This window comes from Sminthopsis crassicaudata, chromosome 1 (genome assembly GCF_048593235.1).
Source record: "Sminthopsis crassicaudata isolate SCR6 chromosome 1, ASM4859323v1, whole genome shotgun sequence".
Taxonomy (NCBI): Eukaryota; Metazoa; Chordata; class Mammalia; order Dasyuromorphia; family Dasyuridae; genus Sminthopsis; species Sminthopsis crassicaudata.
In genome coordinates, this window is record NC_133617.1 from 741,499,904 (window position 1) to 741,621,799 (window position 121,896).

General features: G+C 38.1%; 2 protein-coding genes, 1 long non-coding RNA gene and 2 pseudogenes across 12 annotated transcripts in view; 2 read left to right on the forward strand and 3 right to left on the reverse strand.

Annotated features, from left to right (window-relative positions):
- Nucleotides 1–9,719, forward strand: part of RP9 (RP9 pre-mRNA splicing factor) — a 57,406-nt gene extending 47,687 nt beyond the window's left edge. Inside the window, exons 7-10 of the transcript XR_012485033.1 lie at nt 3,003–3,117; nt 3,988–4,249; nt 5,486–5,626; nt 9,604–9,719. The gene's annotated coding sequence lies outside the window, so the exon portion shown is untranslated. The remainder of the gene's footprint in view (nt 1–3,002; nt 3,118–3,987; nt 4,250–5,485; nt 5,627–9,603) is intronic.
- Nucleotides 6,971–10,522, reverse strand: LOC141552003 (NF-kappa-B-repressing factor pseudogene; annotated as a pseudogene).
- A 52,303-nt stretch (nt 10,523–62,825) lies between these two features.
- On the reverse strand, nt 62,826–68,470 carry LOC141552002 (NF-kappa-B-repressing factor pseudogene; annotated as a pseudogene).
- An 11,815-nt stretch (nt 68,471–80,285) lies between these two features.
- On the forward strand, nt 80,286–96,948 carry LOC141552006 (uncharacterized). Its single transcript, XR_012485035.1, has 5 exons — nt 80,286–80,775; nt 83,406–83,525; nt 85,365–85,513; nt 92,576–92,614; nt 94,816–96,948. It is a non-coding gene; the product is annotated as an uncharacterized LOC141552006 (long non-coding RNA).
- Nucleotides 96,949–107,283: 10,335 nt separating this feature from the next.
- On the reverse strand, nt 107,284–121,396 carry LOC141552009 (uncharacterized). 10 transcript variants are annotated; one of them, XM_074284338.1, is made up of 25 exons: nt 116,680–121,391; nt 116,494–116,580; nt 116,200–116,298; nt 116,005–116,076; nt 115,808–115,909; nt 115,609–115,710; nt 115,413–115,532; nt 115,220–115,321; nt 115,021–115,122; nt 114,840–114,938; nt 114,644–114,745; nt 114,442–114,546; nt 114,240–114,365; nt 114,038–114,163; nt 113,844–113,933; nt 113,662–113,748; nt 113,466–113,555; nt 113,286–113,360; nt 113,091–113,189; nt 112,897–113,016; nt 112,699–112,797; nt 112,501–112,599; nt 112,303–112,422; nt 112,111–112,203; nt 107,284–108,222 (listed from the first exon to the last, which is right to left on the reverse strand). In XM_074284338.1, exons 1-25 carry the CDS (start codon nt 121,139–121,141, stop codon nt 108,182–108,184), a joined length of 6,819 nt encoding a protein of 2,272 aa, XP_074140439.1. In that variant the 5' UTR covers nt 121,142–121,391; the 3' UTR covers nt 107,284–108,181. The 10 variants fall into 10 exon arrangements, with proteins under 10 accessions (XP_074140439.1, XP_074140437.1, XP_074140430.1 ...); XM_074284336.1 differs by having other exon boundaries at nt 112,501–112,620; XM_074284329.1 differs by having other exon boundaries at nt 112,501–112,797; nt 116,680–121,392.
- Between the last annotated feature and the right edge of the window lie 500 nt (nt 121,397–121,896).

Here is a 121,896-nt window from a genome sequence, read left to right on the forward strand (position 1 = left end):
AATTATGAGATTTTGTGAATGTGATTCAGAGGCTGAAATAACAATGACATACTGATGTTTACTGTTGGGAGGAATAATCTAAAGAGAAAGGATTGATTATGAATTGTCACCACACTGTATTTCTGTTTTAAATTTAAAGACCTTCTATAGGCTTTTAAGCAACTGTCTGCCAAAGCCAACCTTCCCTAGCCATCACTCCCTGCTTTCTTATAATTATCCGTGTATCAGGCTCATCCTTCTCATGAAAGTATTCCACTTTTCCTCCAATACTCCCATTGTACTTTCTAGGATCCTTGCTCTACTGTTAATAAATTGTCCATCTTGTGCCCTACCCCTGGGAATAACTCTCCATAGATTTTACATTAAATTTGCCGTGTACAGTTATTTATCTCCCATGTAATCTGAGCTCCTCTAGTAAAGGAATTATATTTTTTTGGTCTTTGTATTGCCAGAATTTAATACAATAGATGGCCCATTATAGGTATGGAAATGCTTACTGAATTCAACTGAGATTTGACTGGGAGTGTACAAATACATCATTCTTAATTATTCTAGTCAGACATGCAAAGTTGACCCTCATGAGGTGCTACAAATGATGAAATGTCCTCCAAAAGAACTATCTCCAAATGGAACAGCCCACTCAAATTTGGAGACCTTTAAAGTGAAATGGAAACCCACTGTTAACATAGCAATCCAAGTTGGAACATGATAATTATGCAAAAGTACGATGGGTGAACTGTTCCAGGTGAACTGTTCCATGTCTTGTGAAGAATATATCATCTGTGGACTTTAGAGATAGTTGTGAAAGTATCCTATTATCTAGTAAAAATTGGAAGCATTATTGATGTTAATATCAATTATTGTCACATGTGTAAATGTTGTATAATGTGTTAGCTTTATTATTATGCAAGTTGTGAGCAAAAAGAGCTATTACTCAGGTGGCATTGCAAATACCCACAATGCTTCAGAAAAATGACAATCTGTGCCTACAATAAGTGTTTTTAGAATACAAAGTTTATGTGCCTACCCTTTGACCCAGCAGTGTTACTACTGGGCTTATATCCCAAAGAGATCTTCAAGGAGGGAAAGGGACCTGTATGTGCAAGAATGTTTGTGGCATCCCTCCTTGTAGTGGCCAGAAAGTGGAAACTAAGTGGGTGCCCATCAATTGGAGAATGGCTGAGTGAGTTGTGGTGTATGAATGTTATGGAATGTTGTTGTTCTATAGGAAATGACCAACAGGATGATTTCAGAAAGGCCTGGAGAGACTTACATGGACTAGTAATAGGTGAGATGAGCAGGACAGGGATTGTATACTTCAACAACAATACTATATGATGATCATTTCTGATGGATGTGGCCATTTTCAACAGTGAGATGAACCAAATCAGTTTCAATAGAGCAGTAATGAACTGAGCCAGCTGCACCCAGCAAAAGAACTCTGGGAGATGACTATGAACCACTACATAGAATTCCCAATCCCTCTGTTTTTGTCCGCCTGCATATTGGATTTCCTTCACAGGCTAATTGTATGCTATTTCAAAGTCCGATTCTTTTTGTGCAGCGAAGTGACTGTTTGGACATGTATACATATGTTGTATTTAATTTATACTTTAATTATATACATATAATTCATATGTATGTATACATATGTTTAATGTGTATTGGTTGGCCTGCCATGGGGGGGAGGGGAAAAATTAGAGCAAAAGGTTTGGCAATTGTCAGTATTATAAATTATATCTGGTAAATAAAAACTATTTAAAAAGAAAAGAATACAAAGTTAATTTTTTTCATCTGATTACTTGAATTAATATACTGATAATGGAATATCTAAGTAATGTTCTCGATTAAATGTTCGAGATATGATAAACATGAGATAGAATATAGTAGGTTAATAAATGAGTTTGTTATATATCGCTTGTCACATACATCCTATTGCTATAGTGCTTATAATTTCTAATTTGTTCAGTAAAAAAAAATGTACCAATTTGACTGAATTACTGGCATTGCTTGTTTTATTGTGCTTCACAGATAATGCTTTTTTTCTCTCCACATATTGAAGATTTGTGGCAACCCTGCTTTGAGAAAGTCTGTCAGTGAAATTTTTCTAAAAATATGTGTTCATATTGGATCTCTGTGTCATATGTTGGTAATTCTTATAATATTTCAAACTTTTCAATGTCACTTTATCTGTTATGGTAACCTGTGAACAGTGATCTTTGATGTTATTATTATAATTGTTTGGGGGCACTATGAACCTTATCCATATAAGAATATGAACATAATTGACAACTCTTGTGTTTACTATGACTGTGCCACCCTTAGGCCTCCCCATTCCCTGAGACACAGCAATATTAAAAGGAGGTCAATTAATAACCCTACAGTGGCCTCAAAGGGTTCAAATGAAAGGAAGAATCAATAGATGCAGCAAATTTTATTGCTGTCCTATCTTAGAAAATTCAATCAGCAGCCATCAACACTGGAGACAGACCTTCCACTAACAAGGAGTATGACTCACTAAGGCTTGGATGATGCTTAGCATTTTTACTTTAGCAATAAAGCATTTTAATTAAGGTGTATACATTGTTTCACTGGAATAATCTTATTATACACCTAATAGACTACAGTATAGTGTAAATAAAACTTTTATATATACTGGGAAATCAAAAATCTTATGTGATTGGTTTTATTGCAGAGATCTTGAACCCAACTTGCTATAATTCCCAGGTAAGACCTAATATAGTTAGTGTATCCAGACGGGACTTTTTAGAGAATTGTTATCCTTACCCATGGGCAAATGTTATCAAAAGGGCTTAAAATGGAAAACAGTGGGGAGGGGTAAGTGAAGAATGCTGCAAGCCATAACCCAGGCTCTGCCTCTGTCTAACCCCCAGTCCCTTCTCCATCCTCTGCCATAGAAACCTTCCATCATTGGCAATACCTTCACAGCCCCGTGGCCTCCTCCTCCAGTAACTAAGTTCCTTCTTAAACCTCTTTTTCAGGAGGTACACATGCTATTCCAGTCTCCCTTTATCAAGCACTGGGATCTGGACTTAGCTGATGACTGCTTGCTAAGTTGGGTGCTGATTCCAGGGGACTTCCCGGCCCCTTACTCAGGTACTCCCCATGGACTTCCTTCGCTATCTTCAGCTTCTTTTGGAGTATGGACTCACCTATGACATTCTAAGAACCTTGAGGGAAGAACCCATCTTTTTCTTATTTGTATCCCTAGAACTCAACACTGTGCCTGGTACCCAGTGGGTACTTAAATTTTTACTGAAATTGAAATGATCTCTGTCCCTTCCAACCCTGCTCAGACCCAATCCTGTCTCTTGTCCCCAAGTAGCCTCTTTCTCCTCACCCTGTTCCAATTCTCTTTTTATGAATCATTTTCCTCCAATAGAATATAAATCCTTCCAGTGCAGGGATTCTATTTTTGTTTGTTTTTATATTCTTAGTCCTTAACACAAATTGTAGTACAGGAATGAATATTAGATAGAATATTATTATGCTGTAAAAAAAAAGATGAATATGATTAAATACCGAGAAGCAGGGAAAAATTTACATGAACTGATGCAAAGTGAAATAATCAAATCTGACTAAAACAACGGAAATGAAAAAAGTATTACAAAACAAATTACAAAAAACAAATATTTACAAAACTCTTAATATGTACCTTATCTTTAATTACCCACCTGGATTTCTGTAGTATGTACTTTCTATGTACCATGTAGAAAAAAGGGTAATAACATAAGCAGCCAAGAGAGTTTTGGGGAGGGTCTATTGAGGTTTTGCATATCAAATGTTTTGGGTGCCTTAAAATACAATATAAACATCAACTATTAATAGCATTAGTCTCAATTTAACTGTTTCATAGATTTGATATGCAAATTAAAAAATTGGGCCAAAGGATATGAACAAACTATACTCAGTAGAAGAACTGCAAACTAATGTGTTATTGTCGCTATTTGTCCTTCTTTTTCCAAGAGGCTTCACAGGGTGATGACTTATGCATGAATTGGATTAAAGTGAGGCAGTTTCATAAAATCATCAACTTCAGTCTCTCTTCCTGAATCACTGAAGAACAAAATTCAAGATGAATGGTGGCAGTCCAGGATGCAGTGGCTGACCTGAGTGCTCTAAGTGCTCCACAGAGCCCACTTTGTACACTTTCATGCCACTGGAACAAAATGATTGCATCCCTTCAGGGAAAGTTTTCACATGCAGACATCCCCCAACTCACTGACAGGTATGAGGTCTTAATTCAATGTAGTCCATTTGCTAAGGAGGTTTTACATTCACCTTTGCAAATTAAGTATGCTCCAAATCACTAATAAAAGAAATGAAAATCAAAGCAAGCAGGAGTTTTCACTTTATATCCAGCATATTGGGCAAGATAACAAAACACAACAGTAAATGTTGAGGGAGTTGTAGAAATATTGACGAATCCATAATGTCCTGTGGAACTGTGAATTAGTACAATCATGTGAGAAAGCAATTTGGAATTATGCAAATAAAATAACTAAAATGTCCATTCCCTTTTACTCAAGAGATCTGGCTACTAGGCATATGCTTTGAGGAAGTCACTGAAAGAAGAAAGGTCCCCATATTCACTAAAATATTTATGTACTGTAGCACTTTTTGTGATAAGAACTAGAAATAAAGGTAAATATTCATCAAATGGAGGATGATTAAACACATTGTGGTACAGGAATGTAATGGAATATTACCGTGCTATACAAAACAACAAGAATGATTAATACAGAGAAGCAGGAAAAGATTACATGAACTGATGCAAAGTGAAGTAAAGAAATGGTTAAAACAATGGAAATGGAGAAAAAACTATTACAAAATAGATTACAAAGAACAAATATTTACAAAGACTATGATGCAAATATGACAAATATGATTTAATACAGGGAAGCATGTAGAGATTTACATAAAATGATACAAAGTTATGAGCTGACTAAAATGACTCTCTAAAAAGAGCACAAGAAGTGGTACAGGGGAAGTGATAGGTATGTGAAAAGGTTTTAAATATTTTTTTTAAGTAAGTAACATATAGATGCTCCCATCCTAGAAGCATCAATTAAAGACTTGAAAAGATACCATTTGTTAAATAGCTATGAGAACTACAATAGTCTAGAGTATAAATATGCTAACCAAGTAGTGTTGGTAAGATAGTGGTTATGCTGTGTTTCTGGGAGGGGGCTTTTTTATCTGGGCTGATGATCTCTCTCAGACATTTCTAAGCTGAGAATTCTTATCTAGCAGCTCATATGGATTCTAGCTGGTGCTGGTCTTGTCTTTGGAGTTTTAGTTAGCTACTACAAATTGGCTGTGATTTAAAGCTAGAGAGTCTGTGATCTGATTGATAGCTATATTGTCTTTGCATATTCTGGCACACAGTAAATTTGTGATATGAGAAAGACAAAATACTCAAGCATTAACAAGTGATTACGAAATTTGTGGGTTTTCACTTCAGACATCTAGTGAAGGAATGCAGAAGAAATATAAGCAAGATGATTTCTACAGAGTTGCTTAATCTTCATCAATAATCAAAATTAGTAATGTGGAACAACTAATGATCTATAAGAATTCAAATTATCTTGAACTAGTGGAACTGGTAAGTAAAGAGAAAAGTTCATGTTTTCTAGTTTTGATTCTATCCTATATGTAGACCTTAGAAACGTCAATTATCCTCGATAGGTCTTAGTTCCTCATCTGTAAAATGAGGAGGTTGGATAAGAAGGCTTCTGAAGTCCCTTCTACTTTTATGAATCTGGGACCTCAATAACTATAAAACTGCATAGAAAACAATTAGACTGATACATAAATGAGAGAATGTGTTAGCTTGTTGGTGGAAGGTGTAAAACTTCTCCAGAGTGAGATACATGATTTGATATTAGATCTAACCTATAGATACCTTTAGACTTTTATAATTCATATTCTCATCTGGGGGGTGGGGATGGGAAATCAATTAACAATTACTAATTGATGTGAACCTCCCAGCAGCTATTTAGCAGTAGTGGGGTGGACTAGATGATTAGGCCCTACCGTGTTAATCGGTAAAAACATTTTTAAAACATAGTTATTACCCGTAGTTAAGTGCCCAAGGTATACATGGATCTCATTGTAAGGAATTAAAGACAGCAGCATCTTAGAAGATAGGCTTCCACCATAAAATGATTTTGTTAAGGGAGATAAGAAACAAATAGAATATAGCTAATAGGATGAATACAGGTTTTTTCTACTTTGGTTTAAAATAAACATTTACAACAATAAGCAATATGGAGCCATTTAATATGTACCAAAAAACCTGATAATGTAATAACTCTAAGATATGGGATGTATGAATCTATGTAGGGATTAGGAAATAATTCTCGTTACCCTAAAAATATATATTCTGGGAATATGCCATCAAAATCTGTAATTAACAACATAGAAGAATGCCTATATACATTGGAAGAGATCCAGAGGAAATTTAAAAGATCAAGTCCTACTGTACTGCGTCATATGGTACTTTATTTCAATTTGGGAAACTTTAATGGATAATAATTCCTTACATGAAATCAAAACCTGCTTCTCTAAAACTCATTGCTACTAACTATACTCTGAAAAAGTCAGTCTTCTTCCAGGATGCCCTAGCTATGCTTGAAGGCCAATTACCTTATTACTATAAGCATTAATACTCTTTAACTTACTAATACAGCTGTATCTCTCCTAAAGTGTTTTACACTGAAATTAACACAGTATTCCAGACATCATCTAACCAGTAGATGGATCAACAAGGGCAATGGGGTTTTTATTCTTTGTTCTGGATGCTATACTAATAAATGAAAATCAAGGTTCCTTAATTCCTTGACTGCCACATGTTGTTAAGACTAGTTAACTAATATAACAACTTTTATATTTTCCTAAGTGTATAAAATATTTCCCCAGGGTTTAATTACTTTATTCTCCTAAGCACAATGTCAACTACTATACCACCACCCAAATAAACACACCACCATTTTGTTCATTTTTGCCTCCATTTATTAAGCTCACTCATTTTGTTTATATAGTTTTTACATTCAGAGAACATATACTTGAGAAATACATGAAAAATAAAAGCTGTTAATATATACAAACTTGGTCTTTTAGATTTAGTTAGCTTTTTAAAAGCGGAAGAATTAACCGTCTTTTGAAGCAAAGCACCAAGTATATTTATCTTTAGCACTATACAAAAGCTGTGACAACTTCGTAGTTGCCTTAGATGTTCTACACATCTAAACAATCTGAAAATCACAATGAAAAGATCCCGTGACTCTCTACTAAAGTGACATATACAAGTTAAGTTAAGCTTCATTTCTTCAATTTCATTTTTAAGAGCTGTAAAAGTCTTTGCAATGATTCTCAAGCAGGGATAACAGGAAAAATGTTAATACCCAACTACCTTAACTCATGGGGAACATAGATGTAATTAAAGTATGGCAATTTACTCCCATCATCCTGCAAGTAGAAGAAATTATAACCTACAACACTAAAGTTGACATTAAGAAAGCATTACTGTTTAGCTCTTAAGGACATTTTTATACACATAGCATAGACAATTTACTTGCTAGCACATTCTAGAGTAATTAGCTTCACACAAATTAAGAGAAAAGTATGAAATGTGGCAACATTTTCAGAAATCCTAGAATTCCAGTTATACTTTCATTGTACTTAATACCAACTGTATACATTTTTTCCCAAAATGCTTTGCTTTTTTGGGAAAAAATGCAAATTTATTACCCAAGGGCAAACAACAAAGAACCATATTTTTAATGGCACCAGCTCTCTTCCACATAGACATGTTTTTGTTACTACAAACTACTAAAATCTCAAAGAACTAGTAATATCAGAGACACATTACTGGCACTAGTTTGTCGTCAATATTAAGCTAGCACAATTAAACAGAACATTTTAAAATTTCAATTTCCCAAGGAAGTATTAGATGAAATAAGCAAAGTAAAACATTTTTGATGAATATCTCCTGCAAACTGAAAATACAGCATTTCTTTCAAATTATTTAATACATATGCCAAAAAATTTGCCTTCATAAGCATTCACAAAGCAAACAATTCTGGCCTCAAAATCCTTGAGGCATAAGCAACTCATAATGTCCAACTTGGCCTTCTTGCTTCAGTTGATACAGTAAGTCTTCCTTGCGCCTTTTTCTTCCAACCACTAGGTATCTATCATGCCCCATTCCATGAGATTTACTCTTAAGACCATATTTCTGAGCAATCTGATGTATCTGCTTTCGCTCATCACTAGTAAATTCAGTTGAGAAAGTCAAGTTCGTATGGCTTGATGAGCGAGCATAGTTTCTAATGATTTGTTCGATATCTCTCTTGGAAATTCTATTTGGCCTCTCCACATCAAGTCCAAGACCTTCTCTTTTATGTTGCTCTTTGACTGAGATGGGCTCACGGATTCCCTCACCACATTTTCCCAAACCTCCACCAGTCCAGCCCATTTTTCTCAACAGTTGATTCCCAATATTGTCCTCTTTGATTTGCTGTTGATAAGCTTCTTCTGCTGAACGGCCCCGAATTTCATTTCTTGAGATCACAGTGTCAATAGTACCCCTTCTTAGATTGTTCACCACAGTTGGTTGAGTCCTTTTAAGGATTTTCACAGCTTCTTCTGCAGCATCATGCTTGACGCTTTTCTTTAACCCAATTGCTTCAGCAATTAATTCTTTCTCCAGAATTACTTTACATTTCCATTGGAGGCCTGTTAACCTTTCAAAGACATACTCAACAGTCATTTTGTTGAACTGAGCCGTATCATTTAGAGTACATACAGGATTTGAGGAATTTTCATAAACAACAAGGTCCTTTAGATCTGTCTTTCTCGAATAGCCTTTGGGAGAATAATCTATCGTTTGAACTTGTGTGGCCGTAATGTTAGACTGTGTTTTTTGCAGAACAGTCAATGCCTCATCAGCAGCTGCATGCTTACTTGTCTTTTTGCTCCCGTATCCTTCAGCTAAGCACTGGCCTTCCAAAAACACTTGACAGCGCCATAAACGATTTGGCATCATATTGTACTTGTATTCAATTGACACTCTGTTGAAAGAGGCAGAATTGTTAAGGATACCAATAGAATCACTTGCATTTTCAATGAGGACAAAATTAGCCCACTGTCTGAAATTGGCAATAGCAGTATTAGAACTTAATTGTCCAGGTCCATTCTTAAAAGACTGAAGGTCTTCTGAGGGTTTTAGAGCTGGTGGAAAATCATAAGAAGATAAGCCAGTTGGAAACACCACTAAGTCTTCTTGATAAGTATGTCTAAATTTCCTTCTTACAACTCTGACTTCCACAGATTTTAGCAGAAGTTTTATGGCCTGCTCCGCAGCTCGATCCCTAGAGCCATTCTTGCTGCCAGCATAACCTGTCGTCAGATAGACACTCTGGCACCTAACTTCACAGGCATAGCCATCAGTCAGGAATTTCTTATTTCTGGGGATGTCAGAGGGAGCAATTTCTTTTAAAGAAGCGTATATATACTCGGGATTGGTTTTACAGGCCTGGATGCATCGAGTTAATATAAATGTATAACTCATTTTCTCAGGGCCAAGATACAACTCTGGATCTGGAAGATTTCTCTGGATAGTAGCAGAGAGTCTTTCAATCAAATTTTGTTTGGCGGCAAGCATTGACTCTGGCAATTTTGTTGCTAAGGAAGATTCCCCAGATGAGTAATAGCACGGATGCTGAAATGCACTACTTGTGGCCAGTTCTCCGGTATTTGATATCATTCTGGGTATTGCGGGATGAGGCCGACTCTCTCGGGAACCAAACTTTCTGGGACTGTTTATTGGCCATCTAAAAGTGTCAGCCTGTGGATCTGCCCATGGTGCATCTGTGTCCATGAGATCATCCCTCTCCTCTTCCTTACTACCGGCAACAAAATGTACAGGCTCAAAGCGGGGGAATCTAGGAACCGCTTTCCTCTTAGTACCACTGAGCCCTGCATAGGGGGAAATGGGTCGCTTCTGCCCTTTGGATGTCTCGGGCACCACCAGTTCATAAGAAGGTATGTCATCGATATGGATGCCTTCCGCCATCTGGAGGATTTTCTCCATCAACTGGGGGCTATACTTACAGCCCAGGAAGACATGATTCGTCCAGGCGGTGGAGAGGGACTGCAGCTGATCAGACTCGCCCGGACCGGTGTAGTTCTGCAGGTGCCGGCAGATGAATTCTCGCCGCAGCCCCCAGTGCCGGTCACTCTCATGGTTGTAGCGCCATTCAGACACAGACACCTCCTGCTTTCGCTCCGGCTCCGGTTCGGGCTCCGGCTGCGGCTGCGGCTGCGGCTCCGGAGGCGGAGGCGGCTGCGGCTGCGGCTCTGGCTCGGGCTCCGGCTTCTGCTCCAGGTTTGGTTCTTGCGGCCGGGGCTGCAGCTCCGGCGGTAGGGAAGGCTGCGGCGGAGGTGTTGGTGGAGACAGGAAGTCATCCCCCAGTAACAGGCGCTCGCCCGCCATCATCGCCTCCTTCTCCGCCCCAGGGAGGAGCTGCACAGGGCCGCCCCCACAGCTGGTCAGATGGTCAGACGTGGCGTGGGGCGGGCTGCTGGCCGGGGGCGGGGCCTGGCCAGACACACCTCCTTTCCCCAACAAACTGTTAAGTCACCCCGGGCCTGCTTCCATCTTGAGTCCGGCCAGCGCTGCGCTGCGCCACTGCTCCCAGCTGGGCAGAAGCAGCCGAGGGGAAGCGGGCCGCGCCTGAAGGGCATGGCCCAGCCCCGCTGCAGCTGCCACGCCACGCCACGCCACGCCAGAGCCGGGGAGCGAACCGCGTCAGCACGGCGGCTGCGTATCTTCAGGCAGATCAGGGTCCAAAAAGGGGTCCTCTATGGATGCGGCGGCCGCTGCCGTGGTCACTCCAGAGCACCTGCCCCTCCCATCTCCTGAGGAGGGAGGCGGGCCGCAGCCCAATGGCCGCCCTAACCCTCCCAACCTCCCCCCAGGTTGCAGATTCCAGCAACTACCTCCAGGGATGGGGAGGGGTAGGGGGAGTGGGATGGAGGCTGCACTGGGGGCTGGGGGAAGGGGGTCTAAGTGATCAGCTCCCACGCCCTCCAGTCCAGGGGCCTCAAAAGTACATCCAGGGCCTGTATCCCTTCCCAAAACCCCCTGGAAATCCTCCATCACTTGGCATGGTTCCCCCAAACATTCTGCAGGCGTTTCCTTGCAGGCTCAACCCCTAGCACCGGCAGAAACAAAACTTTCCCTCCAAGCAACTGCCCTTCCTGGGAAAAGCCACCCACCTTAGGCTCACTGTCCCTCAGCAGAGCACTGCCCACGCCTGCCTGGCCCCAGACTCGGGCCAGGAAAATCTACCCTCTGCAGCCCCCCCCCACCTCCCAAAGGCGGGAGGCACCGGACCCACACCTAATGAAATCCACAAGCCCCGGGGCCTCTTTTGGAGACTTCCCAATCACTTTCGCCTTTCTCATGCACAAGGACTCTATTGAAATGGCCCTTTCTGGCCTGGCTGGAGGAGCTCTAAGTGCAATGAAACCTTTGGGGACGAGCTCTAAGCAAGCACAAGAGATGCAGGAGAGGGGCGCTCCAAGGCTGAAATCAATGGGCTGGGAGCCTGAAGCCCTGGGTTCAAATCCTGGCTAGGGATGAGGCACTTCACCATCTATCTAGCCTTCATCTGGATGGAAGGAGAAGACTACATCATCTCCAAATCCATTTCACTTCTAAATCTATGGTTTTACAAGCTAGATTAGGAAGCTGGATGTCAATTAGTAGTCTCTGTAACTTAGAAGAGTCACCATTCTTGGAGAGTCAAGGCAAACAGCCAATTCACATTTTCAAATGGGGAAAAAAAAATATGCCTGGAAGATATCAAAAGTCAGGCTATAAACAATGAGATGACTGAGGCCTATTCCAGTGATTTTGTGATGAAGAGAGCCATCTGCATTCAGAGAGAGAGGACTGTGGGAACTGAGTGTGGATCACAACATGGCAATTTCACTTCTTGTTGTTGTTTGCTTCCTTTTTGGTTTTTTTTTTCATTTTTTTCTTTTCTAATCTGATTTTTCTTGTGCAGCAAGATAACTATAAATATGTATAAATGTATTGGAGAAAAAAAGATTATAACCATGAACTTAGTGTTAGTTCAACATAAGGAGACTATTAAGTATAATTAATAATGCAAATAATATAAACAATAAAAATTACATGTTCATGTCAAAAAAAATCTCAAACAAACCAAAAAAAACATAAACCAGGCTATAAACTAGTATTATTACATGACTACAGAGAAAGCACTCTATAACTCTATCAGGGTTATAGACAGACACATGGGATGCAGTGCTGTAGTTTGGACATTGAGGAAGGTGGGGGAAGGGTGGAGTGGGGCTGTGGGGCAAACATGTTCAATTTCCTGTAGCTGAAGCAGCTTTCAAATTCCAGGTTGAAAGTCATTCTGTCCTATTTCAGCAGCGTCAAAGGGTGTAATTTAGTTATTGGTCCTACCATGGAGGCTAATCTATTGAGTAAACATAGGAAAGATAATATTTCTTCTCATCAAAGCAGGTCTCTCCCTAAATTGTCTCATTCTAATTTAGGTGACACAATTCAAAGCAAATAGTAAGGACAGATACTGAAGTTGAATCAGTGTGCTTTCAAGGAAATCCAAGTATTTAAAATCAATTAGGTCTTCACTCCCATCATTTGTCAAGAGGCTTCATCATTTTAAGACAAAAGGAACGTGTACCCCCAACATGGGAATGAGGTCTTCACTCCCATCATTTGTCAAGAGGCTTCATCATTCTAAGACAAAAGGAACTTGTACCCCCAACATGGGAATGATAAAATGCAATATCCCCACATTTTTGTTGTTGTTTTTTTTTTTTTTTTAACAATGATCCCTAGTCTAATTTTTGATATCTGGAAGGAAGTTGTCAAGGGCGACTTGAGGTCTAGAGGGCACCAAAGCTCCACATAGAACCCTTTAATTAAGGATGTGCTAAATTTTTAATTTCCACTTTTTACATTTTCTTAATTTCCTTAATTCTAAGACAATCAAAACAAGGAATCAAGGCTGTAGCACTTTCAGATTTCAAAAGTTTAACAAGTATTGTTTCAAGTAGGTAAGAATAGTCGGCTTAAGGTCAATGCAAACCTGAAAAAGCTAACTAGAACTAAGAAAGGATTAAAGGAATATCCTTAAGGCAAAAGTACCCAGTCCAGAAGATGGATGACACTCTTCCTTATACTTGGGATTAAAAACCACTTAAGTGCTTAGGGGTAAGACTTCAAAGCTGCAATGAGCTGATATATCAGAAACAAACTGAAGAGAGAAAAGCATGCTAAAGGGAAATAGAGGCACACAGAAATAGGAAAGTCTTGAAAGAATGAAGCAGAAGAGTATTGCATACATTTATCATACACAGGACTAGGAAAAGCTACATGCTCTATGTGAAGATAGCACCCCTCCTGACTCCTCCCCACTCTCATTAAGTACAGGACCACCTGCTCATTTGCCTTTCCTTTGGGAGCTGGGGGCAGCTCTAGGTTCAGCTTCATGTTGTCTTCACTAACTCCCCTTGCCCTCCAACAGTGCCATTAGAATCCTCCCATATTATAAAATCACCCCTCTCCCTCTTCCAAAAGAGAGGCTGCTCATGCTTCCACTGCTGAGAAAAAAGACTAAGAGGATTCAAGCTTCTTAATTGCTCGTCATCCCTTCTTCATTCCCCTTGATCTTCCCCGCCCCAGAGAGAGAGGTTCTTCAAACTGTGGATTTTGTGAATTTGTGTCTACTGTGTTGTTCATCATTACAGCTGAGTAAAGAAAAGCTCAAAGACTATTAGGAAACTGATTCATCTGTGAAGCATAAAGTCAAATTCTCTTGACTCAAAGAGTTAGATGAAATTACAAGTAGAGAATATGGGGAAATTTAAATCTAGCCATTGAGGCTGTCCTTAAGAATCATAAAATCTTGTAACAAATAGGTCTTTAGAAGCCAATTCGTCCATCTACACATTTCATCCCTAAATATCACTGACAGGAAGTGATCTTGTTTTAGCTGAACAAAGGTGTTGAAGTATGGAGCAACAGAATGGACATGGGTGGGCCCTAGTTCAGCTACTTATTTGCCTCAGTTTCTTTACCTATAAAAAGAGCTATACTAAATTGCTTTTAAGGTCTGTTAACACTAGCTATATAATGCTATGATCTTGACAAGCTTCTGGCAGACAGCAATTTCTATCTCCCAGGGTTGTTGTGAAGACAAAATGTGATAATATTTGTAAAGCATTTAGCATAGTAATTGGCACAAAGCACCTGTTTGTTTCCTTCCTTTTTCCTTCAACTATTGAAGATGCTCTTTCTAATGTTATCAAGTATCTCTACACTGCCAAATCAAATGGCCCTTCCTTCTTTCTCAACTTATTTGCTGCAGTTGACACTGCTGCCCACTTTTTTTTTTTATGACACTTAGATCCAATTCAGCCTCTCCCAGGTTGATACACCAAAAAAAATGTAATTTTGGACTGCATTAAGAGATTTATGACTTTGGTTATGACATCACTTTGGTTATGACATTAGCTATATCGTATTTAGTTCTGGATCCTACTCCAGGTAAGTGAAGGGATAGATATAGAAGTGGCTGGAATCAAGAACACTTGTCTGATACATATTGCCTGTGAACCTCAGCCAAATCATTTAATTTGCCCTGGGCAACTTAAGTTGCTGAGAAGATGTCTACCTATCTTAGCAAAGAGGGAGTTTGTTCACCTAGATGTTCCTGCTATACCAGTGAAAACATACATCCAATTCCTATTTGAGACTGTATCTGGATGCAACATCTCTGGAACACAGATGTGAATGTCTAAAGAAATATAAGTAGGACAATGACAAACAATGAGACCATATTATAGGAGGGCAAAGTTTATGAAACTAGGAATGCTAATGTTGAAGAAAGGGCTTAGAAGGAACATTATTATATTTATCTTCAAGGATTGAAGGGCTGTTATGTGGGGGGGGGAAGGCCAAAAAAAGGCAGAATGAGAAATAAAGGATACAAATTTCAGAGAAGTAAATTTAGACTCAATGGAAGTAAGAACTTCATAACAATTATAACTATTCACATGGGCTGCCTCAGGAGCTAAATAAAGGTAGGTGCCTCATTACAGATCTTGAAGCAAAGATTGGCTAGCTATATTTGTTGGGGTTAGAGTGAAAGGACTTATTTTTTTTATTAAAGCTTTTTATTTACAAAACATTTGCATGGGTAATTTTTCAACATTGACCCTTGCAAAGCCTTCTGTTCCAAATTATCCCCTCCTTCCCTACACTCCCTCCCCTCGATAGCAGATAGTCCAATACATGTTAAATATATTAAAATATATATTAAATCCAATATATGTATATATATTTATACAATTATCTTACTGCACAAGAAAAATTGGATCAAGAAGGAAAAAAAAGAAACTGAAAAAGAAAACAAAATGCAAGCAAACGACAGAAAGAGTGAAAATGCTATGTTGTGGCCCACACTCAGTTCCCACAGTCTTCTCTCTGGGTATAGATGGCTCTCTTCATCACTGAACAATTGGAACTCATTTGATTCATCTCATTGTTGAAGAGAGCATCAGAATTGATCATTGTATAGTCTTGTTGTTGCTGCGTATAATGATGTCCTGTTCTGCTCATTTCACTAAGCATCAATTCATGTAAGTCTCTCCAGATCTCTCTAAAATCATCCTGTTGGTCATTTCTTACAGAACAATAATTTATTCAGCCATTCTCCAATTGATGGGCATCCACTCAGTTTCCAGTTTCTTGCCACTACAAAAAGGACTGCTACAAACATTTTTGCACATGTAGGTCCCTTGAGTGAAAGAAATTCTTTTATAAGTATGCACTAAGCTAGGAGTCTTTCCAAATCTAAGGTTGTGCTACCTCATACTGTGAGGAAGTTCATTGGTCCACAGTTCATTCATTCAATTTGGGGACAGTTCTACTGAAGTGCCTTCTAATACTTTAATACTCAAAATGATCTGTGATTTCATCATTGTGAGGAATTCCACTAATGATGCTAATTACAGAACATCTTCTCACACAATGTACATCTTCCCATAATTACCCCACAGATGATCCAGATGAAATTCTGGAGATCTTCCTTGATTTCTCTATATATTATGAGAGTGTCTCATTATTTTCCTAAAGATACCTTTGATGATATCCCCTCTCATATCATCTTCAGATTACACTCTGGATCATCCTTGTTCTCCCTCCATCTTTCCCACTTTTTCTCTTTTTCTCTCCCTCTCCCTCCTACATTTAGCTTCTTCCTATCTACCTATTCCTTCACCATTGCTTTCAAACAAGCCCATCTCTCTCTTATCTCTAAAAAGTCTCAAGTCATAACTATTATTTTTCCAATTCTTAAATTCTTGAAAAAAAGGTGTGTTTTCTCCCACTCACATTCTCCACTTTCACTGTTCAACTCTTTGTAATCTGGCTACCAACTTCATCAGACAGCTAGGTGGTGCAGGTGATCAATTGTTGGAACTGGATTTAGGAAAACAAATTCTGGCTTCAGACATTTATTTACTAATTGTGTAAATTACACTAGTTGTTTACCAACAAGTAACTGAATTTCTCTCTGCTTAATTTTATTAACTATAAAATGGGAATAATAATAGCAAGTATCTCCCAAGGTTGTTGTGAAGATGAAATGTGATAATATTTGTAAAGTACTTAATATAGTAAACTCAATGCCTCAGAGAGGACTCCAAAACTCAAACATGTCCAAAACAGAACTCTTTGTAATTAACCAATCAGGTTCCATTCCCCCCCCCCAGACAAATTGATTAATACAACTAACCCTATCCTTGGAAAAATTCTTTCAACATTCCCAAGGTATACATATACCTTGCTTCCCAGGAAAAGTAGGCATGATTATTCTGGAAAGCAATTTGTAACTATGCCTCCAAAGTCACTAAATTATGTCTTTTCTGCCATATCAAGGCTAAACCCCAAAAGATTAAAGGAAGAAGAAACAATTTTATCAAAGAAAAAGACAATAATATGCCACAACTAGGGAATATACACAATGTAATCCTTAAGACAAATTTTCATCTTTTTTATCTCTTTAGCAATAAAAAATAACTGATCAACATACTGAGCATACAACTATAAAAGTAATAAATCAAAAAACCCAAATATACTTCAAAAATAAAAATGTCTTAAATCAAATGAGAGATTAACAAAAATGAAAGCAAAAAATTAATAAAACTAAGGAGGTTTTTTTTTTTTTTAAGAAAATAAAACTAGTGGCTTTAGTTTTTTTTTTTTTTAAAGGAAGTACAAACACAGCAAATGATAAGATTATATGACAATCAATTTTTATGGATATGACTCTTCAACATCAAGGTGATTCAGGCTAGTTCCAATTGTCTTGTGATAAAGAGAGCCACCTGCACCCAGAGAGAGGAGTGTGGGAATTGAATGTGAATCACAGCATAATATTTTCACTTTTTTTGTTGTTTGTTTGTATTTTGTTTTCTTTCTAATTTTTTTCCTTTTATCTGATTTTTCTTGTGCAGCATGATAATTGTGGAATTGTGTATAGAAGAATTGCATATGTTCAACATATATTGGATTACTTGCCATCTAGGGAAAGGAGTAAGGGGAAGGGAGGGATTAAAAAAAATGGAACAGAAGGTTTTGCAAGGGTGAATGTTGAAAACTAAATATGTGTTTTAAAAATAAAAAGTTTTATAAAAGAAAATACAAAACTAACAGTTTCAACAATAGAAAATTCATATTACAGAATGAAGAAAATTAATAGACATTATCTTGCCAAATTATATGAAAACAAAATTAAAAAAGTGAAATGAATATTGACTAATATAAAAATGTTGAAATTAAGAGAAAATAATGTTTAACTCAGTCTTTCTTAGAAGTTGAATTAGTCAGAAATTTTATTTCAAAAGGGAGAAGGGAAGACTAGATAAATTTACAAATGAATTCTATCAAATATTCAAACAACTAATTCAAATACTACATATACTGTTTGCTAAAACAGACAAATAAGAGATTCTACCAACTTTTTTTTGAGAAAGAAAACTATACATGAGTATTCTTTTTGAATAGCAACACAAAAATACTGAACAAAAATCAGAAAATAAATTTGACCAATATATTTAAAATATTATACATTATTATGGCTCCCAAACAATAAAAAAGATATTAAAAAAAAACTTGACAAGATGAAACACAGTTATATAAAAATACATTATAAATTTTATAGCTTCATACATCATAACAATTATATGGGCTAAAGCAACTAAAATCAGACGCGCACACACACACACAGAATGAGAGAGAGAGAGAGAGAGAGAGAGAGAGAGAGAGAGAGAGAGAGAGAGAGAGAGAGAGAGAGAGAGAGAGAAAGAGAGAGAGAGAGAGAAAGAGAGAGAGAGAGAGAGAGATATTTTTCAATAAGTTGAGGGACTGATTATCTATCCTCATAACTTATTTTATTTAGTATTAGGAATGGTATTCACAGCAAAGAATAGCTTTTGTCACTCTACCCATGAGAATAGAGTATATATATAAATACAACTACGATATACTATATAGAAAAAGATTTAAATAAATGGAAAGTTTGATACATAGTTATAAGGTACTATTATATAAAATTTACAATACTAGTTAAATTAATTTGCTTATTCAGTGTTATATCAACAAACCACCAAAAATTACTTTGTTGACTAAGAAAAGAAATGATAACTAAAATTCATTTAGAGGCACACAAAGATCAAGGAACTCAAGAAAAATCAAGAAAAAAAAATGGAATGGAAAAGAGCCTAGCAGTAGTGTATCTCAAACTATACTATAAAGCAGCAAGTATCAAAACAATTTGGTATTGGTTTAAAAATAGAAAATTAAAACAGTGGAACAGATTAGGTAGAAAATCTACTGAATGAAGCAAATGAACATAACAACATTGTATTTGATAATCTCATGGACTCCAAATACTGGGTTAAGGAAAAACTTGGAAAGCAGTCATCAAAACTATCTGGCATTGGTGGGGGGAAAAAAGATCAATGAAACAAACCAAACAAGAGAAAATCAGAAATAATGGAGTAACCCAGTTTTTAATAAATTGAAAGCATCAATTACCAAGAAAGAACTCTTTAGTCAATTAAAAAAAAACTATTAGGAAAATTAGAAATAAAGTTGAGCTCAGACCAATATCTTGTATTGTAATGTGCCTTAAAAGATTAAGGCATATGTAATGTGCTGTTGTCTCCAGAAACTGCCAATCGCTCTCTGGTCTAGAGGAGAGACTTCTTCTTCCTCAGGAGAGCCGCCTTAAGTCTGGCCCAGACAAGACTCTACCTATCTCTTGAGTGCCGCCCTTTTTTATCCTCCCAGAGAATGGGCGTGGGATAATGCAGGGGCTTCTGGGGAAAATTACTTCAACCAATGAACTTGCTCCTCCTAAGCATGCAAGCTCCTCCTCAGGAGGTCACAGAAGTAAAACTCCCAGTAAAGGCCGACACTAGAGAATTGTCAAGTACCGACTTAGCACTTTGTAGTAACTTATCATCTCATTATTTCATTAGCACTTAGTAAGAACCTAATATTGTATCACATTCTGTAATACATTCTAAATAGATAAGCAACCTTAATATTAAATATTATACTATATAAAATTTTAGAAATCAGAACCTATACCTCTTCACAACTATGTGTAGGAGATAGATTCTTAATTAAACAAGGGATAAAAGCAATTACAAAAGATTAATCAGATAACATTAATTACATGATACTGAAAAGCTTCTGGGGAGACAAAATTAATGCACCTAGAATAAGAAAGGAGTTATTGAATGGGAAAACTTTCATATAAATTTCTTGCATAAGGGTTTTGTATCTGAAACATATTAACTATATCTACATATCTATAGCTACACACAGATACAGATACAGCATGCAGATAGGGTTTGTGACTGATTGTCATTCCCCAATTATAAGTTATGAAAGTGTTTAATAATAGTTCTCAAAAGAAGAAAATGACTAAGTATTCACAACTACATGAAAGAATGCCCCAAATAACTAATAGACAGAAATTCAAACCTGAGGTTTCATCTTGCATCGTGAAAATTGGAAAAGGTAACAAAAAGATCACAATAGTGTTGAAGACGTTGTTAGATGATAGACACACTATACATTGTTGAAAGAGCTGTGAAATGGTACAATTTGGAATTATGTAAATAAGGTCTATACTCTCTGACATAGAGACTACATTCCTGAGCATATACTTAAAAGGACGTCATCAATAAGTACAAAGTTCAACATATACCAAAATATTTATAGTAATACTTTTTGTGATAATAAAGAATTAGAAACAAAGTAGATGCTGGGAATTGGGGAATAGCTGAACAAAGTAAAGAATGGTAAATGGATATAATCAAAATTACTGTGCTATAAGAAATAATGAATGTGATGAATACAGAGAAACATGCAAAGATTTATGAGTTGATGCAGAGGGAAGTGAGCAATGCCAAGAAAACACTAATGATGTAAATGAAAAGAATCCCTAACTCCAAATTCCAAAGCAAATATAGCACAATTATAAAGATCAAGTATGATTTGAATAACGAAATATGAGAAAACAACCCCAACTCACTCCTCCACGGAGTTTGGAACTCCACAGGTATTACATGTTGCAAACATTTTTGGGACTTTTTCAATATATTTATCAATTATGTTGATTTTATCTTCTTATTATTCTCTTTTTAAAAAACTGTTATATGAGATGACTCTTGAGGAAGAAAGGAGGATATTATAAAATATAAGACAGGTAAAAACTTATTTAAAAAAAAGAAAAGGGAAATTAACTTTTATTAGAGAGACTTGTTATAAAGATTGTTTTCCAGCTTTCTACTTTCCTTCTAATTTGGCTGAAGTTATTATTTATCATATCAATATATTTACATTATTTTATTATGTATTATATACTTATATCTATCTTATTTATATTATGTAATATTATAGAAATTTATATATTTATATAATTGTTAATTATATAATATTGTTGTATAATTTATTAAGGATTTGCTTTCTTCAATTTTTTTTCCTTCTTTTTCTAAACTATTGACTCTCATGAATATTTCTTATTTCCTTTCTAATTTTTTCTTCTACCTCTCTAGTTTGCCTTTTAAAATCTTTTATGAGCCCTTCCAAGAAGCCTCTTTGGGCTTGAGACCACTTCATCTCACTCTCAAATTTCCTCTGTGGACATTTTGTCCTTGTCTGAGTTGGTGCTTTGGTCTACCTTATCACCATAGTAGCTTTCTATGATAAAAGTTCTTTTCTGTTTCCTACTCCTTTCCTTTCTTTTTCTTTTGGTATTTCCTCTTTTTTTAACTTTTAAGATGGAGCTTTGCTTTTGGGTTAAAGAGAATGCTGTCCCAAACTTCCTGAGCAGCTCTGAGCTATGGCTTTGAGAACAGGGATCCGTTGTGTTTGTAGGAAGGTAACTTTGTCTACTCTGTTCAGGAAACAGCCTGGTTTCCCAGAGTTTGCCTCCTCTCTTTAAACTGGAGGCTGATCTGCTGATCTGCTCCTCTACTGAGCCAGCATAAATGGTCTTAGTTGCTAATTTGCTGTGATTAAAACCCTCTCACATGCTTTTCCAGAGTCTATTTGACCTGGGCTGAACACCCTTTCATCCTAGTGGGTGACCTTTCTTTAAGTTTTTCTAGTCTATCTTGAACTGGAGAGAAGTTTCATTCCATCAGACTCTGATCAGAGGCTTGGTTTCATATGGTTTTTAAAAATTCCAGTGACACAAGATACTCAATTTCTAGACTCCAGGAATTTTGATAGGCTATTAGCCACTCTCTTTTCTCATTTCTGTCTTGGTTTTTTTCCAAATTCCAGCTAAAATCTCATTCTCTACAAGGAGTTTGTCCTTATTCTTCTTAATGTTAGTGCCTTTCCTCAGTTAATTATCTCCAAATTATTCTGTATATAATTTTTTGTACCTAGTTATTTGCATGTTGTCTCTCTTATTAGACTATGATCTCCTAAAAGGCAAGAATTGTCTTTTGCCTTTTTTTTTTGAATCCCCAGTGTTTATCACAAAGGAGGCTTTTAATCATACTTGCTGTCTGACCAAATTAGTTTAAAGATTTAGAACAATACTATTCAAACCACCAAAGGGTTATAGAGCTAGAAGAAATAAAAACATAATTCATCTATAACAACAAAAGACTAAGAATATTAGGGGGAAATGGAAAAGGAGGGTTTAACTATATCAGATTTCAAATTGTAATCCAAAGCAATAATCACTCAATTATTTGGTACTAAAAATAATTTTAAAAAATAGGAAAATTGGTATGTAGAAAAGTTTAGGTACAAGACCAGAAGCAATCAATACAATTTTTTTTTATAAAAATAAGAACTCTAACTTCTATAAGAATTAAAGAAAATTACTGGGAAACTTGGAAAGCACCCTGATAGGAGTTAAAATAATATCTTATACCATAAATCACAATAAAATTCAAATGGTTACATGACCTAGATATAAAAGACCATATAATAAATTAGGGTTAAAAAGTAGTAAATGCCTTTCATAATTCTGTATAGGGAATAATTACTGTCCAAAAAAGGGACAGAAAATAGACTTCAAATTCACATATTCCTTAAATAACCCTAACTTCCCTGCCCTTCAAACTATTCAATTCTCAGCACTTATTCCTCTATTCATCTTATCTAACCACAAAGATGATCATACCCTTGATGCTGTTATCATCCACAAATGTGACATGTGCCATTTGGTACATGTATGTTTGGTCTGAAGTATCAATGTTTCAATGTTTGGGAACTTTAAAATTATTTTCTCTGATCATAATCTTAATTATTCCATTACCCACTTTGTTTTACAACTCTTAGCTCTGTTCATCATCACTGGGATTTCCAATAATTCCACCTTGTAATACTTTTCTAGGCTAGTGTCCATATACTGACTACATTCTGCTCCTTTCCCAATCTCCACTATCCTATCACCTATCATGTCTTGCCACACACAATGTATTTCTTTTTCCAACTACATTCTACATTCCTATTCAAGTGCTCTTTTGAGATATAGAAGTCTTGAAACCATGCTAAATAAATCTGTTTATAAATTTATTTACTTCTGTGCCAAAAGAGCCATCACTGCATTGTTCCCTGAATTGATTCTTTGGCACACTTAAGGCATCTCTGATATCATCACCTACATTCTCCTCCACTATAGTTTCTAAATGAAGTGGTCCTTTTTCTTAACAAGAGCAACCACATACTCTTGAATTGGACCTCTCCCATCTTCTCTAGCAGAATGTCCCTACTAACATCTCCAAGCTCTCTTATCTCATCTTTCTCACACTCTATTAGATTCTTACTTGATGATTATGAGCATATCCAGGTCTCCCCAATCTTTAACCCTTCTCTTGATTGAATTATCTTTGCTAGCTATCAATTCAAAATCTCTCCTTCCTTCTTCTATTAAACTCCTTGAAAAAAGTTATCTAATCTTGGTGTCTTAACATCCTCTTAACTCTCTTCTAAAATATTCAGCAACCTGCCTCCTGACCTTATCATTTAATTGAAACTGCTCTTTCTACAGTGAGCAATGAAAAATGTACATAAACACATGCTCATCTAGACATAAAAATCCACCTTAATGGGGAAATAAAGAAGAGGGTAAGAGAAATGTGATGCTCAAAAGCAAAACATGTTCTGAGGAGAGACAACATAAAAGGAGAAATAGACAAAAAGGGGGAAATAGAATGGAGGGAAATTCATAACTGTAACTATGAATGGGATGAGTTCATCTATAAAATGGAAGTGGAAAAATAGATTAGAAACCAAAATTCAACAATATGTTGTTTATAAAAAACACACCTGAAAGAAAAAGACACACACAGAGTTCAAATAAGGAACTGGAGTAGAATCTACCATTCTTCAGCTAAAGTAAAAAAAAAAGGGGCAACATTGTCCCCAAAGTCAGGAGGACCCGAGTTCAAATCTGGCCTGACACTTAATACTTCCATTTTTAAAAAATCAAATTAACCAATAACTTATCTATTTTATTGTGGGTTTTCTTCCTAGTTTTATATTTTTATTTATTTTTCCATTTTTTCTTTGAATTTGATTTAAGCTCTCCTTTAATTTTTCAGGAGTTTAATTTTGTTTTTTAAATTGGAAACAAATTACCAATACTAAAAATGAAAAGGTTGAATGTACCATGAATAAAGATAAAAGTAAGGAGATATTTTTGTCCCATTACATGTCAATTAAACTAACAATTTCACTAAAATATATGAATTTTACAAAAATATAATTTGCCCAGATTAATAGTTAAGGGAGCAACATACTTAAGTAACTACAATCTCTTAAATTTAAATTAAATTAAATTTTAAAAATTAAAAAGTAATTCAACAAGTCATGTGAATTCCCTAAGAAAAAATTCCCAAGACCAGATGGACTTATAAAACCCCAGAAATAGATGGACTTAAAAATTCTACCAAAACATTTAATGAATAATTAATCTATCTATAAAGTCATCATATAAAGCTCTTCACATCATCAACTGACAATTACACATTCTAACTAGAAGTACCATAGGTTTTTACATACAGATATAGATAGTTTTAAATCTGGTACAACTAGATCAACTTCCTCTGCATATTATTTTTCATTAATTGCCTTGAAATTCTCCACCTTTTGTGCTTCCTGGTGAATTTTGTTATTATTTTTTCTAGTTCTATCAAGTAATTTCTTGGTAGTTTGTTTTATATGGCACTGAATAAACAGATCAATTTAGATAGAATTGTCATTTTTATTGTATTAGCTCTATCTACCCATGAGGACTTGATATTCTTCCAATTGTTTAGATCTAACTTTATTTGTGTAGAAGTACAAGGCACTGACCAACATTTCACATTCCATAACGAGACAGGATCTAAACAGGTTCACAATTTAGACATGAAGGATACTCTAAGCAAATTAGAAGAACAAGGGAATGACTACCTCTCAGATCTGTTAAAAAGGGAAAAATTTATGGACAAGAAATAACTACAGAACATTATGAAACGCAAAACGGATTATTTTGATTACATTAAATTTTAAAGTTTCGTGCAAACTAAAGCAATGAAGACAAGATTAGAAGGGAATTAAACCAGGAAAAAAAATTTACATTCAAGAGTTCTGATAAAGGCCTAATTTCTAAAATACATCCAGAACTGACTCAAATTTATTAAGAATTCAAGCCATTCTCCAATTTTTAAGTGGTCAAAGTATATGAACAGACAATTTTCAGATGAAGAAATTAAAGTCAGGGAGGGAGAGAGGAAGGAAGGGAGGGAGAGAGAACAAATGAACTCTGGAGACTGAATGTGGATCAAACCATAGTATTTTCATTTTTTGTTGTTTGCTTTTTTCTTAATTTTTTTCTTTCACTTTTTGATCTGACTTTTCTTGTGCAGCATGATGAATATAAAAATTTGTTTAGAAGAATTGCATATTTAACCAATACTAGATTTCTTCCTGTCTAGGAGAATGGGTTGGGGGAAGGAAGAGAAAAATTTGAAACACAAGGTTTTGCAAAGATGAATATTAAAAACTATTTTGTGCCTGTATTTGGAAAAAATAAAAAGTTGTTTTAAAAAAAAGAAGAAAAAAGATAAGGGGAAAAAAAGAAAAAGAAAACTATCTTTATATGTATTTGGAATGGTATTAAAATACTATTAGAAAAATTTTAATAAAATTTTTAGTTTTGTTAACATATATATATGATAATGCATTCTAATAATTATTTTTGTTTCTTCTGTTTTGTGATTTAATTTAATTTCATTTTAATTTTGGTAATTTACTGTCTGCCCTATTCATCTGGATCAGGTTTCCCTAATAATTTATACATATAGGTCATCTTTATAAAGAATTAGTTTTCAATTTTGTTAATCATATTTATATATTTTTCTTCTAATTTGCAAAAATTCCTCTTTTGGGAGGATTTAGGGTCGTTATTTCCTAGTTATTTAAATTGAATATTCCATTTATTAATCTTTTTTATTTTGTTAATGTTTGGTTTCAGGGACATTTTTCTTCTTAAGATTGATTCTGCTGCATCCCCGAAATACTTTATTGTTAACATCCCCTTTTGTAGTTACTTTTTAAAATGATTTGTTCTTTGATATGATCATTTTTAAAGATGTCAGCATGTATTTACTTAGGTTTAGGGTTTTTTCTTGTACTACTTAATATTTTGTGTTATGTCTTATAAAAGATATTTGGCATTTCTGTCTTTTCCCCTTTTCTTTGTTCTCACATAAAGCCTATTTTTGTAAAAATATATTATACAGTACTAAGAAATAGTCCTAATCAGAAGTCATCATATGACATTGAGTTCTATCTTCTCTGTTTAATTCTGTTACTTCCCTTTTATATCTTTGTAAGAATTATACAATTTTGAGAGAGGAATGTTAACATCTGCAAGTGAGAAAAGAAAGTTGCTTTAATAACTCCTAACTTACTCTCTACTTCCAAAGGTTCATCTTTTTATGCCTTGCATTCTACCAGTATTTATTGTAGAGATATTAGTAATGGAATGGTACAATCTCCAAAGAACTAAAAATAAGCAACACTAAGAAGACAATAACTGCTTCTGTGGAATGATGAGCAAGCTGAAACATTAGAAATAAAGAATACGAAGAATAAATGGAAAACAAGATATCAGAAAAAATATATGATTAAGAAATTAGACTAGTCATCACAAAGAAATAAGAAGTTAATGTGTATACATTCCACTGGTAACATTACACACACATACACACACACACACACACACACACATCACACCACACAGTCACAAATGATGGGCAGACATAGACAGGATTGAAATGTGTAAGGTCTGGCTAGCTCCTCTGAAGGGCTCAGAATAAGTCCTTGTCAGGATAAGCAAAAGTCTTTGCCTCATGTTAGGCACCAAATATAATGTTCTGATAGTCTCTTCAATTATAATCCTTCTCTGGAAGGAGGTTTCTTTTCTGTAAAATCTTTTCCTCTGTGAACAGGTTTCTTGGGAGGCTTCTTCCAAAAGTGTGGTATTGCTGTACTTGCGAACCTACAGAATGTCTTCTCTTTGACTCAATCCAGATTGCCGTCTCAACTCAATGTCCCAGTCTAGACTGCTCTTCAGACTCAATGTTGCCTTCTTTTATCCTCGAAGAGAATGGGCTTGTGAGACCTCCTACAGCCAATGAACTTGTTCCTTTTAAAGGTGTAAACTCCTTTAAATGTGTAAACTCCTTTTCAGAAGTCTAAAGGTGTAAACTCCTTTTAAAAGTTTGAACTAAAGGTATAAACTCTGAGCTAGAGAATTGTTTAGATAACCTGAGTTATCACCTTGTACACCTAACAGAAATGTGTATTATTTGAGGAAAGAGAATAAAGACAACGTAATACTATTAAGATATCATTTCATATGATTTAATTCATTAGACCAAGAATTTCCTAAAGACAACAAGGGAAAAAATAAGCTTTCCCAGTTTTTTTTTTTAAAAAGGCTCCTACAATTATTACTATGTCTTTTTTTGAAATTCAGATAATGTTTACGGACTTAGATGTGTGCCATTTGATACATGTATATTTAGTCTGCAGTATCAAATCTTACCTTCCATATCATAGTACTCACTAATTTTTTTAAATTATGCAATTTATCTGTTTATTTCTTAATATTGTGAATTTCTATCATTCCTTTGAATGACATCATTACTACTGTTTTTAAATTACCTTATGAATAGTAAATTGTTGCAACTCATTTCATCATATATATATGTCGTAGACATATACAGAAGATTGTTGGTCTGCATTTTCTTATATACTTGGTGACTAATTTTACTGAATTTTTAATCACTTCATATTTGAAGTTATAATTGTTAAGCTTGTGATTTCCTCCATTTCTTTTTCCTGTTTTTTTTCCTTTTTAAAAAAAATCTTTTTCCTGTTTTAAATCAGTATTTTGTCCCTGAGATTTGCCAGTTTCCTATTACTTTTTTAAGTAAGTCAATTTCTATCTAATACATTTCCTCCTTGATGTTACCCATTCCAAAGTATCTGCCCTATCTATTCCAAGTTAATTTGAATTTTTTAAAACTATTTCTCTTCTCTTTCAGGCTATTATCAATATTTTTCTGACTCATATGTATATTTTTACTTGTTCCTTTTTTATTCTGTTTGTGTCTCCATGAGAGAAGAATTTCTGAAGTTTGACCTCCTATCCTATATTTATGTTCATGTCTTATCTTACTCTTCCTTTTATGCTGGCATTGTTCATAGAAATATAAATTCATGAAGGAAGCACTGCTGCACTAAAACAATACTGGGACAGGAGTCATTCTCTGTCCCAACTTATGAGTCCCTATCCTTTAGCCAACTGTGGAAACCAGCTGTGCTGGTTTTATGTCGATGGCCATTTGGGGCCCTGGGGCTCATGCTAGGGAAGAATGGTAGACCTGACCTGCTATATCAAGTTTGCTTATTCAGCATATCCATTCTTTCTGACCCCATTTGGGATTTTCTTGGCAAAGATATTGGAGTGGTTTGTCATTTCCTTCTCCAGCTCATTTTACAGAAAGGAAACTTTAGGGTTATGTGACTTCCTCAGTGTCTGAGGTTATATTCAAAGACATGAAGATGAGTCCTCTGATTCCAAGTCCAGTGTTCTATGGACTACAAACACCAAGCTGCCCCACTTCATTCCTGAGACCCAGCCATACCACTACTAGGTTGAAAACTCAAAAAGAGCAAAGAAGAGGTCCTGTATGCACACACACTTATAATGACTCTTTTTGATGGGGTAAAGAGCTAGAAATTAATTGGCTGTCTCTCAATTGGGCAATGGCTATTCACCTCCTGATAGAGACTCAGTGCAGATTTTGGACATGGTCAATGAGTTAATTTGTTTCACTTGATTATTTATATTTGTTACAAGGCTGCTTTTTCTCCCTTTCTTCTTCAATGGAGGAAAGGTAAATAGAATATAGAAGTAGATTTTTAATTTTAAAATTAATTTTAAGAAGAAAAAAGAAAATAAAAACTTATCCCTTCCACATCTCAGGAGTTATGGACGTGGTGCCTCCATGATCTGAAAAATCCATCTGAGAGAAGAAATCTGAATTTTTTCTTTTTTTTTTTTTTGAAAAATAGAGTACTTAAAATGCTTAATTGTAAATTTTAATTTCAAAAGAAAACACATATTATACATAAATTTTATGTATTTCTGAGTTTTCTAAACTTTTCCTGTCATTTGCATCTTCTACAAAATTTCTAAAAAAAAAAAATTCTTATTTAATTTCTTATGCCAACCCATGATGGGAAAAGTCTGTATGTATAAGGGATAACTGTGGGAGGAACAGATATGTACTGAATATATACACAAATGTTATCAGTGATAGTGGTGACACAATATTGAATACATGGAGGCATACCTCTTAAGGACAAAGAGGCCAAATGCTTGGAAAATCACAGACCTCATTGTTAACAGGTAAATGAAAATATTTTAATAACAATCAAACCTCTACGACAGCTTTTCCACTCACACATTGCTCTGCCAATTCTTTATAAGATTAAGTACACAACTATCAAAGACTTCCTCAATGCAAGAATAAGAAAGACAAACTATATTCTACAATCAATCAAATCTTTTTAGTCACACGGTTTTTGCCTGAGAGGTACACAGCTCCCACTGTGCTTATTTATTGATTATAAAAATTGAATTAGATTAAGATAACTCCTCAAAGATTTTCTTCTCATGAATATGTTAAGATTCCTTGAAAAATGTTCCATTCATTTATTATGCATTCATTATGTGACATAAGTTTATTCAAAGACCCTCTGGTAATTTAAATGAAGACATTTAAAAAGGGAAATTTATGCTTATCAGAGATGTGGCAGCATCCAGGTCTTAGCAATGTTGTCCTATCCCATTTTCCTGATAAAAACAAACAGATTTTGGGGGCAGTGACTTGTGTAAGGTCTCTTTTCTGGTAAATATCTGAGGCAGGGGGCAATTCCAAAGGATCCATTTTGAAAGATACTCCAGAGAAAAAAATGATGAGCTTTGAATGAATAGTAAAGCATACTTTTTCCTCATTTTTTTTCTGTAGAGTATTCAAAGTAGTACTGGCCTCAAAGGTACCCCCCCCCTCAACTAGAGGATGGCTCAATAAGTTTTGGGATATTAATATTGATGGAACACTGTCATGCTATAAGATAATGAAGAGGATTACTTCAAAGAAAGCTGGGGAAACTTGTATGAAATGAGAAAGAGTGAAAAGAACAGAACCAGGAGACCAGAACAAGTTTTATAAGAGAAACCATTCTGTAAGCTTTAAGAACTCTAAAGTATGTAAACAACCAACCACAAATCCAGAAGAGTTCATCAACTCCCATTAGAAAAGTAATGGATTCAAAATTGAAATTGAGATAAGAAGACAAGGAATGAAAATTAGGCAAAAGAGAAGGCATATTTTCATTGACTAAAAAACCAAATTTTCAATTTTTAAAAAGTGATTCAAGCCTCAGTCTAATTTTTATTTTCTTAAAGTACTTTGTAAATCTACCTATGCCAAAGAAATCTTACAAATCAGCACAAATTAATATTGCAATAATGGCTATATAATAATTGATGTTACACATATTGTGCTTTTAAGGTTCAATTAATCAAGCATTTATTTTACAAAGTGCTTTTTACAAAACATTATCTCACTTGTTCTTTATAACAACTCTTTGAGGTAACAATTGTGGGTAGTATTAATATTCTCATTTAGCAAATGCCAACAATGAGGCTCGTAGCAGACTTTACATGATTTGTTCATCCACAGTAATGTAACTAGTAAACTGTGTAAGAGAATTTTAACCCAGGTCTTTTCCTACCCCAAATCTAGCACTTTTACCTCTCTCTATCTCAGTTTTGAAAAGCCACCTTCTTAAAAAGATATCCAAGAAAGAAATGACTAAACCTAGAAAACTTGAAGAGAAAGGTTAAATTTTACAAAGGGAACTGATATTTTCTTATGAAAATAAACAGGGATACTTAGCCATGAATTAGGAATTAGTTGCTACCACTAGGGGTCAATAAAAGTTTGAGAAGCCTGAAAGTCAAAAAGTAGTGATTATTTTAGTTTTAACAATCAAAAGAATGCCAGATCCCAGGCAATTTCTTGGAATTCTAAGAAGAAGATCATTGGATATGTGATCTCATCAATGTGGATATTCTCTCCAATCAATATTTATTACATGTCTATTATGTTGTACTATCTACCATAAAAACATTACAAAAACAGAGACAAAAGTGAAATACCTTAACCTTGAGGAGTTTATACATGTCACAATTTACCCATGCTCAACCATATTTTTAACTTTATTTTTTACTTATTTAGTGAATATTTCCTAATTATAGTTTAATCTTTTTCATTATAGCTTTTTATTTACAAGATATACATGCATGGATAATTTTTCAGCCTTGACAGTTGCAAAACCTTTTGTTCCAATTTTTCCCCTCCTTCCCCCAGATGGCAGGTTAACCAATACATGTTAAATATGTTAAAGTATATGTTAAATTCAATATATGTATGCATGTCCATTCAGTTATTTTGCTGCACAAGAAGAATTGGACTTTGAAATAGGGTACAATTGGGGCAGCTAGGTGGTGCAGTGGATAGAGCAGCAGCCTTGAATTCAGGAGGACCAGAGTTCAAATCTGATCTCAGACACTCAACACTTCCTAGCTGTGTGACCCTGGGCAAGTCACTTAACCCCAGCCTGAGGGGAGAAAAAAAAAAAGAAAAGAAATAGTGTACAATTAATCTGTGAAGGAAATAAAAAATCATGCTGAACCATAATAAAAATAACTGACAAAATTAAAGAACATTAAAGTTATATAACACAAAGGGGAAAAATAGATAATTTGCTCTGATGTCTAAGACCTTTTAGACCTCTTGAAAGCAGACATATGTGTCAAAGATAAGGCATCTTCATCTATCTCCAGAGTCTGGAGATACCAATAGAAGTACCCAATAGAAGATAAAAACTTCAAGAACTGATTAATGCCAGAGTCAGCAGCCCTCTCCCATCACCCACCATTCCATACCAGTGGCATACTGGCTGCTTTATCTACAAGTTTGCAGGAAAAGGTAACCTTAAGTGCTCTGATCCCCATCCTTTACCTCTTTCTAGCCCCACAAAGACTGGAATTATCTAAAATCTTAGGAGGAAGAAAAGTAGAGATCTTGAATATAAGTAGATAAAGCAATGCATAATAAACCAAAAGATGAACAGCAAAAACAAATAGTCTCCAAATCTGGGAAATAAGGTTCAGGAATCTATGGATAAATACAAGAAAATAAAGGAACAGGATTTAGTGCTCATCAGAAGACTTTGTGGATACTGAAAAGAATAAAGAACAACAACATGCTGTTTTTGAGTGACTTAAAAGAGAAATGAAAATTTTAACAGAATTATAGCCTGCACAAGCAGATATAATTGGTAGAATAGAAAAATCTGCATGGGTATCTCACAAAAAAAGCAAGGATAACTAACTGGTAAAATAATACCAAGTACAAAAGTAAAGGACAATTTTAAAAAAGGAAATAAAAAAGCATTAACATAATAAAAAGACATGTTCTCTATTCTCCAGCTTCTCAAACTACTTATAAGTGGTTATAAGACCCATGTAGAGTCTTATAAGTGAATTGGAGGGGGGGTCCCAAAATCATGATTTACTATGAGTAAAATTTGATTGGGATACCTATTTTATATAGCTATATAGTCAGAATCATGTAAAGATTTCTCAGGTAAAAAAGGGTCTCCAGTGGGAGTAGTTTAAGAAGCCCTGCTTTATTCAAGCAAAATAAATTGATATTAAAGACAGAACGAACAGAGACAACTTAAGGATTACAGGTCTCCTGGAAAAAAGCAAGGCAAACAAATCTTGAATACTATTATGTCAGAAATAATACAAGATAAGGTAGTCATGATGAGAAGATAAAGTAAGAGACTTGACTTGAGTTCTCTGTAAATTCCCTTCCAAAAAGTTTTAAAATAATGCTTTAACAAAACCAGGAGAAAAGTCCGATACAGTTGGGATGGAAAACACCATCTGCATCCAGAGAGAACATATTGGAGATTGAATGGGGATGAAAGGACAATATTTTCATCCTTTTGTTTGTTTACTTTTTCTTTCTCATGATTTTCCCCCACTCTGGTCTGATTTTTCTTGCACAACGTGACAAATATGGAAATATGTTTAAAAAGATTGCACATCTTCAACCTACATCAAATTGCTTGCTGTTTTAGGGGGAAGGGGAAGTTAAAAGAAAAAGAAAATTTTAGAACACAAAATCTTGCAAAAATGCTGAAAACTATCTTTACATATAATTGAGAAAATAAATATTATTAATTTTTTTAAAATGCACTACCTTCAAAAAATAATGTCTCAAAACAAATTCTGCAACAGCAGAATCAACAAAAATATGGGGTAAACAATTTTTCAATTTGAGACAACTTAGAAGGTCAGCAGGAAAGGTCTGTTTCAGAGAAGTGAGAAGGGAGCTCAGGGTAGCCCAGGCAACATCCTAGCAGGCCAGCAGCAGGTCTTGATTGAAATGGTGACTTCTGAAGCTTCTAGCTCACAAATGGTAAAAGGGTCAAGATACCTGGTCAGAAGATTCCCAAAGCCTTTTTGCTGGCATTGGGTACAGGACTCCGTTGCACCAGACCAGATCACTGACTAGGATGAGGAAGAGTATTAGCATACTAAGGCATGGGCATAACAGTTACAGCACAGTGATTTCTCACTGACCTCAGCACAGGTCAAGAAGCAATGACCACACCTCTTCTTAAATCATACCATCATGAAAGAACTAAAAACTAACAGATCCTCAGAAACAGTTTTGAAAACAGTAGCACAAAAAACCTAAAGCTGGGACAGTGTCCCCACTATCATGGAAGCAGAACCCAAATTTAAGATAAAATTAAATCAAGGAATAGGATAGAAAAATAAGCAAACAAACATCAACCAAAAAAAAGGTCCGATCATAGAAAGTTACTGTGTGTCTGGGAAGATTACAAACAAATCCAGAAGAAGAAAACAAGGTCAAAATAGCTACATTCAAACCCTCAAAGAAAAATGTTTCTTTTAAAAAAAATTTTTGAGCTGTTCCAGAAATTCTTTTTATGCTCAAGTAACAGAAATAGAGGAAAATTTAGGGAAAAAATTACAAGGACACAAGGAAAACTGTGAAAGTCAACAGCATGGTAGTAAAGAAGGCACAAAAAAATACTGAAGAAAATAAAACTTTAAAAACCAAAATAGGTCAAATATAAATAAGGCACAAAAATCCAAAGAGAATATTTTAAAAAGCAGAAATGGCCACAAGACAGCTCTTTTTGTTGTAGCTAGAAACTGGAAGATGAATGGATGTCCATCAGTTGGAGAATGGTTGGGTAAATTGTGGTATATGAAAGTTATGGAATATTATTGCTCAGTAAGAAATGACCAGCAGGAGGAATACAGAGAGGGTTGGAGAGACTTAAATCAACTGATGCTGAGTGAAATGAGCAGAACCAGAAGATCACTGTATACTTCAACAACGATACTGTATGAGGATGTATTCTGATGGAAGTGGAAATCTTCAACATAAAGAAGATCCAACTCACTTCCAGTTGATCAATGATGGACAGAGGTAGATACACCCAGAGAAGAAACACTGGGAGGGGAATGTAAATTGTTAGCACTAATATCTGTCTGCCCAGGTTGCATGTACCTTCGGATTCTAATGTTTATTGTGCAACAAGAAAATGATATTCACACACATGTATTGTACTTAGACTATATTGTAACACATGTAAAATGTATGGTATTGCCTGTCGTCGGGGGGAGGGAATAAGGGAGGGGGGGTAATTTGGAAAAATGAATACAAGGGATAATATTATAAAATATATATATATATATAATAAAAAAAAATTAAAAAAAAAAAAAAAAAAAAAAAAAAAGAAATGGCCACAAGAAAAAGTAGGTCCAAAAGCTCACTGAAGAAAATGATTCTTTAAAAATTAGAAAAGGGTAAATGGAAGCTAATAACTCCAATGAGATATCAAGAATCAAAATCAAGAGAATGAACAGATAGGATAAAATGTGAAACTATTTCACTGGAAAAAACAACTGACCTTGAAATAGATCAAGGATACATTATTTAAGAATTAATTGACAGCATAATTAGCCATGATCAAAAAAGAGCCTCCATGTCATCATTCAAAAAAAAAAACAAACCCTAAAAGGAAAACTGTCCTTATATACTAGAACCAGAGGATAAAGTAAGTAGCTGTTGAAATCTATCAATCAGCTCTGAAAGAAATTCCAATGAAAAGTCCTATGAAGTAGTCAAACTGTTCAGAGCTCCCTGTTTCAAGGAAAAAATATTGCAAGCATCCAGAAAGAAATAACTCAAAAATGGTAGTCACAATCAGGATCAACATAAGATACAATTTCTAGTGGCTTACAGAGCTTATTTTTATAGTCATAAAAGAAGAAAGAACAAAATTACAACATTCTTGGGAAACTTGTTTGAATTCTAATTGGATGGTATAAGCTATATCCTGAAATGTTCTGAAGTTAGATAGGCACTATTACCAATATAAGTATGTTGGAGGCAAAGGGAGTGATAATTATCAATCTACTTATAGTTTTACATCAGTCATTCTTGATATCATGGAATTATGGTATAAACTGAAAAGTGATGTTCATGTAATAAGCACAGTTGAGATTGCTAACTTAGCTGACTACAAGAGGACACTTGTACTTCTATGAAATAAGGAAATATTCATTCCAATTCACTTCTGCTGGGCCTTAGCTCAACTGCTCAATTCTACCAAAATGAGTAATTTAATCTCTGAAAATAAAGATTATATATCTCTTAATCTAAATGTTCTCTAAATCTAAGACTAATATGTTAAAATAAAATAACAGGATAATCAGTATTGAGTTAACTAAGAAAGAATTATTTCTTTCAATATATCCACCACTTTACAGAGTTGGAGTACTATGGTATGGTATAGTGTACATAAAGCCTGACATTTTTTGTTATGTTGATTGGTTTTGTTGAACTATTTATTTTTCCTTATCTCTTTACTACAAAGGGAGACTCTCTCTGGGAGCAGTTCAGGGAAGGATACATCAGAAAATCATCAAAAATTATTTTAAAATTAGAAAAAAATTAACAGGTTCTATATAAAAAGAGCAGAGAGCTTGGAATGATATTTTAGATGGCAAGGGAGCTAATATTATCATCAAGGATAACCTACCCTGAAAAACTGAGTGAATCCTGGAGTCAGGAGGACCTCAGTTCATATGCAACCTCAGACACTTAAAACTTGGTAGCTGTGTGATCCTGGACAAGTCACTTAAACCCTAACTACTTCTCAAAAAAAAAAAAAAAACAAAAAAAAAGAAAGAAGGAAAAAGTATAGGTATATAAATTGATTTATTTTCTTTATTTTCTTTTATTTCTTTATTAAAGCTTTTTATTTACAAAATATATGCATGGATAATTTTTTCAACATTGACCCTTACAAAACCTTTTGTTCCAATTTTTCCCCTCCTTTCCCCCACCCTTCCCCCATGGCAAGGAGTCCAATACATGTTAAATATGTTAAAATATAGGTTAAATTCAATATATGTATACAAATTTATACAGTTATCTTGCTGCACAAGAAAAATCATATCAGGAAGGAAGAAAAAGAAAAACTGAGAAAGAAAACAAAATGCAAGCAAATAACAGAGAGAATGAGAATGCTATGTTGTGTTATACACTGTTCCCATGGTTCTCTCTCTGGGTATAGATATCTCTCCTTCACTGAACAAGTGAAACTAGTTTGAATTATCTCATTGTTGAAGAGGGCCACGTCCATCAGAATTGATCATCATATAGTATTGTTGTTGAAGTGTACAATGATCTCCTTGTTCTGCTCATTTCACTTAACATCAGTTCATGCAATTCTCTCCAAGCCTCTCTGAAATCATCCTGTTAATCATTTCTTATAGAACAATAATATTCTATTACATTCATATACCATAACTTATTCAGCCATTCTCCAATTGCCACTACAAAGGGCTTCCACAAACATGTTTGCATATGTGGGTCCCTTTCCCTCCTTTAAGATCTCCTTGGGATAAGCCCAGTAGTCACACTGCTGGGTCAAAGGGTATGCACAATGTGATAACTTATCGAACATGGTTCCAAACTGCTCTCCAGAATGGTTGGATTTGTTCACATTTCCACCAACAATGAATCAGTGTCCCAGTTTTCCCACATCCCCTCCAACATTGGTCATTATCATTTCCTGTAATCTTAGGATATGTGACAGGTGTGTAGTGATATCTCAGAGTTGTCTTAAATTGCATTTCTCTGATCAGTAGTAATTTGTGGATTTTTTCTTAAAATGTTAAGAAGCATGACTCACAAAAACATTAGCAAGTATTTTTAATAGGATTAAACTAGAAGCCTTTCCAATTCGATCAGGAATGAAATAAGAATGCTAATTATCACCAATATAATTCAATATTGTATCAGAAATGCTAGGAATAGCAATAAGAAAAAAAAGAAATTGAAGAATGGGAAATAAAAATATCTTTTTGTAGGCATGATGATATACTTGGAAAATCCTAGAAACTTAGTTGAAATATACTTTATTTTAGCAAATGAGCAGGATATAAAATAATTCCACATATATATAATCAGCATTTCTATATATCAACAAAAGTCTTCAAGAAGGGATAGTAAAAGATACCCCATTTCAAATAACTGTAGACAATATAAAAATCAGGGAGTATGTATGCCTGCCAAGACAAACCAGGAACTATATAACCATAATTATAGAACATTTTTATACAAATAAAGTCAAATTTAAATATTTGGAGAAATATTAATTTATTCATAGCTGGAAGAATCAATACAATAAAAATGACAGTTGTACCTAAATTACCAAATTTAATCAATTACTATCCCAATTACAGTACCCCCCAAAATTTACCAAACCAGAAAAATAAGAACAAAATTCATTTTGAATAACAAAAGTTCAAGATATTAAAAGAATTAATGAAAAAACACAAAGAAGGAAGGTTTTTAGTTTCAAATCTTAGAGTGTATTACTAGGCAATAATTATCAAAACTATTTGATACTGGGATTACTAGAACAGAGCAGACATACAATATACACAGCAGTAAATGATTAAAACAACCTTGTATTTGATAAATATAAAGATTTAAGTTTGGGATATAAGAATTCATTATTTGGCAAAAATTACTAGGGAAAAAAATTACTAGAAGAAATTAAGCATAGACCAGAATCTGACACTTTATACAAGATAAGATCAAAATGGATATGACGACCTAGATATAAAGAGAAATTAGAAGAATGTGGAACAGATTACTTATCAGACTTATGGACAGAAAAAGAATTTATATATAAAAACAGAGAACACTATGAGATGCAAATGGATAATTTTGATTACATCAACTTTAAAAGGTTTTGTATAAATAAAACCAATGTATCTAAGATCAAAAGGAAAGCAGAAAAAAAATTTTAAATAAAAAAAAAAAGGAAAGCAGAAAAGTGGGGGAAATTTTTTTGTACTTTGTCAGATGTGGGTCTCTTATATAAAATACAGAGAACTCGTCTCAATTTTTTAAGAATGAGTTATTTCCCAATTTATAAATGGTCAAGGATATGAACAGGCTGTTTTTCAATGAAGAAAATCAAATATACATATACATATATATATATATATATATATAATATACACACACATACACATACATATAAAAATTCTCTAAATCTTCATTAGAGAAATGCAAATTAAAACAACTTTGAGATGTCACCTCAAACGTATCAGATCAGCAAAATTAAAGAAAGGGAAAATGACAAAGGAATGTAGGAAAATTGTGACACTGTTAAGTTGTTGGTGGAATTGTGATCTGATCTAACCATCTTGGGGAACAATCTGGAATTGTGTACAAAGAGTTATAAAACTTGTTACCCACAAATAGCACAAATAGTTAATTAATTCTGTTTCCCAAAGTTACAAAAATAGAGGGATTGGAAATTCTATGTAGTGGTTCATGGTCATCTCCCAGAGTTCTTTCGCTGGGTGTAGCTGGTTCAGTTCATTACTGCTCTACTGGAACTGATTTGGTTCATCTCATTGTTGAAGAGGGCCTTGTCCGTCAGAATTGATCATCATATAATCTTCTTGTCCTGTACAATTATCTCCTAGTCCTGTTCATTTCACTCAACATCAGTTCATGTAAGTCTCTCCAGGCCTTTCTGAAATCACCCTGCTGGTCATTTCTTACAGAACAATAATATTCCATAATATTCATATACTACCACTTATTCAGCCATTCTCCAATTGATGGGCATCCACTCAGTTTCCAGTTTCTAGCCACTACAAAAAGGCTCTTGCAAACATTTTTGCACATGTGGATCCCTTTCCCTCCTTTAAGATCTCTTTGGGATATAAGCCCAGTAACTGCTGGGTTAAAGGTTATGCACAGTTTGATAACTTTTTGAGCATAGTTCCAAATTGCTCTCCAGAATGATTGGATTCATTCACATTTTCACCAACAATATACCAGTGTCCCAGTTTTCCCACCTCCCCTCCACCATTTATCATTATCTTTTCCTGCCATCTTAGCCAATCTGACACATGTCTAGTGGTACCTCAGAGTTGTCTTAATTTGCATTTTTTTGATTAATAGTGATTTGGAGCACCTTTTCATATGACTAGAAATAGTTTCAATTTCTTCATCTGAAAAATTGTCTGTTCATATACTTTGACCATTTATCAATTGGAGAATGGGTTAATTTCTTATAAGTTTGAGTCAATTTTATTTTGGAAATGAGGCTTTTATCAGAACCTTTGAAGGGAAAAACCATCTCCAGAGAAAAAGTTAATGGAGTCTAAAAACTGACTGAAGAATACTTTTTTAGAAATTTATTTTTCTCGGGATTTTTTGGTGTCTGTATATTTCCATGATGGAAATGTTTTGCATGGCTGACTGTATATAACCTACATCAAACTGCTTGTCTTTAGGGGGAAGGGCAGAAGGAGAGGAAGAGAAGACAATTTGGAACTCAAAAATTTAAAAAACAAATGTCACAAATTGTTTTTACATGTAATTGGAAAAACAAAAACCAAGGATGCAAACTCTTAAAGATAAACAATAGTTGAACTGAACAATTCCACTGAGGGAAAAAAAAAAAAAAAAAAAAAAACAATTTTTGCAGGAGGCTTTCAAATGCAAAGGAAAGGAAATTCAAATAGCACATGACTCTTCACCACGAAAAAATGCAGGAGAGAATGGAATGTGTTCTGACGAGTGACAGAGCTCAGGATACTGTAGTCCAGGATGACCTACTCTGAAAATATGAACTTAACCATAAATAAAAAAAGATAACCTTCAATAATAAATACACATTCAAAGCATTCTCAGAAAACCAGACCAGAAGAAATTATTTGCTTCTTAAATACCTCCTGACAACGTAAATACAAAAGAGGTAACTAACTTCGGCTGTCAAAACATCAAGAGAATGGCAAGATAAAGACCTGTAAGAAACTACTTTCTAAAATGAACACAAAGAGGAGAAAGCATAAGTTAGATGGAAGCGAAGGTGGAGATGCAAGCTTGGGACATTATGGACAGAATCTCACAGTACTTTGACTAGGAAACCCTTACAGCTGAATCAATGTTTTTTCTTTATTTTTGTGACATTAAATAATAAGATGGGAGAGTCTACAGAAGGGGAGGAGAAGGATAGAAAAGGGTATGTGATATATTCTGGTCAAGTCAAGGGCTAACAATGACAGAATACACAAGGCAGAGATTTAGGAGGTAGGGGAAGAAGTGAAAGGGGAAGAGAGAGGAAGAGGTCTTGTTTGATAATAGGAAAGGCATGCCACAGATGAATGCTCCTTTGGGTGAAAACGAATGTTCTGTGAAGAGAGATGAGGATCTTGTGCCAGCTATTATCTTGTAAGGATTTGGGGTTTCAAAAGACTGGGTTTGTTGTACTGCCTGGGGGCTGGGGAATTGATATTTCTGAAAGTAACTAGCACCTTAGGGGAGTGAGAAGGCATGGTTTCAAGGTCTCAATGTGAGGCAAATAGGAAAGAAAGGTGATGAGGGAGAATATATATATAGTTAAGTGATAGGGTGTATAACGTGAAAGTGGAGAGGAAGGTCTTGTCATTGGGCAATCACCTTTCTGTCATGTGCAGGAATTGACATTTTGAGTGAGGAACAATGGAAAACAGGGAGCCATAGCAGCAGCTTTACAAGGCAGTGGTGGAACTGTTTATAGGGGAGAAACCAGAATTGAATATGTTGGGAGCCCATGAGGAATGCAAAAACTAGAAATTGGCTATATAAATATAAGAGAAATGAACCATAAAATGAGTAGGTAAAAAATAGGTAGTAAAGATCGAGGAAGAAAAGCACTCTCTGGAATAGAATACAAAAATGAAATTTTAAAAATTAATGGATGGGACTAATTGAAGGGAATGAGAATAGGGTGGAATCTACTTCATGGAGAAGGAAAAGGAGGGAAGAATTAAATAACCAGATGAAAGCAAGCAAAACAAAAGAAATTAATCAGCAAAATTCCAGAGGAAAGGAGGTAACAAGTAAGAAGAAAACGGGAATAGAGGTGAGAAGACAGCAAATGTAGAATAAGGTCAACCTTTAAAAAGTTAAGCTCTTTAGCTTAAATAAGGAGAGACAGTTATACTTTGTTTACAGTGGAAGACAGGGAAAAAATTATAACTTGGAAAAATATTAAAGACAAATGGAGGAAAATATAAAGCTAACTATCTAATTATGAATGGATTAAACAATCCAATTAAATAAAAAAGAGTAAGAGATTGGATAAGAAAACAAAAACCTTCAATTTGTTGCTTACAAGAAAACATTTAAGAAATAAAGACAAACAGAATCAAACTGAGGAAATACTTTTTTTTTTTTTTTGCTATGAATCAAGTTAATCCAAAAAAAGGAGTTATAATGATACATTAGTATCATTAAAGACATTCAAAAATTTTCAAGGAATAAACAAGGAACCTACATTATAATGAAAAGAACCATAGACAACAAACCATTATCAGCATTAAACTTATATGCTGTAAATGCTTTCACATCTAAATTTGTAAAGGAAATATTAACTGAGCTACAAAAAGACAACTAAATAAAACCAACCTCACAGTAGTTACAGAAAACTTTGTCCCTCTTATTTTTTTTGGTGAAATTTTGGTGGGGAGAGTTTTAGATAAGTCTGACTCCCCCCCCCCACAAAAAAAAGTAAAATATGGAACTGAACAAATTCCTGGAGAAACTGGAACTAAAACATTTAAGGCATCTTCCAAATGGAAATGTAAAAGAAGAAAATACCTATTTCTCATTTCAAGTCCCATATGAAACTTTTACAAAAATGGACCATATTATTAGAAATATTGCAAACAAATTTTAAAAGGCAGAAATGCTAAAAGTATTCTTTATAGATAATAACACAATAAAAATAAGTTAAGGGATCACAAATGAAAAACATGATCTCAAATGAGAGACCTAAATAATGAAATCTAAATAAGTGGTTCAAAGAACAAATCACAAAAACAATAATTATGTGAAAGAAAATAGGATGATGAAACAACATAACAAATTTCTATGATGCAGCTAAAGAAGTTCTCAGGAAAAGAGGCATACACCTTAACATTTAGCAAATGGGGGAGGTGGGAAAGGATTAATGAATTAAATATGCATTTTTTAATTAAGAAAATGACAAATAAAATAAATATAAAGAATTAAACAGGTCTCTCCAGGCCTTTCTGAAATCATCCTGCTGGTCATTTCTTATAGAACATTCTACGATGCTATTCATCAATATAAACTGATGCCAAGTGAAATGAGCAAGACCAGGAGATCTTTATATACTTCAACAATACTATATAATGACCAATTCTGATGGACGTGACCCTCTTCAACAATTAGATGAACCAAATCAGTTCCAATAAAGCAGTAATGAATTGAACCAGCTACACCCAGCAAAAGAACTCTGGGAGATGAGTATGAACCACTACATAGAATTCCCAATCCCTCTATTTTTGTCTGCCTACATTTTTGATTTCCTTCACAGGTTAATTGTACACTATTTCAAAGTCTGATTCTTTTGTACAGCAAAATAACTGTTTGGACATGTATACATATGTTGTATTTAACTTATACTTTAACATATTTGACATGTATTGGTCAACCTGCCATCTAAGGGAGGGGGTGGGAGGAAGGAGGAGCACAACTAGAACAAAAGATTTTGCAACTGTCAATGCTGAAAAATTACCCATGCATATATCTTGTAAATAAAAAGCTATAATGAAAAAAGAAATAAACATTTAAAATTAAAGAAGCTGGAAACAATTTAAAAAATCATAAATAAAATTAAAAGCTGGTAACTTTCAATTAATTTGATGAAAAGAAAACAAATGATAGGTACACTATACCTTATTCATAGAACTGTGAAATGGTATAATCATTTTGGAAAGCAATTTGGAAATATTCAAATAAAAGTGACTAAGATATCTTATGATATAAGCCATATCTTAAATATATCTTATTATATCTATATCTTTTGACCAAGAGATTTCATCATTGGACTAATACCCCAAGAATGACAGTAATACACAGAAAGTTTCCATATGCATCTAAACATTTTTAATAACATTTTTTGTGATAATAAAGAATTAGAAATAAAGCAGTTCCCCATCAATTGGGTAACAGTTAAATAAATTGTCGTAAATAAATGTAATGGAAATGTAACTCTGCTAAAAAAAAAATAATGAACTGACAAATACAGAGAAGGATGAAAAGATCTATATGAACTGATGCAGAGGAAAGTAAGCAGTGCCCAAAAAGTGTACACAACTACAACTATGCAAATGTAAACAATTCACCAAAAAATCCAAAGTTAATGTAACAAGATTATAAAGATGAGGCCTGATTTAAATGAAGAACTATTAATTGACATTTATAACCCACTCCTTTGTGGAGATGGAAAGTCCAAATACTGTTAAGTTTTTGGACTTTTTCAATGTATTGATCAGTTGTCCTGATTAAATCAACTTGTTATATAAGATAGATTTCCAGAAAAGGGAGGGAGAAATATATTGGGCAAATCTATGACAATAGAAAAAATAAATGACATCAATAAAAATTTTTTCATTAAAACAGGGAACAATGCTCTGGAAGATGGCAGGGTAGGTCAGAAAACTTTTAGCTCTCCAAATTTCTTCCACAAAAAAATGACAGAACATCATCTCAGTGTGAAAGTAGTTTTCCTCCTAAAACAACTAGAAAAGATCTCAGTGCAAGGGCAAAAAGTTTAGCTTGAGTGAGTGCTAACACCTGCAAGCCAATTTCCAGAAATGGACCAACAAGGAGCCCTGGGGATAGATGGGAGTAAGAGGAATAGAATTCTAGTCCCAAATCCAAAAAGGGGACTTAAAAGAATTTAAATTTTAACGGATTTTAAAAATCAAATAAGAGAAACCAAGAAAAATTAGGGGGAAAAATTTAAGAGCAATCCAAGAAAATTTAAAAAAATATGTAAAGAAAGTCAATCAACTAGAAATAGAGAATCAAAAATTTAAGGAAGAAGATAATTCCTTAAAAACTAGACTTGGGCAAGGAGAAAGTAATGGCATTATAAAACACCAAGGAATAATAAAAAAAAATTCAAAAGAAAAAATATATGGCAGAAACTAGGCATGGACCCACATTTAACGCCACATACTAAGATTAGATCAAAATGGGTCCAAGATTTAGGCATAAAGAACGAAATCATAAATAAATTGGAGGAACATGGGATGGTTTACCTCTCAGACTTGTGGAGGAGGAAAGAGTTTGTGTCCAAGGGAGAACTAGAGACCATTATTGATCACAAAATAGAACATTTTGATTACACCAAATTAAAAAGTTTCTGCACAAACAAAACTAATGCAAACAAGATTAGAAGGGAAGTAACAAATTGGGAAAACATTTTTACAGTTAAAGGTTCTGATAAAGGCCTCATCTCCAAAATATACAGAGAATTGACTTTAATTTATAAGAAATCAAGCCATTCTCCAATTGATAAATGGTCAAAGGATATGAACAGACAATTTTCAGATGATGAAATTAAAACTATTTCCACTCATATGAAAGAGTGTTCCAAATCACTACTGATCAGAGAAATGCAAATTAAGACAACTCTGAGATACCACTACACACCTGTCAGATTGGCTAAGATGACAGGAACAAATAACGATGAATGTTGGAGGGGCTGTGGAAAAACTGGGACACTGATGCATTGTTGGTGGAGTTGTGAAAGAATTCAACCATTCTGGAGAGTAATCTGGAATTATGCCCAAAAAGTTATCAAAATGTGCATACCCTTTGACCCAGCCATACTACTACTGGGCTTATATCCCAAGGAAATACTAAAGAAGGGAAAGGGACCTGTATGTGCCAAAATGTTTGTGGCTGCCCTTTTCATAGTGGCTAGAAGCTGGAAGATGAATGGATGTCCATCAATTGGAGAATGGTTGGGTAAATTATGGTATATGAATGTTATGGAATATTATTGTTCTATAAGAAATGACCAGCAGGAGGAATACAGAGAGGCTTGGAGAGACTTACATCAACTGATGCTAAGTGAAACGAGCAGAACCAGAAGATCATTATACACTTCAACAATGATACTGTATGAGGATGTATGCTGATGGAAGTGGATATCTTCAACATAGAGAAGAGCTAATCCAATTCCAATTGATTAATGATGGACAGAATCAGCTACATGCAGAAAAGGAACACTGGGAAATGAGTGTAAACTGTTATTTTTATCTTCTGAATCCAATTCTTCCTGTGCAACAAAAAAATTCGGTTCTACACATATATATTGTATCTAGAATATACTGTAATGTATTTAACATGTATAAGACTGCCTGCCATCTGGGGGAGGGGGTTGGGGGAGGAAGGGAAAAAATCTGAATAGAAGAAGTAAGTGCAAGGGATAATGTTGTAAAAAATTACCCATGCATATGTACTGTCAAAAAACAAGTTATAATTATAAAATAAAATAAAAATTAAATAAAAAAATTAAAAAAAAAATAAAACAAGGAAGTTGCGTTAAAAAAAAAAGAAAAAGAAAAAATAGAAGAGAATTGCGAAACATCTCATCAGAAAAAAAATGATTTGGCGAACAGATCAATGAGACAATAAAAAAATAGTTGAGACTACTTGAAAGATTATGACCAAAAGAAGAATCTTGATAGAATATTTCAACAAATTATTAAGAAAGTTTGAAATACTAGAGAAGACAGCAAAGCAGAAATAGAAAAAAAAAATTCACCAATTACCCCATATGAAGAGATCCCAGAAGGAAAAGCTCCCAGGGTAAGGATAAAATACTACAAGCAACAAGAAAGAACAAATTAAACATCAGAAGATTACATGATATCTAGCAGCTATTATGTTGAAGGACCATAGGTCTTAGACTATTATATGAAAGATCAAAAGAGCTGGGATTATAACCAAGGGGTAACTTGTCCAGAAAAGTCAAGTAAAATCTTGATTTAAAAAAAAAACTGAAAAACTTTTTAGATATTTGTGACAAAAACACTTAATAAAAACAAAAAAAATACTTTATATGAAATTCTACATGTAAGATCCAGGAGAAATCTATGATAAACATTACAAATCAATTAAAAGGTACTCAAAGTCAAAATATTAACTTTTTATATGTGAAAATGTTATCAATACTCTTATGACTATTGCTATTTTGGTAGTTTTAAGGAAAAGCTTGGGTTGAGCTATATATGATGGATGATTCTTTAAAAAAAACTGGAAAAAATAAAAAGACATAATTATGCAAATGAGGCATAAAAGGGAGAACTGATACAGAAGCAGCAAGTTGAGGTGAGGGTAGTAATTCTGAACTTTCATTGAGAATGGGTTAAAAAGGGAACAACACACATCTAGAAAAGTATAAAAGTTTTTCAAAATTCAGAAAGAAATAAAAGGGATGAGGATATGGGAGGGGAAAGGCAAGGGAGGAATTCTTAGAAAAGTAGGTAAGTTAAGGAAGAGGGCAATGTTACAAATAGAAGTAAATTAGGACAGCTAGGTGCTGCAGTTGATAGAGCACCAGCTCTGATGTCAAGAGGACCTGAGTTCAAATGCGACCCAAGACATTAATACTTTCTAGCTGTGTGACCCTGGGCAAGTCACTTAACCCCAGTTGCCTCAGCAAAAAAAAAAAAAAAAAAAAAAAATAGAAGAAAGAGTCAAATGGTGAAGAAAGGCAGCTAGGAAAAATAGGAAAGTGGGAAATACACAAATGTTGGTAGCTTAGAATGTGAATGAGATGAATTTCCTCAAAATGGAAACCATTAAAAATTTGAATTCCAAGTTAAGATGCTTTCAGGAAACAATAAAAATAAGAGACACAAAGATAAAATAAAAGGTTAAAATACAATTTATTATGTAAAAAAAAAGAGGGTAGTGATCAATCTCAAACAAAATTAAATTAAAATAGATTAAAAGAAAAATGAGAAAACTACATTAGATGTCACCAATATTATTTAATATTGTTTTAGATTATTTAAAATAACTAGACAATATAAAATACCTAAGGATATCCCTGCCAAAACAGACATAGGAACTATATGAACATAAAAGTAACACAAAAAGTCAGATTTAAATAATTGCAGTAATATTTGTTTTTTTGGCTAGACTATTGGGGTTAAGTGACTTGCCTAGAATCAAACATCTACTTAGTGTTTCATATCTGAGGCTATATTTGACCTCAAGTCCTCCTGACTTCATGGCTAGTGTTCTATCCATTGTACCATCTAGCTATCCTTGCAGTAATATTTACTATTCATTGATATGGTAAAGTCAATAAAACAAAAAAATGACAATTTTACCTAATCTCTTTATTCTATATGTGTGTATACAAACTTTTTAAAAATAGTTTTTATTTACCAGATATATGCATGGGTAATTTTACAACACTGATAATTGCCAAACCTTTTGTTCTAATTTTTCCCCTCCTCTCTCCACCCCCCCCCAAGATGGCAGGTTGACCAATACATGTTACATATGTTAAAGCACAAATTAATTGCAATATATGTATACATGTCCAAACAGTTGTTTTGCTGTAGGAAAAGAATTGGACTTTGAAATGGTGTACAATTAGCCTGTGAAGGAAATCCAAAATGTAGGTGGACAAAAATAGAGGGATTGGGAATTCTTTGTAGTGGTTCATAGTCATCTCCCAGAGTTCTTTTGCTGGGTGTAGCTGGTTCAGTTCATTACTGCTCTATTGGAACTAATTTGATTCATCTCATTGTTGAAAATGGCCATATCCTGTATACAAACTTTTAACTGTGGCCTTCTCAGGGCTAAAGAAAGAAGAAAAAATAAAGTTAAAAGTACACAATAGAGAAAAACAGAAAATGTGGAGGGACGCAAAGAAAAGCTGGATAGGTTTGAAAATAATGTGTGGTATTTATTATATAGGTTTTTATGAAATGGAAATAGATTGTTTTATGTTGAATACTCTACTGGGTTCTGTGTACATGGAAATGTCTTTTTTTTCTTTTCACATTTTGTATCTAAATTTAAAATGAATAAAAGATTTGAAAAAATGGGTGAGGGTGCTAAAAATCTAAAAGTTTGCATGAATTTTGTGTTCAAGTCTCTGTAACATTAATTTTACATATTACAAGATACTTCTCAGAAAAAATCTGTGAATGTAATGTAAAAAATACATTGATAAAACTAAAAGCATAAAGGAGCATATATATATATATTTTTTAAACTAACCTTAACATTTATTTAAATAAGCCAAGTGAACAAAAGTTTTCCTTTTATACTCAGAATGTTTTAACATGAGTCTTCCTAATTTCCAATGAAAGAAAAAAATAATCACATGCAATCAAATCACCTATAATTTTTCACATTTTGATACAAGATAATTCTGAAACACTCATGATGGAAAATGCTTTCCACATCCAGAAAAAAATAACTATGGAGTCTGAAAGAAGATCAAAACATACTATTTTCACTTTTCTTTTGGTCTTGTTTTTCATGGCTTTTCCCTTTTGTTCTGTTTTTTCTTTCACAACATGACTAATGGGAAATTATGTTTAACATGATGGACACAATTAACCTTCTTAGAATCTTGAGGAGGGAATAGGAGGAGAAAGAAAAATTTATTACTCAAAAATCTTATAAAAACCGAATACTGAAAACAAACTTTACATGTACTTGAAAAAAATGCTATTTACTAAAACAGAAAATGGCTGCAGAGGTAGGACTGGAAAAAGGTCTGATTTTCTGGGGGAGCTTACTATTCTCAAGTAAATTGCTTTCAAGGCCCTGAGTTTTGTTGATCAGGGTCCCGGGGAAGATGGTGGACAAGTAAGTAGAGGTAGTTTGATTTGCCCAGAATATGTTGCCTCTTTCTTGTCTCTCCCTCAGGGTTCTTTGCATATAAAGTAATAAGTTAATATATTATTTATTTTATATAATTTTCCCCTCATTTTAAATAAATAAGTAATTTATTTTTTAAAAATATCATAAAATACCATATTTTTATAATGACTCTGCCCATCCACAACTACTCTGAAGGGCTTATGTTGAAAAATCCTATCCATAATCAGAGAAGGAATTGATTGTGTTGGAAAAGATTGAAACATTCTCCCCTTTCTCTTCCCTCTCTCCCTTTCCCTTTTCCTTTCTCCCTTTCCCTCTCCCTCTCTCTCCTTTTTAACTTCATTTTTCCTTAGGGTGAGAGATCTATGTTTTCTATCACAACTTGACTTTTATGGAAATGTCCTGCATACTTCACATGTGATTTCTTAATTGTGGGTGGGGATAAAAGACAGAACCTAGAAGTCAAAACTTTAAAAAACAAATGTAATTTTTTTAATTTTGAAGGTAACTGGGGAAAAAATTAAATAAAAAATATACAGAAAGTTGTTAACTTTCTCAGAATAGTTCCAAACTGCAGTCTAGTATGTCTGTATCAATTCACAGCTCCATCAATCGTGGGAGTATTCAACACACCTGTTTTTCCTACAGTCATGCCAATATTTATCACTTTCTTCTTTTGTCATCTTTTTCAGTCTAACAGGCAAAATTAAAATTTCTTCTTGCCCCCCGTAGCTAACATGCACAATAGAAAGAATGCTAGATTTAAAAAGAGATGACTTCATTTTTGGCCTTGGCTCTGCTTAACTTAACTTTGTGAACCTAAACAATTCATCTAATTTCTTTAGTCTTACATTCCTAATCCATTAATAATGGGGTTATAATCTCTATGATGTACTTCAAAATATTATTAGAGGAGCAAGGAAACAGGTAAAGTTCTTTGTAATCATGAAATATTAAATAAATGTTACAATTATGTACCAGGTACGCATAGGTCCTGCTAAAAAAGAAATTAATTTATGATTTTAAGTTAGTCTATTCAGCTCTTCCCCTGCTCCCTATAAAAAGGCAAAGGTAGATTTATGATTATTCCTGAGTTCTTCTTCTCTGTAAAATATGTAACCTCTATTGAAAGGGTCTAGAAAGACAGAGGTGTAAATGTTACTTCCAAAACTATGATTCTACTAATCTGGTCCAAAACTCAAACACATTCTCAAATCGATATATATACTTCTTACCTAAAATAGAGACAAAAGTTGAGTTATTTTAAGCCAATGCAATGTATAAAATCCTCTCAAAGATAGCATTACTTTGGATATCACTTCATAATACTATTTTGTTAAAGAAAAGAAAAAAAAATAAAAATAGTACTCCATCACATCTTTTAAGTGAACATTATTATGCCATTTAAAGCTCTTGGTGTTTGGGAAACCAGATAAACAACACAAGTTTTGCGAAGAATAAGCTTCTAGTAATCATATAACAACATAAGATTGCTTTTTAGAAAGGAGGAACAAGAACTAATATTAATTCCTTCAAATCAGCTCATAAACACTTAAGGGAAGTTTCCTACAACACAGTAATAGTATGGCTCAGTAGGTGCAGTTGTCATAACTACTAAAACCAGGATAGAATTTCCAGTCTGAAAGTGCCAAGTTATTCTTAGAAATACAAATGGCAATGGAAGATGGGGGACAGGGGACAGCAGTTGTGGGGGAATCTAAACACATGAGCTTTATTGCTTATTTTTGATTAGGAAGGACAGACTAAAAAAGACAATTCAGGTTTAACACCACATTTAACCCACATCTCATCAGCTACCAGCAACAGGTTCTTCTTTTTTGATCTAGCTAGGTTTGATGACAAAAATTTTAGCATGAAGCGAAAACAAAAATGTTTCCAATTTGATTTAGGCACTTCAGCTGTTCAAAGTGAAAATATTTTTCCTTTCAATATAAGGAAAAAGAGGTGCCAATCTTGAAAGAAAAAAAGAAGCTATCAACAAGAACATGATTTGATTTCTCCTATGCTTCCAATTTTTAAAATTTCTTTGTGAAAGTGAAGGAAAAGGGAAGGGGAGAAAGGAAAAATACTTTCTTTAAAAAAAAAAAAAAAAAGCTTTGATAACCAATTTTGTAGATGGTCTTTATAAAAGGAAACACTTCTCTTTATAGTCTATATCACTGTAATATTTGCTATATCTCCAGGATAACACAGAATCTCATGTACTAGAATTGAATCTCTTAATTTTATACATGTTACAACTTCCAAAGAAAACTAGGTTTTTGTGTTCAATAAAACACTATATGCCTAGACAATTTCTTGAATACTGTGTGCTACTTGTTTCATTATTCCCAACACAGTATGAAAAACTGCTGAATTTCCAAGTTGGAAGGGACATCAGGTAGCCATCTAGTTCAGTCCACATCTCCAAAAGTATGCCTACCTTAGTATATTAAACTGACAGGTGGTAAGTTAAGCCTTTGCCTGAAGATTTCTAATAAAGAGAAATTCACTACTTCCTTAGGGAACCCGTTTTATTTTTTAAATAACTTTAATTGTTAGGAAGTTCTTGCTAACCTCAAACCTAAAAATTGTCTCTGCAACTTTCACCTACTATTATTCCTACTTCTGCCTCTTGGGACCAAACAAAATAAATCTAATCCCATGCCACAATCGATCAACTGACGAATTTACTGCCATGCTAGACACTTTTGTAAAATAGAGAAACAAAAGAAAAGCAAAAAAATTCCCTGCCCTGTAGGAGCTCACTTTCTAATGAGGGAAACACCATACAAGCAACTGTACACAATTAAGAAATAGATCAATAGATTATAAACATACATACATATAACAAAATAATTTGGAGATGACCTCAGAAAGGCACTAGCATCAAAAGAATCTAGAAGACTTAAGGAGATGAGATTTTAAGTGAAACTTGAAAAAAAGAGAAGGCAGAGAGAAGCAAATGAAAATGCCTCAAGTCAGAAGTATCTTATTTAAGGAATAGTAAGGGTGTTAGTGTCATAGGATGGCAAAGAGTACATGGAAGAGAGTAATATGTAAGAATATTTAAAAAGTTGGAAGGGACCATGTTATAAAAGACTTTAAAAGCCAAACTGAAGATTTTACATTTGATCCTGAAGGAAACAGGGGGATAGTGGAGGTGACTGAATAGGGGAATAACCTGTTCAATCTTGAATTTTAACAAGATTGCTTTTATAGTTGCGTGGAAAATAGACTGGAATGGAAAGAGATTTGAAGCAGAATTGACAGGAATTAATGGCAACATATGGAAAGTGTGAAGAAGGAACTACTTTGTAACTGGTTCATGGTAGTATCCTTTACAATAAGAAAATTACAAAGGGGGAAAGGTTTGAGAAGAAAATAATGAATTCAGTATTAGACAGGATGAGTTTAAGAGGCTTATGGGATACATGACATTTGGGATGCCCAAAAAGTAGCTGGACATATGAAACTAGAAGTTAGTATAGAAAAGTAAGGGCTGAATAAATAGATCTGAGAATCATCTGCATGGGAATGATAGTTGAATTCATGGGACATCACCAAGTAAAATAGTACTGTAGGAGAAAAGGAGAGGGATCAAGATAGAGCCTTGCCTTACCAGAGATCTCACTTAAGAGTCAGCAAAGGAGAGTGAGGAAAGATTAGAAGAAAAATAATGGCAGGAAAACTAAGAGAAAGAGGGGTCATGAATACTTAGGAAGAAAAGATTATCAAAGAAAAGCAGGTAATCAAAAGTGTCAAATAGTGAAGAAAGATAAGAATTGATAAAAGGACAATCAATTTGCCAATTAAGAGATTTCTAGTATCTTTGGAAAGAGAAGCTTTAAGTTGAATAGACTGTGGAAGTTACACGGGAGCTAAGCAAATGAGAGGAAATCAAATGGAGGCATCAATTGCAAACGGCTTTCTCAGGCAATTTAGATAACAGTTATAAGGAATGGTCAGATAAAGGGAAGGTTTTTTTAATGGGGAAGATATAGGTATGTTTGGATGCAGCCAGAAAACAGCAAGTAGATGGAGAGATGTTAAAGATTAGTGAGATGAGAATAATAAATGGAATTTACTACACACACAGAAATTAAATATAAGTTCTCTCCTTAATGGAAATTCAGTCCTTCATGTATAATTCCTTCCTTTTGCTCTTCAATGTATCTAGAAATGCTTATTTTATCTGGCTTTCATCCAGTTTATATATGTGTGTGTACATACATACATATATGTGTATAAGTGTGTACTAGAATTTCCCTAGAATCAAAGTCAACTTTACTATCTTACAATCGCATTCTATTCTCTTGCTAGAAAATATGCTCGTCTCCTTTTTCTGTCTTTTTTCTGCATGTTTTCAAATATTGTTAACAATAGCTCAGCAATAAAATGTCAAGTTTTTTCCAGTAACTGAAGATGTAGTTAGGGAAAGGGACTAAATTCATCAAGGACAGTTAGATATTCTTTCTCTCTTTATTTAAATTGGTATTCATTCCCAAGTTTTATCCTTTTCATTTTAAGTCACTCTCTTTAAAAAAACAAAACAAAACAAAACAAACAAACAAAAAAAAACCTGAACATTTCTTCTTTCCCTCATCAGTTATCCTTTTATTCAAAATAATGGTCTGAACTCTTCTTTAATCCTCCATTCTTCCTCAATATTGCTAAAAACCAAAAGCAAAAAGCAAACAACAGATGTATGTGTGTTTTGTTGTTGTTATTGGGTTTTTTTAAGCTTTCCTTGATAGCATTCATTGATAGCTTTGGCACTCAAAACACTTCTAACAAAACTCACAATTTTTATATTCATGCCATTATTTGTAATGTGTGTGTGTGTGTGTGTGTGTGTGTGTGTGTGTGTGTGTGTGTCTGTCTGTCTGTCTGTCTCCCACTGTCCTTCCTTATTGGTTCTTCAAAATTTCATTACTGAACATCTCCCATCCTTTCTGGGATAAATTCCTCAGAATTTTAGTCAATGGGATTCTAATGTATCCTTCTGAATTAGTGAACATGTATTCTCCCAAAATCTAGGGGTAAGGTCAGACCATGTTTGACTTTCCTTTTCTTCTCAGACAAAAACTTTAGAGAAGAGCATTTTTCCTTCAATGTTTCCGTATTTCCTCCCCAAACAGATCCTCCATCTTTATGAGAATTAGATTACAAAGTAGAATTTCCCTTTATTAGCTCTTTCTCCTTCTTTTGATGGAGGAAATTATCACTAAATCAAATAGTTTTTCATTATTTAATTTTTGGCAACCAAGAGAAAATTCAAATCTTCACACTGGTTCACTTCTTCAATTTTGTTTCTTGTGAACTTCTGAGTATCTCAACTGCTACTCTTCTTTCTAAATTGGAGCTGTTCTCTGTTTTCTAGTTTTGCACATATAAACAATTTTCCCCCCACCTTGCTTTTTAAAGTCCTTGTGAAAACATTTATAAGATATTAAGCAAATATATGTATATGTAATATAGCTATATGCATATACACATATATGTATGCACACATGTGTATAATATACATGTTTATCTATCTGTATGAATATACAAATAGGTAAGTGTGTGTGAATACATTTTGTATTTATTACAAAATTATTTTATTAGGTTCACATCATCCCTAGGCCAGGTGTCTTTCATGCTTCCATTTCAAGTCATGATTCAGAAATACTATTCACCACTCAGCCAAATCAGTTTTCTCTTCTGTATCCCTGTGCCTTCATTTCATAGTGATAATATAGCACCACCTGTGATCTCATAGTCTTTAGGTTAATTTCTAAATCATCTTAATCTTTGGGCAGTGTTTTCTAGATTCCTTCAGGAAGAACCCACATGAATCTCCAAAGTAGATAATAATTCTATGTTTTGACAAGCCTTAGGTGGGGCTATAATTCTTCTTGGATAAATGCCCTATAAAGATAACAGGCCTCTCTATTTGTAACTGGATCAACAACCTAAACTGGGAATCACCAAATACCACCACAATCATTCTCTTCCAATCTTACAGAATGACCTCTCAATTGACAACACTACTAGAAGTACATTTTATCATTCCACAATCAGCTGCTTTCTTCTCAAGGGTATCCAGCTTCTTCCTCTTCAAGATAAGATTCAAGTCTGTTTTTAAGTTCCAATTACAAAGATCTTTCTTTCCTTCCTCCTTCCCCCTTAAAATTCTTCAAGTCCCCTGTTGTCCATTTCAAATTTTTTACCCTAATTCCCTTCACATTAAAGAACAATTTTCAGAGGTTTAACCAGTTATATGTGTGTGTATCTATCTATAGCTATATATAGATATATATTTAGAAGGCTTAATCTTTCTACCTAAATGAAATTGGACTTCCTTTCAGCTTTGTCTTCTGAATTATTTATGCGTATTTACACCTCTCCTCCTAAGTGCCTTATTAATACTTTTACACTCCCTGTATCATCTCCTTAACATCTTATCATTTAAGAGCAATATCCCATCCTCTTGTGAGGTTTTTTTTTTTAAACCAACTTGTTTTACTTAATCTTACCAAACTACTTTGTTCTTAGTCCACTTCCTCACCTCCTTTATTCTTTTTTTTTCACCTCCTTTATTCTTAATTCTTTTCCTTATTCAGACTGAGTCCTTTTTAAAAAAATGTTTTAAGTATATTTTTATTTAAGTATTTTTCAATTAAATTTTAAACTAGTGTAGGTATCACTTGACAGTGTTATAGATTACTGCCTTTCTTCAACTTTTCCTCATTGTTTACCCAAATCTCTCATCACCAAATTTCAGGTTTTTGTCACAAATCCAAGACCCTCCACATCACCTTCACAATGATTTCCTTCTTTCTTATTTAACTCAGGTCCTTCTGCTTCCCTAGTCCTTTCTGCCACAGAAATACTCATCACTATCACTTCTAGACATCACTCATGCTCTTATTTTTTTATGAGAATTATGATACTTTTATATCAAAAGATTCATATCCTGTTGTAATAATTCTTCCTCTTGTCTAAAGAAATTCAAAAACTGGCTCAGTCTCTTTCCAATTCAATCTCTACTCTCATGCTTGGGGATGTCAATATTAATTTAGAAATCCTCACAAATACTTTGATTTCCCAATTTGTTAACTTCCCAAATTTCTGGGATCTATAGTTTCACTCATGGATTTTGGTCATGTCTTATGTTCCAATCATCCAATCATTATATTATCCTAAAGTTTTTGAACCCTGAAGTAATTTCTGATCACAATCTATTCTTCTGTTTCTCTTCACTACCATTAAAGTATTATACAGATACTAATTATGTTCTTATAATTCTTTCCTGTCTCATTGCAACTTTCAATACTTCACCCCTTCCTATTTTCCCCAATCTATCACTCCTATCCTTTGGCCTCAGTTTCATTATCTCTAGTCCTTATCATCTGGTTGACCAATTCAACTACATTTTAACTTGAATTTGTCTCCTTATCCTTGTGTCATTAATGCCTTGCCAAACCCCAACCCTATCTACTTTCTACACTCTTACTCAAATGTTCCTGAATCTCTGCTAGAGAAGTTCATACAACTCCGCTGATGTGGTTCTTTACAAATACATGTTATCTTAACTCAGCTAGGCCTTCACTATTATTTAGCAATGATTTTATTCTCCCTTGATTAACTATATATCATATTGCCCAAAATAGTTATTTCAATTTTTCTCAAGATATCTAAGCTAGTCCCTCTCTCTCTCAGAAGGCTTTGCCCCATATTCATTTAAATTTTCTCCAGTTACATTCAAAATAAAATTATTTTACAACTGTTTTTAAAATTTTTGAGTTCTAAGTTTTCCCTTATCCCCACCCATAATTAAGAAACCACATGTGAAATTATGCAAAACATTTCCATAAAAGTCACGATGTGAAGGAAAACATCTCTAATGAAAATAAAAACCCTAAAAAAAATTCAGTTAAAAAGAAAAGAGAAATAGAGAATGCTTCAGTCTCTATTCAGACATAATTAGGTTCCTTCTCTGGATATGGATAAGATTTTTCTTCATAAGGCTTTCAGACTAGTCATGGATGATTGTACTATTGAGAATAGCAAAGCCATTTACAGCTGGTAATCCCAGAATATTGCCATTACTTTGCAAACAGTACATTTCATTTTTCCTGAGTTCATGTAGAACATTCCAGGTTTACACACACACACACACACACACACACACACACACACACACACACACACACACACACACACAGCATCTTGCTCATCATTTCCCATAGAACAATAATATTCCATCATAAATACATACTACAGTTTATTGAGTCATTCCCCATTTGATTAGCATCCCCTAAATTCCATTATTTTTTTGCCCTAAGAAGAGAGCTGCTATATTTTAGGATACATATGTTATTTTGCTTTTTTCCCAAAAAAATCTCTTTTGGTATTCATGTCTCATATTGTGTTATTAGGTCAATTATGTATATCATGGAGAAAATAAAAGTCCATAGAATATGAGCTTTCATCTTTTACTCTATAACTAAAAACTATCCAACATGCCTTCCATTAACTCCTTTTCCCCTTCTCTGATGAAGTTGCCCCTTTCCTAACCCAGGCTAATTCTTCTTTTTGTATCAAAATTTTCCAATGGGGGTTTTAACCAAGGACCCATTAATTAATTTTTAAATATTTTAGTCACTATTTCAATATATATAGTTTGCTTGATAATACGATGTATTTTGTTTTATGCATTTAAAAACAGCATTCAGAGAGGGAACACCTAGACTTTTAGCAGAATGCCCAATGTCCATTACACACACACAAAAGTTGAGAGCTCTCACTTTAGGAGTCCCCTACTCAATTTTTTTCTAACCTCTCCATACTTACTTTCTAAGATAAGTCTCCTCCATCCTTAAAAACATTAGGGATATTTACACCTCTCAGACTGCCTAAAATGACAGAAAATGATAATGATAAAGGTTAGAGGGGATGTGAGAACACTGCAACACTAATGCATTGTTGGTGTTGTGAAATGATCCAACCATTCTGGAGAGCAATTTTATATCCAAAGGGCTATCAAACTGTACATATCCTTTGATCCAGCAGTGTCTCTATTGTATCTGTATTCTAAAGAGATCACGAAAAAGGGAAAAGGACCCACATATGCAAAAATGTTTGTTACAGCCCTTTTTTTTGTAGTGGCAAAAACCTGGAAATTGAGCGGATGCCCATCAGTTGGGGAATGGCTGAATAAATTACAGTATGTGAATGTGATGGAATATTATTGTTCTATAAGAAATGATGAGCAGGCTGGTTTCAGAAAAGTGAGAAACAAAACAAAACAAAAACAACAAAGGTAAAAAATACTACACTTTGATCTGCATTTAGTCTCCTTAGTTCTCTCTCTAGATGTGAATGGCTCTTTTCATCACAAGTCTATCAGAACTACTTTGAATCACTTCATTTGAAAAGAGCCAAGTCCATCACAGTTGATCATCATATAATCATTTTGTTGCTGTGTACAATTTTTCTCTTAGTTGAACTCACTCCACCAAGGCTCTCTTTACATTCATCTCTTAGTGATCTCATTAGCTTCCATGTGGGTCTATCAAGTATGAGATCCAGTCTGAATTTCTACTGAACTCCAAGCCCATATTGCCAATTTCTTATCAACCTTGACACACCATTTACATTCCAAATTCAATCTGTTCAAAAAGGTATTCATTTATCTTTTTTCAATCCATATTTTCTCAATTTCTATTTCCATGATGACTATCTTCTTGGTGAACCAAATTCATGACCAGAAAATATCCTAGGTTTCTCTCTCTCCTTTATCTGCATGGCTAACAAATCTTGACAATCTCTCACATCCAGCTCCTTTCTAATCACACAACTATTGCCTTTGCTCAGGATCTCACCATTCTTACCCAGACTGTTGCTATAGACCTTTTTTCATCTATCTGCTTTCAATCTCTTCTCATTCCCAATTTATCATCCACTCAGCTAACAACTTAATATTCTTAAAACAAAAGTTAATCATAATACTTAATTTCTCAGAAATCTTTAGTTGATCCTTACTGCTTCCAAGTTGAAATACAAATCTTAGGTTAGCAGTTAAATTCCTCCACAATGTAGCTCTCACAAATCCCTACAGAATTCTATTACTCCCTTTGGCATGTTCTATATTCCAGCCTTACAAGCTTACTAGCAGTTTCACAAATTTAACATGCTATCTCATGTTTCAAAAACTTCACAAAATATCTCTCAACCTCTCCTTCCTCCTCCCTTCCAACTTTGAGAATGCTAAGGTTCCTTCACTGCTTACTTCCCATGCAAAAACCTAAGGAGGTACTTTACACATTAAAAGCACTTTTTAAATATTTGTTGAATTAAGTTTCTACCTTTACAGAGCTCTTGATTACTTTTCATAAAAGACCAAATCTGAAGATAATCTAGGAAAACAGCGATCCATTCTGGTACAAATAATAGACTTCCTACATGAAAGCAAAACAATGTGACATCCTCTTCTCTATTTTTCTAAATTTTATCCTACGTGCTCTACTCATTAACTTGGAAAATGTGGTCTATGGTAGCTGCACAAATGGATTGAAGAATTGATTAGGTGTTCACTATTGCCCTTGGGAGGGAAGGGTGACATTGTTGTTCAGGGCTTGGGCTTGACCTTAGCCCTCCATAATAGATGTTTTTTGACTTGTACATCTGACATTCTCAGTAGGAAGCAACAAATTAATTTACAAATACTAATTGATCAGAGACCACTAAAACTACTATATGGAAGCAGTTACAGAGCACTAGGGAGAATGAGGCATTTGGTTAGGCTCTAATGATCTAAAGTTGTATGACTTCATTAAGATTTTTTGTTATTTTTTTTAATGTTTTTGCTTAAAATTTCAGGAAGAAGGATAGCTGCACTAGATGGGATAATATGTTGGATACCTAGGACCTGCACTGAGTACTTTGTTACTATATGGAAAGGAAAAAAGCAATACTTTTGGAAAGTTTAAAGTTTTAAAGTGACGGTTGGGGGTATCTGAAACAAATACAATGAAGTTAGTGGGATATACGCAGAGTATTTTACTTTTTTTTTTTTTTTTTTTTTTTTTTTAAGCTACATCCAATACTTAGAAAACTGAGTAATAAAAGCAGGAGTAAGCAAGCAGTTTGATATTATCTTACTATTCACCAAAAGGCTTAGAAGGGCATTTTTAAAGATACACACTATGAATCTACATAAGAATCAGGAAGTAGTCAGTATTCTTATCTTAAGTATTCATGCTAAGGATATTCTATCCCAATCTGGAATCATAACCTAAAGGAATGTCTACATCCTTTAGAAGAAATCCAAATTTAAGTAAAAGGATTAAGGGGAATGAAGGACAAGTTAAAGGAACTGGATTTAAAACCTCAGAGAAGGCTAAAATCAGATTGTTCTCGAGCTTAGAGAATACTGGCCCTACAAAAATTACATTGATCTTATACTGAGGTAATAGCTGCTGGTGGTACAGTAGCTAGAAGGCCAGGCTTAAAATCAAGAAGACCTCTCTTCAAATCTAGCCTCAAATACCTCCTAGTAGTATAAAGGAAAGGGAGGAAGGGGATAAGAATTTATTTATAGAGCACCTACTATGTGCCAGCCAGACACTGTGCTAATATCTTTAGAAATAATACCCTCATTTTACAGTTGAGAAAACTACTAATAACTGCCAGATCCGAACAGACAAGTCCAGTGCTCTATGCACGTTATCATGTAGCTAATCTGTGTGAACCTGGGCAAGCCACCTAACCTCAATTTCTTCAATTGTAAAGTGGCAAAAATCTTTAGCCCTTTTCCTTTTTAAAAATGAAGGCCTAGAAGAAATTGGGTCCCCATTAATATACACTCACACAAAGACTAATACTCTCTACCTAAATCCCCAACTCCACTTTCTTCTCTTCCATTCTTCATATTATTGTCAGATCAAAATTCTCCACATAAGACTATATCTATGTCATTACACTGTTTAAAAAAACAAAACAATCAATCTCTTTAATAGTTCCTTCTTCTCTACCAAGAGGTTCAAGTAGTCAAACTTAAACCCAATCTACAGAATACAGACCCAAAAAATGTTTTAACAAGAGCAGCTTCTCCTTTTGACTTTACTACTATGGCCTTAATTGTGTTTGTAACTTCAGATGACATACATTTTTGTGTGTGACATGTAGAGCACTAGGGGAATATAAATCTGAAAAAGACTTCTGGCAAATCTCAGAAAAAGAATTGGTTTTAAAGAATTTTCATTTGGGACTCAAGGAGAAATTTGTTTTGGTCTCAATATACATAGTATGCCACAGAGCAACTCTGGAGTCTTTAAAAAAAAAAAAGTTTGAGTCGTAGTCCATTCCAGGAACTCAGTCTTTGAATGAAAGGGCAGCAAGACAGATCTTACCATTTAAACAGTAAAAATAAAAAGCCTCTGACATAGCAGTATCTCCAAGTTTAAAACTAAAGCTCTGGTATTTTAATCACTCGAAATAAACACTAAAGTAATGTCTCTTCTAACTCCAAAATTCTTCAAGTAACAAACCAGTTATATTTCTCAAAACCAGAAATGATGTTAAAGACTTGGCTAAATCTCTTAACCACACAGGAATCCTTTCTACAACATTTGCGTATTTATTACAGCTTCTGTTTAAATATTTTCCATGATGAGGATCTCACAATTTCCCCAAGCAGTACATCCCATTTTTGGATGGCTCTCAGGATCAGTTTCCTCATATAGAATCAATATGAGCCTCCCTGAAACTGCTATCATTACTGGTTCTGAAAAGATATAGTCAATTACCCTTTCAATAGCCTTTTGGAGGCTATAAACCCGTCTTCCCACCCCACCCCCAAAATAAGGAATTTTATTTTCTTTCACTGAAACTATTTCAAAACCACCCTAGGGAAGCCCCAGTTTGTCAGTCTTTTTAAAATGTATCATATGGAATTAAGTGACACTAAGGAAGTGGACAGAGGAGTAATCACTTCCTTTGTCCTGGACACTATTTGTTTTAACATTGATCAAGTTGTATTAGTCTATTAATCAAGATGTTGTGATAGAAGTTTAAAGTTAATTACCACTTTTGTTGTTAGTTTAACAAGTATTGTATCTGTGTGTGATTAACAATGTTACTACTTCACAAAGAAAATGTGAACTGTTATTCTGCTATCCAGTAAAACACTACAAAACAAATTTTTTCATCTTTGCCCCCTTTTATTTAAAAGAGCACTTGTTTCATTAATATTGGTTTTACATTCCAGAAAACATATTACTTCAGAAATACATGAAAAATAAAAGCTGTTAATATGGTACAAAAATTTTCTTTAACATATAGTAAGCTTTTTAAGGGATGAGTCAACTGTCCTTTGAAGCAAAGCACCAAGTATAAGTGTCTTCAGCACTACACAAAGCTGTGTGACACAATTGTGGTTGCCTTGGATGTCCCACAACATCCAAACATTCTGAAAATTACAATGAAAAAATGCTATGACATTCTCTAAGGTGACAAATACAAGTAATTTATAACCTTTCTTTCATCAGTTGGATTTTAAGAATTTAAAAAATTGTCCAATGTCTCCATCAACCAGTTTCATCAAGCAATATTGTCAATGCCCAAAGACCTTAACTTATTTGAAACCTCAATGGACTTAACATACAATAACTCACTCCCATCATCCTGGAAAGCATATGGTAGCAATTATAATCTTAAACACTAAAATGACTTTAAGAAAGTATTATATTGTTTCTCTGGTAAGGATTTTGTATACACACATTATAGACATTTTACTCTAACATTCTAGAATAACTAGTTTCACACAAATTAAAAGAGATAAAATACAAAATGATATGGCATTTTAGGAAATTCCAGAAATCAAAATTATTTTTATTGCAGTTAATACCAGCTTTCTATATTTCACCAAATTCTTTTGCTTTTGGAAAAAAAATGCAAATTTCCTTTCCAATGGCAAGATGAGAACCATATTTTAAATGGCAGCAATTTTTTCCTTTTGGACATGTTTTTATTACAAATTATTAACATATGAAAGAACTAGTAATATAAAGACACAATAACAGTACTATTTTGTCTTCAGGATTATGCTAGTACAATTAAATGAAGCTCTTTAGGTTCCAACTTCTCCTAAGAAAGCATTTCGTGAAATGAGTAAAAGAAAACATTTCAAAATGAGTGTCTCCTGCAACCAGAAAATGCAGCATTTCTTTAATATTACCAAAAAAAATCTAATTAAGCATTCACACAGCAAATATTTTCTGGCCTCAATTTCCTTGAGGCATAAGCAAGTCATAATGTCCAACTCGGCCTTCTCGTTTTCTTTGATCTAGTAAGTCTTCTTTACGCCTTTTTCTACCAACCACCAAATATCTATCATGCCCCATTCCATGAGATTTACTCTTAAGGCCGTATTTCTGAGCAATTTGATGAATCTGCTTTCGTTCATCACTGGTAAACTCTGTTGAGAAAACCAAGTCTGTATGGCTCTCTGAATGGGCATAGTTTTTGATGATTTGGTCAATGTATCTCTTGTAAAGTTTATTTGGTTTCTCCACATCAAGCCCAAGACCTTCTCGTTTATGCTGCTCTTTGACTGAAATTGGCTCACAGATGCCCTCCCCACATTTCCCTAAACCTCCACCCATCCAACCCATTTTTCTCAAAAGCTGATTTCCAATATTGTCCTCTTTGATCTCCTGTTGATAACCATCATCTCCTGAGCGCCCCCGAATTTCACTTCTTGTGATCATATCTTCAAGAGTACCTCTCTTCAGGTTGTTAAAGGCAGTGGGCCTAGTCTTTTTAAGGATTTTGACAACTTCTTCTACAGTCTCATGCTTGACACCCCTCTTTATCCCAACTGCTTCTGTAATTAATTCTTTCTCCAGCATTACCTTACATTTCCATTGAAGGACCGTTAGCTTTTCAAAAACATACTCAACAGTCATTTTGTTGAACTGAGTTGGATCATTTAGTGTGCACACTGGATTTGAGGAATTCCCATAAACTACTCGGTCCCTTAAATCTTTCCTCTTTCCACATTCCTTAGCAGCATAGCTTACTGGTTGAACTTGTGTGGCTGCAATGTTGGATTTCATTTTTTGCAGAACATTCAGTGCCTCATCAGCAGCTGTGTATTTACTTGTTTTTTTGCTTCCATAACCTTCAGCTAAGCACTGGCCTTCCAAAAACACTTGACAGCGCCATGAATTATTTGGCATGATATCATATTTGTATTCAATTGACATTCTGTTGAAGGAAGCAGACTTATTAAGGACACCAATGGAATCACTTGCATTTTCTATGAGGACAAAATTATTCCAGCGTTTGGAATGGGAAAAAGCAGAATTGGAGTTTAATTGCCCAAATTCATTCCTGATGGAGAGAAAGTCTTCTGGGACCCTCAGGGCTGGAGGAAAATCATAGGAAGACAAGCCAGCTGGAAATACCACTAAGTCATCATGATAAGTGTGTTTGAATTTCCTTTTAACAATCCTAACTTCAACAGGTTTTTGCAAAAGTTTTACAACCTGCTCCGTAGCTCGATCCCTAGATCCATTCTTGCTGCCAGCGTAACCTGTAGTCAAATAGACACTCTGGCATCTAACTTCACAGGCATAGCCATCGGTCAGGAATTTCTTACTTCTGGGGATGTCAGAGGGAGCAATTTCTTTTAAAGAAGCGTATATATACTCGGGATTGGTCTTACAGGCCTGGAAGCAACGAGATAATATAAAGGTATAGCTACTTTTCTCAGATCTATGAGACATCTCTCTCTTGGGAAGGTTTCTCTGGACAGCTCCACAAAGTCTTTCAATAAAACTTTGCTTTGTGGCTAGAATTAAATGTGGAAATGTTGCTGCAGAGGAAGATTCAGCAACGGACTGAGCATATGAGCTATTGGAGGTAGGGTCCCCACAGTTTGAGAATGTTCTGCTTGTTGTAGGTTTCCTCTCTATAAAAGAAAATCGAGTTTGAGAAAACAGAGTCTTTCCAAACCGGGCACGGAATCTGTCCCGCACATAACTTTTCAGACTGTCTACTGGCCATTTGATAGAGTCAACTTGTGGATCTCCCCACTCATTTCCCGAGTCTGTGGGATCTTTCTTTCTCTCCTCTTCCTTACTACTAGCAACAAAATGTACAGGCTCAAAGCGAGGCCTCACCAGGAATCTAGGGGCTGCTTTCTTTTTGGGAGGGCTCGGGGCAGCGTGTGGAGAGAGGGGCCGCTTCTGAACTTTAGGGGGGCTGGGGCACCACCAATTTGAAGGAAGGCATCTCCCCGATTTGGATGCCTTCCGCCATCTGGAGGATTTTCTCCATCAACTGTGGGCCATACTTACAGCCCAGGAAGATGTGGTTCGTCCAGGCGGTGGAGAGGGAAAGCAGCTTTTCGATCGCCCCAGGGCCGGTGTAGCTGTGCAGGTGCCGGCAGATGAATTCGCGCCTCAGCCCCCACTGCCGGTCGCTCTCGTGGCTGTAGCGCCATTGAGCCAAAGTCTCCTCGAGCTTCTGCTCCGGGTCCGGCTCGGGCTCCGGCTCGGGTTCTGGCTCGGGTTCGAGTTCTGGCAGCGGTGGGGAAGGAGATGGAGGCAGCGGCGGCGGCGGGGAGGGGATTGGCGGCGGCTGCAGCGGTAGCGGCGGAGGCAGCGGCGGAGGCGTTGGCGGAGACAGGAAGTCATCCCCCAGTAACAGGCGCTCGCCCGCCATCATCGCCTCCTTCTCCGCCCCAGGGAGGAGCTGCACAGGGCCGCCCCCACGGCTGGTCAGATGGTCAGACGTGGCGTGGGGCGGTCTGCTGGCCGGGGGCGGGGCCTGGCCAGACCCACCTCCTTCCCTCGACAAACTGTTAAGTCACCCTGGGCCTGCTTCCATCTTGGGTCCGGCCAGCGCTGCACCACTGCTCCGGGCTGGACAGACACAGCCGAGGGGAAGCGGGCCGCGCCTGGGGGGCATGGCCCAGCCCCGCTGCAGCTGCCCACGCCACGCCACGCCAGAGCCGGGGAGCGAACCGCGTCAGCACGGCGGCGGCGGCGGCGTATCGTTCGGGTAGATCAGGGTCCAAAAAGGGGTCCGCTACTGCTGCGTCTGCTGCTGCTGTGGTCACTCCAGAGCCAGAGAGCCTGCCCCCGCCCATCTCCTGGGGAGGGGGAAGCAGCCCACAGCCCAATAGCCGCCCTACCCCTGCTGCGGACCTCCCCCAGGCTGCGGACCTCCCCCAGGCTGCGGACCTCCCCCCAGGCTGCGGACCTCCCCCCAGGCTGCGGGACTCCAGCAGCCACCTCCTGGGATGGGAAAAGGGTGGGGGGTGGGATCAGGAGAGGAGATGGCAGTGGGAGGTGGGGCTCAGCAAGGGGAACGGATGGAGGCTGCACTGGGGATAAAGATGGGCTGGGGGAGGGGATCTAAGTGGTCAGCCCCCACTCCCTCCAGTCCTGGGGCCTCAAAAAGTACATCCAAGGCGTGTATCCCTTCCCAAAGACCCCCTGGAAATCCTCCATCACTTGGCATGGGTCCCCCAAACACTCTGCAGGCGTTTCCTTGTGGCTCAACCCCTAGCACTGGCAGAAAAAAAAACTTTCCCTCCAAGCAACTGCCCTTCCTGGGAAAAAGCCACCCACCTTAGGCTCACTGTCCCTCAGCAGAGCACTGCCCACGCCTGCCTGGCCCCAGACTCGGCCAGGAAAGTCCACCTTCGGCTGGCTGTGCCCCAGCCCTCTCGGCCTCTCCGCAGCCTCCCACCTCCCAAAGGCGGGAGGCGCCGGACCAACACCTAATGAAATCCACAAGCCCCGGGGCCTCTTTTGGAGACTTCCCAATCACTTTCGCCTTTCTCATGCACAAGGGCTCTATTGAAATGGCCCTTTCTGGCCTGGCTGGAGGAGCTCTAAGTGCAATGAAACCTTTGGGGGACGAGCTCTAAGCAAGCACAAGAGATGCAGGAGAGGGGCGCTCCAAGGCTGAAATCATTGGGCTGAGAACCTGAAGCCCCGGGTTCAAATCCTCGCTGTTATTTCCTGGCTGGGGATGAGGCACTTCACCATCTAACTAGCCTTCATCTGGATGGAAGGAGAAGACTACATCATCTCCAAATCCATTTCACTTCTAAATCTATGGTTTTACAAGCTAGATTAGGAAGCTGGATGTCAATTAGTAGTCTCTGTAACTTAGAAGAGTCACCATTCTTGGAGAGTCAAGGCAAACAGCCAATTCACATTTTCAAATGGAAAAAAAAAAAAAAAAAACTATGCCTGGAAGATATCAAAACCATTCCTTCAGAAGTCAGGCTATAACTAGTCTTACTAGATGCAGGCACTCAGTAAGAGTTATGGACAGACACGTGGGCTACAGTGCTGTAGTTTGGACACTGAAGGTGGGGGAAGGGTGGAGTGGGGCTGTGGGGCAAACATGATCAATTTCCTGTGGCTAGAGAAGTGTTCAACATTCCAGGTTGAAAGACATTCTGCCCCATTTCAGCAGCATCAAAGGGTGTAATTTAATCACTACTACTACTAAGTATTGTAAATTTAGGAGAGAGCATGAGTGATCTTATTCCCTCCTACCAAGATACCCTTTTCCATTCTAGCCAAAATATTCTCCAATCTGTCCCTTATTGTTTCTCATTTCAGAAATGGGCTGACTTATCATCAACAGTCAAATGCTGAAACTGAAAGAATATTTCCTTGCTAAATACCAGACACCTAAAAAATCAGACTTTAGACACACACTTCCATTACCTGACACCACAAATTGTCATTATTCTTAAACAAGGGCACACAATGCCCGCCCACTCTTAGTCTCCAAGGCTCAAATAAAGCAATATCCCTGGGAGCAATTGGTATCTTTAAAAATCCCAAACTAAAACATGATCCAACATAGCAGACAAACTCAGGGAAAGATAAAAGTCAAACACCATCCTCAAATCTCATCTAATGAGATTTGAGGAAGTTGGCATCCCAACTTGTGTGCTGACACATAAAAGCTTTCATTAAGGGAGTATTTGAGGTCTAAAGAGCACCAAGGTGCCATATAAAGCCTGACTATTAGCCTAGAGCCACTGTGTTCAAAGAAGCCCCCCTGGAAAGAGGGAAGGAAGGAAAAATGGGAATGATACTTTTGCAAGACTTCAGCAACCCAAATCAATCAACATGCATATATTAAGCACTCTGTGCCCTGCACTGCCATAAGTACTAAGAATACAAAGAAGAAAAGAAAAGAAAAAAAAAAAGAAAGGTTCTGGTTAAAGAATTATAATGTAGCCCCAAGAGACAACTTGTTGGCATTAGGAATAAATAATGTGAGCTCCTTAAAGTGATGAATATCTCTTCTCCATCAAGAGTGCTCAACCCAGAAAATTCTCTTATCTTTTTTCTTTTTTTCACTCTCCCCCTCTCTTCCTGTTTTCCTTCTCTCTCTCTTCCTCCTCCTGTTTCTGTCTCTCCCAAGTCTGTCTCCATTTTTCCTCCCCTTTCCTATCTCCACCTCTCCTCTACCACTTCTCCCTCACTTCCCTCCCCCCTCCTTCTCTCTCTCTCTCTCTCTCTCTCTCTCTCTCTCTCTCTCACTCACACACACACACACACACACACACACACACACACACACACACACCCCATCCTGCTCTTAAAACTACAAGCTCCTCAAGTTGTCTCCCCCTTTGCCCTCCCAACGTTTCTCTGAGTCCCTTGTTCAACTGCCTTCAGCCCCTCCTTTCTCCCAAGTAAAAGGAAACAAAGTCCCAGGTAGATTTCAGCTTCTAAAACACATATTTTCCTGCTCCACACTTTCCCTGAGAGCCTAAAGGCTCAGTGCAGTCATAGATTAGAGGAAAGGAAAACCCTCCAAGGTCTTGGCAAAATGCCTGCGTGGGTTACTGGAGTTTGTCTCTGGGCTTTGGTTCAATACTGCAGAGATCGACTTGGACAAGCTCACTGTATTACTACTGTTGTTCTGGACACCATGCTTCCCTGAAAATAGCCTGAGATCCATTTAGCACTGCTGATTCCTATTAAGTTGTAACCAAATAAAACCTCCCGAGTCTCTCTTGCATGAGAACCAAGTTTCCTCCATCCTATACTTACATTTTTGATTTTTTTTAAACCTTAGCCTGTAATTTCAGCCTGTCAAATATTTTTGGATCCTTATTCTTATTTTTCACTCTTTGCTTTATAGTATCCAAAAAACCTGGTTAGTATACTGTAATGTTCTGTTGTCTCCAGAAACTGACAAAGGTATAACAGTATACCTTCTATATGCTTATCAAAAACATTGACAAAAATGTTAAATTAGACAGTTGGTCAAGTTCAGAATCTTTCATTAAACTTCACCAGAAATAATTCCCTCCAGATTAATATTAATTAGGAGTCTTTGCATGAGGTCATTCAACTAACTAAAAATCCATTTCTCTATATGCCCGAAGGAATACCATGGGACATTATGGCAAATGGTTTACTAAAATACAGATAATTTATGTGGTCCAAAACATTTCCTTGATCTGATAACCCTAGCAAAACAGAAAATGAAGTTAATTTTTTATACCTATTTTTAGAAAAGTTGTGATAACTCCTACTTCATCCAATTCCACAAACAAGTAAGTACTTTCTATGGTCAGAACACTGTGCTAGCTCTAGAGGGACAGAGATGATTAAGATACTGTCTCAGTTCCTCATGAACTGACAGTCCAGTACAAGAGATAAGATCCATACATAAATACATGTAATACAAAAAGAAATATGAACTGGCGGGGATTAAACTGGGTTACTTTTCTCAAAAGCACCTATGTTCATTACTAACACTAACTTACTTTTCCTTTCTAAGTGCTCACATGGAGTATTAAAGTACTCCATTCTAAAATCATGCTACACTCACTGATATAGTTTCTAGGATCGTTCTACGAAAACCAAGATACCAGCCAACCTTCAGGCATCTACTCTTTTCTCCTCCAATTTCTCAATTACCAATGATGATTCATCAATTATATCCACAGCTCCTTTCATCTGAGAATGTAGGTATTCTGTCTCACTATTTTATAGACAAAATTTTTGTTAAGTATATTTATTCCAGTGCCTTAGATTTAAAGACTGTTCTTTTTGATGATAGAGAAAAGAGAAGCAAATTAAGCATCTAGTACTTTTGCTTTCACTAAATGGCTTCTTATTCAAGCAAGGATTTCAGAGCCTTTTTGTAATAACCTATATAAAAGCTGTTTTGAATTCATTGAAACATTTTTCACAAGCTCCATTCTGAGAGAGTTAGTCTTCCTAAAACTACTTTTACTGGGTCTATCCTACTCTCAAATTTTTCAAACCATCAATCATATTCTACATATGTTCTTTTAATATTGAACTATGTAAAGAGTTACTTGTATGTCCATATCAGTCTCTTTACCCGTTTCTCCATCTTTTTCATTAGGTGCACATGACAATATGTTCCCTGATTTTAATTTTTGAAACTAATTTGTTTGCCTTAAACCATTCCCCATCCCCAAACTTAGCCCCACCATGGGATCACAGAATAACAGGACTGAAGAACCTACTGTGGCCCCAACCTACAGATCTACTTGATCAAAAATTCTCTCTAAAATATCTCCAAGTAGCCATTTCAACTGCCTTTCAAGTCCTTTAATGAATAGGAGCCTAATGGTTTCCAAGTCTGGTCATCCAACTTTTGGATATTTTCAAGGATTAGGACATTTTTCTTCACATTAAGCCAAAAGTTTCCTCCTTTGCTCGAATCCCACCAATTGCTCTTTCTTCAGCCCTCTATGCCAAGTAAAATAAATCCAATTCCTCTTTCATATGACAGTCTTCCAAATACTTGAAACCAGGTGAATGAATGTTATGCCAAAAAAGTTACAATTCTTTTAATGCACTCTTAATCTAGCCTAGACCAGGAGCAAGACCTCTTGCCAGCTGACCTCCCAGATTTTCTCACCACCAAGTCCCAGACACACATCTCTTGCCATATGACTTTTTACTCCTGCCCCTTGCCACTATACCAGTCCTGAGTCTAGAGACTCCTATCTTTCCTTCTCTTGCTGTGTCTCACCCTTCAAACACAACCTATTTAAAAGTCTCTTGGCTATCTCTCCAATCCTCCCTCTTTTCCCCAGGTTGTCACTTTCCTATCTCCCCCTCCCCAAATATCATATTCTGCTCTTTCTTTCTGATGTGCCCTATGGAACTCAAGTTTTATTTTCAAGTAGTTATTTATATTAGACATCTTTGATATTAATAAAATCACAAACTTATCCAGCAGCAGAAACTGCATCCCCAGCTAGTCAGTCCAAAAGCATCTAAGTTCTTACTTGCCAGGTACAGTGCTAGGTGTTGAGAATACAAAAACAAAAGGAAAACTCTCACAAAATTTATAATCTATGCAAGGGAATCATGTCTGTAGATTGGCATATATAAAATAGATACAAGGTCATTTGGGGGTGTACATTAATATCTAGCTTCATGCAGGAAAAACAACAAGAAAACTGGGGATACTAAAAGGTAGAGGTGAAGTGGGAGGACATTGCAGTCATAGGGACAGCGTAGGTGAAGGCACAGAGATGGGAGATGGAATTCCATTTATGAGGTACAGTGTTAAGAAGGCTAATTTGACTGGACCACAGGGTATGTGAAAGGAAATAATATATAAAAAGATATGTTGGGGGCAGGTTGTGAAAGACATACAGGAGTTTTTACTTGTCCTAAAACAGTTAATAGGGAGCTACTAAAATCCACAGGGAATAGAATAACAGAATCCAATCTGAAAAAAAAAAATCACTTGATTGATGTTTATTTTGCTTGACTATGCTTATTGGTTATAAGGAAAAGTTTGTTGCATTGTGATGGTTGTCATTACTTTTTGGAAAGTGGAGAATTTATGGGGAGAGGGCAGATAGTCATAGCTAAGACGAAAAAAATTACAAGCTTATCAAAAAAAATTTTTTTAATATACAGAACAGGAAAAGTTTCAGGAGAAAACAGAGAAGATAAATGAAATTAATGTGCTAAATTTATTATTTAGTATGCTTTAAAAAAAAAAGAATCAGTTGTATTATGAAATTCAAGGTGTTCACTCAATCTTCTTTTTCTGTTCTCTGTATGGCGAAATGCCCAATTTTGGGGTGGGTGTATGTATGTCGAATTCAGAATAACAAAATAAATCTCTTATCTTGAATTTGCATTTTTGTAATATGGAAATAGGTCTAGGGCAAATTATCAAATAAAGGATATATGTCCCAAAACAGTAATAATAAAATCACTTTGACTTATGTGTGGAAGATGAAGTAACAAAAGAGATGTGAGACAAAAAGACTAATTAGAAGGCTATTTTAGTAGTCCAAGTGAGAGGTAATTAAGGTCTGAAATAAGGTAAAGGCTGTGCAAGTGAAAAGAAAGGGAGTACAGCAGAAAAGTCCCAGGTGCCAGCCACCCCCCCACCCCTCAACCTTTTCAGCTTCCTTGGGGAACAATCTTCTTGAATTGGAATGCTAGTTCCCCCCAGGGGCCAGCGCTCTTTTTTTTTTTTTTTTTTTTTTTTTGGTTTGCTTCCCCCAGATCCGGCCCTTGGAACAAACACTGGTTCCTCTTCCCTACCCCTCTTTCCCAAATCAAATCCCAGTTACTACAATCAACACCAATTGACATGTTAATGTCTCTTCCCAGCTCTCCACCTCAGGCCACACGACAGCTTTGGAATTCCTCTCTCCCATCTCACCTCCCCTCAACTTATTCTCAGCTTCCTTCCCCAAAAACCCAGCTTTTCCAAGACTTCACTCTGGACTCCCCAAGCCCCTTGTCACTACTCTGACCTTCCTAAAGGCCACCCCTACGTTATTCACAGAATCCACCTTCTCTGCTCCCATCTGAATGCTGCTTTATTACAACCTCCCCAGTATCATCTCTCCACCCACCCCTAGTCTCTCTCCTCCGTTACAGGAGGAGAGCAAGACCCCTGATTACAAATGTTTTCTCCCTAATGATACATCATCATTCCTGGTCTTTGCTCTTTGCTCCACTTTCAAATGAAAGAATGGCTCTTCTTGCCATCCCAACTCCTCACTTCTGAGTCTGCTGCTTTTATAATCCCTTTTCTCATCTACAATCCAGATGGGAAAAGCTGGAGTACACAGGGTAGCAGAACCTGGACTTAAGGGTCCTCCAGTGTGGTTCCAAAATCAAAGCTCATCCTCACCTTCTTTGCTAACACTCCATAACATCCTAACACACACAATGAAGTGTCTGTTCATGCAACAATTTGGAAAATGACTGAATCTTACAAAAAGAGGTTTTTATACCCATGTATCCTCATCCCTGGATTCAAGGATGCATCGTGGTATAGATTCATCATGAGACATTGGGATATCTCATATCATAAAGATTTGTTTAATGACAGGTAAGGGGAGCAGTGCTGATATAATAAAACTTCTCTGAAAACTAAAAAATGACCTTTCCTAAGACTTCTGGAACAAAAAATTCCCTCAGCCTCATCTGATCCCAGGTAAAATTTTAAAAAGTTTAAGAACAATTTTGCATATTATAGGGGGTAGGGACTGGTTCTGTGATTTCATTGATATAATGAAACTCCCCCTACTAACGTAGATTAGTCTCTTCTGAAAAATTTAGTCTTAGGGACTTAGAGTACTGAGAGGTTAAGTGATTTGCCCAGATCACACAACCAAGAAGAGTCACAGGCATTAACTTGCCGAGCTTCAAGATCCCTCTCTACCCATTAAGTTGTGGGTATTTGAACTTCCCATCATTCAAAAGATATGATGAAAAGCCTGTGGTCTAACAAGTCTTCCTGTTCAAAGAAGGATAAACATAACACTGGACAATAAGAAGGAGAAAAAACATTATTGCCTTTGCTGTGAAGTCTCTGAGGTTTCCAGTTCTCTAGTATCTACCTCAAGCTATATGAACAGTGGGATGTTCTAGTCAAAGCACTCTAGTAGGTGGATGAATGTCCTTCCCTTAAAAGATAAGTTACTATTCAATATGATAAATATTGAAATGTTTAAAGGGATTGAACATGTATAACCTATAATCAGATTGTTTACTAACTTGAGGAGTAGGGAGGTGAGGGAAGGAGACAGAAAAAATTTGGAACACAAAATCTTATAAAAATAATTGTTGAAAAAACTATCTTTACATGTATTTGGAAAAATGAAATACCACTGAGAAAAAAAAAAAAGAGATTGCAGTTCTAGCATAAACACCTTTACTGTGAATCAAAACAATGCTTTAAGGAACAAATAATACACACCTATAATGTCAAGTAAAAAAGTTCCATCATTACAGATTAAGGCAAGGTGCATATATTTTCGGATTAACATCCATAATTATCAAACATTAGAATTGATTAATACGAAAACCATTTAGAATATACATATAAATACATGCAAATCTTTTTGTACAATTAAGTTCCAAGTCTTTCTAAAAACTTTCAACTCTTTCCTCTAATTTTCCAAACTTACCCTACTCACATCCTTTTCATAACACATTCTAAAATAAACACCAAAGAATAAAATAATAATCACAAAATAAAATAATAGTATTGTAAAATCATATTTAGAAAATAATTGGGGGAAGGAGAGAAGTTCACTTCTTGAGACAGGATACAGGAAGAAGACAAATTTCATCATAATTCACATTTCATTTCAATAAGCATATCCTTGCAGGGCATATATCTAATTAGAAGAGTCTTGAAAATATATTGAAGAACTGACAATGGAGGATCAAAGCTCAGTAACAGAGAGGTCATGTCAAACCACTATGGAGGAGATTTACACGTGCTGTCAAACTGGACAGTTTGGGAGTGTCATGTTTGGCATATTCCGTACCTCTCACTGTATCTGCAGAACTGCAATAACCACTGTTCAATAATCACCCTTACTGTTGTTGATATACAAATATGTAAGTGCGTATGTGCTGGAAGTAAATGATATCTCTTCTACATTCACAACAATGTTTTATCTACAAGAAAAGTTAATATGAGGTCAACCCAATTATGACAATTACTATGTACCATTCCAAATCCAGGATATTCAGTCTTACTAGGATGCTATTCTAACAGACATATCCCAATCAGAAAGGCCAGAAACATTCCTCTTTCTCTCTTCCTCTGCCAGAGGAATCCAGAACTTATCTTCCCTGGCATGAACTAATTCCTCCATGACTTGAGCTATACCCCTAATACTAGGGATATTAAGGACTTCCCTGGAATATAGCGACGAATGACAGAGGGAGACACCTGAATCCATTTCAGTGAGTCAGACAATAAGCATTAAGTGCCTATTACAAGTTGTTTTTAAGAGGGTAAATTGGAAATAATCAACAGAGGGAAAGAGAGACTGGGAAAGGCTTCTTGTAGAAGGTGAGACTTGGATGGAACCAGGGAAGCCAGAAAGTGGAAATGAGGAGGGAGAGAACTGTAGACACGAGGGAAAGCCATGAAAATGCCCAGATCTTGTGAGGCAGTGAAGGTTTGTATTGCGGGTGGTATCAATGTCAGAAGAGAATAGGGGGAAGATGTAAAATGTATTCTAAAAGTAGAATCAAGGGGCCTTGATCACAGATTGGAAATGGGGGGAGGGAGGTAAGGATAAAAGATCAGAGGGAGCTGAAGATGACTCCTAAATTGAGAGCATGCGTGACAGAATATGAGTTTGGGGGAAAAGATAATATCGTCAGTTTTGGATATGTCAGATTCAAGGTGTCTGCTGGACATCTAAAGTGAGATATAAAGTTGGAGATGCAAGATTGGAGGTCAGCAGAGAGTTTAGGGTTAAATAAATAGATCTCAGAATCATCAGTGGCAGAAAATAATCATTGAAACCATGGGAGCTGATGAGATCACCAAATGAAATAGGAAAGAGCCAGAAGAAAGGAGGTCCCGTCGGACAGCCATGGTTAGCATGCATGGCCTAAAGAAAGGTTCAGAAAAGGAGACTGAGAAGTTGGAAAAGTAGGAGAACCAGAAAAGGAAAGTGTCACAAAAACCTAGAGACATAGGAGTTATCTGAGGATATCTAAGGAAGATGACTAACAGTATCAAAGGCAGAGAGCTCGAGAAGGATGAAGATTTAGGAAACAATCATTAGATCTGGCAGTGAAGCTGTCATCAGGAGAGCAGTTTCAGTTGCATGAGGTCAAAAGCCAGACTGCAGAAAGTTTACAATCAAGTGCGAGGAAAGGTAGTGGAGGCATCTATTCTAGAAGGAGCTGTAGCCAAAAGGCAGGAGACATACAGGATGACAGTCTGTGGGGAGGGACCAGCTGAGGGCCCATAGGCCCCGTTGTAGGCAGTTGACAGACAAAAGACAGGGAGAGACTGAGCAGATGAGGGGGTAACAGAGGTAAAACAAGCTGGCATGGGATCCCTGCTATGTTCTCAGAGGTCAGCTTGGTAAGAGGGGCCATCTCTTCATGCAAGACATTCAAGAGGTAGCTGGCAAAAAGTATCGGCAGATGTCAAATGAACAGAGAAGGGAGCTGTCAGTAAATCGTCTCTCTCTCTTTTTTTTTTTTTCCCCAAGAAAATATGAGGGCATCTTCACAACAATGAGATGAACCAAATCAGTTCAATAGAGCAATAATGAACCAAACCAGTTACGCCCATCCCGGAGATGACTGTGAACCACTACAGAGAATTCCCAATCCCTCTGTGTTTGTCTGCCTGCATTTTTTATTTCCTTCACAGGCTAATTGTCTACTATTTCAAAGTCCCATTCTTTTTGTACAGCAAAATAACTGTTTGCACATGTATACTTATATTGTATTTAATTTATACTTTAACATATGTAACATGCATTGTCAACCTGCCATCTGGGGGGGGGGAGGGAAGAAGTTGAAACAAAAGGTTTGGCAACTGTCAGTGCTGTAAAATTACCCATGCATGTATGTGGTAAATAAAAAGCTATAATAACAAATAAATAAGAAAATACGAGGGCAGTAGAAGCCTTGAGCGCAGGGGACGGTCTGCTTTTTTATTTTCAAAACACATGCATAGTTTTCAGCATTCACCTTAGCAAAACCTTGTGCTCCAATCTTTCTCCTTCTCTTCCCCCCTCCTCCCCTAGACATCAAGTAATATCCAATATAAGTTAAACATGTGCATTCTTCCATACAGTTTCCATCATTATCATGCTGCACCAAAAAAAAAAAAAAAAAAAAAAAACGAAGGAAAACAAAAAGCGACCACAACAAAAGCGACAACAGGGAGGCCTACACAGCCCAGACGGGCGGGCCGCCTTCCCACTCAGAGTCCCCACTCAGCGCGGCCCTCCCCAGCAGCGCTGACGGCCGGGGAATTTAGGGCTCCGCGCTGTTTTCAAGGTGGCAGGAACCCTCTAAAGCAGAAGCCAGCACTGCCAGCCCTGCTCTAGCACCGGGACCCCCGTTTTCAACCCCCCAACTGTTAACCGCAGTGCTGACAAACATTCGCTTACACAGAGGGAAGCGCTTAGACAGCGCCGGATGCTCGCTTCCCCGAGAGTTCCGGGAGCTAGCCCGCAGAACCGAGGCCCAGAACTCTGAATCCCACGGGAGCCCCGGGCCCAGCCCGCCCGGCCGCCCTCAGGGCCCGCCCAGCACGAGAGCTCCTTCGAGGCCCGGGGCTCCCTCACACCCCGCCCACCCCGCTCTGGGCCCGAAGGCGCCCCCGGCCCAGGGCGGTGAGTGGGACTCTCCCCCTTGAAGCTGAGGCCTGCTTCTGTGGCCCGGACTTTCGCCCTCAATTTCACTATTATGGGGGAGTTGGGCGCCGACACCCCAGGGACGCTCTTCCTCCCCCCGACAGTGACTCGTGGAGGGCTCTGGCTCGGGGCGTCGAATCCACTACGAAATGTCGCGCCTCCCCGCCCCCAGACCCGGTGGGCTTGCCCTCAGTTGCTTCACCTGTAAAATGAGAGGAGAGAGGGGCCACACGGCGCCGGTGTCCCCCAACCCCCGGGCATTATCCCAAAGCCCCTCTCACCAGGAGCCCCACAGGCACTCCTCCTTACCTGCCCGCTGTCCTGCCATATTCCGGGTCCGGGGAGGGCAGAGGGCCCAGCGGCTACCCAACTGTCACCCAGGGAGAGAGGCGCCCGGGGCTCCGAAAGGGGAGACCAGGAGGGCAAGGGAAACCGTACAGGAGCTGTGGAGAAGTGAGGGGGGCCCAGAGGGCTGGTGGAAGGGGGGCCTCCGGGGAGCTCTAAGGGGTAAGGTGCGACCTAAGGGGGGCCCTGAGGCAGGAGAGGGCCCTAAGAGTAAAGATGAGACCTGTGGGCGGCCCTGAGGGGTCCAGAGAGAAGGGAGGGCTCCGAGGGAGCGGGGGGAGGGAGGTGCCTCAGGCGCTCCCGAAAGTAGGCCCGAGGCGGGACTCAGAGAGGGCCCTGAGGGAGCGCGTGAGGAGGGAAGGGAGACCCTGGGTAAGAAGCGGGGTGTTCTCAGACAAGAGTGTCCCGGGTAAGAGAATGGGGTCTTGAGAAAGACCTCCCTTTGGAGAGTCTCCAGAGGGGAAGCTGAGGCAGAGAACCCGCCGGAGGGGCGGGAAGCTCCCCTGAGGGAAAGGGCAGAGAGGGGGCGGGGCCCGGTTGGAGGCCGGAAGTGGGCGGAGCCGTGGCTGAGCTGAGGGCGAGGCGCTCCCTCGAGTGGCGCCTCAGACTCGGCTTCCGGTCCCTCCACGTGCCCGGGGCAGCCTCAGCGGGCCTCATCTCCACCTTCTGGCTCCGTGATTTTCCTCAGCTGGGAGAGACTCAGATTGCAGCCCTGCCCGCTCTGGGGGCCGCAGCCGAGGGCGCCCAGGGTGAGGCCCCGGGGGAGAGGGGAAGGGAGGTGGTCCTGGGAAGGAGGGGCCGGGGGCAGCCGCACCTCAGCACGAGGGCTCCTGGCCCTGGCTCTTTTGAGGCCGTGCCCGAAAGTGGACTGGGCCGAAGATTTTCCCCCCTTCCTCCTCCCCCTTCCCTCCTCATCCTGTCCCCCCCCCCTATTTTGTTAAGACCAACCACACCGGTAATAAATTATAAACTCCGGACTTGGCAGTCTGGCCAGAGGACAGGCGGGCGTGCGCCCCGGGCCTGCGCCCCGGGCCTGCGCCCCAGCTCCGGTGCCGCGTGTCCGAGAGCGCGGGGATACACCCCACCCCCACCCTGGCCCCCCACCTCCCGCCGTGCACTCCCCAGGCCTCCCCCTCCCGGAGATGCTGAAAAAACGTGGCATTTTAAAAGTTACCCAAAGGGAACAGCGTCAGCCGGGACAAATAACAGAAAATGACGTGGCCTTTTTTACATGAGAAAATCTTACCTTGGGGGCAGCTAGGGGGCGCAGTGGAGAGAGCACCGGCCCTGAATTCAGTAGGACCCGAGTTCAGATCCAGCCTCAGACACTTAACACTTCCTGGCTGTGTGACCCTGGGCAAGTCACTTAACCCCAGCCTCAGGGGGGAAAAATCTTACCTTCCTACTTGAATGAAGCGGCTCGAGGCCAGGGCTGTGTCCTGGGTACCTTGACTTCCCTAGCTCGAGGTCTGGAAATGGAGAACAGGAATAAAAATAGACCACACTCACCGGCATTTAGAAAAATATTGGGATGAAACCGCATTTAAGTCGAGTGAACGGACTTTTGGAAACAGCTGGGTTTTCTCTGATTTGGAACTGAATGGAAGCAGCCCCAGAGCCTTGATTGCCCGGAGGAAACCTGGCTTCCAGAGCCACCTCTTTCACATCTTATAAAAAACAAGGCTCAGTCATGGAGCGTCTTTCATTTATCAAATTGCAAGCCCGGGGCTTTGTGCTCCGTGGACCTCACTCAGGACACACCCCGCTGGTGGTTTTCTCTGCCACCATTTTGTTCCAAGAAAGGGAAGGGAAGGCGAACTTATTCCTTCTTTAGTGGAATATTCAGATTGGTCAGAATTCGGAAGACTCCTTCAAAAATGGTTACAGAGCAACGAGATTCCCGGCTCTCTAGCTGGGGGGGGGGGGGGGGTAGACTGGACCATCAAGCCCACCTCCCTCCTTGTTTGAGGAGGAGAAACTGAGGCTCAAGGAGAGAAAGCGGAAATAGACGCCAGAGGTGGTGCTTGAACCCAAGTCTTGATTCCAGAGTTAGTACAAATGTTTATAGTCTAGCTGAAGGAGTTCCTACTTTTATTCAGGTAACTAGGATATTTACCCTTGATAAGCACACCTGGCAGCGGGTAATAGGGATTTAGAGGTAGCTGTCCATCTAGTTTCTTCTGTGCCTTCACTTCTCTGCAATCCCAGTGTGGCCCCCAGCCTCATCACCTCATTTCTTGCTCTCTTGTTTGCCTGCCTCTCTCCCCCATCCTTCACACAGAAGCAAAATTACTTTTATACACACACACACACCCCGGGGCCTTGGCTGTCTCCAGTTAGTTTGGAGAATGTAATGAAAATGCCTTTTCGGCCATTTGAGGTCCTTCATAATCTGGGTCTCAATATCCTATCCAGCCTGAGCTCATCTCACCCCAAGGGGACTATTAGCTCTTCTCCAAATTGAATATGTCATTCCCTGCTTTTATGCAGGCTGGCCTCTGCACCTTCTGGAAAGCCCTTAGACATCTTTCTGGGCCTTGTAAGCGCAGATATGGTGTGTCTCAGAAGCCTTTTATAATCACCTCACCTCAGAGCCACTAATCCTTGGTCAAATTTTCCCCGCCTATGGTGTCTGCATCTCTTTGTTTTCTTATCCCCTACTTGTTTGTGCAGGGATTTTCACCTGATTAAGATTCATCTCCTCCCTTTTGTCTTACCTGATAGAACTTCCTAATCCTGATTATTTGTTTGATCCTGATAGGTTTTCACTGTTAACTTGTGCTTTTTTTAGATTTCTGTGATTTTACATAGATAGATAGATAGATAGATAGATAGATAGATAGATATAGACATATATGTATGTATATATATATATACATACATATATGTCTATATCTATATATGTGTGTGTATAATTTACATACCTATACATTTATATATACATATATATATAATACACAAAATCACAAAGATATATATGTGTGCGTGTCTATATAATATATAGAATCACAAAGATATATATATGTATGTATGTTTGTGTGTATGCTGTGTCTATTCCTGTTCATTCAGTTCTGTCTCCTCTCAACTACCCTGTAAGCTTTTCAAAAGCAAAAACTGCCAACTCCTGTAGGCAGGAACCCCTACTTATTCATGTTTTGCAGCCTGCATTATGCCAGTCACTGTGCTCCACATGGTATAAGCTCAATAAATATTTTACTTCTTGGGTGTCTTTCCACAGTCCTTATGGTGTTCTCTGCTCAGTTTTTTTATTTAGTTTAACAAATATTTATACAGATTCTGCTCTACACATACTAATGTGATTATTCCACATAAGGAATTTTTTCTTACTGAACATGTGCTATGTGGAATGAAGGAATAAGAACTTATTAAGCCTTACAAAGTGCCAAGCACTGTATTAGTCCTGGGGATACAAAGAAAAGATGGGCTGCCCCCTGCTCTCAGGCAGTTCACTCTCTAATTAGGGGAGAGTCCAAGCTGCAAGGCCTGTGGAAAGACCCAGCAGCTGGAAGGGCCAAGACTCCTTAGATGATGGAAGGGGGCAGTCTGCAGGGCCTATAGAGCATAGGAGGCTGCGGCAAGGCAGATGGTAAGGACTGATGTCATTTTCATGTCACTAAACTGGTAGTTTGGGGGAGAGGGGAAAGAAATGGCAGAAGGTACCTGGTGGTAGAGGGCAAAAAGTTACCAAACTCTGTACTTGAGAGGATACAAGATGACATGCAAATGATAAGAAAGCTAACAGTGAGAGACAATCTACATTAAGTGCCCAATTAATTCACTTAGTCACCAAGAGCCCAGAGATCAGGTCTGGAGAGCTCATTTTTGGAAGGAGTGGGGGAATGTGTTCTGCACCTAATCACAAAATAAGACAAACATTTTGAAATACAAAATAGAACAGAAAGATAAATTAAAAAACCAAAATAGAACAAAAAAAGGATTGGACATGAAGCCTCATATTGATGTAACCACTTTACTTTTAAAATATGTAATAAATTCAGCATTTTTTCAAAGCTGCCCAGCCTGTCAGTTTCCTGATTTTACTGATTTTTCTGTTGTCTATTTTTTTTTTTACCAATTTCTATTTTTTGCTGTGCATTTTTTTAAATGTCTCAATGTCCACCTTTGTACTCCCTCCCCTCCATTTTGGTACTCTTATTCCTCTCCTTCTCCCAATTAAAATACAGTAAAAACAATATTGGATCAAATACAAATTGTCTCCAAAAATTGGCACATCATTTTACTCTATGTTGAGAGCTCAATTCAATTCAGGAAGTAGGGAGTTAGTAATGGATGTGGGATTCTGGCGTGATCAGAGAATCTTCTGGGTAAGGGTTTGTAAAGATGAGAAGTTAAGAAATTGTAAAATAAGGCATGGACATGTGAGTAAAGCCCTATGGATAGAACAAAAAAAGGTTTGTGGAATAGAGATAATACAATTGTTGGATTTTTCTAAATTTTAAATTATTTTATTCTCTTCCCCATTCTCAAAATTCTTATTAAATATTTTTGTTGGCCTCCTGCAAGGAGAACAAAGCTAAGCTCGAATATACACAACATGATACAAATAGTATGAACAGATGAAAGCTCCGTTTCCAAGAGAGGAGGAAGGTACTGTACTGTCAGTCTCTGGATGGAGGAATTTCTCCATCAGGTTGCAACATGGCCTTGAACACAGAGCATCTATTTTGTTTACCTTCCCTCATCTTAGGTGAGTGGTACTAGAGGTAACTAGTCCAAGTCATAACCATCTGAGGAACCATGAGAGGTCCAACAGCTGAATTGAAGTAATAGGTCTACCAAGTGAAGAAACATCCCTGAGGATGGTAGAGTATGTTGGATCTGATCCTGGGAAGAATTTGTGCATTGGTGATTTGATGGGGGACATTGCTGGCAGCCACTACTAAAATGATGAGTTCATTTTCTGGGACTGAACTAAAGAGGAGAGTGTGCTTTCAGGTTTCTGAGGTTTTTGTAGTTCTGTCCTTGTTATGCTTTTTCTGTAATTATCTTTTTTTTCCTTTTTTTATTAAAGAATTTTATTCTCAAAACATATGCACGGATAATTTTTCAACACTAATCCTTGCAAAAGCTTGTGTTCCAATTTTTCCTTCCCTTCCCTCTCCCCTCTCCCCTAGATGGCAAATAATCCAATATCTGTTACACATGTTCAAAATACATGTTAAATCTAATATATGTATACATATTTATACAAATATCATACTGCAAAAGAAAAATCAGTCCCAAAAGGAAAAAAAATGAGGAAAAAGACAAAACGCAAGCAAACAACAACAAAAAATACTACCTTGTGATCCACACTCAGCTCCCATAGTTCCTCTCTCTGATTGCAGATGACTCTCTTCATCACAAGATCATTGGAAGTAGCCTCTAATTATCTCTTTCTTAAAGCTAATTGATATTAATTGGCACTGAAAAGAGACTAAGTGGTAAAAATTATGTTGGTATAATAATTTCTGGTATGGTGATATTAGGGAAATATTAACTTGAGATGAGTATATTGACTGAAATGCATAGTTGATTGAATAGAAGCTCATGAACTACTTTAAGTGTTTAGAAAGATATCCCTCACCCCCATGGATGTACCCCCTAAAACACTGAAGGGAGCAGTGCTTTGCTCTGCTTTGGGAAACAATATAATAATAGTAAGAATAAGAATATGGGTTGGGAGAACAAGTCCAGAGCCTATATTTTCGCAACATAAATTTACCAGAGTTTATTTAGCCATTCCCACATCATTAAGGAAGTGGGTTTCCCCCCTTTCATTTGCTGTTACATATAGTACCATTATCTATAGTGTTTTTTCTTGTTATATAACTTCCTTAAGATAGGAATCCAATAGTATGGGATAACCAAGTGAAAATTAACTAATTTTATATCTTATGCAATTCAAAATTGCTTTCCTCAAGTTCTCACTGGGGACCAAGTTCTTTCCTAGTTTTCTACCTTTGGGGTTTTGTTGTTTTTTTGGTTTTGGTTCCTCAAAGACAAGATTCTACTGGGTAAATTTCATTACAAGTCTTGTTTCCTTCTTTTATCCACCCCTAATCCACTTTTCTAGTTTTTATCCAAATCCATACACTAAATGTTTTCTAAATTGATAGGTCAATGTTGACCTAAATTATTTCCCTAAATCTCACTGAACTTTTTTTTCTGAATTTTTTATCATATCTAATTCTATAAAGTAGTCATTTCAAAGTGTGGTCTATGCATTCCTAGGAATCTCCAAGACCCTTTCAGGAGGTTCTTGGGATCAAAATTACTTTCAAATGAATACTAGGATGTTAACTGTCTTTTAATTTTTTTTTAATTAATAGCACTTTATTTTTTAATTACATGTAAACATTCATTTCTTTTTTATAAAGCTTTTAATTTCCAAAACACATGCATAATCTTCAACATTCATCCTTTGTGTTCTAAACTTTTTTCTCTCTCTTTCCCCCAACTCCTCCCCTAGATGCAAGTAATACAATATATGTTAAACTTATACAATTCTTCTCTATGTATTTCCATAATTATTATGCTGGACAGAAAAATCAGATCAAAAAGGAAAATAATGAGAAAGAAAACAAAATGCAAGCAAACAATAAAAAAGTGAAAATGCTACGTTGTGATCTATACTCAGTTCCCACAATCCTCTCTCTGCATACAGATAGCTATCTTCATCACAAGATCATTGGAACTGGAATCTTATAATTGTTGAGAAGAGCTACATCCACCAGAATTAATCATCATATAATCTTCTTGTTGCTGAGTACAATGATCTCCTGGTTCTCCTCACTTCACGCAGCATCAGTTCACGTAAGTCTCTCCAAGCTTCTCTAAATCATCCTCCTGTGTAACATGCACTCCTGGCAGTTACTATTACCAGTCTGTCCTAGGCCCAACAGAGTACCTTTGACCACTGACCTTTGCAGTGTCAACTCTACCTGGCTCGCCTTCTCTGAGGCCTTCAAAGGTCTCTGGCCACGATCTCTTGAATCTATAGCTTAATAACCGGTAGCGCACTCAAGAACAGCCACGTGTAATCTTAAAAGCCTTTATTATACTTACTCACATAATGCCCTGACTTGTTGGTTCCGAGTGAACACCTGGTCAGAAGACCCACATGTTCACTACCAAAATCCTTACCTCTTCGGCTATCCATCTCGGCTTGGCCACCCAGGCTAGGGAGCCAGGTTAAAGAGCGCCAGGTTAAAGAGAGCGACTGCTGCCTGCAGTGGGCTTATAAAGGGCCTGTGGGGTCACACACACAGCCAATCAGTGAGAGAGTCACCCATTACAAAGCTATCTCAATGTGGCCAAGATCCCACCTATAAGACAGTCCTAATATCCACAGATATTACTTCCTGGGGGACTCAAATCTCTCGATGCGCTGTGGCGCCGCCCATTTAAAGGGCTCTTACACTCCTGATAATTTCTTATAAAACAATAATAATGCATAACATTCATAGATCACAATTTATTCAGTCATTCTCCAACCAATGAGCATCCACCAATTTCCAGTTCCTTACTACCTCTAGAAGAGCTGCCACAAACATTTGTGCACATGTGGGTCCCTTTCCCTCTTTTATGATCTCTTTGGGATACAAACTCAGTAGTGAGACAGCTGAATCAAAGGATATGCACAATTTGATAACCTTTTGGGCATAGCTCCAATTTGACCTTCAGAAAGGCTGGATCAGTTCAGAACTCCACCAACAATGCAATGTGCCCCAGTTCTTCCCACATCCCCTCTAACATTTATCATTTTCTTTTCCTGTCATCTTAGTCAATCTAATAAGTATGAGGTGGTATCTCAGAGTTGTTTTATTCTCTAATCAATAGCATTTTTTCATCTGACTAAAAATGGCTTTAATTTCTTTATCTGACAATTGTTCATATCTCTTGACTATCAATCAGGGAATGACTTGGTATTCTTATAAATTTGAGTCAGTTCTCTAGATATTTTAGAAATGAGGCTTTTATGAAAAATACTAGCTATAAAAATTGTTTCCTGGTTTCTTACCCACCTTTAAATCTTGGTTACATTGGTTTAGTTTGCGCAAAAACTTTTTAATCTAATGTAATAAAAATTATCCATTTTGCGTTTCATAATTCTAGTTCTTTGGCCATCAATTCCTCCCTTCTACACAGATCTGACAGGTAGACTATATCTTGTTCTCCTAAATTGCTTATAGTGTCAACCCTTTATGTCTAAATCATAACCTTACTGCTATTTGTCTTTTAAGACATTCCTTCCTTTTTCAACTAAATTATCTGCATAAGTCTAGGTTTTCTTCATGTATTTCAACCAAAATAACATCACAATAGACTTGAATACAAAAGAAAATAGGATATCAGACATTTTTCTATTAAGCCCCAAATTTAAAAGATTTACAAAAATATGTAAAACAATACCACTCTTCTCACAATTGTTTTTGTCTTGGAAAATAGTCATTTTTCATTAAATTATTATTTTTATTAACCTGTAATAAGTTTATTATCCTGATCTTGGTAAGAGATCTGAATGCTTTCTCTTCCTCTTCTCCCTTGAAACGTGAAGATTAGGAGTTTAACAAGAGAGCTCTTACCTGTAGGAAAATCTAGACCCAGCAAGGGAGCAAAAACCAAACTCAAAGGAATGTAAGGGCAGGCGACAGCTCTGAAAATTGGGACTTCTGGCAACCATGGATCCAAGAGAGAAGGCCTTGTGGATTCTGTCTGTGAAACAGGAAGGCGTGGTGCCTCACCTGGGAAGCAGCACAAAAGTACCAGCAGAGGAACTAGGCTTGTGGAGGGAAGCGCTTTGGCCATGTATTCCCTCCAAGTTTGTTTCTCTGGAATGCACTTGATGTGGGTGCCCACTCTTGTCACTGACACTATTTGCACTATAAGAGGAGTATACCCCAAGATTATGAGAGATAAGGTTGGATAGCCATCTTAGTGCATCATTTTGTTTTGGTGTCAGAGCTATAATTTTAGAAATGTGAACCCACCAGGTACCTTGAATCCAAGAATGCTTTACTCTAAAGTGCAGCCTCTTAAACCGTGGGTTTTACCCCATCTTGTAACTGTTTATGGAAATCATGAAATTATGATTTATTACCAGTAAATGTTTAATTTGTATACCTATTTTATATATTTCTATACCTGGAGTCACGTAAACATTTCTCTGGCAAAAAGAAGTTTCAGATAGTAAAAGTTCGAGGACCAACTTAAGACTGAGTGGTAGAGGTAGCAGAGCTCCTGGAGGGGATGCTTCATTAGCTGGGGGACCTGGAGTCTTTCCTCACCTTCCAAACCGGGATGATATTTTCAGTAAAAACCTTGAATGGTTGATGAAGAATCACATGAAATTAGTTCCTTGTATCGATGAGGGATGACTACCTAAATGTCAACCACCTTTGTATGTGGAGCACTTTGAACCAGGCCCAAAGGATTTGAGATGGGTAGAGCCTAGATATTTTTAGAAATGATCTGGACTGCCCCACTCCATGTCTCCAAGGAAGATAGCTGTTTCCTCCTTTGTGGAGATGAGAACAGGTGTGATTAGGTGATTACTCCTTCTCTCCTCTACAAGAGGGGGGTGGGCTAGAATTAAACCTATCTGTCACACAGAAGATATTTTCAGTCCAGGCTTACTATGCTCTTTTGGGTTTCAGAGACAAAGCCACTTTCTGTGCTGGCTAGAGGGGGAAAAGTCCATTCTAGACCAAGAGAGGTCATAGCTTAACCAGGGCCTAACCATGGAGTTTAGCTAATATCAAACACTAAGCACACAAAATGCAATTTCAGCTAACAAGCAAACCTCAAAGCGATCAGAAAAATAGTGATTGGGATACTGACTTTGATTAATGTAGGTGATAGAATACACAAGAGTAAGAGCTTGTACCTTGAATGTGAGATGAAATCTTAGCTTGACCAAGGAGAGAACAACCTCCCCAGAAAAATCTACTTTTAGCAGTCCCTAAGGTTGCAGAAGCTAATCAAGAGACATGTTGATGTGATTTGTGGAAGTTCTTAGGGCTCTCTCTAGCAGTTCCACTTTAGCACATACCTCTTTTCCTCACCTTCTCTCTCCTTTCTCCAAGCAGCCTACTTTTCAGGAGTCTGTTTTTCCTCTGTCTTACAGAGACTGTCAAACCTTCCTGGGATGGGCTCCAGGTTGCCCAGGACTAGTCCCCTAGAAATAAACTAATATCTCCCTAATTTTTTTTAAACTTCCAATCAGTTTCTGACTTTACTTCCTACAAGTGAGCCAAGGCAGGTCAATGGAATAAGTTCCCCAGAGCTTGTTAATTTTTTAAACATATCATTTCTTGAGAAGTAATATGAAATAATAAAAAGAATAATTAAAAAAAAACCCAGCAGAGATCTGGGTTTGAATCTTGGCTGGTTCTGACTAATTGTGACCTTAAGCAAGTCATACTATTCCAATGAACCCCCCCTTCCTCCCCATTTCTTTATCTATAAAACAGACAATAATAATTCTTGTGATATCTGCCTTCTAAGGGAATTGTGAGAAAAGTGTCTTATTACACTATACACACTTGCATTGTGATGACTGTGCTTGAAAGGTGTTAGGAAAGCTGCAGCATGAAGGACCTCACCAAATGCAGCCCCAGTCTCAAATATATTCTCAAATTTCTTGTAATTACTCATCCTGAAATATTTGCAGTTGAAGGAACAGAGTTCAGTTACCCAAAATCAATGGACTGTGTTAATGCCCACGAAGTTATAATTGTATTTCTTAGGCAGAAAATGCTCAAAGGAAAGAGAAAGCTCAATGCCCTTCCTCTTAAGTGATTATTTAAATGACAACATTTAAAAATCTCTGAGGAGGGGGAGTGGAGAACAGAGACAACTGAAAACCTTGTCCTGGATGTTTGTTCCCATGGCTCTTTGGTAGTCAGCTAGCAGCACATATAGCCTGAGAAGGGATGATGAATAAAAGCAATTCTCTAACACTGACCTGTTCCAACCAGTTCATCAACACTGGAAAGAAGAGGGATCAGGAGAAACAGTTGTCATAGTTACTAAAGCCAGGATAGAATTTCCAGCCTGAAAGCGCCAAGTTATTCTTAGAAATTACTAATGGCAGTGGAAGGCATGGGCAGTGGAGGGAGGGGCTGAACACATCTACTTTGTTCCTTGTTCTTGACTGGCAGGAACAGATTCTGACCAGAAAGTTTAAGCTTAGCACTTTGTAACCACTTTTTTCCTTCCCTCCCCTCTCCATTTAAATACTTCCAAACTTAACAAACACCAAATTAAAGAAGCATTTTTATCTACATTATCGAATAAAGCAGAGGATTACCCAGAAAACCACAAATTTCTGATATAGAGATTAGTAGAATTGTTTAAGTTGATTTTTCTTATCTTTTGTTAGTTTTTTTTTTTTTAATAGTCTATATTTCCTCCTTTGTTTTCTCCCTCCCATTTCCCAAACAGCCGACTCTTACAAGAAGGAATTTTGGGGAGTGGGGGATGGGAAAGGGGAAAAGCAAAGAAAGCAACAAATTCAGTCAAACGTATCAATATGTTACCAAAAAAAAAAACAGACATAAGCCATGCTCCACAATGAATGCAATGAACCAATACCCTCCTCCCCAGCCTCCTCACAGAGGAGCTAGCTGTTTTATCTCTGCTTTGGGAACAAGCTTGTTTGTTCTAATTTTGAAATGCTCTTTTTCTTTTTTGAATTATTTACATTGTTGTAATCATTGCATCCATTGCTTTCCTGGATCTACTTACTTTAATTATCATCATTTCTCTTGAGTCTTTCTGGGATTTTTCATTCATCCTGCTCATTGTTTCTTGCAACAGAATAAATAATATTCTGTGTCACTCATGGCCCAAAATGTGTTTTACCTTTCCTAAACAGTGAGCATCTATTTGTTTCTTTGCTGTATCATCTCTAGTTTAGAGTCCGGTTTTCCAGTTCCAATTGTTCACTAATGAAGAGAATCACTCAGAGAGAAAACTATGGGAAATGACTGTGAACTACAACATAGCATTTCCACTCTTCGTGTTATTGTTTGTTTGCATTTTTGTTTTCCTTCTCAGGTTTTTTTTTCCTTTTTTCTAGATCCGATTTTTCTTGTGCAGCAAGATAACAGTATAAATATGTATACATATAGTATTTAACATATATTTTCACATTTTAATATGTATTGGACTACCTACCTTCTAGGGGAGGAGGCAGGGGGAAGGAGGGGAAAAGTTGGAACACAAGATTTTACAAGGGTCTTTGTTGAAAAATTACCCATGTGTATGTTTTGTAAATAAAAACTTATAAAAAATCTCTCTATAAAATATCAGATTTTCCTTTTGCAGTCTTTTTAATTGGGAAGCAACCTCATGATGACATGAGCCCTGGGCCAGGTCAGAGGACGTGGTTTAGGATTGAAGTTCTGTCACTTCCTGCCAACCTGTGTGGCCCTGTACAAATCACTCAACCTTTCCAGATCCCGGTTTCCTCATCTATAAAATTAGGTGATTGAACTAGATGACTTCCGAAGTCTCTCTTAGATCTTAACCTCGGATGCCATAAATGTCAGTAGGATAGTTTAATAGGTGACTTCATGGCTGTAAGGCATTTCCTCAGACCATGTAAATTGCATCTCATCTATGTACTGGAAATCAGCCTTTCCCCCTTCAGATGAGAAACTAAATTGTCCTGAGTAAAAATAGACATGGGCATATGGGGAATCCCAAATGGAAGGCTTCACTGGGAGAAGCTGCCTTTTAAAAAAAATCAAGGTGTGGAGATTCCCCCCAAATATTAAGCCCTTGGAGTTTATTGCTCAAGGGCTCTAAGCCGAGCAGCAAAACTTAAGCCCACAGAGAGGCAGTTCCTAAAAATTACAGACAGTCTGGATTCATGTTCTAGTAAATCATTTGGTCTGTGTTGTTCTGTTACTTGGGTTGGTTTCCTGCAGCATGCTTGCTCTTCAGCTGTTTGGTTGGCTATGGGTTTTGTTTGGCATTTTTGGTTTGTTTGTTTTTTTCTTGTGAGAATCTTAAGTTTTCTTGGTGTAACTGGTACTCTAGGTCAGTTGCTTTGGCCTATAGAGAATTCATGGTTTGATGAGTATTTATCCCACCAGTCAGAAGATCCAAGTTCAAGGACCAACTGTGTTACTGTGTGATTATGGACATTGCTCCACTTCTCTGAGGCTTCTCGTTTCTTCTTAGCTATAGAGCTAATATTTACACTACTACCTTATAAGGTTATCTTTGTTATAAAGTATATACTAACAACCTATTAAAAACATTGAGAAGCTAGAAGATCTCAAACTACAAGTGATTGAGTAGCTTTCCACTGCCCATGGGAACCCAAGGACCTCCAAAATATGGCTTTGTTCTATCTATTCAGCCTTATCTTCTGCTATTCCCAAATAGAAGGGGTGAAATAACATGCTGGTTGACTGATCAACTGACTGACCCTTGGACCATCTGATTGTCCAACAAACAAGTTCACCTTTACTTGTTTTGTTCCTCTCCACCTGGAATTTCATTCCTTTCTACCTTATCAGCATCTAATAAAGACATTCTTCCCTCATCTTCTGACATATTACAGTAAAACTAAAGCAGGAATCTGGAAAGATAAGAACTTAATATGGTAGACTAATATAGTATTACATAGATTTAACAGTTGCTACTCTGTTCCGTTTCATTATATTATTATATTATATTGAATATATTTATATGTTTATATTAAATGACATATTATTTAGTAGAGAAAAATAAAGTATTTGGGGGCATTTTATAAAAAGGCAGATTTTGAACATAGCTCCAGATCATAATTTTTTATTTAAAAAAATGTTTTTATAATATTGTTTCCTTGGGGAATTTACATATTGGGACTTTCTTTTCCAGCACTGTATCTCAGCAGAAATACAAGAATTGCATCTCCAGGTAAGCAAATTATCTTAGAATACAATATCAACAGGGAGATTTTTTTTTAAGTGATTAATTTTCTAGGTTTTCCCAAAGCTTTTTTGAAAATCAGTGCTATGCTGAGAATTTGGCCATCATGGTAATCATTAAAAGTCTAAAAGTTTATGGGAAGCACATGCATTCCTCCTGAACTACTTCCTTTGGGTCATTTACCACATACATTCTTCCAAGGTTTCCAGACTGCCAAGACTAAAAGCTGGCAAATAGGGTTTGAGATTTCACTTTGGGCACAAAACAGCTTCTCCCTGCTTTATTGAAGGCTCTGGGAAGAATTTAACCAGTTAGAGGCTAAAAACACTAAACCCCTTGAACATCAAAAAGAACAAATAAGCATGGTGCTGCATTTAAGAACAACAACCAAGTTAAACATCAATTCTCATAAAAATTTTAAGCTGCCTTTGACCACCTCATTGAGCCCATATTTCTCCTAGGTGCCACCAAATGTATGTTATGATCTGTTAAGAAGTGGAAATGGATGATTAGAGGGATTTTACTATTTTTAAAAAAATGTGTGACTTCTTAACTGCAAGTGCTCAGAGTCCAAAAGAAACTGGCAGAAGTATAACGTCTTAAGGAGCTCATGCTGTCCTGGCTAAGCCAGTGTCTTCTCAATTGTACTTAGAACTTTAGCCAGCAGATAGTCTGGGTTTTTTAACATGACACAGCAGCAGGAGAGAGGATGGGCCACTTCTTTTTGAATAAAGAAAGAGGTTGGTATTTTAAATGTAGGCAAAACCAATACAAAATCTATTTTTAAAGGGTTTGCTTTTTTTTTTCTTTAAAAAAAATGTTGCTTTCTTTTGTTATTCCATCAATCATTTTTTAATCAGCCCTATGTTCCCATATACTCAACCACACACTGAACTTTCCCTTGCTACAAAGAAAAAGATTTAAGCAAAACACAAGAATAAGTTGGGGAGGGAATGAAAGGGGAGTGGGAAGAAGACTTTGTTTCATCACCTGAACTCTGAGGTCGAGATAAATAAAGCATTTATTAAATATTTGCTGTGTCCCACACGCAGTGATAAGTGCTAGGGAGTGGAAAGCAAGACTATACCTGCTCTCTAGGAGCTTCCATTCTGATTAAAGAAAGACAAACTATCACAATATAACATTCTCATTCCTTTTTTTGTTGTTCGTTTGCATTTTGTTTTCTTATTCATTTTCTTTCCTTTTTGATCTGATTTTTCTTATGCAGCAAGATAAGTGTAGAAATGTTTACATATATTGGATTTAACATATATTTTAACATATATAACATATATTGGATTCCTTGCCATCTAGGGGTGGGGGTGGGGGGAAGGAGGAGAAAAATCTGAAACTATGTGAGAGTCAATGTTGAAAAATTATCTGTCCATATGTTTTGAAAATAAAAAACTTCAGTAAAAAAAATAAATGAAAAAAAAAATAAAGGAAGGTTAGAAATAAAGAAGTGAGGGCTGACAGAGACAGGGCTGCTGATGAGGTAGGAGAGCAGACTAGAGGATAAGAGGTTCAAGGATTGAAGTGATCATGGCTGAGACCCTTCATGAAATGGTGGTCCTGGCCAGGGACTTGCCAATCAGGAGGGAAGGCCCTAGAGTAAGGGCATCTCAAGATGGATAAGGCTGCCAGGGAGGAGGTGGGACAGTCCACAGGATGAGATAAGCTGGAATCAAGACTGCTTATTGCAACTAATCCGAGTTTGGCTCCCTTCCTAAATTCCTCACGGTCATTATGTCCTATAGCACCGTGGCGTGCCTTCCATTCATATGTCCCAATTTGTTCAGCTGTTCCCAAGTTTATGGGCAGTTGCTTTATAACTGTTTTGTTGGATTTTTTTCTGGCACAAGACTATTAAGATAAAGTTTCTGAAAAAGAAATTCTGGTCTGGAAGTATATTAGATTGATTTCACCAGCCTTATTCCTATCTTGGACTCAAAGGGAAATTTTTTCTTGGTTTGAGTACAAGTGAAGGTATGATGAATAGGACAGTCCCGGTATCCAGTGACTCTGGGCTGTGAAAGAATTTGGAGCCCTCGCCTGCTGCCTTACAAGCTCACCCTTGGAGAGAAATGGAAAGACATCTACAGCTTTACTGTTTAAATAGTAAGAGTGGGTCCTGTCAGGACAGTGCTCCCATCAGAGGAAAATCAGCCTGTGTGATTCTTCTGCCTCAGGTGAAGTGGGGACCCACAGATGTTAGTGGGACTGAGTGGGAGCTGAAGACAGCCTGGATGTGATGAGGAAAACTGCAGCTGGACCCCAGAGGACGAGCTACACCACTGCCAAAGATGACCATCTTGACTCTGGCAAAGCAATTTCCAGGAGTGTGAGTTACCCCTTAGCCACATGGCCTTTCTGAGCTTGATCCCACTTTTCCTTGGACTTGGAGTGCTGTATACTAACTGTTCTTACTGTATGAAGTATCTACTTTTAAAAGCGAATTAAATCTGACTAATTTCAAATCATGGGGACATCACACAAGTGGAAACCCATGAGCTAGTCTTGGAAAGCCAACACTCAGCACTACCCTTAGGGCCCTGAGGGCAGGCATCTATTCTCTGGGGACCCGATCTGTCAGCCTAAGCAGGGACTGGGAAAACAAATCTAAAGCCTTTGTTATACTTGCCTCCATTTAAAAAAAAAATCAGGTTATTCACAGCATCTAGAACATAAGTAGGTATTTTAATGTATCAGAAATGAATGCCAAAGGTCTCCTCTAATTTAAAATCCTCTGAATCTGAGTATAATCAGATTTCTAAAACTACAAGAGGTTAGAAGTTATCTATTCCCAAACTCTAATCCACAGGATAATCCTCTCAGCAGTATCCAAGAGATATTTATTCTATTTACCTTAGAACATGAAGGTCTCACCACATGCCATAGCAATTAATCCTATTTTTTTTTTTTTTTGGATGGCTCTAATTATGTGAATTTTACAATATGGAATCAAAATGTATTTCCGCAAACATTTCACCCATTCTAGTGTTATGTTCCAAAAAAAAGCAGAATAAATCAAATTCCCCCTTCCAACATCAAGCCTTAAAGGCCATTTTGTGGTAAAGATCCCTTGTTCCTTCAGATGTTGTGGGAAGATTGTTTTAGACTCAGTTTGGTGAGCACTGAGTCTGTCATTATCTTTTAACATGTAACATATAAAACTGAACACAATTGTCTGGGTCTTGTCTTACTTGTTTGGACCACAGGAATCTGTTATCTCCAGAACTTCTCTCCTTAAGGCAGATCCACACAGAGCTGTCAGTAAACTCTACCTTGGATTACCATCACTGTTCTGCAATCTGTGAAAACTCCCAGGTTCATAGCCTAGTCCATGTCATTTTTAATACCTCTTCACTGATGGGTAAGAAAGAATAGCCACAATAAGGACATAAGTCAAAGTAGAGCCATGAGTTCACAGCCACATGGAGGCAACTCAGAGGAAGGGCAAAATGTCCAAAGTTTAATTACTTACCTGTATTCCAGTATTTTGTCCTTCTCACCCAAATCCAGCTAGAAAATAAGAGACCACTGGCTGGTAGCTAACCAAAAGGCGTGCAATAAGGACCCAGGAAACAAAGAATCCCTCCCTGCCTAAACCCTGGCTCTCCATCCATAGCTTCAGAAATTTCCAAACACAAGTGTGCCACTTGCATGTGCTCCATCATTGAGCTTTCCTTGGCCAGGGTTCAGTTAAGCTACAAAGACGTTCTTTAATTTGTTGCCATCTTTACCACTAGGTCAAAGGGTAAGTACTGCTTAGTGATTTTTGTGATATAGTTGCAAATTACAGAATGGCTAAAACAGTTCACTGCTCACCAAAGTGTATTAGTGTACCTTTTCTTCAGCAATTGAAATATTCCATTCCAAATTTCCAGTTTCACAAACTGATAGGTAGAATCTCAGTTATTTTAATTTATGTTTCTAATTATCAGTAATTTTTAAGCTTTGTTTTTCATTTCATTGTTAAAATCTTAGATTTTTTTTTCCTTTGAAAAATATCTATTTTTATTCTAGGTTTATCATTTAGAGAGGTTCAATTTTATAAATTGACAATAGATTGATAGTTTTATCTTTGATAATTAGAAAGGTTTAATTTTATAAATTTGAATGTGTTCTCTATGTATTTTGGAAATGAGACCTTTAAACAAAATTGCCCATTTTTTTGCCTTTGATGTTCACTATATTATCTACAGTTGTGAAAAGGTATCTTCATTGCTCTTCTGTTTTGTTTATGATTAATTTTAATACTAATATTAATTTTAATAGTATTTTATTTTTCCAAATATATGCAAAGATAGTTTTCAACATTCACTTTTTCAAAACCTTGTGTTCCATATTTTTTGTCTTTCTCTCACCCCCTTCTCCTCCCCAAGGCAGCAAGCAATCTGTTATAGATTAAACATACAATTCTTCTAGACATCTTTCCATATTTCTCATGCTGTGCAAGAAAAATCAAATCAGAAGAGGGGAAAACACAAGAAAGAAAGAAAAACAAGCAAACAACAGAATAGAAAGATGAAAATACTATGCTTTGATACATATTCAGTCTCCATATTTCTCTTTGACTGCAGGTGGCTTTTTCCATCACAGGTCTATTGGAATTGCCTTGAATCACTCCATTGCTGAAAAGAGCCAAGCTCATTACAGTTGATCATGACATAATCTTGTTATTATATACAATGTTCTCTTGGTTCTGCTCACTTCACTTAGCATGTGATGAGATTTTTTTTTATAACCAGATCAATTGATTATATTTTTTAAATAAATCTTTTTCATTGATGTATTTTTTTTTTTAATGCTGAGGTGATTGGGGTTAAGTGACTTACCCAGGGTCACCCAGCTAGGAAGTATTAAGTGTTTAAGGCTGGATTTGAACTCAGGTCTGCCTGACTTCAGGGCCAGTTTTCTATCCACTGAGCCATGTAGCTGCCTCTCTTTTTTTTTTTTTTTTTTTTAAATGTGGCCCAAAGACACCCTACTGGTTCCAACCAGATTAAAATGTTATTGGGAAATATTTAACAAAATAAAAATGCAATACAATGTAGATGTTAATATATAGTCTTTTAAGTCAGTTCTGACTTGAAATACTTCGACATGGCTTAGTGGCCCCATTTTTATTTGAATTTTATATCATTTTAAAAAATCATCATAATTATCCCCAGTATCCCTCCCTTGTCCTTGCCTACAGAGAGACATCCTACATAACAAATAATACTTTTTAAAGAGGAAAAAATCAGACAATACATTGAAAAATTCTGAAAAGTACAATGTGTAACCCTGTGGCATTCCTGCTTCCTCTACAAAGGGATAAGTAATAATTGTCCTTTCATATCTCTTCATTTGGATCATGCTTAATCTTTATGGTTTTGTTACACAAACTTTTGGGGGAATATGCTTTCTTTCCATTTACATTATTTTATTCATTATGTATATAATTCTTTGTTCTGCTCACTTCCCTTTGTATCATTTCATAGAAATTTCTTCAGACTTTTCTGTATTTATCACACAAATAATTTCTTTCAACACAATAATATGCCATTACATTCACATATTACGGTATGTTTAACCATTCCTCAGTTGATGAACCTCCACTTTGTTTTCGTTTTCTTACTATCACAAAAAGCTCTGCTATAAATATTTTAGAAAATATGGGGATTTTTTTCTTATTGATAGCTTCTTTGGGCTATAAGGCCAGTAATAAAATCTCTGGTTCAAAGTGTATGGGCATTTTAATCACTTTATTTGTATAATTCCAAATTTCTTTCCAAAATAGTTGCACCATTCCATAGCTCACAGTGTTCCTATCATCCCACAACCTTTCCAACAGTAACTATTGCCTTTTGTTCTCTTTGTCAATTTTCAGGGTATGAAATGAAGTTTGTTTCAATTAACATTTTCTTTATTATTAGTGATTTGAAGCATCTTTTCATTATTACTGTTTTGGAACATTCTTTCATGTGGTTGTGAATACTTTACAGTTTTTCTTTTGAGAATTGTTTGTTCATATCATTTAATCGATGATGTGTTAACAAATGGAAAAAAATCTCTTTATTCAAATAGTAGTCCTCCCTGAAGTTGTTGTCTATTCTAGTCAGAATACCCAATTTCTATGAAGAAAGTCAGAATTTGAAAAAAGTATTGGGATAATTACAAGAAAAAAGCTTTCTATGCAAATGGAAAAATCAATTCTTTAGAATTTCAACAAATAAGGATCATGAAAAATGGATAATAAATAGAAGAAATGACAAGATAAATTAGGATAATTTAATACAGAGTTTTAACTGATATAAGCTGTCATAACAAGAAGGAAAAAGCCCCAAAAAGGAATCTTAGCAAACATTTGCCTTACTTGTCAAATAGAGAGTGATGTTGGCCATAGCCTGCATCAATTTAGAATATGTTTATTGTAAAATTTTGTGAGGAAGCATGATGGAGTATTGCGAGCAGTGGAGGGTAAAATCAGTTTAAAGAAAGCTTGGAAAGTGATCCAACCAAGCAAAGCCATCCTTAGGGCATTTAATAGTGAAAATAGAAGAAGTACAAGAAATAGAAAAAAAACTAAAGAGACTTTCTGAGCAAACTTTTGAGTAAAGCCATATTATATTCCAATATCACAGTCCTGGATGTTTTCACAGAGAAACCATGCCAAAGAGAACAAGGGAGAGAAAGAAGATGGACTGGAGGAGACTTGGATGTTTTGGGTTCCTGATCCCCCAGTAGTCCTGCATATCTTTCCCTCATCTCAGAGCCCCAAGCAGTTCCAGATCTTGCAGTTTCTCCCTTTACAACTTCTTTGGACCCTCTCTCTTTGCTCATCCAACAGCCACCTTGGATCAGTCCCTCATCAGCTCTCTTATTGGTACAGCCTCCAAAATCACTCTCTGTCTTGGCTGCCCCTGCTTTCATCCATTCTGCATATGCCTTACAAAGAAATTTTCCTTAAGTACATATGTGACAATGGGACCTCCTACCCTATCAACTCCAGATGCTGGAGGCATCTTGTTGCTTATAGAATGAAATTCAAACCCTGTGTTTAGCTTTGAAATCATTACACAGCCTGACTCCAACCTATCCTTTTTAGCCTCATTGGACACGATTCCCTTTCTTGCACTCCTAGATAAATCATCTTATTCCTCTGACATATAGAACTAGACTGTGGAAAAAAGCTCCTCCATATTTGTTCCAGGATGGAGTCCTGAGCTTGGAATCAGAGACTTCATTTCCTGAATTCAAATCTGACCTCAGCTAGGGGGAGGACTTTTGGAGGCAATCTGGGGTGAAGTGACCAGCCCAGGGTCACCCAGGTAGTATCTGAGGTCAGATTTGAACTCAAACTCTCCTGACTCCAGGGCTGGTACTCTATCCACTGTACCATTTAGCTGTCTCATCTTTTAAGGAAGGTCACCAGCAAGGTGGTCATCTACCCCGTGATGAACTTATGGAAAAATATGGTGTGATATAATTATTGTTTTGCCTTCTCCTCCCCTGCCCCCATAAAGGCTGGGCTAGTTCTTCCCCTAGCCAGGAAGCTGTTCCTCTAGATTAGCCTCACAACCTGCTTCCATCGATGTACCACAGATTCAGGTGCTGAGTCTGACTTTATTATCTGGCTCTGTTAATGCAGTTTTCTGTCACTTTGAGAGTAACCACACTCTCCCCAACTCTCCAGATGTGTTTCCATCTATATGTGAAGGGACCAGATGATCTTTGGTGCTATAGCTAAAGTAGCTTCTTTCTGTTAAAAGACCTCTGAGTGTCTGGATTTATTCCAATGCTGAGACTAGACTACTAAGATACAGATTTGAGTCAGCCTGTTTGTGAAGTTTCCCAAAGTCCAAGTCATTAAATAGCACAAGATGGTCATTAAATAGCACAAGAAGTCGTGGGGGGGAGCAGTGGATGCTCCATAAACACCCTCTCCTCTCTCCCCATGAGGGCCTTTTTGCCCATCTCTTTGAGGGCAGGGACTGTCTTTTTTTTTTTTTTTTTTTTTTTTTTTAATTTTATATATATATATATATATATTTTATAATATTATCCCTTGTATTCATTTTTCCAATTTACCCCCCCTCCCTCTATTCCCTCCCCCCGACGACAGGCAATACCATACATTTTACATGTGTTACAATATAGTCTAGGTACAATACATGTGTGCGAATATCATTTTCTTGTTGCACAATAAACATTAGAATCCGAAGGTACATGCAACCTGGGCAGACAGATATTAGTGCTAACAATTTTCATTCCCCTCCCAGTGTTTCTTCTCTGGGTGTAGCTACCTCTGTCCATCATTGATCAACTGGAAGTGAGTTGGATCTTCTTTATGTTGAAGATTTCCACTTCCATCAGCATACATCCTCATACAGCATTGTTGTTGAAGTGTACAGTGATCTTCTGGTTCTGCTCATTTCACTCAGCATCAGTTGATTTAAGTCTCTCCAGGCCTCTCTATATTCCTCCTGCTGGTCATTTCTTACCGAGCAATAATATTCCATAACCTTCATATACCATAATTTACCCAACCATTCTCCAACTGATGGACATCCATTCATCCTCCAGTTTCTAGCTACAACAAAAAGAGCCGCCACAAACATTTTGGCACATATATGTCTCTTTCCGCTCTTTAGTATTTCTTTGGGATATAATCCCAGTAGTAGCGCTGCTGGGTCAAAGGGTATGCACAGTTTGATAACTTTTTGGGCATAATTCCAGATTGCTCTCCAGAATGGCTGGATTCTTTCACAACTCCACCAGCAATGTATTAGTGAGGGACTGTCTTTTTGCCTCTTTTTTGTATCCTCAGTGATTAGCACATAGTAGAAGTTAATAAATATTTACTAATTGATTAATTGGCACATAGAGAGTAGGGATTGGAAAAGGCTGCCAGTGGCAAATAAAAGAAAGCACCACATAAAGATACCCATCCTGGAAGCTTGCACCTTAAAATCAATTTAAGTCTACAGTCAGCCAAACAATAATTCAAGCCCTGATTTGTAGTGTCTAAAGGGTAAATTGCTCACACTGAAAATGTAATAGCCCTCTTGCAAAGTTGCAATTGGCTCCAGCACACTTCATGCCCTCCATTTTTTTTTTTGAACTTTGTAGTGAAAACTGAGGATAATAATGCCATGTGCCTCTCACACTAAAAGCTGATGGGAATGGGAAGTATGGCTTCTAGCCCAGAAATCATCTCCGGGTACTGTGGGGATCAGAGCTGTAAATCAAGAGGTTGTGAGCAAAGTGGGGAGCCACAGGGGTTCTCAGTGGTGATAAGGAAGATCCAGGCTTTATTGCCTCCCAAATGACTGCTTCTACTGTGGGAGCAGCTGATGGGCAGCCTTTCACCAACAAAGAAAAGTTAAAACTGGGATTCATTATGTCACTGGACCAGTGGCTACTCAGAACAGGGTCCCTTGGAGCAAACATTTGTGGTTGTTCAGTTGTGTCCAACTTTTCATGACCCATTTGGGATTTTCTTGGCAAAGATATAGGAGTGGTTTGCCATATCTTTTCCCAGCTCGTTTTATAAATGAGCTAAGGCAAACAGGATTAAGTGACTTGCTTAGGTTGCACAGCTAGTAAGTAAGTGTCTGAGGCCAGATTTGAATTCAGGAACTGGAGTCTTTCTGATTCCAAGCTCAGTGCTCCATCCACTGTAGTCCGGGAGCAAATATGGAGGAGTCTTTTTCCATAGTCCAGTTCCATGTGTTGGAGGAATAAGATGCTTTACCCATAAACTAGCCTTTGTCCCTTTTTTTGATGGCTAATATGGGAAGTTGTCCATATCACACCATACTCTAGAAATCTGCAAAAGAGAGAATAAATGGGGGAGCTAGTTGGTATAGTGGATAGAGCATCAGCCCTTAACACTTCTGGCTGTGTGACCTTAGGCAAGTCACTTAACCCCAGTTGCCTCAGGGGAGAGGGGGGGAGAGAGGGAGGAAGGGAAGGGAGGGAGAGAGGAAGAGAGAGAGAAAGACAGAGAGAGAGAAAGACAGAGAGAGAGAAAGACAGAGAGAGAGAGACAGAGAGAGAGAAGAGAGAGAGAGAGAGAGAGAGAGAGAGAGAGAGAGAGAGAGAGAGAGAGAGAGAGAAATCCCATTCTATGGCAAACTATTGCAATATCTTTGCTAAGAAAACTCCATAGACAAGTCCATTAAGTCATGGAGTCAAGCCTGAAAGACTCACAATATCAGCCATGAGCCTCTGAGAGGCTCATGAGCCTCTGAGAGGTCACTTAGCTAGGCATTCTGGGCAGAGCCCTACATCAATGCATCCAGCCTTTAACTTTCTTTCTAGTTACCAGCATATGAGGATATTGCTTAAAAAACAAAACCATTCACTTATTTCACAAAGAAGAAAGCTGCAGGAAACCCCCCAGACCCCTACTAGATTTCATTGGGACTATGAGAAAAAAGTACATTCTTATTTTCCCTAAAAGTTGGGGAGGAATGTGTGCAATCTTTTAATTTTATTTTCTGAATTTAAAAAGATTATTCTGAGGAGGGGTCCATGGGCTTCTCTAGATTACAGAAGGAGCCCATGATATTAAAAAAAAATAACCTAATTTAACCTAACTTAATCCTAACTTAAGCAAAGGGGAATCTGGTTGGTGTGGGAGAGAAGCTGGAGCTGGGGCTTTTAACCATTTTTGTATGTCCTGGTCCCTGGGGGATCTCTTCACTAGAACATTGTCAATGAATGATATAAAAACATAGAATTACAGAGGAAAGAAGCTACAAATAGTCGAGTCAACTAACATCATTAAGCATTTACTAAGCGCCAGATACCAGGGCTGAAAGCTGGGGAGACAAAAGAGCAAAAAGTTAGTTCCTGGGCTCGGGAGCTTGTATTCCAATAGGACTTCTCTCAATTTAAAAGAAAGCTGAAGGGGGAGTGGAGAGGAAGGAATCTGAGTGGAGCTTGGTAGAGAAAGAAGAACAGAGGGACTGGAGAAGTACCCAGAGAACAAGGATAGAATGAATGCAGCTGGCCTGGGCACTTTAAAATGGGGATTCTAGAAAGAATGTCAACCAGAAGAAGGGCTTGCTGCAGGTGTGGAGTGATCTTCCAGCTTGAGAAGACTTAGGACATGGTGGTATAAAAAGTCCAGGAGGTCAGGGTTGGAGTCTGGCGGGGACTGAAGGAGTGTGCATTGAAGATACCATTTTTTTTTCTCAATCAAGTTTGTGGACCCCCTAAAATCTATTCCCAGACTCCCAAGGGACTAAGAATTTTTGGCTTGGAAGTCTAGTGTGTCTACACTGATTCTTGGGTCTGGCCAAGTGGTCTTGGGCTTTGGAGGACTTTGGCTGCTGCCTCCCATTGGGTACCATGAGTTGCTGTAGGGAGCACCACCAGCTCTCCTCTGCTTTGAACTTAGACTCCCAGGCTGGAGCCGTTATAATAACAGCAGAGGTTGCCAATTTGGACGGGGACTTCTGACTGCCATGGAGTGCTCACCATCTGACCATATGATTTCTCTAAGGATGAAATAGGTATCCCTGTCCCAGTGGACTCTTTCTGTTCATCAGAGCAGCTAATTGACCCAAATGGACTTTGATCTGTGCCCAAATTAGGAATTGGCCCTCTCCCCCCATTTCAAGGCAAGAAATTTGCTCCTACTAACTTAGATTATTGTGCTCCTAACTGCTCAATCTGGGTCAAATCAGTTCCACTTGAGGAGGAAGGAGGAGGGTCTCTGGTGGCTAAGATTAGTCACTTAGCAGTTTCCTAGATCTAGTTTCCAGGAAAATGTACCTGATAATCCACGAAGAAGCATCCCCAGAGAGAGAACTGAGGAACTTTATGTGCTGATTGAAGCATATTTTCTTTTGCATGACTTATACATAACGGTTTTGTGTTTCTTGCATCCTCGATAGGGGTGGGAGAGAAGGAGGAGAAAGCAAGAATTTCCAAATTAAAAATAAGATTTGGTCTCATTTCCCAGTGGATCCCCCCGGGGCAAGGGAGGTTTTGTGGGTGAGCCAGAGAACACTGAATGGCAGTACAGGGATGACCTCCGTTCAATTTAGATCCCAGGACAGGCTGTTTGCAAGAGACATCGCCTCTTTACTATATTATTATCGATGACACTCATCTATGAAGAACTGATGATTGCCCAAAGTATTCCCTATGCTGCTCTTGCATATTGTTATTGCCTTACACCTATCACATGGATCAGGCAATCCTTTTGAAGTGGGGAGGTGAAGTCCAGGATTTTTGTTCATTCTCCACATTTTTAGTCGCTCCTTTGCGGGACTGTTCATTGTTTTGCATCTGTTTTTTTCTGCTATGTTTTGTTTTATTCTCCCCTTCTCTTATTCTCATCCCCTCCTTCTCCTGCCTCTCTGCCAGGCTTCTCACATCTATAAGGTTAGGATTATTCAGTAAAAGATCTAATCCATTTAAATGGTGAAAAGTCCTCCAGATCTTACCACCAAGTTGAGATGTGATAGTATCACCACCTTCCAGGTTCTTTATCCCATATGTAGCTCAGCATTGGTGGGAAAGCTGCTCTCAGAATTGATCGAGCCAAGTCTATTGATACACTTCTATATGGAAATTGGATTTCCATATTCCATTTTTCCATATAGCTAGGCTGTCTATATTAACATGGTATCCTGGTCCTCTGTGGGCATAAAAGGCCCACCCATATAGAATCAGAGATCTTTTAACTTATCAAATATTTCAAGGCCAGAGAACTGGCTTCAGTCAAGAGTTGGAACAATTTTTCCTTCTCTAAGAAATCTTTCCCCGATTGCCTTTCCCCCCCTGCTAATACCATTTACCGTGGCTATTTCTTGTACATGTGTACATGTTTGCATGTTTTTTGTCTCACTAGAAGGCTCTTTGAGAGAAGGGGCTATTTTTTTTGCTTTTATTGTATTTCTAGCATTTAGCACAGTATCTGGCATTTAGTAGGATAAATATTTGTTAACTGATTTTTTTTCCCTCCAGAATTAAGTGGTGTTGCGTCTGTTATCAAAATAAGTGTTAAAATATTCTGGTTGAATATCCTTTCTGCAGTAGAGCTAAGCCAACATCTTGTTAACTGCTGAATGACTTGGAGTATCTCATTTCATTCAGTAATGAATCTATAAAAATAGGGGACCCCTTGATTCATTTCCTCTTATGATAGTGGACAAAGATGGATTTGATCTGCCTCTTTGGAGTGAAGATGAGATCACAAGTTCATCTGAGTATCGTAATAAGTATTTTCTCTTCTTTTAAGAGCAGTCCCTGTTTACTTTTGTCAAATACTTCCATTTTGACTATCTTTTCCTGCTATTATTTAGAAAAAAACTAATTTACATAATTTTTATATTTCACTAGACATAGGGCCTCAAAATATTGAAAAATTAAATCTCTTAACAAGGTAACATTGACCTTAGTGAGGTCTTTGGGGGAGAGATGAGCCATTTTTCCTTGGAATCAGCAAAGCCCAAATACTATATTCTATTCTGTATAAGCCCTGACACAAATGAGGTTGATTTGGATGTCCCACACATCCAGAATCTCTGAAAACCACAATGCAAAATTTGTGATTCTTTTCTACTAAAGTAACAAACCTAAATAAATCAAGCTTTTTTTTTTATTTAAATTTTTTTTTAAGATTCCATCAACGTCTCCCCCAAACATTGCTATCAATTAGGCAAAAATATCAAGACTTTCTCTTAGTTGTAACCCAGACCTAGTTAAGATGCCATAAGTCATTCCCATCATTATGAAACACGTGGTAAAAATAATAAGCTGAAACACCAGAAATGACTTTAAGAAATTGTTTATATTTATTTTGTAAGGACATTTTAAAACATACAATTTAGACAATTTCTTCTGCAAAAACATTTAGAATAGACAAATTCATACAAATTAAGTGAGAAATTACACAGTGATGTGGCATTTTGAAGAACTTCAAGAAGTCACTTTGAACTTTTACTAGTTAATGTGAGTTATACATATTTTCTCCAAACTGCTAAGCTCTTTTAAGGGAAAAAATGCAAATTTCTTTCCCAGGTGCAAAGAAAAGAGCTGGTATTTTTAATGGCACCAAATTGCTTTCCGTTTGGACATATGTTTTTGTTATTAAATGAATGCACAATGGAACATGTGAGTGTATAACTTCCCTTTCCCCCCAAACCAGATCATAACCAATGATGAATTTCACATGTCAAGGGTCACACAGCTACAAAATATCAGAAGTAGAATTTTAATCTAGGTTTTCCCCAGATCATACTCACCATTAGACACAGTGCTTTTATTTATCATGTCTGTCTTCTGTACAATTAATCAGATCAGATCAATGATTCATATTTTACATATTTCACAGACTGTGCTAGGTGTATTTACTATACATTTTACTCCATAATTCTTCTCCAAGCCTCCGCATAGATCATTACCTGGGTCTAGAATGTGTTTCCTCTTCATTGTTGTCTTTTCAAGTCCTTGGCTCCTGCCAAGGCTGAGTTTAGGATAACTATGATAACTGTACTCATCCCCAGCTTGTTAACTATCTCCACCCCACTTAAGTATATTTATGTGGGTATTTGAATGTAATTTGTATGGTCAAACTCTGGACTTAACTCTCCCAATGGTCCTCAGCATTAGAAGGTTGGGTTCTAAGAGAATGACTTCCTTTATTTCTCCCTGAGAGTTCTAGGGGTACTCTTAAGGGGCAGTAGTGATGACTTAAGCCCCAAATCTCATGTGTTTCCTCCGATGTCAAGTGATCAGTTATTTGTCCTCTAAAAAGTGCAAGTTATTAGTCTTGTTAGTGTTTTCGTTGTTTAGATCGGGTCTGACTCCAACCCCACAAGGACTGTGTTCTTATGGGGTTTTCTCAGAAAAGGTTCTGCAGTAGTATAGTATTGTCTTCTCCAGTGTGTCCTCATTTTGCAGATGAGAAACTGAGGTAAGTAGAGCTTAAATGACTTGCTCAATCTCATAGCCAAAGATCGTCTGATATCTTTCCGCTTCCAAGACCAGTGCTGAATGTGCTTCTCCACCCAGTATCATCCCCCCTCACCCAGATGCTCCTCCTAGTGTCCCCTCACCAGCTGCTCCACCCAGTGTCCCCTCACCAGCTGCTCCACCCAGTGTCCCCTCACCAGCTGCTCCACCCAGCTCCTTGATATATTGATACCATTGATTAGAGCCTCACTAATAATTTAGCCAGTTGAGTTCTGCTAATTGTCAACCAATTAATAGTATTTAGCTTTTACAAAGGGATAGTTGCTGAAAAGGTAAAATTGAAACATCCCTTTGAACCAGGGACGTACTTAACTCTCCACCACCTTGGTCCCCCAAAAGTAGACTCCAGTGCTATAAAATGATTATCCCGAGAGAGTCCGCTTCAAACATGGTGCTACTAGTTGGTGATGTTGCTTTCTTGCCTCTTGCCAGGTCGATTCACTGCCATGTTGGATAGAACAGGTTGCTTCTTGGGGCTGCATTGGCTCCTCCCTCACCTGGTGTGGCTGTAGTGGCTACAACAGGTTCTGCCATAGACTTTCATCAGTAACCCTCCATGTCTCCGCAAATTATTTAAATCTCATCAGGTTGTTCCTTCTCCGGTGCTGCTTCATCTAAGCACAAGAAAGAATAGACAAAATGGACAGAAGAGATATAGGTGACATGTAGCTTAAAGGCCACGTAGTGGGGAAGGTAGAGGTGTTTCCCCACCCATTGTCTTACAGCTTTTTTTCATTCAGACTGTCAAGAAAAAAGGTGAGTTGTCTGGTTAATGCCCAGTGTACACAGGATTCTGGCTTAGCAGCCTATCAAACCTTTCCCCACCACCACTACTTAGTGCATGGACCAGGAACAATCAGAATACCTGTGCATGCTCTGAAATGGAGGGCAGGACCCCTCCACTCCATAACAACACCCACTTCCAAGAGAAGTCTCACCAAATAATCATATGGGTACCCTGTAGGCAGATCCTATTTCAAAAGCTTCTAGGACTGGGCCATCAAGGGCCAGCATCTTGTTAGTAACTAGCTACTTAACTGCACAATTTGTTTCTCCCCAGTAGAATAATCTAGTTAAAGAAAAAATATCGTTTTTGTCTTTATTTCCTTAGTGCCTAATGCACAGGCAATTGCTTAATAAGTACCTGCCAAATGAAGGAAGGAAACATAAGATGAAATTAGTAGTGAAACAATGGAACCCAAATCGTTTCTGCAACCAGAAAATGCAGTATTTAACCCCTATGTCAAAAAATTTATCTTACCATCCATTTGTTATGCAAACAATTTTGATCTTAATTTCCCTGCAGCATAACCAATTCAAAACTTTTGACTTTGCCTTCCTTTGAAGTTGATCTAGTATATCTTCCATACTTCCTTTTTTGGAATTACCATCAAATATTTATCAAGATCTATTCCAGAAGATTCATTACTAAGACCATGAGCAAGTTTCTGAGCAAGTTCATATATTTGTTTCCAATTGCAACTGGAAAACTATAAAGTCAAGTTAGCGTGGTTTTCTGAGCATATGTAGTTCCCGATGATTGATTCAACATACTTCTTCAAGGTTTTATTAATCCTGTGTATATCGTGCCAAACTCCATCTCATTTATGTTCTCTGACATGGGCTCTTTAATACACTTTTCACATTTTTTGAAACCCCCGCTTGCCTAACAATCCATTTTTCTCAGGAGCCGATTCCCACAATGTTCCTCTTTTTTTGGGTCTTGTTTACACGTTCTCTTTTTTGTGGCCCTGAGTGCCATTTTTGGTTATCGTATCTTCAGTGGCACCATTATTTGGGTCATGAATGTTAATTGGCTTTGTTTGTATATTTTTTAAAAAGATCTTCACAGCTTCTCCCGAAGTCTTTCTCTTGACATTCTATACTTGTCATCAACTGTTTCTGCAGTTAATTATTTCTCCAGAATTACCTTATGTTTCTGCTGGCAGTTTCCCAACTTTTTAAAGACATGCTGAAAAAGACTGCTATTTGATTCAGCTGTGCTACTCAGTAAATATACAGAATCTGAGCAATTCTTATAAAATATAAGGATCATTGAAAAATGACAATTCTTTCCAAAATCATTTGTCAAAGAGCCTACCAGTTTAAAATCTTCTTAGGAACAGATGAAGTGTTTAATGGTGATTTTCTGGAGACTGTTCAGTACCTCAACATCAGCTGCATATTGATTTTTGTTTTGTTTGCAGAACTTTCAGGTAAGTAGTGGTCTTGCAAAAAAAACAAAAAACAACAACAACAACAACAACAACAACAAAACAATTCTTGATAGTGCAAAGTTTCATCTGGCAACTCTTCACACTTGCAACCATATTCAATCAACATTTTCATCGCAGCAGTCTGAATGTTAATTCCTCATCAGTAATACTGCCTGCTTTTTTCTGAAGGATAAAACCTAACTGTCAATATGCAGTCTTGATGGACAAAAGATCTTGTGGTGCTTCAGAAGAAAATCACATGAAGCTAGACCTGTCACATGTGCCACTGGGTTAATACAAGAGTTTTATTCCTATCCTCAATGCCTCCCTCGAACACCTCATATTTTTGAATACAACTTTCTATGTCCTTATACTTGAATTTCCTCCAAAGTAGCACTTATCCCTAGATTACAAAGGTTCTTCTGATAATGTTTTGTTCCCAGGTGGCGCTGCCTCTGCAAGGAAAATTAGTAGCCTGCTAAAAGGATGATCTTCTACAGACTCATGCCTGACACTCTTCTTTATACCCAACTGCTTCTGCTAGTCATTCTTCCGGAATGCCTTCTCTTTCCCCTGATGGCCTCTCAAACTTTCAGATTCATGCTCGACAGTCACTTTGCTGTGTTGGTTACCATGTGGATGGAATGAAAGAAGTTGTCAAAAATGACAAGATTCAAATTGTGCTTCCAGATCTCCTAGATGAAAAGCCTGTGATTCCACCTGTGTGGCTGTAATGCTACCTTAGGTTTTCTGCCAAATACTCAATGCCCTCTTAGCTGCATGGTTCTTTTTTTGTTGATGTGGGCAAAAACAACTGACCAATTCACAAGTGGTTTGTTCTATGGCACTTGTATTTAACTGATATTTCAGTAAAGGAGGCAGAATTATTAAGGATCCCAAAAAAGGAATCACTTGCATTTTAGGGACAGAAGATACTGATAAGAAGGTGAGCCAGGCAGAAACATCACTACATCAGCATGATAAATATGTCTAAAGTTCTTTTTGACAATTCTGACATGAACAGGTTTTTGTAATTTTAATAGCCCCATTCACTAGCTCAATCCCTAGATCTGTATTTACTGCCAGCTTAAGCTGTCATCAGATAGACACTACAGCAGCTAACTTCACGAGCCCAGATGACGTTTTGTTTTGCATTTAGTAGCAGCTTTTCAAATGTAGGTGCTGAAAAAGTTTCAGCAAGCCAGCAAGAAGACAGACTTTTGGGGGCAGCTGGAGTCTCCTCCTTTTGATGGTGCTGAGAAATACTCAGCTCTTAAAGAAGAGGCTAGAAGCTGCTGCACCTCATCTCTGCCTGAGAACATCACCTTTCTCTGGGACACACTCAAAGCAAACCTACAGTTAGGACCTCAAGAGGATGCGGCAGATGTGGTGTGGCGCCTGCCATCCTAGTGAGGGATTTCTGGCTAGCTGCAGGCTTATTCTCTCTGAAACCCTATCTTTGGTGACAAGGCAGAGAGGCTTTGGAATGTGTGGTGAGCACAGTCCTATTTAATAACATCTTCATCACTGAAGACCTGTTTGTATTTGGAAGCAAAGCTCATGTCAGAGTATGGAGAGGGTGTGCTGGGAATGGCTCGGCCCACTGAAGTTGAAGACGTTTTGGTTACGATACGCTTACTCTGTGAAGAGATAGAAGATAGTGTTGCTTCAGAACACTGGGAAGGTAGGATCCAAACTGCCTGACAACATTATGGCAATGGCAGGCATTCTCTCTGTGGAAGTCAATCTCACGTCAGAACAGGGAGAAGTGGAGGGACTTGAGGCATGTTCCATGCCCTTGGAGCTCATCCCAATCACTGCAGGTTTGGGCTTTCTGAAAGCAAATCTTCGGTAAGAACACTAAGCAGATGCAGCGTGTGCAGCACTAACCTTACTGTGGGCTAATGTTTTTCTTATTGCAGACCAGCTCGTTGTAGAAGGAAAATGCATGTCAGAAGGGAGCCCATTGAGACTGTTTTGGCTAGGGCACACTTACTCTGTGTGGAAGTAAAGCTTGCATTAGAGCACTGAGGGGACACAAAACCTGAGGCAGGATAACCCTCTCTTGTGTCTGAACATGGAGGGGACATGGTACCTGCCGTAGGAGAGACGTTCTCTGAGAACACTCCCATTCCTACAGGATCACTCTCCATCAAAACAGTTCTTGTCTCTGAACTTGGAGAGGATGCAATATCTATGGCAGGAAACATTCTGAGAACATTCTGGATACTGCAGGCTTACTCTCTGTGGAAGCAAATATTATCTCAAAAACAGAGAAAACAGTACCTGGAATAGGAGATAATCTCTCAGAGAAAACTCCTGCAGGATCATTCTCGGTTAAAGCTGCTCCTGTCTCCGCACAGGAAGGGAATGCCATACCTGTGGAAGGAGACATGCTCTCTGAGAACATTCTGGATACCATAGACCTGCTCTCTGTAGAAGCAAATATTATCTCAAAACATGGAGAAGACACAATACCTGATATAGGAGATAGTCTCTCAGAGAATACTGCCAATCCTGCAGGATCACTTTCTACCAAAACACCTTCTGTCTCCTCACAGGAAGGGAATGCCATACCTGTGGAAGGAGACATGCTCTCTGAGAACATTCTGGATAACACAGACCTGCTCTCTGTAGAAGCAAATATTATCTCAAAACATGGAGAAGACACAATACCTGATATAGGAGATAGTCTCTCAGAGAATACTGCCAATCCTGCAGGATCACTTTCTACCAAAACACCTTCTGTCTCCTCACAGGAAGGGAATGCCATACCTGTGGAAGGAGACATGCTCTCTGAGAACATTCTGGATAACACAGACCTGCTCTCTGTAGAAGCAAATATTATCTCAAAACATGGAGAAGACACAATACCTGATATAGGAGATAGTCTCTCAGAGAATACTGCCAATCCTGCAGGATCACTTTCTACCAAAACACCTTCTGTCTCCTCACAGGAAGGGAATGCCATACCTGTGGAAGGAGACATGCTCTTTGAGAACATTCTGGATACCATAGACTTGCTCTCTGTAGAAGCAAATATTATCTCAAAACATGGAGAAGACACAATACCTGATATAGGAGATAGTCTCTCAGAGAATACTGCCAATCCTGCAGGATCACTTTCTCTGGAAGCAGCTTCAGTCTCCAAACATGAAGGGAATGCCATATCTGTGGAAGAAGACATGCTCTCTGAGAACATTCTGGATACTACAGGCTTGCTCTCTGGAAGCAAATATTATCACAACACCAAGAAAACACAATACCTGCTATGGGAGATAATCTTTCCGTGAATATTCCCATTGCTGGTGCATCCCTCTCTCTGGAAGCAGCTTCAGGCTCTAAACAGGGAGGTAAAGCAATACCTGTGGAAGGAGACATACTCTCTGAGAACATTCTGGATACTATAAACATGCTCTCTGTGGAAGCAAATATTATCAAAACCAGAGAAAACATAATACCTTCTAAAGGAGATAATCTCTCCGTGAATATTTCCATTTTTGGTGGCTCATTCCCACTTGAAGCAGTTTCTCTCTCTGTACATGGAGGGAAGAAGACATGCTCTCTGAGAATATTCTGGATACTACAGGCTTCCTCTTTGTGGAAGCAAATATTATCACAAAACCGAGAAAACACAATACCTTCTATAGGAGATAATCTCCTCATCAGCACTGCCGCTTCCGGAGGCTCGTTGTTTTTTGAAGAAGCTTCTTCCTCAAGATGTGGAGGGCCTGTGATACATGTAGAAGGAGACATGCTCTCTGAGAATATTCTGGATACTACAGGCTTCCTGTCTGTGGAAGCAAATATTATCAAAAAACAAAAAAACCACAATACCTTCTATAGGAGATAATCTCCTCATCAGCAGTCCTATTTCTCTTGAAGAAGCTTCTTCTGCCTCTAAATGTGGAGGGCTGGTGATACCTGTGGAAGGAGACATGCTCTCTGAGAATATTCTGGATACTACAGGTTGCTCTCTGTGCAAGCAAATATCACAGAACATAGAGAAAACACAATACCTTCTATAGGAGATAATCTCCTCATCAGTACTTCCATTCCTGGAAGACTGCCTTCTCTTGCAGAAACTTCTGTCTCTAAATGGGGAGGGCCTGTAATACGTGTGGAAGGAGACATGCTCTCTGAGAATATTATGGATACTACAGGTTGCTCTCTGTGCAAGCAAATATCACAGAACATAGAAAAAACACAATACCTTCTATAGGAGATAATCTCCTCATCAGGACTCTTCCTTCTGCAGCTTCCTTGTCTGCTGAAGAAGCTTTTTCTGCCTCTGAAAGTGGAGGGCTGGTGATGATACCTGTGGAAGGAGACACACTCTCTGAGAACATTCTGGATACTATAGGGTTGCTCTCGGTGGAAGCAACTATTATCACAGAATTGAGAAAACACAATACCTTCTATAGGAGATAATCTCCTCATCAGGACTCTTCCTTCTGCAGCTTCCTTGTCTGCTGAAGAAGCTTTTTCTGCCTCTGAAAGTGGAGGGCTGGTGATGATACCTGTGGAAGGAGACACACTCTCTGAGAACATTCTGGATACTATAGGGTTGCTCTCGGTGGAAGCAACTATTATCACAGAATTGAGAAAACACAATACCTTCTATAGGAGATAATCTCCTCATCAGGACTCTTCCTTCTGCAGCTTCCTTGTCTGCTGAAGAAGCTTTTTCTGCCTCTGAAAGTGGAGGGCTGGTGATGATACCTGTGGAAGGAGACACACTCTCTGAGAACATTCTGGATACTATAGGGTTGCTCTCGGTGGAAGCAACTATTATAACAGAATTGAGAAAACACAATACCTTCTATAGGAGATAACCTCCTCATCAGCACGTTTCTTTCTGAAGCTTCATTCTGGCTTGAAGAAGCTTCTTCCATCTTGGAACGTGACGATCCTATAATACCTGTGGAAGGAGACACACTCTCTGAGAATATTCTGGATACTACAGGTTGGCTCTCTGTGAAAGAAAATATCAAAGAATTGAGAAAACACAATACCTTCTATAGGAGATAACCTCATCAGCACTCCTATTTCAGAAGCTTCTTTCTCTCTCGAAGAAGCTTCTTCTGTCTTCGAATGTGAAGAGCCTGTTATACCTGTGGAAGGAGACACACTCTCTGAGAACACTCTGGATACTACAGGTTTGCTCTCTGTTTGAGAATTGAGAAGACACAATACCTTCTATAGGAGATAACCTCCTCATCAGCAGTCTTCTTTCTGAAGCTTCATTCTGGCTTGAAGAAGCTTCTTCCACCTTTGAATGTGACAGGCCTGTTATACCTGTGGAAGGAGACATGCTCTCTGAGAATATTCTGGATACTAAATATTTGCTTCCACAGAGAGCAAACCTGATCACAGCACTGAGAAAACACAATACCTTCTATAGGAGATAACCTCCTCAACAGCAGTCTTCTTTCTGAAGCTTCATTCTGGCTTGAAGAAGCTTCTTCCACCTTTGAATGTGACAGGCCTGTTATACCTGTGGAAGGAGACACGCTCTCTGAGAATATTCTGGATACTACAAGGTTGCTCTCTGTGGAAACAAATATTATCACAGATTTACACAATACCTTCTATAGGAGAGAATCTCCTCAGCACTCTTATTTCAGGACCTTTCTTCTCTCTTGAAGAAGCTTCTTCCATCCTTGACCGTGAAGGGCTGGTGAAACCTGTGGAAGGAGATATGCTCTCTGAGAATATTCTGGATATTACAGGGTTGCTCTCTGTGGAAACAAGTATTATCACAGAATTGAGAAAACACAATACCTTTTATAGGAGACAATCTCCTCACCAGCACTTCCCTTTCTGAAGGTTCATTCTTTCTTGAAGAAGCTTCTTCCACCTTGGAACGAGCCAATCCTGTAATACCTGTGGAATGAGACACACCCTCTGAGAACTTTCTGGATACTACAGGCTTGCTCTCTGTGGAAGCAAATGTTATCACAGCACTGAGAAAACACAATACCTTCTATAGGAGATAATCTCCTCATCAATACTTCTCTTTCAGAAGCTTCCTTCTTTTTTGAAGAAGCTTCTTCCTTCTTGGCCCGTGAAGGCAATGCAATGCCTGTGGAAGGAGACATGCTCTCTGAGAATATTCTGGATACTATAGCTCTCTGTGGAAGCAAATATCATCATAGAAACATAGAGAAAACAAGATACCTCTTGTGGGAGACAGTCTTTCCGCAAATATCCCCATTCCTGCTGGATTCCTTTCTTCAACAGCTCTTGTCTCTGAACATGAAGGAAATGAGATACCTGTGTCAGGAGACCCCCTCGCTGAGAACATTCTACATACTACAGGTTTATTCTCTGTAGAAGCAAATATTGTCTCAAAACATAGAGAAAATGAGATACCTGTTGTGGGAGACAGTCTCTCTTGGAAGACTCCCATTCTAGCAGTTCCACTTCTTGTCAGAGTAGCTTCTATTGCTGGACATGAAGGAAATGCAATACCTATGGAAGGAGACATGCTCTCTGAGAATACTCCAGTTACTGCAGGATCACTCTCTGTGGAAGCAAAAGTTATCACAAGACGTAGAGAAGATACAATAGGTGAGTCAGGAGAGGTGCTCTATGAGAACACTGGATACTATAGGCTTCCTCCCTGTGGAAGTAAATAATGTCACAAAAAACACAGAGACACAATACCTCTTGTGGGAGATAATCTCTCGGCAAACACGTCAGGTACAGCAGTATCGCTTGCAGATGAAGTGGGATATGGACGGTACATGAAACCTGTGGCAGGAGACACACTCTCTAAGAACATTCTGGATGCTACAAGCTTGCTCCCTGTGGAAGCAAGCATTGTCTCAAAACAGAGAGAGGAGACCATACCTGTCCTAGGTGACAATCGTTCCGAGAATACTCCAGATGCTTCCGGATTGTTCTCTGCAGAGGTAGCTCTTGTCTCAGTAGATGGACGGTACACAAAACCTGTTGCAGGAATCTGTCTTTCTGGAGACAGTCTGCATACTTCAGGATTGTTCTGTGTGGAAGCAGACCTTATGCTAGAAGACTGAGAAGCCAGCATAAGCATGGCAGGATCCACAAGCTCTGATAATAGTCTGGTTACAGTAGAAAGTCTCTCAGAAGCATCAAATCTTGTCTCAGAACTCTGAGAAGAAAAGAGACTTGAGGATGGAGTCAATCCTCCAGTCTCTGTAGCTTTGCTTTCTGTAGAATCAGATGTGGTCTCAAAATAACGAGAAGGCAAGAGGCTTGTAGTAGGGCTTGGGCTCTCTGAGCACAATCTGGTAAATACAGATTTATTTTCGGGAGAGGAAGATCTTGTGTGAGAACACTGAGAGGTAAAGAAACTTGTAGATGGAAGAGAGATGCTTGGTGGCAAAAGTTCTGTTGATGGATATTTGGTTTTAATGTTAAGTTTTGGTTCTGAACACAAAGATGGGACAACACTGATGGAGTGAAACGGTCTGTCTGCAAACAGTTCAGTAACTACCGGCTTCCTTTCAGGGGAAGCACATTCAGTATCAGAGTATTCTGTAGATGAGATGCTGATGGGTGAAGAGAGTCTGATGGATGATCGTTCAATTACAACTGTTTTCCTCTCAGGAGAAGTATATCCAGTCTCCGAACATTCAGTGGATGAAATGCTGATGGGTGAAGATAGTCTCCGGGAGAGCAAGCCAGTTACTACTGGCTTGCTCTCCGGAGACATGCACCTGGCGTCCGAACTTTCGGAAGAAAAGATATTGGGAGGTGGGGAGGTTGTCTCCGAGAACAAGCCAGTTACTACTGGCTTGCTCTCTGGAGATACGCACCGGATGTCCGAACTTTCGGAGGAGAAAATGTTGGGAGGTGGAGATAGAGTCTCAGAGAACATGCCAGTAACTACTGGCTTGTTCTCTGGGGAGGGGCAACGAGTCTCTGAACCCTCAGGGGCCAGGATGCTCGGGGCTGAAAAAAGTGTCTCTGAGAACATCCCACTTCCTGTGGGCTTGTTCTCTGGCGAAGTGCACCTAGACTCAGGGCCCTCAGGGGCCAAAATGCTGGTAGCGGAGAAGAGTGTCTCGGAAAACATCCCACTGACCATGGGTTTGTTTTCTGGAGAACCACAACGAGTATCTAAACCACATTCACTAGACAAAACATCTGGGGCTGGAGACCCTGTTTCTGAGAAGATCCCACTTACTGTGGGCTTGTTCTCAGGAGAAGTACATCTGGACTCTAAACCTTCAGAGGCCAAGATGTTGGTGGCGGACAACAGGGTCTCTGAGAATACACATCTATTATCAGAACACACAGAAGACAACACATTTGAAGACTGACGTACTCGTTCTAACAGTTCGCTGATCACCGGTTTCCTTTCAGGCGAAGAGCCTCCCATATCAGAATATTCGGTGGATGAGATGCTTATAGGTGAAGATGACCGCCTTGGGAAAAGTCCAGTTATTATGGGCTTCCTTTCTGGGGAAGCATCTTCATGGTCTGAATATTCTGTAGATGAAATGCTGATGGGGGGAGAGACCCTCCCAGAGAAGAGTTCTGTTATTACAGGCTTCCTCTCTGGGGAGGCACAGCTGTTTTCGGAACTTTCTGAAGAAAAGCTACTCTCATCTGGAGAGAACCTTTCCAAAAACATTTCTGTTACTACAGGTTTGGTTTCTGGAAAGAAAGTGCTATTTTCAGAACATTCGGAAGACAAGACAATGGTGGTGGGTGAAACTCTCCCTGAGAGTAGTCCAGCTACTACTGGCTTCCTCTCAGGGGAAGAGCAGCTAGATTCTGAACTATCAGAGGACAAGACAATGGTGGTTGGTGACACTCTCTCAGGGAAGAGCCCAGTTACTATGGGCTTCCTCTCTGGGGTAGTGACGTCCGAACACTCCGAAAATGAGTTGCTCATGTCTGGGGAATTTCTTCTGGGGAATATGTCATGTATTATAGGCTTTCTGTCCATGCAAAAATAGCTAGTTTCTGAGCCCTCGGAGGACATACTTATAATTGGAGAGTGTATCTCTGGGAACAAGCCAGTTATTACTGGCTTGCGTTCTGGGGAGGTGCAGCTAGCTTCGGAGTACTCGGTGGAAGAGATGCTGATAGGTGGAGATAGTCTCCCAGGGAGGATTTCACTTACTACAGGTTTCCTCTCTGGGGAAGCATCTCCAGTATCAGAATACTCAGTGGATGAGATGCTTATGGGGGGGGATAATCTATCAGGGATGATTCTGACTACTACCGGTTTGATGTCAGGAGAATCACATTCGGTGTCGGGACATTCAGCAGATGAGGCATCTGGGGCCAGAGATCCCGTCTCTGAGACCACTCCAGTTACTACTGGCTTGGTCTCGGGAGAAAGGCGTCCAGCCTCAGGACATTCAGTAGAGGAAACACTTGGTTTTGGTGAGCCCGGCCTGGAGCTCGCTCCACTTACAACAGGTGTCTCTTCCAGAGTGCTGGTCTCCTCAGCACGTTTCTCAGCCGGGACTCCTAGGGCTAGAGACACGGGCTCTGAGAGCACTTCGCCTACTATAGGCTTGCTCTTCACTGAAGTACCTCTAGCCTCAGAACATTCAGCAGTCACAACAACTAGGGATGTAGGGCCGGTCTCTGAGAGCTTTCCACCTACTATAGGCTTGCTCTCAGGGGAAGTACACCTCGTCTCTGAATCCTCAGAGGCCAAGATGCTGGAGGTCGGAGACACGGCCTCTGAGATCACAGCGCCTACCAAGGGCTTGCTCTCAGGGGTGATACACCTGGTCTCCGAATCTTCTGAGGCCAAAATACTCGAGGTTGGAGATAATGCCTCTGAGAGCAAGCCACTTACTACTGGCTTGCTCCCAGGGGAAGGACATCTAACCTCAGAAACCTCAGAAGATGAGGCGCTGGGGACAGGAGGGATTGTCTCTGATAACATTTCTGTTACCACAGATTTGCTTTGGGGGGAAATAATACACTTAGTTTCATGACGCGGGGCAGACGACGAGACATCAGGGGATGAGGCCGCCGCCTCTGACAACATTTCGGTTACTACAGGCTTCCCCTCGGGGGAAACGCTTCTAGTTTCCAAACACGCATCAGACAAAACCTCGGGGGCTGCGGACCCTCTCTCTAACAACACTTCAGGCACCACAGCCTCTCCTTTGGGGGAACCAGGAACAATTTGGGGGCATGGAGAACCAGGCACAGTTTTGGGACACGGGGAATCCGGCGCAGTTTTGGGACACGGGGAACCCGGCGCAGTTTTGGGACACGGGGAACCCGGCGCAGTTTTGGGACACGGGGAACCAGGCGCAGTTTGGGGGCACGGGGAACCAGGCGCAGTTTGGGGACACGGGGAACCAGGAGCACTCTGGGGACATGGGGAACAAGGAGCACTTTGGGGACATGGGGAACAAGGAGCAGTTTTGGGACGCGGGGAACCAAGAGCAGTTTTGGGGCGTGGGGAAGACAAAACACTCATGGGAGGGAGGACCTTTTCCAATAACACTTTGGCCGATACACCCTTGTCATCTGAGGAAACGCTAGTTTCCGAAAGCTCAGAGGACGCGGTTTTTGTGTCGGGAGACGCGCGGTCCGCGCCGACCGCGCCGACACTCGCTACTGGAGCCTCGTCCTCAGTCAAAGCCGGTTTTGAGTCGGGCCGCTTAGAATCCGAGTTACCCTCGCCAGGAGCCTCGCTCTCTGACTTCACGCCCTTTCCCGCAAGCTCGCTTTTGGTGGAAACGGCCCCGGCATCGGTTTCCACACTCTCTCCTACCACTGCAGTCGCCACCGGCTCGGAAGCGAGTCCTTTGTCGGATGGCTCGGCCGACACGCGATCCGTGTCAGTATCCCCGCTCTCGGAAACTACATCGGTAACTTTACGCATGCTCTCTGTCGAAACACATTCGGTTTCAGCACCCTGAGTAGACGAGGTACTTGTAGCGCTAGCCCCGGGAACTGCTAACATCTTCGGCGCCGCGAGCTTGGGCTTGGTTACAGCTAATCCCGCTTGAGAACTCTCAGCCCTCTCCTCCTGGTCACCCAAACTGATGTGCACAAATTTATTTTTGCTCTCTACCGGCCAGCGGATAGACTGCGCTGCCGAGGCTCCCCGCTCCACTCCAGTGCCCGCTTTATCTTTCTTTTCCTCCTCTTTCTTACTCTCCTCACTACCTGACCCAGTCTCGGGCTGCTTCTCCGACCTAGGGACAACTTTCCTTTTGGAAGCGCTCAGCCCAGCCTGCGGAGAGAGGGGACGCTTCTGGGCTCGGGAGGGCTCGGGCTGGAGCCGCTGCTGGGAAGACATCTCCTCTAGATGCATGCCTTCCACCATCTGGAGGAGTTTCTCCATGGCTCGCGGATCTGTACTTACAACCAAAGAAGACCGGGGTGGAACAGCTGAGCGAACGCCCGCGGCTGCTGGAGACTTACAGGTGCCGGCAGATGGATTCCGGTCCGAGGTCCAGAAGCCAGCGCAGCCCAAGATGCGTCTAAGTGCTGAGGAGCTCAGTCTCTGAACCTAGCATCCAGCAGCAGATGAATTCCAGCAAGAGCTCCAACATCCAGCGCAGCCACTGGTGGTTGGGAGGCGGCTCCGCCCAGTTCAGCAAAGACGCAGCTGCTCTGAGGTGGGGGGGAGTGGGGCGCAACCAAATGGCCGACCGACCCCCACTGCAGACCTCTCTCTCTCGCCTACAGAGCCCAACCACCTTACTGAGACGGGGGTGGCGCATCGCCAGCCCAGCCCCCTCCCTGGCGGACACCTGACACTGGGGCCGCTCTCGAGCCTCGAGATCTCGCTCCTTGGGACCTCCGGTGAGATCCTGGGCGATGCTTCCCAATCACTCGCATGGTTTTATAGTGCACACAGTGTCCTTTGAAATGGCACCTTCCTGCCTCTTCGGAATATGCTCGAAGCACTTGGTGAGGGAGAGGCAGAAAAGGAGCCCAAGCACGGCGCCTAAGGGGTTTGCCCCGAGCTTTTAGCTTGGGAGTCGGGAGCCCGGAACCCTGGGTTCGAATCCCGACTGCCAATTTCTAGAAGGGACAGGTCATTTTTCCTCGGCTTTTCAGAGAAGGCTTGGGGACAACCGATGATCTCTAAAG

Coding starts and splice junctions, on each gene's coding strand:
- LOC141552009 (XM_074284329.1), bottom strand. CDS start 121,141: ATGGAGAAACTCCTCCAGATGGTGGAAGGCATGCATCTAGAGGAGATG. Junction 116,581..116,679: donor ACGATTGTCACCTAGGACAG/GTATGGTCTCCT, acceptor CTCCTGCCACAG/GTTTCATGTACCGTCCATAT. Junction 113,361..113,465: donor GAGATTATCTCCTATAGAAG/GTATTGTGTTTT, acceptor CTCCATGTACAG/AGAGAGAAACTGCTTCAAGT.